General features: G+C 44.2%; 1 protein-coding gene and 1 pseudogene across 5 annotated transcripts; both read left to right on the forward strand.

Moving 5' to 3' along the window:
* The first annotated feature begins 36,952 nt into the window (after positions 1–36,952).
* LOC130019921 (apoptotic chromatin condensation inducer in the nucleus-like) lies at positions 36,953–85,436 on the forward strand (annotated as a pseudogene).
* Positions 85,437–86,247: 811 nt separating this feature from the next.
* Positions 86,248–121,639, forward strand: ZNF281 (zinc finger protein 281). Of its 5 annotated transcripts, none has more exons than XR_008791955.1 (4): positions 86,248–86,361; positions 86,593–91,340; positions 102,600–102,752; positions 121,470–121,639. XR_008791955.1 is itself a non-coding variant. In XM_056110849.1 (2 exons), the coding sequence occupies exon 2, from the start codon at positions 86,611–86,613 to the stop codon at positions 89,458–89,460; it is 2,850 nt and encodes a 949-aa protein (XP_055966824.1). In that variant the 5' UTR covers positions 86,248–86,361; positions 86,593–86,610; the 3' UTR covers positions 89,461–92,536. The 5 variants fall into 5 exon arrangements, 2 of the variants coding, with proteins under 2 accessions (XP_055966824.1, XP_055966823.1); XR_008791956.1 differs by lacking the exon at positions 102,600–102,752 and adding an exon at positions 94,856–94,926 and having other exon boundaries at positions 121,470–121,638; XR_008791957.1 differs by lacking the exon at positions 102,600–102,752 and having other exon boundaries at positions 121,470–121,638.
* Positions 121,640–127,838: the final 6,199 nt, after the last annotated feature.

Raw genomic sequence — 127,838 nt, forward strand, 5'->3', positions numbered from 1 at the left:
AAGAACCACAGAAATATATTTTTCAAGGCAGAAAGTTTAATTTTTAGGACACATTTTTTTCTACATGCAAAGAAAATGTGGCACTTTATTTTCAACACAAATTCCTGAAAGCAACCCGACTCAGAGCTTTTATCCTAACTGTCTATTTATTTATTTTGCCATTATCTGGTCTGTTGGCAGTGTCTCCAATGCCTTGTGTCACACAAAAGCAAACACAGTCACGTTACATTAATGGCTACCCTGAGATCATATAACTGCCTGGCTATAATTCCATGCCCCCTTGCTATAAAAAACATGACCCTAAGTACCAACCAGTTTTGGAATAAAAGATCCTGCAATTACAATGTAGTAACAAAGTTCATGTTGTATACAATTCGATGGTTCTGATGCTCAGTATTCATCCGTTTTCATGTTACCTGCTATTTATATGTGGCAGTAAGGGAAAAAAATGTGAAAAATCTCCTCTTAGGTATTTTTAAGCACAATACTCATTTATCAAACATGTTTGACAGAATAACACAAAGTATGTTGGAAACTTCTTTTGTAATCTTGGTATTTGAAGCTAGAACTTAGCCCTATTTGCAGGGTGATTACAGACCTTTTCCATATGTACCTGTGTACTCCCAAGAGAGGCCTTGTATAAAATCTACTGGCCCCAACATCGCCTGATTTTGAGCCAGAATCACCTACCTGGCAGAAGGTCCTCCACAAGTACTATGATGGGGTAGGAAGAAGTCTTCTGTTTAGGCTGTTACTTATTCAATTGGCTCAGTAAAGATTTCAAGCAAAGTGGGTGCACATGTCTAATATATTACTAAGCAAGAGTGAAAGCAGATTGATTTTGTCTTTCTCACTGCCAGCTCCTAGAACAAACATTCTCTGTACACTTTCATCCTTCCCAGGAGTCAGGCAGGGCTGGTTTGGGAAAGGACTTCCACTGCCGTGTGATTGCCTTCAGTGTGAGCAGCTTTATTCTTCTCAACAAGTGTTTAGAGAAAAGTGTTGATGCTTATTAATCTGTTTCTTGTCTTACAAATGTGCTGATGCATGATTGGTGGCAAAAGTGGGTATCTGACAACTCTCAATGTGATCTGCATGGCAGGACAAGAGGGTTACACTGAGCAGATCTCTTTGGAGTTGTTATTCTTTGTAATTACCTTCATTAAGGGAAAGCATGTGTCAATCAACTTTGAACATAAAACATACCAGTAATTTGCAAGGGAAAAAAAAAGAAAGACTTTTGATTCCCTATCAGTACATGTGTGTTTAAAGATGAGTACATATGTAATTTTTCTGTGATTTTTTGACTGTCATTTCCCTGGGTGTGCATTGAGTACTTATTTTTTGGGTGTTAGGACTCACACATGTAAAGAATTCACACTATATTAAGTTATGTCCCTGACCACACTTGATCATTTAAATTTAATTTTTAAAAATTTTTATTTTGGGGGCTGAAGCAATAGTACAGTGGGTAGGGCATTTGTCTTGCATGTGGCCGACCTGGGTTTGATTCCCAGCATCCTAGATGGTCCCCCAAGCACCGCCAGGAGTAACCCCTGTGCATTGCCGGGTGTGATCCAAAAAGAAAAAAAAATTATTTTGTTTTTGGGCCTGTGTCCCAGCTCTGAGCTTAGGGACCATTCCCAGGAGTCGTTGGGGGACTAGAGGCAGCACTAAGGATCCAAGAGGTGCTGCACTCAAGAGACTCTCCTACACTCCTGTACTATCTCTCTGACTCTCCTATGATAATTTTTTATTTGGGGGCCACACCCAGCAGTGCTCAGGGCTTATTCCCGGCTCTGTGCTCAGGGATCACTCCTGGTAGGCTCGGGGACCATATGGGATGTCAGGGATTGAACTGAATCTATTGAATCAAGGCTAGTGCCCTACCTGCTGTTCTATTGCTCCAGTCCCCATACAGAAACTTTAAACAAAAAGTGCACAAGCATCCAGAAAAATGATAATCCACATTTAATGAATTGCTAATTTACGTACTAGAGTGAACATCTAGTTCTGAAAAAAAGCATATGCCACACCCCCAAATTTCTGCAATAAAAGGATACATCCACACGCATGTACACTGATGCTCTCCTAAGTCACCATGGACCACGGGGTTAGAACTTTCTGGATTTGCTCTCTAGCATGAGGAGTCTGTGGCCCAAACAGAAGAGGTTTCCCTCAAGTCCCCTGGCCCAGGTACCAGGTCTGTTCTCATCACTGACTGTGAGCAGGACCCCTACTCTATTCCCCAAACCTATACCCCCAGGCTTATATCCATGCATTCACCCAACATGCTTTCATAACATCTCTGTGGCATGCACAGCACCTTGTGGGCAGTTTGCAAGTAAGAAACTCGGGAGGACACATGGGCACCGCAAGTGGAAGAGCTACTAACGGCATCACTTCCAGGGCATTCTTATTGCAGGGCCTGCACTTCCCTCAACCTTCCTGGGCTTCCACCAGGTAACAATAAAAAAGAGTCCCTCTGGAGTAGGTCTGGGAGACTGCTTGGCTTCAGTTTATGCCCCATGCAGGAACCAGAGGGATCCCTTTAGATGGTCACTCCTCTCTTAAAAACCTCTGGTGGCACCCAGCTCCTCAAGGGAAAGCAGAGGGTATTCCCAGTTACCCTGTACCCCTCAACCTGCCCATCTCAGCTCCCATCCCCCCCACTCCCACCCCAGCCTTTGCTCTGCTCTCCTCACCTCCTGATTCTCTCTTCTCCATGTTCCTAAGTCACCTCATCCAAGTCTACACTATGCCACCTTCTCCTTGAGACCCCCATGCTCTTCCAAACAGTGCCCCCACCCAAACAGTCCTACCTCCCTGCTTTGAAGTGGAACATTACTCATGAAAAGGAGGCCAGTACTAATTGTGCTCCAACTTCGATGAGTTTTAAAGATGTTCATCACATTCACACATTGTACAATTCCATTGCTATGAAATTTACAAAGTAGAGAAATCGATATACAGACTAGTGATTGCCATGAGCTAAGAGGAGGGAGGCATGGGGAAGGACAACTAGTGGGGACAAATGTTTTTTGAAAATAATAATATTGGGTCAGAGAGATAGCTCAAATTATTGACTGCAGGGTTTGTGGCAGAGCCTGGCAAGCTACCTGTGGCATATTCGATATGCCAAAAACAGTACAATAGCGGGCCTCATTCCCCTGACCCTGAAAGAACCTCCAATATGGCAGCATTGGGAAGGATGAGTAAGGAAAGGCTGGTAAAATCTCAGGATTGGGACGAGTGGAGACGTTTATGGTGCCTTCTTGAGCAAATCGATGAACAACAGGACGACAGTGATACCGTGATACAGTGATGCTTTGTGTGAGGGAGGTCAGAGTTCATTCCCCGGAACCAAATGATCCTCCGAACATCTTCTGGAGTGGCCCTCCAGCTCTAAGAGAGTAGCACTGAACTCTGCCAGGTGTGGCTCCCCTCCAAAAATGAGGAGATAAAAAACACTCTAAAATTAGTTGTGTTGATGGCAATCCAACTCTGCAAACACACTGAAATCATTAAATCATAGAGTTTATATGGCTTAATAGTAGGTGTGTTAATCCAGTCTCAACAAAGCTGTTAAACAATAAATGTGTACTTCAGCAGACCACAAATTCCGAAGCGTTCTTTCTTTCTTTTTTTTCACATTATGTGGGCTTTAAGAAAATATGTTGATATGTTTTAGAAATAAAACAGTCAACATGCAAGGCAGAGAGAAGGGACTCATCACCTCCAGCAATACTTTCCTTAACCGTAGAAAGCCCCAGGCCCTTTGAAGACACTGTTTGCCATTTGTAAGCTCTTTCCCATTTACTCCTTCTCCCATTGATTCAATGTTTCTTTTGGGGCAGGAATGAATCATCTTCTCACATTTTCATGGGCTCCACTTCTGAGTCTGCGCTCTTGGAATGCGGTGGTCCCTCTTCCCTAGGAGACCCTATGAAGTAAGCACAGGGTTCTGGGACTTTTGTTTGTTGGTCTTTTGGTTTGGGGGCCACACCCAGTGGTGATCAGGACTTATTCATAGCTGTGCATTCAGGGATCACTTCTGGCTAGGTTCAGGGACCATATGTGGTACCAGAGATTGATCCTCACCAGCTGCTTGCAAAGCTAGTGCCACACCCTCTGTATTATCTCTCCAGCTAGTGCCACACTCTCTGTATTATCTCTCCAGCCCAACTCTGTGCTCTAAAGACCCTGCTCCTAGGTACAGGATAACTTCAGTCCCAATTGACATCATCCACCCAGTATCTGCTCAGCCCCAGGCAGGCCATTCCCTCTTAGTGTACAAGTTTGCAGCATTTCCCCTTCTCAATGTCTCCACTTCATTCCTTATCCTTCTGGTCACTTCTCTGGGGCAAGTTTCTTCAGATGCTTCCAGAAACTGCATGATCTACCTCAGTCACACATTTCCAAGTAGTCCTGGAACTGAGAGATCTTTGATCACCCTCGCTTTCTTCACAGATTTCTTTTTCACTAGATCGACCCTCACCCACACCAACCCACTTGAGATTTTTTTTTGAGGCCCGCTCTCCCAAGCCCCTCCATGAAACTTCACCTTGGCCAATGAGCTAATTTCTATTGGCATCAGTTCTGTTTGGTGAGTCTCCCCCTTACCAGTGGGGAGTAAGGACTCAACTGGAGCCACCTGACTCCAGGGCCCTCATTCTCAGCCTGCCCCTCTAGTTGCCACAGGCCAGTTGGCTGAGTCCACTTCCGGCCTGGACTGTTCTTCTGCCTTCCTTATATCCACAATGCTCACCTCATGTATTTCGGTCAGAAATCTCCCAGATGGACACTCTGCCAAAGCCCTCCCTCTTGTTCTTGATTGTGGGATCTTTTATTTAAAAAAATAGGTAGGTGGTTATTCTACCTTTTTTTTTTCACCCACTTCATCAGTTGATAGAAAATAGATGATTTCCACCTTTGAGCTATTTTGAATATTGCTAGTGTACAAGTGTCCATATGGATATATATTTTTATTTTTCTTAGTCATAGATCTAGGAGTAGCAACATGGCATTTTATTTTATTTTATTTGCACAAAGAACTGCCCATATGTCTTCTAAAGCACTGAAATGCATTTTTAGAAAATAAGGCATTATCCAAATGCTTTTCAGCTAGTCCACTTCTCATCCAGATCTTCTATAAGCCTCAGGGTACAAAGGACAGGTGTCTTGGGGGTTAGATGGAAGGAGTAGGGTGGGGCCAACCAAGTGAAGGAGCAGATAAAGAGCAGAGAGAAAGAGGACTAGGGCAGCCACGATGAAGTGGAGCTGTCTTTAGAGACTCCGCTTAACGATAATTCGTACTTTTGTACTATAAAATTTGGGGGAGAGTTTGTTTTTAGGTCACGCCCAGAGATGCTCAGGGGCTATTCCTGGCTCTGCACTCAGGAATCACTCCTAGTGAACTCAGGGGACCATATGGGATGCCGGGTATTGAACCTGTGTCAACTGCATTCTTGGCAAAAGCCCACCCACTGTGCTATCACTCCAGGCCCTACAACTTTTTCTGAGTAATTCCCTCAAGTGCTCAAAAGGTATATACGTGTATGAGTCTGTTTAATTATGTGTGAGTGCATGTTGTGTGTCTGTGGTGTGTGCGAATGTGTTCAAGTAGGTGTCAATGTGTTGAAGTGTGTAGCATGTACGTGTATAGAATGTGCAAATATAGTGTCTATGTATGTGATTGCTGAAGTGCATGTGTGTGAGTGGAAGTGTGTGTAGTGCATGAGTGTATGTGAGTGTACATATGTAGTGCATGTGTTTTGTGTGTGTGTGTGTGTGTGTGTGTGTGTGTGAGTATGGGGTGTGTGTGTTTAGACTTCATGGAGAAAGCTGGAGCCGTTCCTGGGATTACTCACGGCTGTGCAGGACAGAAAGGAAAGTGACTCACTCTCTTTTCCACACTGACACAGGTACAAGAATCCCCGTGAGCTTTGGAAATCTGCTCATGAGGCCCCACCCAACGATTCTAAGGGAGGTGGTGTGGGGTGAGCCTGGGTGAGGGTAGGTTAGAGGGACTCTCCAAGTAGTTTCTAATGCCAGCAGGGTTGAGAACCGTTGGGAGCACATACCATTTTTACATATGTCAATATTCTTTTCTTTAAAAAAATTCTGTTTTGGGGCGGGGGGGGGGGGGCTGGAGTGATAGCACAGCGGGTAGGGCGTTTGCCCAGGTTCGATTCCCAGCATCTTATATGGTCCCCCGAACACCGCCAGGCCCCGAGCACCGCCAGGAGTAATTCCTGAGTGTAAAGCCAGGAGTAACCCCTGTGCATCGGCAGGTGTGACCCACAAAGCCAAAAAAAAATTCTTTTTTAATTGATTAAACTGGTGTACAACAGTATTAACTTTCAGGGGCTGAGCAGCACTATGAATCCCCATGTTATTGTCCCCACTCCCTCTTCCAAAGTTCCAGGGCATCTCACCACCAAAACTCCTCTTCATTCCACCCACCTCCCACCCCTTTCCCTCTGGGAACTGCCCTACTTCTCATGGAGACTTGAAGTTTTTCATGTTTCTTGCCAGTTCATTTGCTTTAATAATTCATATCCTATGTATAAGTGAGACCATGCAATGATTATATTTCACTTCCTTATTTCACTTAACATAATTTCCTCAAGATCCATCCATTGTGTCCCAAAGGGCCCAATTTCATCTTTTTTTAATGGCAGAGTAGTATTCCACTGGGCATGTGTCCATCACAGCCTCTTTGCTCAGTCGGCTGTCAAAGGGCGCCAGGATTATATTCCAGGTTTGGGCTCTTATCAAGGAAGTCGCTGTGAGCAAAGTTTTGCACTTTCAAATGCTGCTGCCTGATGCCTAGATGTGCCACCATGGAACCAGATGAAATCCCCCCCCCCCCCCGTTTTTAAATGTTTTTAAGCATGTTTATCCCAGTTTTCATAGGAAGTATCAATTTATATTCCCACATATGGTGTATCAGGGTTTCTTTGGGGAATTATTTTCTGGACGACATCCCAGCTCAGTACTTGAGGATCGTTCCTGGCAATGCTCAGGGAAGCATGAGGTGCTTAGCATTGAACTCTGACCTCCTGCATGCAAAGGCTTGAGGCAGCATCTCATAGGGTTTTGATTTGCATTTCTTTTGATTTTTTAGGTTTTGGGTTGAACCCACCAGTGTTCAGGGGCTCTTCCTGGCTCTGTGCTCAGGAGGTCCTAAGTGGTATTGGAGTCAGACCCAGATTGGCTTTGTTAAGGCAAGTGTCTTAACCCCTGTACTATTTATTTGACCCCTGCATTTCCTTTATTTTTAAAAAAATTTTTCTTCTTATGTTTATTGAATCACTGTGGGAAAAGTTACAAAGCTTTCAGGTTTAAGTCTCGGTCATACAATGATCAAACACCTTTCCCTTCACCAGTACTCTTTTTTCACCACCAAGAACCCCAATATACCCCCCTCCCACCCCTCCCACTCCTCCCACCCCTCCCAATGCCTGTGAGACAGATGATTTCTACTTAACTCTACTCTACATTGATTACATTATTTCGACAAAAGATGCACCATTATTGTTTAGAATTCCCCCCCCCCCCCAACAATCAGAATTGCTGAAAAGGCATTGTGAAATACTTTGTTTTCTATAGCTAGTATGAGAATCATATAATGTCATATAATGATTCTGGATTTCTGCTAAGAGCCAGATAATTATGGGGTTGGTTTCTGTGCATCTGATGTTATGGGTGTGCCAGAGAGCCACTCGTGGGGGGCAACTCGTGACCTCGGTAGGGCGTGAAGGATGAGACAGTACCACCCCCCTTCCCATGAGACTGCAGTTACCCCATCACTGCTGGCTCATACCTGACTTTCCTATAAGCTCTGAGGTTGCAGCCATCTGGCTGCTGGGGTGGGGGGGGGAGGCAGAAGGGAACAACACCCTTTCACTCCTGGGGAGGCACAGTGCCGTAGTTTATCGCATGGACCATTCACTTTTCTGCCGCAAGTTGCCGGGCTCTAGATTAAGTTCTTTTGCCTCTGGAGCCATGGCCGTGCCGGAGTGCTGCTCGTGGGGGGAAACCCATGATGTCAGTAGGGCATGAAGGATGAACTGGTACCGCCCCCCTTCCCATGAGACTGCAGTTGCCCCATCACCGCTGGCTCATACCTGTCTTTCCAATAATCTCCAAGGAGTTGGTCACCTTGCTGCTGGAGGGGAGGGGGCGGGGGGAGGGAATTGTGGAAGGGAGCAACACCCTTTCCCTCCTGGGGAAGCATGGTGCCGTGGTTTAATGCATGGTCCATTCACTTTTCTGCCACAAGCTGCTTGGCTCTGGATTAAGTCCTTTTGCCTCTGGAGCCATGGCCATGCCAGAGAGTCACTCGTTGGGGGCAACTCGTGACCTCAGTAGGGTGTGAAGGATGATCCAGTACCGTCCCCCTTCCCATGAGACTGCAGTTACCCCATCACTGCTGGCTCATACCTGGCTTTTCTATAAGCTCTGAGGCAGCCACCTTGTACGTGGTCCAGAAGCATTTCTGCCAAAAGCCGCGGGGTTTAGAGATTTGTTTCTGAGTCTCTAGGATTGTGGCCATTAATCTGCTTGATCAGGAGCCAGAGAGGCCATTTGTAGGCGGTGACTTGGGTTCTCGTTGGAATGGGGAGGAAAGGGCCGGTTCCACCCCCATCTGGTGAGGCTCGATGTGTCTCATCACTGCAGACCCAAACCTGACTGACCTGTGGTCACCGGGCTGCCAGGGGGAACAGGCCAAGGCATGAAACCTATTCCCACCTGGAGTGGCCCAGCGCCAGTAACCTACTGAAGGAATAGGACACATTTCTGCCAAAAGCCTTTGGGTTCCGAGATTCGTTTCTGAGTTTCTGGGATCATGGCCGTTAAGCAATTTGATCAGGTACCAGAGAGGACATGCCTCCAATTCTATAGCTGAGCCGGAGGTGGTTTGTAGGTGTGTCTCCCACATACCTAACTTTTGGCCGTTTACTTTCTTGGTAAACTTTGCCCCAAGTTTTTGGGGTCTGGCCAGAGGCACAGCAGCAATTTTGGGGTATCTGAAAGTCTGACGATGCCATCAGGCTGCTGATGCACTCGCCTCACAGGTACAGATTGACCTGCTGGCAGCACCATACCCCCCTTGCATTTCCTTTAAAGTAAAAAAAAAACCTGGGCTTTTTCCTGTTTTTTTTTTTTTTTTTTTTTTTGCTTTTTGGGTGACACCTGGCGATGCACAGGTGTTATTCCAGTTTCTGCACTCAGGAATTACTCCTGGTGGTGCTTGGGGGACCATCTGGGATGCTGAGAATTGAACCCGAATTGGCCGCATGCAAGCCAAACGCCCTATCCACTGTACTATTGCTCCAGCCTCTCATTTTTCATGTGTCTATGGACTGGGATCTAGATACCTTCTTTGGAGAGGTCAATGTTGGACTTTCACTCATCTTTAAAATTTGGTTGCTCACGACACCCAAAAGGAGAGAGAGAACAAAAGGGAATGCCCTGCCACAGAGGCAGGGTGGGATGGGGGGATGGAGGGTGAGAGGGATACTGGGATCCGTGGTGGTGGGAAATGGACACTGGTGGAGGGATGGGTATTTGATCATTGTATAATTGAAACCCAAGCACAAAAATTTATAAGTCTACAACTGTACCTCATGGTGTCTCTCTAATCACGAATCACGAATCGCGACCATCCTGTTATTCGTCGATTGCCTCGAGCAGGCCCCAGTAACATCTCCTTCATCCTAGCCCTGAGATTTTTAGGAAAGTGCTATATTCAAGGCTCTTTAGGAGAATGAGACCCATCATTGTTACTGGTATTTGGCATATTAGTACGCCACGGGGAGTTTGCCAGACTCTGCCGTGTGGGCAGGTTACATTCGGCAGGCTACCGAATTCCAATTCAAATTTTTTTTTTCATCCAGAGAACTGAAAGTTTTTATCACGGAAAATTGGATCATGTTGCTTACATTCATACTTCATCATTAAATAAAACCCTAAGGGAAAAGAAATATGTGAAGCCAAGGAGGAACTCAAAAATAAAAGATAAAATAAAGGTGAACACCAAAACTGTGTGCATAACCCAACCTCTTAAATGGAAGGCAATGACATCATCATTCTAGACACTCACTAGAAGGCAATGAGATCATCATTCTAGACACTCACTAGTCTAGACATTCTAGACTCGCCCAGCCTTCTGTGGTCTCTTGCAGTTTTCATTTTTTTCTTGCAGTCTCTCTAATAAAAAATTAAAAAATAAAATAAAATAAAATAAAATTTGGTTGCTACAAGAATGAGATTCTACTGCCTCGCTCCTTTTCTCAGAGCTCTTAATGGCTTCCTGAAGGACTCAAAACGAAAGTCAAGGCCCTCGAGCCTCGCCAAACTCATGTCTCCATTCTCCTGTGTCCTGTGCTCCCAGCCTTCCTGCTCTCTGCATTCTGAGTCTCAGCAGCACAAGGTCCTGTGTTCGGTTTACAAAATTCTTTTCCCCCAAACCATCTCCGGGGACTTGAGTCTGTCACATCTCCAGTGAAGCTTTTCACTCTGCAGCCAAGTGCCCTGTGCTGGTCATCCATGAGGCCCCTCACGGTCTCCAGTGATGGAGAGGCACTCCCCAGCCTCTCAGTGAAGATGGACAGGGATGTGCGGGTGTGACCACTGGACACGTCCCCAGCCACAGGGCTCTGGAATAGGTGGCTCCAAAGAGCCTCATCAGCATATTTGCGGGTGCTGGCTGCTCAGCTGCAAAGATTTTACGCTTGTGCAAGCACATCCTCTAAAAGAAGTAATTTTCTCTGCAGGAGAGCCGCACTCCTCAGGCTCAGCAGTTAATCCCTGTATTTCAAAGGAAGCTGGAAAGTGGAAATCCTATGAAAAGCAGCAGTGAAAATCCTATGGAGCACTAGCAGTGCCAGGCTCTGTGGGAGAATAGGGGCCTAATTGGAGCATTACTTTTCGCTCCCTGATTCTGGCCCTCTCAAGGCCATGTGGGTTAAGGCAACAGAGCTTAAAGCAAGTGTTGCACGCACTGACCCTGATTCAGTTCCTGGCATCCACATTTGATTCCCTGAGCCCGGCTAGGAATGATCCCTGAGCACCACTGGTCATGACTGCAGGACCCAAAATAAAAGTTTGAAAACCTCCAGGTGCATTCTCTGCTGTTCACTAAGCCTGTGATATGCTCTCTCTCTCTCTCTCTCTCTCTCTCTCTCCCTCCCTCCCTCACTCCTTCTCTTTCTCACTCTTTCTCTCTTTCGCTCTCCCTCTTTCCATCATCATCATCATCATCATCATCATCATCATCATCATCATCATCATGGAGGCCAGAAAGATAGTCTGATGGGTAAGACACTTGTCCTTGGACTCAGCTGACGTGGGTCTGATCTCTGGCACCACATATGGTCCCCCAAGCACCTCTAGACATGATCCCTGAGCACAGGGCTAGGAGTAAACCCTGAACACAGGGTGTGCCCTCCCCCTACCCAACAACAATTAATAAGAAGAAGAATCCATGCAAAAATGCTTTGTGACCTTTCTATATAACATGAAATGCACAGTAGGGGTGTAGATGCAAACATGTTGACATAACTCAATCTACATTTTCTATGAATCTTCTTGCCATTTCTGTCAAAGTAGGTTTTGCCTCTGCTCAGTGAAGCTGACAAGAGTGTGGGGCTGGGAGGTCCCAGGGTGACAAGCTTTGGCTGCAGGTAGACTGTCACATACCATTGCTTCTAGCCCTTCTGTTGGGCCGGAATTTTGAAAGTGTCTCCCCACTACAGCAGAGGTTCTGCTTACAGCTTGGTTTAGCCCCTCATTGGGGCAAGAGCTCCATGACAGGGTTCCCCCCCACCCCGGCTGGCCGGGGTCTGAATGGAAAAGCTAGCCAGGTCATCTAGAAAGACATCAAATAGAAAAACAGTTACCAAGTGATCCAGCACCCAGAGAAAAAACTGAAAAGTATTTTTTTTACATTCCTATGTGCAAATGCATAAAAAAATGTAAACTTTTTTCCCATAGTTATAAAAGCAGTAGATCTTGTGGTACATTTTAGATAACAGAAAACCATCAAGAGTCAGAGAGAGAAATCGTCATAGTTTGAGAATGAGTATCTCACCATGCCAAATGCAAGAAATGGAAACATCAGGGTGATGGGTTGGAAAACCCTGATTTGAAAGACAATACAAAGGAAAAACATTCCCCACCACCTGAAAGGAATGGGCAACATTTGCTGTTTAACACTGTGGACTGCACTTTCTTGTTTCTAGAAACTTTAGGGAAACTTGGGACCCAGGGGAACAATGGCAGTGAGTGGTGTTAAAATGGAAAAGGGGCCAGGCTGAGATTATGTATGCAGGTGTGTGTGTGTGTGTGTGTTTGTGTGTCTGTGTGAGCATATGTGTGTGCCTGCTTGCTCATATGTGCATGTGTGTGCATTCCTGTGTGTTTGCACATAGTATGTATGTCTGCAGGTATGTGCCTGTAAGTGCTTATGTGTGTCACTCAAGAATATGCCTGCGTGTGTGTGTTCATGTGCATGTGTGCCTGCGAACTTGTGCATGCATGTGTATGCCTGCATGTGCATGTATGTGCCTTTGGGCATGTGTGTCTCTACATGCATGCCTGCACATGTGGTGCGATGGGGAAGGAAAGTGGGTATGTCTGTTTGCATATTCAGGATGAGGAATGAATGAGAAGAGAGGAAAAACATCAGTGTGGGCTAGCAGAGTTGCTTTGTGGCTTGGGAACTGAGCTCTATAGTCACTTGGGGACTTTCAGGGGCAGGGGGACCTTTTCTCTGGCAGCAGAGCCATCTGGGCTGTATATCATTGTTTTTTATTTATTTATTTATTTATTTTGCTTTTTGAGTCACACCTGGAGATGCACAGTGGTTACTCCTGGCTCTGCACTCAGGAATTACCCCTGGCAGTGCTCAGGGGATCATATGGGATGCTGGGAATCGAACCTAGGTCGGCCGCATGCAAGGCAAGGCAAATGCCCTACTTGATGTGCTATTGCTCCAGACCCTATCATGGTTTCTTTAAAGCAACCAGAGCGTGATGGTCTCACCTGGACTGAAATAAAGGGAGAGCTGGGCTCCTGGGGGCGGGAGAGGCTCCTTTAGCTTCCCTGAACGAGAAGAAGCTGCTGACCTCTCAGTTTTCAGAGAACATGGCCTTGGAAAAGCGCACTCTTCCAGGAGTATATCAGAAAGCAGGGGTTTTGTTGTTTTGTTTATGGCCAGGTCAGGGAGCTACCAATGGGTACTCAGGAGGCCGGGGGCCATCCTGGCAATACTCTGCCATCTCGACTGGTGGTGGCTCCAAGGGCCCAAGGATGCAACGCTCACCCAGAGCCGCCAGGGTCAAACCTAGAGATGTTCTGGAGGCCATTTAGTGCCAGCATCCAGCACTGGTTAGGCACATTTAGGTATGTGTCTTAACTGCTGTGCTACCTCTGACCACAGACATCAGGGTTCCAACCTATGGTTGTCTGCTCTGGTTTGTGTGTCTGTGTGAGCATAGGTGTGTGCCTGCCATTTCTCTGATTTTCTTCATGACATCACAGCCATCTGGGGTAATTACTATGATGACAGCATGAGGTGGTGAACACAAAAATGAAGCACTACTCTTTATGGTCTCCTTCCACAGCCGGTTCCCATGCCCCTCCAGATCCTCAGTCCCGGAGACCTCCCTGGACCCCTCCTCTGGGCCTGATACTCCCTGCCCCCCATGAACATCCATAACAATGGATCACAGGCAGATTGTGCTGAGTTTGTTTCTCTGGCTAAACTAGCAGGGTGACTGTTTCTATCGCAACACTTAGTGTATTTTCAGCACAGTGGGGTAGGGCCCAGTTGAGTGAGTGTTGCAACCGAATCCTTAACCCATAGGGACTGATCTCCTTCTGAAACATCAGAACCAGAGACCAAGAGACAAAGAGCAGAAGAAAATTCAGGGAAGTCTCGCTGAGAAGAATGCTTGTTCTCTAGATTTATCAGCTTCCACAATGGCTACTCACCACTGCATATGCTGTTTCTGCCTATGGAAGAGTATTTACATCAACTCCACAGGGCGAGAGAGATAGTACTGTGGATAAGGTGTTCACCTCTTCTGGGGCCGACCTAGGTTGATCCCTGGCATCCCATTTTTCCTGAGCACTGCCAGGAGAAATTCTTGAGCACAGAGCCAGGAGTAAACTCTGAGTATGACCCCAAAACCAAAATAAATAAATGAAGTCAAAAATAAAGAAAACCCCATAGCTTCTACTTTGCCCCACCCAATCCCTGGGGCCAGAGGTCACAGAATAGTTTGGAGGAAACAGGGAAGCAACAAGGCCTGGGTGGGTGATCCTGGAACTTTAAAGCATCACTGAGGTGGAGAGATGGCTCCGCTTTAGAACACCTGCCTTGCATGTATGAAACCTGACACTCCCCTCCCCCTCTCAAATGAATAAATAAAAAGGAAAAAGAAACTGGAGAAAGCGTTCCTTACTACTAATGACAAATAGAATCAACAAAGTGGGGGGGCAGGGAAATGGTGGGAGAGGTTGGTGGGAAAAACCGTTTATCCAATCCAAGTAAATCCTTAGTAATTTGCTCAGGACCTGGAGCTTTTTCATTGCAGTAAATTTTCAGCATGATGGACTGACAACAGCTCCATCCCTATCATCTCACAATTCTGAGATGTCTCAAGGACATTCCCTATTAAAATTTAAAAATGATCTCCAAGCACCTTGTATTGTTATAGAGCTCTTGGTCTTATTCCATTTTAAATATCCTAATGAAGTACCCAAAATGCCTAACTATTAAACTGGTAGGGATTTTAATAGGACCCCAGTGCGGTTTAAAAGCACATAATATCAAAGGTTCCTAACTTTACATTACAGCCTAAATGACTCTCTGTTCTCAAATAAGTAACGTGCCTCACGGAGTACGTGTTCTAAGGAATACTTATAGGAAAGAAAGAAAATATTTAAGATTTGGATGGATGAAAAAAGTCATTTGTATTTTCTTTAATAAACATGGAAAGAGATTTTTGCTTCTATGTAGTTACTGCAGGATGAACCTGCTGATGATTCTTTCCCTGGTCGAATTCCATGCCCCCACCTTACTTTATCACTAAGAATTTGCTCAGTCATTAAAAACTAGTCTCCTCAATTCAGTGGATTATGTTTCAGATTAAGGGATTCTCTAATAATCGAAAGGCTGGCTGCCTTGCTCTACTATACAACCCTTTAAAGGCCAAAACTGATTTTGAGATCAAAGAAACCCATCATCCACAGAAACTCATATATTGCCCTACAAACTTTTTTTTAATGGATGTTTTTTATCAAAAAAGGAAGATGCTGTAGACTAATAATCCCATCAGAGCATAAAGGAAGAAAACCATCCCAGTTCCTTAGAACACTGTTTAAGATTGATATAGAAATAAGCTTTGCCCTTTGTTTGCGGGAACAATAGCAGGCCCTCTTGTGTGAGGATGATTTATCTCTTACTAAACCACCCTAACTGTTTATGACAGCAAAAAGACAGGTATCATTAACCTTAGGTGTTGACAATTTAGAATTCATGGGAATGAGTTAGAAAAACCACAGATGGATCCCACCCCTGAGTTTGTGTGGAACAAATGAATTCTGTGAACCATTGCCAACAATTCCTGAGGTTACCGGGAAACAGGTCCCCTGGAATTTTCCTGGGGGAACTGAGGGGGGCTGGGGTTTTATGTTCCTACTCTTGGAAGTTGAATTTTTTTTTTTTTTAGGAAAAATGGATCTAGACTCCAATTTTCCAAGGGCCTAGAATCAGGTTTATTTGGAAATCCATAATTTACTGAGCTGTTGTACTTTCCTTTTAAGTAATTCATGTATAAATTAATGATGGATACCTGATTTTTTTTCCTGCTCTTCTTGGATTTTAAAAGCCTGCATTCCTCAAGATCACCCTCTTCATAAATACCTTCAATAAATTTCAAGCACAGCCCGACAGCGCAAGCTTGTCTCTCTCTTACAGGATGATATAATCAGGCATTCTAAAGCAAATAAGAATGCGGTGACCCCAAAAATGTAGCAGATTAAAACCTAGCGATAAAAAATGAAGTGTTACGAGAGCAGATATCTGCGGCTGTTCTCTGCTTTAGACGCATGGAACAGCAAGAGGCATTTGAGGCAGATCAGTGTACATCTGTGCTTTCACATTTGACGATCTTTTACATACGTTTATCTTCTTCTGAGATTTTGCTGGATTACATTAGATCTACTTAAAATCTATTGGGGGTATTGACTTTTTTTTTCCCCTTCAGAAAAATCTGCCCAGCAAGATGGTCTCTCTGCTCACAGAAAGCCCATTAGAGAAAGGAGAAATTGTATTGACGTCAAGGAGAATGCTTGCTAATGTACATGACATACTTCAAGTGCAAAAGACCCCACTCCCTTTCATCTAATGAACAGGCTGTGCCCAGTTCCACGCTCTTGACCTGTTTCTGCAGTGATCACACCCCTACCAACGTTAACGCTGCTACTTAGCAACCCGAAGTGACTCCAAAAGGACTCTTGAAAGCATACCCCTCCTGATAGCTCTGCAAATGTGGCACTATCCCATCCAATAATTACATGAACACGCCTGCATTTCGTTTGGGCAGTTGCTAGGAAAGGTAATTTTCCACGAATAGGAGATTGGAACAACAGCGTGCACGATTTAACTGAAATGTTTCAGTCAAATTCAACGGATACATCACAGACCCTGAAATCCCTTCATAACGTATGATTTTTCTTCACACCTTCTTGTTTTCAAGAAATGACTGGAATTTTGACAAAATGAATGTGGATGGGCATAATTGAAGGCAGCAGGACATGGATGGGGGAGAGGCAAACACGCTATATTTAGAAACAGCCGCTGGCATCCCACCCACCTACATATTCAGGTTAAATGTGTGTGCATCCTGGGAGCTGGAACATCTGTTTCTAGCTTGTTGTTCCTCTTGGCTGCTTTTCAATTGGATTTCCTCGAGCAGGTCCCCGGCTTGTCACTGAAGCCAGGGTCTGTTAACCATCACCACTGGCCCTACATTAAGTAGGAGGTTCAGGGCTAAGCTAATAACTCGCCTGCCTTTCTGACTGATCACAGGGATGCTCTCCGTGGCCGAGTATCATCAGGCTCTGTCTTTGTCTGCACCTCTGGGAGTAGCAGGGGAACTACTTCGCTTCCCCTCCTTCCTGGAGCTCCATGTGGAATGACAGAGCTCACCGTGGCTTGTAGGGAGAGGCCACTTTGTATAAGCCAAAGGCATCCAGGATCCAAGACCAACTTTCTGCAGAGCCCTAAGTATTCCCTATGGTCATGCTCTTCTCTTTTCCATCCTCCATGGCACAAAACAGGGAAGGGACTATCAATGGATAGGGTTTAAAGGTGACTTTCAGAATCACCCAGAGCTCAATCTTTCTGAATCAGTGATCTGATTCGGCATAAAAGCACAAGTAAAGCATAGTTGATGTTTATAGAATAGCAAATGTGTGGTCCACAACCCTGGAGGAATGACAGGCATAGGGCTGGAAGCAGATGGGCAATCATAAAGATGCTTATAAAGACCTTCACACAGTTGGTGGCTTCCTTGATAAAAAGGGGCTGTCTGTCCAAACTCAAGGGAGAAGCAAAGTATTCAGGAAGTTTGCAAACCGGTCAGGGCAGCATGTTGAACTTACTTCCCTTTTCTTCTGAAGCTCAGCTGCAGACAGCCCAGCCCTTGTATCCTGGGATAGAAGAGGACTATTGTCACCTGCATAGCTCATAAGCTTTGGGATCTTCTCACCTGACAAGTATTTCTGTCCCTTGGGCAAGCATCTTGTAGGGAATTCCCTCTCTTGCCAAAACTTGGCCCTTATCTTAGATATAAATCTATTCCCAGGTGAATATTTAGGTAGTAGATGAGTAAGCCCCGAAAGTAATAACCCCAGAGTGCTCTGGGCTGGTTATCACAGCATGGGAAATAAGATAAGAAAGCAGAGCAGTTGATACAGGTGGGGTTTCCCCTTTGCAGGACAAAGGTGGAGAAGCTATTATCCAAAAATATCTGACTTCCAAGAGCTTCAGTAAGCCGAGTATGTTTTTTTTAACCAAGTATGATATAATAGATCTCTTGTTCTGATTCTAACTACTTTATCTCATCACACGGATATGACATTTGACACACTATATGACAATTTCCCCCACCCCCTAAAGTATGATGCAACCGTTATGCAAAAACTTAAAAAATTCTGTGATTATTGAAAAAAAGGAAAAAGAAAAAAAAACAAAAGTCCCAAAGATTACATGGTGGCAATGATTATGCAGTGAGATAGAGTCTCTGGTTGTCTCATGAGTTTTATCAGCACATCTGAACAAGAAACCAGGAAGGAGAGTTATTAAAAGTTACTCATTAGGTGAGTTTTTAAAGAACAGAAACCTACAGCTACAGTGACTGGATGCTTTACTAAAGTGACCGGAACTTGAAGACATGAGGAATCGAGGAATGGTAGAAAGTTGATTGCATTTGCGAGGTGAGTCTGTGATTTGCTTTCAGTCCTTTTCGGGAGGAAAATCAATGCAGCTGCGGATGCTCAGAATGAGGTGCCAGTTAACGGCGGAGCCTGGGCACAGACTGGGTGGCGAGTACTGAGCCCAGAGCTTCCCAGGGCCGCTCCACTGTGCCCTCCCCAAATCCAACGAGGGCTCTGTCACCTTTACTTACAGAAGCCAGAAATGCAGCTGCATTCTCAAAGCTCAGCAGCAGAACCAGCCTGTGCTTCTCCAGTGGAAAACAAAGCAGAGACCCTCCTAGGCATCTCCCTCTTGCCTCCACACACGCACTATTCCTGAGAGGCGGAGGGCAACTTTTAGAGCAAGAATAGGGTTGAACCTGGGAACAAAACCTTGAAGAAAGATGACAAAAGCTGAAATCACCTAAGATGGCAGTTTCAGTACTGACCTTTGCAGAAGAAACAAAACATAATCTGGAGGCAGGAAAGGGCAACCACAGCTAGAGGGGCTCAAGCAAAGGAAGAACTCCAGAAGGGAGAGTCGTGGTCCTGCAATGAACTCTCGCAAGATAACGGAGATGTCTTTATTATAAGGCCCTGTAATGTCACTCTAGGCAGTTCTGTCATGGGGCAGATGTAATCATCAACTTGAATATTCAAAGAGTTTGTAAAAAAAAATAGCATTAGGTAAACGTTTTAAGTCTAGACTAGTTCCAAATATCAAAGATTATGAGCTAGTGGCATTAATTTAAACTTTTTATTTCGTTAAAAATATTTTTGATTTTGGGCTGGAGCGATAGCACAGCAGTAGGGTGTTTGCCTTGCATGCAGCCAGCCCAGCCTAGCCAGGTTCAATTCCTCCGCCCCTCTCGGAGAGCCCGGCAAGCTACCGAGACTATCTCTCCCGCATGGCAAAGCCTGGCAAGCTACCCGGAACGTATTCAATATGCCAAACACAGTAACAGTAAGTCTCAAAAATGGAGACGTTACTGGACCCACTCGAGCAAATCGATGAACAACAGGAGGACAGTGTGTTTTTGTTGTGATTTTGGGCCAGAGAGAGGTGCTCAACTCAATAGTCTGAGAAAGTTTTGCATACAAGAAGCCTGGGTTAAATCCCCAGCATTTTGTCTGAGAACTTTTGGGAGCACCCCCAAAGCATAGCATCAGGAGTAGGGACCAAGCACCACTGGAACTCAGCACCCCACCCCCCAAAAAAACTGAGCAATTTTTTCATTGATGTAACAGACCCAGAATCACTGAGTTAAGGAGTGCATAGTTGTTGATAAATGGGGGTTTTTAAATTTTCAATAACAAAGCAAATTCTTTTAAAAGCTTAGAAGAGAAACCAAAACTTTTACAACTGTGAATATTGCTGACTTGACCCACGTCTTAGGAAAATCAAGTATATCCTGACTTAGAAGCACTAAGGTAATAACCAACAGATGGTAATAACCAACAACAGACAAGCACCATTTCTCATACCTGTTGTTCAAGTTGAACAACATTTCCAGGACCAAAAAAAAAGTTCTGATTTATCTTCCTATATGCATAAATTTGGCTTGTGAATATATCATAGGGGAGGAAGATGGAATTAAGAGGATGCAAAGACAGAAGGTGTATTAATAGGTCTGTAATGATATAAAATTTATTCGGGGGTGAGATAAAACGTAATGGTTCATAAATAGCAAATTCATTATATTTTTAATACTCGGGTTATACGAACCCATATAACATCTTTATGGCACCATTAGTACCACTTAAATCCTTGAAAAACAAACATTTCTGAATCTTGGCCAGGAAATGATTAGCTAAATAAAATGTTTTAATATGATTGGATTAGCACATAGTTGGTGGGGTCATAAACTGTCTTATAAATGTTTTATGTCATCGGTTACACTGCATTTTTAAATGTTAACAAATTAATTTATTTTAAAGGCCCTATCAAGGTGAAAACACCTTGTTTTCCCTGGGGCATTGAGTAGCGGATTTATTCATCATGCAGCCACTTCTCAGTCACATAGATAGCAGAAGAGTTGTTAACACATAAACAGTGGTATGGTTTGTTAAATATTCATCTATAATTTGCATTCACAATTACACTGTATGTGGGGCTAATCTTTAATCTCAAGAAACATGGTGCCATAAAACTCTGGGAGCACAGTAAATATTTTGTAATTTACTGCTCCTATAAGTGTTGATGAGAATGCACACAAATGTTTGTCAGTAATGATAATTATTCCAGGGAGATTTAATCTGTATGGGTATAGAGTTCAATAATTCATTCCAGCCTTCAGGTCACTAAGAGAAATATCAACTGGGGACACCAGCTCTTCATGGCTAATGGCCACTCGGTGACTCACCCATCGTGCTCAAGTCATCACTTGCTACCTCAAATCATTTCAATGCAGAGTGGGGGGTTTCAATGCCTGTGGGGGGTTTCATTTTTAGTGGTCTCAATCACTTCACTTTGGGAGTTTGCAAGCTGAATTTCTTTGAGATTCAACCCTTTGAACAGATGCTCCCAGAGAACAGTGAGTTGCAGGCTCACAATTTCCCATGCTCCAATAGTCAAGTATTTGATTAAGCTCCATAGCTGTGATGTGCAATTTGCATTTGAGAAACTGAAAAAGTACAGCTATCATGAGCAAGCTGGATGTGGCAGGGTGGTGATTTGTATTATAGTAGCCTGGTAGCTGCCCAATGAACCATGTAAAAACAGTTCATTAAAATGTTTATGTGCTTGACTGGTTAATGCAAAGAAAGCTTTATTGCAGCCTTATAAAACCTTGGTAACTTCAGGTTGGAGTCAGATCAATGCATTGTAATAACTCAGGCATATGCTTCCTTGCTCCTGGAGTGGAAAAAAGAATCAAGAACCTTTTTTTCCCTCCTTGTTTTCTGGAGCATGTGTTTACAAGTTTTGAAAATGAGCCTGGACTTCATTCTTTTTAGCTCTTGAAGCCAGATAGAGCAGTCCAAGTTTACTTGTAGGCAATTGTGACTGTAGTTGTCATTCGTACAAATCCTTATCTGGGATGTGTGTCTATTGCATTCTGTTTGGAAGCTAAAGTCTGATGGAGTCTTAATTATATTGAATATCAAAACCAAACAAACAAAAATAACCCCAGCCAAATTGAAAGTAAGCATGTTAAATTTTTAAATTTTTTTATTGAATCACTGTGAGCCATGTTGGCTGTGTGCAAGGCAAATGCCCTACCACTGTGCTATTGCTCCAGCCCCTAAATAAAACCAAATAAAATCTTAAATAGAATTGATTCTATAACAAAATATTGGGGGTGGGGTGCACTGTTACATCTCCTGGACCCATCAGTGATTATTTTTTAAAATTCTTTAAAATAACTAAACACAGTTTAATAGAAAAATGTGCATTATGTCTACAGTATATATGAAATTAGACAATTAGACTTTTCTTTTTGTGTGTGTGTTGGGGGGCGGGGGGCACCCAGCCATGCTCAGGGATTAATCCTGGTTCTGTGTTCAGGAATCATTACTGCTGGGGTTCAGGAGATCATATGGCATGCTAAGGATCAAACCCAAGTTGGCCCTGTGCAAGGAGAGTACCCTATCTACTGTACAATTGCAACAGCCCCTACAATTAGACTTTTTAATGGAAATTACTAGTACCAATTCAGCTATACAAAGTCTCCCAATAAAGTGGTTCATTCACTAACTTAGTATGCTGATAAATGCCTCAAACACATGGATAAGAAAAAAAATGTGCTTACAGGGGCAAAGCCAAAGGCACACAAATCACAAGCTAGCATAATATTAAGAAATGTATTTTTCTCCTTCCCTTGTATCTCGCCCACATGGCAGAGCCTGGCAAGCTACCCACGACGTAGTCAATATGCCAAACACAGTAACAACAAATCTCACAATGGAGACATTACTGGGCCCGCTTGAGCAAATCGATGAACAACGGGAGGACAGTGCTACAGTGTTATACACATCACTATTTATTTCAGCAAGGCAATGGGAAGAGGAAGAGGCTATTAGGGCATTATTACGGTAAAAACGCATGATTTAAAATAGACAGGGGCTGGAGATGGCACAACAGGCTGAAGTCCCTGCTTCAGATGTTCGATCCCTGGCACCACATGGACCCCAGGCACAAAGCTGAGAGTAATCCCTTTGAAAACCGTACTTGAATATATCTAGGAAGATCAAAATCTATTCCCAGGGTTGGGGCCACATAGTTCAGGAGTGTGTGTTATACCTGTCTGAGACCCCGGGGTCCATCCCTGGCACCACAAATAAACATAAACAAATGAAATCTACCATCAGCACCCCCACTTCCGAAAACTGTGACAATAGAGCAGCTGCTTCTAACTGGCATTTGGTTCTATTTTTTTCCTAACTGCAAGAACTGCTCAATCTATAGGGAGGTTCTTTTGGCATATGACACTTTATCACAGGAAGAGAAAGTTGACTTTAACACACCATATGTGGGAAACAATTAGTAATAACCGAAGTTCATAGCTAGCATAATATTTTGCACATGGTCGATACTCAAGAGACATTTGCTGAATAAATGTTGAGGGGATTCTCTTTTAAGATCTGCTTTGAAATCCCATAGCTGGGTCCTCTTTGAATCTAAGCAGGAGAGAGGAAAGGGAAGAATCTAGGATGTAAATCAAAGAGGTCTGCTTCAGAGCCCTAGCTGAGGCTTAACATTACACCGATTATCATTTAAAATATCTATGAGAGGGGCTAAAGAAATAGTATGGTGATTAAGACTGACCCAGGTTCTATCACAGAGCACTGCTCGGACTGATCCCTGAGCATAGAGCCAGGAGTTAAGCCCTGAACACCACCAGGTGTGGTCCCAAAATCAAAACTACCCAGCCAACAAAATGAATCCCAGTATGCTCCCAGTCCTAAGTGAGTTTTTCCTTCTGTAGATGGATTTATTTTTAAATTTTACTATCAATTTTTATTGAATCACTGTGAGATACACAGTGAAAGTTGTTCATGACTTGGTGTCAGTCATACAATGTTCAAACACCTAACCCTTCACCAGTGTATGTTTCTTACCACCAATGTGTCGATGGATATTGAAAATAGACTGAGGGGAGGTGGATTTGAAGCCACAGCATGTCAAGACAATGTTGTTGAGAATCTCTTCTTCTCCTTTTGGATTGTTCATCCCACCTTTTTTTCTCTAAGATGAAGAGGACAGAATCAGGGATGTGCCTTATCCCCTGGTGGTGATGATGGATGAGCCACTTTGGTGTCCTGCCCCAGCTCCTGTGTTGGACTTCTGTGCTCACACTGCAACTTGGATGACTGTCTTGGCTTCATGATAAGCATCCAAGCAAGTCAAGAATTGACTCTTAATCAAGTCTGACTAATATGCATATCCAGAAGTTTGACAGACAGACAGACCCCAGGGTTCCCTGAGGATGGTAGGGACAGTTTATGGGGAAGAAAGGAAGGTCCAAGATCTTCACGTCATGATACCTACAATTGTGTCTTTTCAAGTCCAAGGGGAAAAAAGATCTCACTTCAGTTTAATTCAGCTTTCTCATCTAATGCAGCTTCCAACAGCGGATTGGGGGCGGGGGTGAGGGGAGAAGGATTATTCGCCATGTGGGTCCCCTCAAGCCCTCTCAGATTTAATTGCAAGCACAAATGACCCCCAGTCCTGCAGCATATCAACTTGATGGGCATAATGGATAGGCAAACATTTTTTTACAGGCTGTTAAATGGGAAGGCCACAATGAAATGTATATAATGTTGATTAAAGTGATCTCTTTGTACAAAAGGGTCAGAGACATTAGCAAGTTAAAAGAAAGTGTGAGCTCTGTTCTTATTCCTCTAACCTTTGTTCGAGCCCCCCACCCCATAATTGGCACCACATGTTTACTATGCCTTCACCATCACCACCACCCTTCCCACCCTTCCCCTTGTAAGACTGTAAGCGTTCCATGTATTTAAAAGTGCTCTTGAGATTAAGGCATTCACGGAATGCTCAGAAAGGTAGAGTTCCGATATGACTGTCGCATATGGGAAAGGGAAAAGATTTCAATAAAGCCCTCCGGGGTGCCTTGCATTAAGCTGTCTGGCTCATAATGGCAACCAAAGACCCCGTAAGGCTGAGAAGGATTCAGATGGACATCTAAATGATAATTACTGGGTAATTTTGTTTTGGTTATAATTTGTGGTGTTATTTTTATAACTGACATGAGACATAATATATTTTTCAGGGTTCTACAATAGCTGAGCAACAAATGGAAACTGTCAGAAAGGATTTGGAGGAACAGTTATTGAGGAAAACTGGAGGGGGCTGAAGGGCGACGCAGGGCCCAGGCTCTGAGCCCGTTCACCAGGGGTAGACTGAAGCTAAAAAGGGAACGACTGCACAGCAGTGGTGGAATGGAGGGGCCCTCTACCTGCCTTTTAAAATCCACTTATTTTTCTGAACACAGAACTCAGGCGTCTTTCCAAGGTCTTTCCTGCAGCTCTAGTTCAGGTGCGGTGGAAAACTGTACTAACCACCTCTTCTCTTCTCTGTGGGTGCTCACTGTTCCCTCCTCCTCACTCCCGTCTCCTCTGGGCTTGGTATCTCGGTACTGGCTGCCCGCCCTTCCCCGTCCCTGCTCCCCCCCCCCCCCCCCCCGCCCCAGGATAACCGGGCTTTAGCTCTTGGTTCTCAAGTGTTGGCCCTTCTCTCTGCTGAATGCCTGACCTCAGCCCAAGACCTGGGAACCGACCACCCAAAGTCTCGAGTCTACCAGATGGCACTCCTCTCCACACTTCCCATACGATGCAATTTTGTGGACTTGACCTCGCCGCTCATATGGCTCTGATTATTTGCTGGCTTGTCATTTTGGTTATTTGCTGGCAAGTCTTCTTGGCCAGACCATAATAAGCAAGCATGTGGATGGCAGGGTCTGCCCTGGATGCTGAGTGCCTCCCCTGCCTCCCCAGGGCCAGTCCCCATACTCCACACCAGGTGGAAGCACAGAGTAACTCTGCATGGGTGACATTTCAGCGAGACAAGCAAACTAGCCTGGCAAGAACCCAGTCACAAAGGTTTGGCACTTAGCCACCTATGTCCCTGGCTGGCTGAGTCTGAGACAAGTCAAAGTTAAGTCCCCCCTGTTTCTTATTTCCAGAGATCTGAAATCAAACAGGGGAGTTGTTTCAAAATTTCCACAATATCTTATTTCCAGAGATTAGGAATCAAGATGTGCTACCTTCCTTTCCCTGAGTAGAAAATGGCTCTCGCATCCTGCTGTGGCAGTACAAGGCTGAACGAGGCAGAAGGATCCTTGAACCCAAATCTACTGCTAATGCACTCATGGTATTAACTGGTAGAACAGTGAGTTAGAGCTCTGGGTGAAAAGTGGTGTCTCCTGTGACATGGAAACTGGACTTTTTAGCAGCAGAATTTTATCTGAGGAGTGATTTTACTAGGGGAAGTTTTTACCGACCATTTTCCCCTGAGGAGTGATTTACTAGGGGAAGTTTTTACAAACCATTTTCCCCCTGAAGTTATAAGGAAAGGACAAACCATCATCTCAAGCACTCAGATATATTTTTACATTCCATTAGTAGACTGACTTCGAGTACTTTTTTCCCCTTTTAATAATAATTTGGTGAAACACACTGAAAGGTAAATAGCTATGCATTTAAAAATTTTTTTCTAATTTACCCATTTTTTCTGAACTTTCCCCTACTCCCACTTTTGATTTAAAACAATAAAATCAGCTATTGAAAGAATTAAACATAAGGTGGCAGTGAGAGGATCAGTGCTTTTCCACTTACACGGTTTTCTCAGGAAAAAAAAAAACATTTTTTCTTTCCAAAGTATATTTTCCTCAATCTTGTTCAGTTCTTTCTATTAAATTTTAATTGAGATAAAATATTTTCTATCATGTAAGCTCAACACAATTCAGACATGCCATTTCTAATCTAAGTTATAAAAGTGGAAATGCAAAAACACTGAAGTTAGAACGAGTTTGTGTCTTTTTTTTTCCATGACTACCCCATGTCTATTCTCTATGAAATTGATGTCAAAAAAGTATTATATATTTTCAGTAGGAAATAGAAGACTGCCCTCCACTATCCTTGTCAGGACGTCGTATCCCTTTAATCATACTTTTCATTTCAGTACACTGAAATTTCCGTTACCAAGGACAACATCATAAATAAAAGTGTTTGTGAAATTTTACCTGCAGCTTCCTAACTTTGTGCATTAAGCATGAGACTAGCAGAGAGGTGGTCAAATGTGAAAATTTATAATCATTTATTACGTACGGCTGGAGCAAGAAGGGAATAAAAGCGTGAAGGCATACATCTATAAACGAAAGCCGAAAAGCTTAAATGAAAAGTAAAGTGAATTTCTGTGTCTTGTCATAAAGTAATGAGAAGCTAGAGCTTTTATTCATAGCAACCCAAGATGCATTCACTCTCGATCTAGCTTCAGCAGTAAACGCTTCCCTGATGGATTGCTCCCGACTTACAAAGAAATATTTGTGCTCTACATAATAGTATAGTTAGGAGAATTACTGCACGGTTGAGAAGATTCTATAAAGGTTTATAGCTGGTGGTGTTACTGTAATTTAATCACAATGTAGCTAATGTAGTACTTTAATATCACAGGTTACTTTTTTATTTACCATTTATTAGTGACTGACAGAGTCAATCATCTCTACATCATAAACAAATCATGGAAGGATTCTATAGGAACCCTAAAATCCCGGAATAGATGTGCTGTGGCTGTGTTATACTACCACATTCCCTGTAATGAGCTAACCATCAAATTATTATTTAGATCTGGGAAATGTAAGTCAGGCTCCTTGTTCTCAGCCCATTGGCCAAAGAAAACCTAGGAACATTTTATGCCATGAATACAATTAGCCCTTCATGTCACTTATGCACAGAAATAAGTCACCACGGCAATTCCAACAAGGACTACAAGTGATTTCTGAAAAATCTTATGGTATCTTTCTGGAGATTTTGCTCTAGCTGCTCTCTGATAGATTCATGATCATTACCATAATATTTTATTAAGCTTGAATTCATGCCTTCTCAAAAGAATTTGTTTATAAGTTCTTGATTTTACCCTTCAAAACTAATTTTAGCTATTTTTATTTTCTGTTTATACGTATATATCCCTCACTTGATATATAAAAAGATAGGTTGCTAGAAATTAAAATGGCTATACATTTACTAATTATTAAAATAGTAATTAGCTGTTACCTAAATCAAACTACAGTAATAAGTGGCATATGGATCAAAACTAGTCCAACAAGGTTCTAATGTCTGGAAGCTTTGAGAAGTCTTAGAAAGTAGACTGAGGGCAGAATAAGTCGAAGCCTAGGATGAGTTTTCTGACCTTGAACTAGACTTCTGACAGGTGAATCTCTGTAGTTTCATCTGTAAAATGGGAATAATGGTATCTTGGTACACTAATCTACCTGGAGCAAGTAAGGGGTTATATGAAAAAGAATTCTGCAAACTGAAGAGACATAAAACTACCAGGGCTTGGGTTATGAAATGCATGAAATGAATGTAGAATTTAATGTTCAAAGCAAGTACTTTGTATATGGTATTTAACAGCTTTTACTACAAAGAGGGCACAAAACTCATGGGGAATTTAAGACCTGTCATTCAGGAACATTTATCAACCTTCTATTGTGTGCAATGGCTAAAACAACCTACTGTATTAAGAGTTGGCAAACATTTCTGTAAACATTTTGAGCTTTGAGCTCGGTTAAAAGTTAGTCCATAGTGAAGTTCCCATGATCTTCTCTAAAACCTCCAGGTTTGTGACTCTAGGCCAATCTGCCTTTCCATGTGACTGATAGTCTTTTCTAAATTATTTAATTCCCAGTAATGAACACATGTTGATGCCTCACAGAGTTTCCCTTTGCTCAGGGCTGGGCCTCTGTGAAGTCGTTAAGCCGTAATTCAATGTCAGTGACTGACTTCTAGTTTGAGAGGTGATGCTTCTGGAAATAAAAATAGTTCAGCCTCTAAGTGTTGGATAACATTGTTTCTCCATTCCCCAACCTCTGTCCATCTATCCATCTCCGTGGGCCTGCCAGGGGAACGGTTCTTGGTCACCAAATGCTCGCATCCTGTTGCTCCCACACTTCTTTGATGCCACACTCACAGCTGGCATCCCTGGGTGGGCCCTGGGCCTCAACCACCAGCTGGTGGGCATCTAAAGGTAAGGACTGCATCAGTGGACCCCCACTTACAGAATAAGTGGGAGAACAAATTTTTGGGTTACTGGGGACTTAAAAGTCCTAGCCGTATCCTCTACTCAGAGAAGATGAGATAGTAGGATTTTTAGGATGCTGGGAGTTAGAATCCTAGTCGTACCCTCCTTACTAAGATGGGACAGAATCAGGGCCGCTTCAAGCTCTTCCTGTGTATCTCAAGTCAGACTGAATCATTTATGGATTTGATTTAGTATCTCTCCCGCAGAAAGGGAGGCTGCATTTCCAGAGACCAACTTTGGGCCTACTTTAAAGTAGTTTATAAGATCTTTCGGCACACAGCAGCACAGAAAACTGGCTGGCGGGCTCCACAACTCTGGGAGAATTCTCCGGGCCCCATACTGAGCTGGTATTACTGGGAGGTCCCAGATGGGATAGGTGCTGTCTCCCCGCCTTCTCCAGATGGAATCCTGGTGACCATGAGCTTCTACATGTGGGCACCAGGACTATTCTTCTGAACCGCATGGCTGCATAAGCGGCTGCATGACATTTCCTGATATGCAAAGTGAGCAATGGAAATAAATGATCTAGCATCTCTCCCTGGAAGGCATGCTTGAATTGTGGTGGGAAAATCTGAGCAAAATATAATGGCCAACCGAAATGCATCTGGACTGTGCATTTAACTATGGTGCTATGCCGCCCTGGGAGAAGGGTGTTTTTCCCTCCGCCTGTCCCCCCTTGAGATGGTGGCATGGTGGCCTCCATCTTTTGGAGCCTAATGGACATCCAGGTATGGGACTGCATTGACGAGGCATGTGGGCCTTGTGGGATAGGGGGTGGAATTGGCCCTGCTCCCTGCTCTGGTTGCCACCCACAAATCCCTCCTCTGGCTCCTGAATGACCATGATCCCAGAGGCACACAAACCAATCTCAGAACCCAGGGATTTTTGGCAGTAATCCCTCTAGGCTTATTACTAAAATATCAGAAATCCAAAATCACGTGGCTGCTATTGCGGCCATATGACATCATATGTTCTTCATAATCAGCAGTAGAAAACAAATTATCTAATGATGTCTTTTTGGCAGGTCTGAATGTTGGGGAAAATTGCAAATAATAATGTTGGGTCTTTTGTCGTAATATTGAATGTGATCTATGGAGAGAGAGAGAGAGAGAGAGAGAGAGAGACAGAAAGAGAGAGAGAAAAGTGGAAATCTGCCACACAGGCAGGAGGGGGGGTGTTGGGAGCAGGGTATACTGGGGTTCTTGGTGGTGGAAAATGTGCACTGGTGAAGGGATGGGTGTTTGATCATTGTATGACTGACCGAGACTTAAATTGAAAGGCTACTTGTGACTGTTCTCATGGTGATTTAATAAATAAAACTTTAAAAAAAGTAGTTTATAAAATAAACCCATGGTTCCCAGATGAAGGGACTGTAGAGGCCAAAATTTGAAAAAAAAAGTTAAGGAAAATGTCTACATGGCATCTAAGAAGAGGGCTAAGATCCCCATGGAATTCTGGGTTACATGGGAGATTATTAATTCTATTCTCCAGTTTTGGGGAAAGTAACAGTTGAGAAGGAGGAGAATATTAGGGACAAGACGCCCTCAGCTCCTCCCATATCCAAGCCTTGAAAGAAGCTCAATGTGTTTTCAGTAGAAATGCACTCTCAAAGCAAAAATATTTCTAATGCTGGGACTTAATGTTCCTTACTGATGTCAAACAGGAGAGAACCTTATCTCTTCCGTGTGACTCCACTTCCAGTGCATCGGATAAAAGGAATGTGGATGATAGGCCCACTAACACTTCCTCAGAAGTGGCTCAGTAGAGTCTAAGAGTGGCTCAGTAGAGAAGGCTTCTCACAGAGGCGGTCACTTCTCAGCTAAAAGGCCTCCTGGTTGCTCAGGACGTGCTCCCAATCACCAAGTCCACCTGGAGGAGAAGCAGCCTCCATCTTATGAGGGGCTGAGAATGGATTCACTCAGTCATTTCAAAAAGGCCTGTGCCTCATATGGACCTTCAACTCTGTACTGTAAGGAATATATCTTATAGGATGGAGTAAAAGTGCCTATATGGTACCCCAAGATTTTCACGTGGTCGCTAAGACATGTGTAAGCCCTTCTCAGTACATGCATTGGAGGATTTGGTTCAGTGATGAGGCCAAGGTAAAACTACATGACTTAGGTAATTCTGTGTGAAAATTTTCAAGGATCAAATTGACTTATGAGATGTTAATAGATGAAGGGAAATGGCATGACCCAAAATGGCAAGTCACCTTGCCTTGTGCTGTTTTTGTTCATGTCCGTGAGGCAGCCCTGTGGACTTGGGAGAGGATTGATGCAGATGTTGAATTTAAGGGAAGCTATACAAAAATTGCTCAGGGGGCCTCGAAACCATATGCAGACTTTATAGGGAGGTTGATGGATGCAATTGAGAGACAGGTTAAGGTAAAGTGACTCAGCAAAACCTGTCAAAACAATTGACTTTTGAAAATGCTAACGAGCATTTCCAGGCTATTCTGCGTCCTATTAAGGAAAAGGAGGACATAATGGGGTACATAAAGGCGTGTGGTAATGTTGGTTCTGTTAAACATCAGGTGCAGATGAATGCTGTTGAGGCCTGTGCAATAGAGAATAAGTGTTTCAATTGCAGGAAATAAGGCCACTTTCAAAAGGATTGCAGGGAACCCCATGGCCCGGCTTCTTCGAAAACACCACCCAGGCTGTGTGCGGTGTAAGAGAAAACACCCTCCCGGAACCTGTCTCCCCTGTAAGAGTGGAAACCACTGGGCCAGGGACTGCTGTGCCAAATTTGATGCTAGGGGTAACCCGATCTCCAGGAACCAGCAAGGAGGCCTGCCTGCCCCCCCCCCCCCCCCCCCCCCCCGTCCGTCCGTTAAACCAGGGGACATTCAGGGCTGCAGTCTCTCTCCAATATGGAGTTCCAAAACTCTAATCAGTAGATTTCCTGCAGCCAGAGACGGCAGGGAGTGTCATCTTGACTATTCCCTGCCCTGATACAGTCACTATAACTTCCGCCCAGTGTCCCTACAAATTAAATTCTGGTGTAAAGGGACTAATCCCATGGGATTACTCTTAGGGAGAAGCAGTTTGACTATTAAAGGAATTACTGTTCATATTGGGGTCATTGCTTCTGATTATACTGGGGAAATAGTAATTGTTATTACGGTGCCAACTCTTTGGACATTTGATAAGGGAGAGAGAGCATTGCTCAGTTTCTCTTACTTCCTTTTGTTATGTCTAGTCAATCCACCTGCCCTAGGATGGGAGGTTTTGGCAGCACTAATCCTTTGATTGCCAATGTTAACCCTCTTACAGAGGGCAACCACCCACTTGTAACTCTTGAGATCCATGGAAAAAAATTTAAGGGAACAATTGACTAGGGGGATAATGTCTCTCTCATCTCTACCCAATATTGGCCTTGTAACTGGGCCGTGCAGGCAACACCCTACGGTTTGCATGGAGTAGTTATGATATCTTCTTCCTTTGTCCAGCAGAGTGTCAGATGGATAAAATGTATTGACCCTGAGGGCATTACCGCCACTTTCCAGCCCTACATAGCGCCCATACCTCTGAACTTATGGGGATGAGATTTACTTGAACAATGGCAAACCGAGTTTAGAATTCTCATTCCGCCTCCCCCTATAGCCTCTGATTCTGAGGCCACGCCTTTTTAATAGGGGACACTGCGGCTTTATGCCCACCACTCTCCACATTCAGTGTACATGTAGAATGTTAAAAACAAAAACAGAAATATTCCCCCCACTTGAATTGATGAAATCAGCACACCCAATTCCATTGGGAAAACTTCTCATAGGAGGAAAAGTCTATGCTTATATTTTAACAGGAGACAGACCCACCAAGAAACTCTGGGTCCCGCTATACCTCATCTGGAGCTTTCAGATTCATCTGTCAGGTTCAGCCCCCAGATGATCAGAGACTCCACATCCATTCAAACTTTATCTGCTTGATTTGGTCCTCAGACAGCCAGAGACCCTTCAACTCTCCAAACCCCAGACAGTCAAACCAATTTCAGCTGGAAGTCACAAGGAAATAAGAGGAGGAGTCAGCATCAGAGAACCTGTGGAAAAAGGCTCCTTTACACAGTTGCCCCGCCATTCCTGATAATTTGTTAGACTCCTGATTGCAGCTTTCCTGAGACTCATTGCTGTGACCACTGCTACTGCTGTCGCAGTAACAGCTCTTCAAACCTCGATCCAGAAGCCTGATTTCATCAAAATGTGGCGAAATGACTCTCACCACCTCTGGACAGTGCAGGCTACTGTCAACCATGATGTTTGGACACTTTATAACAAACACTGCTTTGCGTTCAGGGTGGGATGAAATTTCAATTTCTCGTCTTTTGCAAACAGAAAAGGGGGAGATGTTGTGTAACATTTGTTTGTCCTTGCTCTTCCCACAGGGAGCTTAGGTTTATTGAACTATTCCCACAAACAGTGACCCCGAGATACATCCAATTCCATGAGGCACTAATAATCCTTTATTGCTTTTCTCTTTCCTCTATGTCCTTTGCATGGCTTAGCAATGGCATTTTTGTATAGACACAGGAAGACAGTTGATGTTATGCATTTGTAACATGGGAGTTCATTGGGAGTTGATTGACTCCAAATAATATTTACTCCTGGGCATCTGTCATATTACCTGACTTAAGCCTCAGTTGCCTTTACTTCCTACCACCTCCAAAAGGATGGTCCCAGTGAGGAACAAGGATGGACCCAGGGCAAGCTGTAAGTTATCCTGGCAACAAAAGGGACAAGCTAAACCCTATAAGTATAATAAGAGCACAGTCATGGAACAAACTCTGTCATGATCCAAAAAGAGTAACTGAATAAAGACCCTGCTGGGTTTAGGGAAGACTAACTTGGCCTGAGGACTGTAGTCTGGGATACATAGCGAGATGTCTCCAGGAAGAGCCAACCTTTAAGCTTAACATATCTCTTACTGTGTTCATACAAAATGACTAGAAATATTAATAAGAGGTATTATTTAAATGAATTACTAGCTGAGGAAAGGAGAAAGCAATATATCCTAGATGGAATCCTGCCCTTGAGTGGATCTCCTGGTAATCTAGAGTGCTCAACCCTCAGATAAAATGTTGTCCTTAAGTTAATCTCCTAGAACGTCATCTGAACAAGTGGCTTTACATTTGTTTGTTGTTATGACAAACCTCATCTCTCTATACTCCCACCCTTCATGATTTCTGTATAACTTCTGCTGTAAAGGGAGAGATCAAACTACATTGGGGAGGAGAGAGAAATAAACTGTTTACCAACCACCCTGGGGCCCCGTTTCCACGTTCTCTGTTACTTCATTCATCTGTCGCCATAGACTGGCCTGGGGAGGCAGCTCTCAGCCACCGAATGCACGCATCTTGAGTGCCCATGCTTCTTTGAAACTCACACCAAAGGACAACCATAGATTAATAACTGAAAAGAGAGAGAAACAGTCTTCAGGTAAGGTAAGTGCCCTTTCAGTGAGTGCAGACTTGTCAACCCAGGCCATTATTTTTTCTATTGGGTTATTTCATTCCAAGGTCCTCAAATAGCCTCTCCGTCTATTATTCTTGTTTGTTTTTTTTTGTTTGTTTGGTTTTTTTGTTTTGCTTTTTGGGTCACACCCAGCAATGCACAGGGGTTACTCCTGGTTCATGCACTCAGGAATTACTTCTGGCTGTGCTCAGGGGACCATATGGGATGCTGGGAATCGAACCTGGGTCGGGCCATGTGCAAGGCAAATGCCCTACCCACTGTGCTATCACTCCAACCCCTTGTCTGTTATTCTTGCTCCTTCTCCTAGGCTCAGTTGGAAAACTACCTCTTCTGGGAAATCATCCCGTCCATCTCTCTTTATCTATCACTTCCATATCACATTAGTTCTTGCTTTCAATTCAGAGATTCTGCTTACCACTCAGTTCTTCCATGTCACTATTATACATTATGTTTTTAAAGGCAAGGGCAAATCATCTTTGAATATCAAGAAGCTTTCTTGGTTTCTAGAATTATTCATGTGTTGTGCAGGACACTCAAATGGCTATTCCATTCCATTTAACCACTTTCCTTTTTAAAATTTTAGCCTTTTGGACCAGTGAGATAGTACAGCAGGTAGAATGCTTGCCTTGCACATGGCCAAATTGGGTTTGAACCCTGACACTTCACATGGTCCCCCAAGACCACCAGGAGTGATCCCTGAGCACAGAACCAGAAGTAATCCCTGAGCATTGCTAGATGTGGTCCCAAAACAAACAAGCAAACATGAAACAAAATTTTATTTTCTACTTAGTAACTTGTATTTTATGTATAATACTATTACAAAATTCAAAGAAAAAAAATTGACTTTAAATTTAAGTTCCTGGGTCAGAGAAACAGTAAAGTGGTAAGGGTTAAGGTACTTGCCTTATGTGCATGTGGTAAACCCTTATTTGATTTCTGAGTCCTGCCAGGAGTGATTCCCTGAACACAGAACCAGGAGTAAGCCTTCAGGAAACACCACACCACTGCTGAGTGTGACCCAAAAAACAAAACAAATCTAAATCAAAGGCTCTCAAAATTGTTTGGCATCCATTCCCTTTTCAGGAGAGAGAAAAAGAGAGAGAGAGAGAGAGAGAGAGAGAGAGAGAGAGAGAGAGAGAGAGAGAGAGAAATTTCTCAAGACTCCCTCTGGTGGGGGCTGGAGTGATAGTACAGTGGGTAGGACGTTTGCCTTGCTTGCATGCGGCCAACCCGGGTTCGATTCCTGGCATCCCATATGGTCCCCCAAGCACTGCCAGGAGTGATTTCTGAATGCACAGTCAGGAGTAACCCCTGAGCATTGCTGGGTGTGAACCAAAAAAAAAAAGACTCCCTCTGGAAATCTACTTTCTTCAAGTTAACAGCATAAAGCACCTCTCCAAACAAACCCCCCTTCCAAGTCTGGACTCCCCATCAGGACTGGCACAGCGTTTTCCGCCCCCCCCCCCAGGGGGCAGTATCTCCCACTTTTGGGAAACATGGATAAACAACACTATAATAGACTTAAAGGATTTTCCTCCTTCCTTAAGTTATAGGAAATGTCAATTTCAGTTTTTCATAAAAGGTATGGCACTTGAAAAAAAGGGAGTTTTCCTATTGTTGACAATGACATAGTCCTTCTCAATTACCTAAGAGGATCAAGAGCAGAGAGGGAAGAAATGACACAATATTTTCCAATGAAAAAGTTTTCCTAGTGGCTTTTTATTTGTTTTTGTTTTGGGGCCACACATGGTAGTGCTCAGAGGTTATTCCTGGCTCCACACTCAGGAATTACTCCTGGCAGTACTCAGGGGACCATATGATATGCCAAGGATTGTTCAATCCTGGGTCAGCTGTATATAAGACAAGCACCCTGCTTGCTGTACTATCATTCCAGCCCCCTATATGGTATTTTTGTAAATTAAAATAACTACTATATCCAGGCTCAGCAAGTTACTGCTGGAAGCTAAGAACTGTAAGGCAGTTATGTCATTAATCTGGCAACTTACTCTCATGACTCAGACTCTTGGAAGACAAATTCAAGGTGGAAAAAAAATTCTAAAAAGTATTTTGTTTGTTTGGGGCCACACCTGGCAGTGTTCAGGACTTGCTCCTGGTCCAGCACTCAGGGGCACTCCTGGTGAGCCTCAGGGGACCATATGTGGGCTAGGGTTTGAACTCTGGGCTGGCTATGTACAAGGCAAGCACTCTACCCTACCTACTCTGCATTTGCTCAGCTAAAAACCCTCATGATTTTAACTTACAATGTACCACCAATTTTCCAATCATTTTCCGATCTGTCTATCTATCTTCAGGTATTTTTCAATATTAGTAGCTACAAAACTGGGCTGAAGCCACTTCAGGAACAATTTAAAAAGTGGTGCCTGTGTTCTTATTTTCTCTCATAGAATTAATTTTTTAAAATCTCTAAATTTGGCACACATGGGATCCTGGAAAGAGCTAAACAGCACTTCCAGGGGCACTGTAGCACTGTCCTCCCGTTGTTCATCGATTTGCTCGAGTGGGCACCAGTAACAACTTCATTGTGAGACTTGTTGTTACTGTTTTTGGCATATCAAATACACCATGGGGAGCTTGCCAGGCTCTGCCGTGCAAGATACTCTCGGTAGCTTTCTGGGCTCTCCAAGAGGGACGGAGGAATTGAACCCAGCTCGGTCGCATGCAAGGCAAACGTCCTACCTGCTGTGTGTGTGTGTGGGGGGGGGGAAATCATATTATCAGAATGCAAAGAAGGTGAGGAGAAGGAAGAAGTGACCATGGACACAAGTGGAAACAGATCTGAAAGTGAGGTTCCAGAGCAACCCCCCTTGAAACTCCCCCCCACCGCCTGACTATTGCAGACCAAGTCAGCAATGATGACCACCCAGAGGGCAGTACTGAAGATGAGGAAAAGAGAGTGCTCCACCCAAACCATTCAAGAGGGAGAGTTCTGTTGTCTCAGCTACCAAGGAGGTGACAGCTGGACACAGTGACACAGGAGTGTGGCCAACCTGGTGGGAAGCGGCATCGGGAAGCCAGCACAGCGACTACACAAGAGAAACCATTCATCAGCATCACCCCGAGTCACTCAGGAGCCTCTTCCCGACATAAACCTCCTGGCAGGGGCATGTTGAAGACTCCAGAATCTCTGAGGATGAGACAAAGCAGAATGGCCTTGATGGGATTCACATAAAGGGCTGAAAATATGGCGAACTGTCACTCAGGTACTACCTGCTGAGGGCCAGGAGGAGTAGAGGAAAGAGGAAGAAGAGAAGGAGCCAGAAGCAGAGTCCCCTGTAACCCCAGGTTTCATCAGAGGGGGGCCTTGCCCTGTCCTGTGGAGTTCAAAGTAAAGAAAGTGACGTTGGGAGAGACCTTCACCAGAAGATCCATTAGCCGAAAGTCTGCAGTCTCCATTACCATGGACGACCCAGTGAAAACTGCTTGGGTGCCCTCCCCAGCTGGGGAAAAATCAGTCACACTGTCCACACCAACAATTTGAGATCAGTCACACATGCACATCTCCAATTTGAGATCAGTCACATGTCTACATCTCCAGTTTGGTTTGCCCCTTCCTTAAGGAACAACACCTGAGGAACTGTTGGGACAAACAGGAACTTGGGTAGAAGTGGCCTTCTAGATCGATAAGAGCAAATCTCCCTCCTTTTTTATTATTATTTTTTAATTTGGGGGTCACACCAGGCGATGCACAGGGGTTACTTCTGGCTCATGCACTCAGGAATTACTCCTGGTGGTGCTCGGGGGACCATATGGAGTGCTGGGAATCAAACCCATGCGCAAGGGTCCTACCCGCTGTGCTATTGCTCCAGCCCCCAAATCTCCCTGCTTTGGAAGATCAACAATCGTAGGGAAAGCTGTTGCCACCCACACAGCTGTACCTGGCCCCAGTACAATCTGAAATTCCTCTGCGTGGACTATGCGGAACAAGATGAGCAGTATTATCACCAGGGCCTCTCGATGGACCATCTGCAGCTAAGACAGAGAAGCAAAGTGTGCCACGGCCCCTGCACAACACCCCGTACCCCCAGGCCCTGTCCAGCCACCACAGCACCCCCAGGCAGAAGAGCGGGCACAGGGGCAGGCAGTGAGGGTACAGTGAGCAAGGCGGAACCAGGAAAGGGAGCAAACTGGATCAACGCGTGAATGGTATTGGGACCAAGTTGGAGAAGGACCCCCCCTTCTCCATCACGGTCCTGGGACCGAGGAACGTGCAAAGTCTCAGGAAAAGAAGAGAGGGGGCTGGAGTGATAGCACAGCGGGGAGGGCATTTGCCTCGCACATGCCTGACCCGGGTTCGATTCCCAGCATCCCATATGGTCCCCTGAGCACCGCCAGGAGTAATTCCTGAGTCCATGAGCTAGGAGTAACCCCTGTGCATTGCTGGGTGTGACCCGAAAAGAAAAAAAAAAGAGAGAAGAGGGAGAAGAAAGAGACAGCCCAGGACATCTTTTCCCATAAACCCGAGGCCACGCCCTGCAGCTGCTGGCAGATATTTTGGGAGGAAACTGAGCGGAGAAGCAGAGGAAGGAGCAAAAAGAAGAGGAGCAAGGGGAGTGGGAGAAGGGAGAAGGAAGCGAGGCGAGAGGGGAGCCCACAGTTGGAGCATAGCTGGGAGAGGGGCAGGAAACGTGACCGGGAGACTCTGGACAGGGAGAGGGACTGGGAATGAGGCCGGGACCCAGAAACACCAAGTGCCAGGGCAGGAGCTGCGGTCGGAGCACACCTGTGAGGGACCGGGTGGGCGCCGCTAGCTGGGGGACACCGGGTACAGCTGCAGGTGGCAGCCCCCCTGCCCCTGGGGCTTAGGGCCACAGAGATGGATAGGCACACTCCACCCCTCTGGAACCAAGAGTCTCTACACCATGTGCTCAGTGCTGACGCAAGACTGCTGCCCGTCCCCCACACGTACCAAATTGACCAGTGGCCGTTTTCTTCCTCCTCCTGCTTCCCATAGCCCGTCTGGAGACTTGGTCCATTCCTCTCTTAATTCCCATTGTTGAGTCTGAGAGGGAAGGGTGGGCAGGTCAGGGAGGAAGATGGTTGGCCAAGAGGTGGGGAACAGCCAGGAGCCCCAAATAGCTTTCATATTTCCTCCGTCCTGCTCATCACCTCCCTTGGTTACTCACAGCCTCTTTCTTGGGAACAGCCAGGGCCAGGACTGGGTCACCTCTGAGCTGAATCGGCATGGCCTCCTGTGTCCTGGGGCTGGCAGTTCCCATTCCTGCCCTGCAGGCCTGGCCTCTTGTTCACCTGTTCCACTTTATAGCCACCTTTTCCTTTTGTTCAATTTTTTATTTTGATTTTTTAATTACTAAATGATGTGGTCTATGGAAAATATTAAAAAATATGACCTAGTTTTTTTTAAAAAAAAATCACTAAATTTTATACTTTGGGGGGGCATTGGAGTTTTTGGGTCACACGCAGCACTGCTCAGGGACTGCTCCTAACTCTGTGCTCAGGGTCCACTCCTGGCAGTGCTCTGGGACCATATGCGGTGCTGGTGATCAAGCTTGGATCAGTCACATTCCAGACAAGTGCCTTGACCTTTGTACTATCTCTCTGGGCCCTGAATTTTATGCTTTAAACACAGCCAAACCTTATTTTGTTTTTCTCCTTTGGGGTTAATCTTAACACTGCAATTCTGTACATCTTACCACACTAGCAACAATAATTTCTGGCCTGGGCGGTTATCCTATTTTCAGAACTGTGCTGGGCATAAAGGGGTTCCAGGGAAGTGAAAGGAAGATAAACTTCCTCGAGGGAACTCACTATCGTACATTTAAGAGCAGACCTGGAGGCGTGGCATGGGTTAGAGGGATAGTGCAGTGGGTAGTGCACTTGCCTTGCAAACGACGAACCCAGGTTTGATTTTTGGCATCCCATATAGTCCCCCAAGCTCTGCCAGGAGTGATTCCTGAGTGCAGAGCAAGGAGTAACCCCTGAGTATCACCGAGTGTGACCCCAAAATCAAAATCAAACCGATCCAAAACCAAAAATAAGAATAGACCCAGGGGGCTGGAGCGATAGTATAGAGAGTAGGGCGTTTGCCTTGCACGCAGCCAACCCGGGTTCGATTCCCAGCATCCCATATGGTCCCCTGACCACCGCCAGGAGTAATTCCTGAGTGCAAAACCAGGAGTAACCCCTGTGCATTGCTGGGTGTGACCCAACCCCTCCAAAAAAATAAAATAAAAAAGGAATAGACCCAGGGAATCAACCCCCTGGTCGGAATGATGACTGGGTGTTGATGAATTATCAAAGTGGGGAACTCAGCCACAAGGACCCCCTTCTCCCTTTTCTGGCCTCTCTGTGGCTGAGGCATAGTGACCCCCCTTCTACAATATCGAGTATTTTATCTCTGGGACAGGGAGTGCTGAAGTACTGCGGGGTAGGAGTGATCAAACATCCCCAAAGTCTTCCTATTTGAGGTAATTTTTAACCACTTTCTAAATACATTTATCTTTCTGCGACTATAGGAGACAGAAATAAACTCAGCTTGTAGTTAGTGATAACACAGAATCATGCTCAGGTGACGGAAAATATCACCCTCGGGTGACTTCCAGGCCCTTGACAGATTTGTTTTTACCTTTCTATGAAGAAAAAATATAGTTCTCCACTTTGTTTCATACAGAACATCTGATTATACCTTTTAAGACTGGGGACAAAGGTTACTCAGCTTTATGAAATTTAAAGACACCATCTCTGTATCATATTCGGCTAGATTGTGTGCTTACGTGTGTATGCCTACGTGTGAGAATATTCTGGAAGATGTGGGGGAGGAAAAGATGAACAAGGCATGAGGTCAGCTCTGCCCTTGGTGTGGAGTCCTGAACCCTGACCTTCATTCAACTCAGGGATGGCCTCTGAGGGTCAAACGAGCACAGCACTTAGGAAAAAGTTCATCAGTATTGAGTATGATCACTCTTAGAATGTTCCAGACTCTTTTCCCAACTGCCTTTCATTTTAGTTGCTTTTGTTTTATTTGGGTTTGGTTGGCAATGCTCAGGGCTTACTCCTGGCTCTGTGCTCAGGGATCATTCCTGTCTGGGCTTAGGGGAGGGGAGCGTCTGTGGTGCGAGGGATAGAAGTGGGTTGGTTAAATGCAATGCAAGTTCTTTAACTCTTTTACTCTCTCTCTCTAGCCTTCATTTTAATTGTTTTAAAGGACTATTCACCATGACTAGAATCTATTATCTTTTATGACCTTTCCCAATTTCTTCCCCCAAATCTTAAGTAACATTTTCTTCTAGCAAAATTGTAGTTTTTAAAGATTACTATAAACAGTGGTGCATTGGTTTGAAAAGTACCATTGGTTTTTTAAAAAAAAATTCTGAGTAAGGGCTGGAGAGATAGTACAACGGTTAGGGAGCTTGCCTTGCATGTAGCCGACCTGAGTTCATTTCCCAGCACCCCAAATATTTCCCTGATCCCTATCAGGAGTGATTCCCTTTGAGTACAAAGCAGACATAAGCTCTTATTAAGCACCTAACCACCAAGTTTTTGAAGTCAATTGTGGCCCCCCAAAACAAAACAAAAAGAAAATCTGATTAATATTTAACCCTTTAATTCAAGTGTTTTTGTTTTGTTTTGTTGGGTATCGGGACAATACCTGGTCATACTCAGGGCTATTACTAGCTCTGGGCTTAGAAGTGATCTCTGGTGGTACCCCCCTCCCCCAAAAGAAAGTCTTTCAAATCTTTCTCATGGTTAATTATATTCATTCATCCAACCTTCTTATTTAATTTTTTGGTGGTGGGCCACACCTGCTGATGCTCAGGGGGTACTCCTGGCTCTATGCTCAGGAATTTCTCTTGGCAGTGTTTGAGGGACCATACAGGATGCCAGGAATTGAACCCAAGTCAGTCACATGCAAGACAAACACAAGCTCGCTGTACTATCACTCTAGTCCCTCAACCAACCTTCTTAACAGGGTGGGGGTTTTGAGGGAGTTAGTATGCAACTACAAAATGAGACTTAAACAGCATCATGGGAATTGTTTCAAAAGAGCTGCTCCGAAGGCCTACTAGTAGTGTTAGTGGCTAGGGACCGTGGATGGAAATTTGGTTAAAGGAGTCACTGGGACATGAGGTCCCCACGGAGACACCATCCTCTCTTCATCTATCCAGTGTGACTTTCCCCAAAGGTGCAGAATAGAACAGAGAAGGAGGGATGGAGATAGAGATAGAGGGATAGAGAAAGAGTTAGAGATAGAGGTAGAGATAGAGATAGAGAAGGAGTAGAGATAGAAGGGAAAGGGAAGGCAAAGGCAGGTTCACAGAGCTTGTTCCTGGACGATGGATACTCCGATTGACAGTGTCTGGGATGTGTGGGGAGGACTAGGGTGATGAGAGGACAATTTACTCCATGTGAAAACATAAGGAAAAGTCAGCCTTGGGTTTCCCAGAGTCTCAGAAGCACTCGGGGCTAATTTAAAGGTTGTGGTCGGCTTCAAATTAAGACATGTGGTCTCTGCCACCAGGAACATGAGACAAAGATGAGATTCAAGGTGGGGGAAGAGAGTGAGACAGCATCTAGAGAGTGAAGGAAAGTCCAGAAAGGAACTGAAAGGACTAATGAGGAAATAGACAGCTGGACATTTCAAGCTGTTGTGTGGGACCATCGAGGACCTGTCAAATTCATGTGCTGTGTCTTTCTGGGCTTGATGCTTAAAACTTACAAAATAATGGTCTATGGGGTATGGTGCTGCCAGCAGGTCAATCTGTACCTGTGAGGTGAATGCATCACCAGCCTGATGATGCCTTCAAACTTCTAGATACCTTAAAATTGCTGCTGTGCCTTTGGCCAGACCCCAACGACTTGGGACCAAGTTTACCAAGAAAGTAATCGGCCAAAATTTAGCTATGTGGGAGACAAACCACCTCTGGCTCAGCTATATAATTGGAGGCAAGGTCTCTCTGGATCCTGATCAAACTGCTTAATGGCCATGATCCCCGAGACTCAGAAACAAATCTTGAAACCCAGTGGCTTTTGGCAGAAATGTGTTCGGTTCCGGCAGTAGGTTACCAGCGCTGGGCCACCCCAGGGGGGAAGGGTGCTGCCCCCGAGCTGCCATCCTCCAGAGGCCATTGGACAGTCAGATTTGGGCCCACAATGATGAGACATGTGGGGCCTCACAGGATGGGGGTGGAGCAGGCCCTTTCCTCCTCCTCCCCCCCACAACAAGACCTTGGGTCGCCGCTCACAAATGGCCTCTCTGGCTCCTGATCAAGCTACTTAATGGCCATCATCCCAGAGACTCAGTAACAAATCTCAGAACCCAACAGGTTTGGGCAGAAATCCCTCCAGATTTAATTGTTAAAATTTTGGAATTCCAAAATCGCGTGGCCACTATTGCGGCCGTGCTACATTGTAAAATCCCAAATAGTAATGGTGGGTCTGGTGTCGAAATATTGAATACAATCAAGTAGAGAAAGAGTAATGTGGAAAATTATCTGCCCCACAGGTAGGGGAAGGGTGTGGAATGGGCAATATACTGGGGGTTTTGGTGGTGGAAAATGGGCACTGGTGAAGGGACGGGTGTTTCATCATTGTATGACCGAGACTTAAACTCAAAAGTTTTGTAACTGCTCTCACAGTGATTCAATAAATAAATTTATAAAGAAGGAAAAAAAAAGTAAGGTGGAATTCATGCCCAATTCAATCAGCCTAATCAATGACTGAAAAAATAGCAAAACTCCCACATTAAAAAAAAATAATAATGGTCTAGGTAGGTGCTAGGTACACAAGGGCAAACAAAACCAGTTGTGGGTAGAAGATATAGCGCAGAGGTTAAGGTGCTTTCCTTGCTCCAGCGAACCCCACTTCAATCCCCAGTATAGTCAGGAGAGATCTCTGAGCACAAAGTCAGGTGTAAGCCCTGAGCATGCTCAGGGGCCCCTGTGCGGTGCTGGGGATCAAACCAAGACTGGCTGCATGCAAGGTAAGCACCTTACTCGCTGTGCTATCTCTACAATTTCATGCCCTACAAGTTCTTAAATCTATAGTAAAAAAAATGACAAAATCCAAATCCTTTGTCTTTTGATTGATATAATAAAGGTTAAGCATATTAAAAACACTGAGACTTGTACATTTTACATTTTAATTCAGGAGACCTCAAGAATAGGTGTCTGAGCCGCACACGCTAGGGGAAAAGGCAGCTCAGATAGAGAAGGGAGCACCAAATAAAGGGTGTTGGGAGGTTTCTCTCAGGATGGGAAATGCGTGATGAGAGTAGGCTATAGTCCGAACAAGATTGCCACTCAATGTCTCTTTTGCAAACCACAGCACTCAAAAGGAGAGAGATAACAAAAGGGAATGCCCTGCCACAGAGGTAGGGTGGGATAGGGGAAAGGGGGGTGGGAGGGATACTGGGACTGGTGGTGGTGGAGAATGGGCACTGGTGGAGGGATGGGTATTTGATCATTGTATAACTGAAACCCAAGCACAAAAATTTGTAAGTCTACAACTGTACCTCATGGTGTTTCACTAATAAAAATTTAAGGGAAAAAAATAAAAATTAAAAAAAAAGAATAAAAATATCACATGACCAGAAAGAAAAAAAAGAATAGGTGTCTGGTCTGAATGTGGAATTTTACTTAGTTATCTATTTGCCTGATGATGTCTATTTGCCTCAAGAGAGATCCCTAGAAAAGTCCCAGATAGGTAACTTTTTACTTTAAAAACTCACCTTAAAAAATATTTTGTATTTCTGAATCACACCCAGTGGTGGTCAGGGACTATTTCTGTACTTGTGCTCAGGGGTGAGTCCTGTGGTCTTTGAGGGACCATATATGGGGCTGGGTATTGAACCTGGGTCAGCCAAGTGCAAGGCAAGCTTTAACCCCTGTACTAGATCTCCGACCTCAAAGTACAAAATTAAAACAGTATTACACTACAAAAAAAAAAACCTCACCTTATTTCATGAGATTTAAAGTATGTAATAGATTAGAAAGAATTACACATTCAAACATGTGTAATGTAAAAGAACTAGAAGTACAACTTATCAGCAGCCACAGAGATAATGTATCAAGAGAGAGCACTGTACTGTGGATTTTGATTTAAAAAGTAAATGATGATTAAAGAATATCTGCAGGGGGTCAGAATGATAGTACAGTGGGTAAGGCACTGCAAGCAGCAACTTGGGTTTGATCTTTGCCATCCTATATGGCTCCTTGAAGTCTAACCAGGAATGATTCTTGAACACAGAGCCAGAACTAAGTCCTGAGCATCATCTGGTGTGGTCCCCCAAAAACAAATAAATAAGTAAACAAAAAACATCTGAAAAAAGCATTAAATATTTAAAGATCAGTCGCGCAAACACTCAATTTTCTATTAAATCAGATTGCTGGAGGTGGAAAGGGTTTCCTTTCCTATTTTGAACTAAAATTCATCCACTGGTAACCTGACACTGCTAAATACTTCACCTGAGTCAGTCATTTGTATTAGCACAGAATTTGCCAGTCATTCCTGAATGACATAGAAAACTATATAAATATATACCTCTCGCATAGCCTGGCAAGCTACCAGAGTATCCAGCCCACATGGGCAGAGCCTGGCAAGCTCCCCATGGCATATTCGATATGCCAAATACAGTAACGACAACAGGTCTCATTCCTCTGACCCTAAAAGAGCCTCCAATCGTTGGGAAAAGACAAGTAAGAAGAGGCTGCTAAAATCTCAGGGCTGGGAGGAATAGAGGCGTTACTGGTGCCCACTCAAGTAATTTAACAATCAACGGGATGACAGTGACAGTGACGTATTCAAATAATCATCTTTATTTCTAGTGATACCAAATTTATTATCTTACATCTAATCTGAGAAGTACCTGGTCTCTTCTGAATTAATTTTGTTCGCATGCTCCAAGACGGACCTTGGCTTAACAGCGACCGATAATTGTTGACTGAATAGAGCTCCCAGCAAAACTTTCAGGGGGTCACAGACCTATTTCCCTCCCCCATTCAAGAGTAAATGTGGTACAGGGTCTCCTGGGCCTCATCCTTGAATTGCACTTCTGCGAGTTGTCATTATTATTATTATTATTATTATTATTATTATTGAGTTTGGGTTTTACCAGTGACATATCTTCTTTTTATTTTATTCTCCCTAAATTTTGGTTCTTTCTTTCACCTCTTCTTTCCCCTCCTCTTCCATGGGTTGATCCTTTTGGCTTTTCATGTGTATTTTTGGTGTGAGTCTTTCCTACCAGTCCTTTCAAGATGATTTTGATGCTCGTTCCTTCTTACTCTACTGTCTGACTATACTGAGGGGAGGCTGCGTCTTCTGAATAAACCCAGAACACTGATGACGAAATGATTAATAAAGTACAGGCAGCACAGAGCTGGCCCCATGTCACATTGGAACTGCGGGTGTCCTTCCCAATTGGTCAGCTGCAGGGAGTTCCATGCGGGTGTCAATGTCTGTGTGTTCCACACCCATCGCTGCAGTAATAGAGATTAAAGCCCACCATTTCCCCCCCTCTCCTCTTGTGGTCTGTTGACTCTTCCTTGTCACGAATTAATAATAATGCACTTGGCATTAGCAGATACTCACACTCATTATGTCCGTGGTTATCCATGGATCCTGGGCTTCACTTGGATGTTTAATCATCCGCAAAAGCACTTCATTATGCGTTTGGCTCCACTGCCATTGACATTATTTCTTAAATATATTTTGATTTAGCTCAACGGGGATTCATTCGCTTCTGAAAAAGAAAGTGACAATTATGGTGTTTTGATAGGGTGCGTCGGACAGTCATTCGTCTTTGTGCATTCAGGCACTAGATTTGTTTCAGGCGGGCTTTAAGAACGCACCATGAAGCTAAATTTGAGTTTATTTGTTTGGCCTCTCAATAAATCATCCCCGTGATACTGTCCTCTTGGATGGAGAGCTAACACTGTGGGTTTGCTTACTATTTTTCCTAATCCCCAATCAATTCATCCCAAATGATAGTCTTCACCTTCTTCAGTTGAAGAAACTGAGGCTTAGCAGATTTGATAACCATTCGGCTCAGTTACTAAAAAGGAGTTCCAGTGCACAATTTCCAAAGAGGGCCCTATCTTATAGATGGGTGAAGAATGGTGGAAATGAAGAGAAATGCAAATGGATCCAAGAGGGAAAACATTTTCCCTGACACAGACATCCTCAGGAGGCAGCCAAGTCCTGGGTTCCCATCAGCAATTTCTAACACTGCTGCTAGAGGGAGGTAAGAGGCTGAGAGAACAGCAGGCCTGGGAAGGTCACCATAAACCGCAGGGAGAAAATAAGACACACAGGGACTGGAATAGGGTCGAGGCCACTTGCTACCTTCATCAGTTCACCAAGCATGCTTATTCATTTATGAATGGGTGCATTTAATTATTGGAAGGTCACCCCTTGCAGTGCTCAGAAGCTATTCCTGGCTCTGATCACTCCCAGTAGTGCTTGGAGGATTGTATGTGGTGCGGGGATTGAACCCAGGTCTGCGTGTGCAAGGTGAGCGCTTAACCCTGGTACTATCTCTCCAGCTCACAACATGTTTGTTTAAAATGCAGGTTCTGGGGGGTGGGGAGAGAGGATGTTGGAGAAATAATATAGGAGTTAAGATTCTTGTCTTGCGTGCAGCCGACCCTGATTGATTAATTCCCAGCACTATGTATGGAGTGCCCCAATCATCGGCAGTGATCCTTAGAGCACAGAGACAGGAGGAAGCCCTGAGCACAGCTGTAGTGGACCTCAAACCATAAATATATAACTAAAATGTAGGCTCCTGCATAAGAGTCAAACTCACAATTTACCTTAAAGAACAATATACCTTAAAGAACAGCTATTATTAAAAACTCAAGAACAGGGGCTGGAGTGATAGCACAGCAGGTAGGGTAAGTTTGCCTTGCATGCAGCCCGACCCTGGTTCGATCCCCAGCATCCCATATGGTCCCCTGAGCACGGCCAGGAGTAGTTCCTGAGTGCATGAACCAGGAGTAACCCCTAAGCATTGCCGGGTGTGACCCAAAAAGCAAAAAAATAAATAAATAAATAAAAAATAAAACAAAAAACAAACAAGCAAACAAAAACCCACACAAGAACAACAAATGTTGGTGAGGATGTGGAGAAGTGGGGACCCTGAACTGTTGGCAGGAGTGTAAATTGGGGCAGCCACTAAGGAAAATATTATGGAGGTTCCTCCCAAAATTAAGACTGGGCACCTGATCCAGCTATGCCACTTTTGGGTATTTACCCAAAGAGATGTGAAGAGATTATCAAGCATTATTTACAATAGTCCTAATATGGAAATCCAAGCACCCATTGGCAGATAGCTGGATAAAGATATGTTAAAAAAAAAAAACAAAAACAAAAACAAACAATGTAATCTTACTCTATTGTACAAAAAAAAAAAAAGAAAAAAAATGAAATCCTGCCATTGGCAGCCATGTGGGTGTAACTTGACGATAGATGTTCTGTGAAATAAGTCAGCTGGAAAAGACAACCACAATATGTGAAAAATAAAGAAACAAAATGATAGGCTGGAGAGACAGTTTGGGGTGAAGATCTTCCACAGAGCTGACCCCAGTTCACTGTTAGGCTCTGCATACAACCCCCCAAGCAACAGGAGGATCCCTGAGTGCAGAGGCAGGAGTAAGCTTTGAGCAACACCAGATGTAACCCAAATCCCATCCCACCCCCACGTACAAAAGTAACAAAACAAACACCAAAGTTCCTAGACTATTCAAATAAAATAGTGGTTAACAAAAGGAAAGGGTAAAAATGGTCTATTGGGTAAGAGGAATCAGCTGTGGGCCAGAGCAAGTCACCTGATTTCGATGAGACTGACCCAAGTACAGTCCCCAGTACCACATATGGTTCCCTGAATGCAACCAGGAGGGATTCCTCGGTGTGCAGAGCCAGGAGTGAGTCTTGAGCACCACCAGGTATAGCCCCTACACCAAAAATAATAACAAAAAAGAGATCAATTCTATGGTGAAGGATGGAAAGTTGACTTTTGATAGTAAACTTGACATAGTATAATAGAATACTAATCTATGATGCTTACCATTGATACCTATACAATACTGCAAATAAGTGATACTTCAGTAAAACAAACAAAAAAATCTAGGGGCTGGAGTGATAGCACAGTGGGTAGGGTGTTTGCCTTGCACACGATCAACCCGGATTTGATACCCAGCATCCCATATGGTCCCCTGAGCACTGCCAGGAGTAATTACTGAATGCAAATCCAGGAGTAACCCCTGTGCATCGCCCGATATGACCCACCCCCCCAAAAAAATCTCGTACCTACTTTGGACCTACTTCTGTTCACTTAGGGCTAGGGGGTGGTGGCAGGCCAGGTGTCCTGTGGACATGCAGTGGGGAGCTGCTAATTTAAGAGATGGGAACATGGGGGTGGAAATGAGTGTGTGACAGGAAATCATGATGGAAAAACTGAATGTTTCCATCTTGGTCCTCACACTTTACTGAAAGTGTGAGCTTTGATAGAACATAAACTGATAAGAATGAGCAAAGGAAAACAGAAGAAATCATTTATTTAGGGATCAATGGGGTTATTTTGGGGAGAAAGTGAGGAAATTTAGAAAAATATATAAAAGAAAAAATTTTAAATCACAGAAAAATCCAACTCTAGAGAAAAATATTAAGCAATGAGAAAAAAAAACAAACAAAAAGCTCTGAAAGGAAATTACCATTATTATCCTGGCTACTTCCTTTCAATTTTTTAAATTTGGACCTGGGTTTGATTCCTCCACCCCTCTCGGAGAGCCCGGCAAGCTACCGAAAGTATCCCGCCCACATGGCAAAGCCTGGCAAGCTACCCGTGACGTATTTGATATGCCAAAAAACAGTAACAACAAGTCTCACAATGGAGATGTTACTGGTGCCCGCTCGATCGAATCTGTGAACAACAGGAGGACAGTGCTACAGTGCTACCGTGCTATTTTGTTTTCAGCATTTACCAGCCAATATAGTTATATGATTGATGTTTGGGCTGGGGAAACTTTTCATTTTAGTTTTGTTTTGGTTTGGGAACCACATGTGGCAGTGCTCAGGGCTTACTCTTGATTCTATGCTCAGGGATCATTCCTGGTGGTGCATGGGGGACCATATGCAGTGCTGGGGTGAATCATATGCAAGGCCTTAATCCCTGTACTATCTCTACAGCCACTAAACTTTTTTTCTTACACTGTATCTATCATCATTTTTATCAAAATTTTTTAATTGAATTTCAAATTTGCTAAAAATTCTATGTGAAAATAAAATCCCCATAATAGTTTTCCTTTTTAATGATATTTTTGTCACTGAACATTTAGTTGCTTCTACTTTTGCCCCAAGATATTCAGTAAATTAAACATGGCTTTTATTATTAAAATTCCACTTTGGAGCCTGAGTGATAGTACAGCAGGTAGGACATTTGCCTTGCACCTGGCCTACCTAGGTTCAACCCAGGTTCGATCTGTGGCATCCCATGTGGTCCCAGGAGCACTGCCAGGAGTAATTCCTGAGTACAGAGCTAGGAATAACCCCTGAGTATGGCCAGGTGTGACCGAAAAAGCTCCCCCTCAAAAAATAAATAAAATAATAAAATTCCCTTTACTATGTGAACCAATTTTGTCCTTGCGTCTCTTAGAAAGTTCTCATTTGCTCTTCAAGCCAGTGCTCACCCTTGAACTCTGTTGTCACTTGCTTGTCTCTAAGTATTTTTGCTTGAATTTTTCCACTGTGAAAAAGTCCCCATTCTCTTTTGAACATGTATTTTGTCTCTCTCCTCTCATGTCTTTCTAAATAAGTTTCATTCAATGAAAGCTATCTTGCAGAGAGAGAGAGAGAGAGAGAGAGAGAGAGAGTAAGAGAGAGAGAGAGAGAGAGAGAGAGTTCAGGCACATTTCACTGCAGCAGTTCTGAAAGATCAGAAAGTATTTGGGGCATCTATTTTTAGTATTTTGTATTGTGAGATGCATATCGACCTCATTGGGGTCCCCTGAGTAGAAATTTCTCTGGATTGTCCACTGGGAGAGTGGTCTCATATTTGACTTAGATCAGTCTATTATCAGAAAGAATGAATGAAAGTTATCTTAATAAAATCGAAACCAGGGGATTTTGCTGAAGCTGCTTTCAAACCATGAATGACCTATGCTGACATAAGGAAAGAATAAAGCTTACAAGGGTTGGTTTCTATATGATTGTTTTGGGGGTTTTCCAGTTTAAAAAGTGTTATTTACTAGTACTGTAAAATGTATGCCAAAAATATGTCTTCAAATGCAGAAGAGATAATTAGGTTTCACTGTCCTGGGTCAAAAAGGAATTACTTTCTGGCTGATCTCTAAAATGCTGGCCATCTGCCTGGTATTTCTCCTCAATTTCACACTTTGGAAAGGCCTCCAGGCAGACACCCTTCAAGATTGGTACCAATCCTGATGGGTTATACCAACATAACCCTTTACCCACTTCCCAAAGCAAACTGCTCATTTTGAATCTATAAATAGAAGGATTTCCAAAATTAACCTCAGCTTCTAAAAATTATTGGTTTTGTGTCATGTTTCCTGTAGTGTAGTTATCTGATTATAAGCCAGCAAAATGCATGGAATTTATAATAAAGATATCTCACCTGAATCTTCAAGCTGATAGAATTTTAACTAGATTGTGCTCATTTCCTCACAAAAACTAGCTCTAGGCAAATTTGTGGAAAGGACAAAAAAGTATGTTTAGATATTCTTGCATTGATGTTTTGGGGTATCCTTACATGTTCCCTCTTTACCTGAAAAACATTCACACCAGGTTAAAAGCACAAGCAGCCATGTAAAATGTTATTCCTCCCAGATATTATCACCTTACCGGGAACATTTCTCAGACCTTAAGGTGTGAAAGTCTTTATTTCAATGCAGCTCCTAGCTCATCTTGCTGGATAAGGCCCAGGAATCTACTTTAGGGACTCTTATGTAGGTGGTGGAGAAGCACCCCAGTAAAAGGAAGAAGCTAGGATGTCATCCACCAGGGGCCAGGAATATGGTTCAGCGATAGACCACTTGACTTATAAATGTGAGGTAGGTCCTAGATTCAATCCCTGGCACTACACACACACACACACACACACACACACACACACACACACACACACCTGAATTAATTAAGTTTGGTTCTTTGCCTGTGGCTCCTCAAATGGAACCAGTAAGTATTCTCAATATGCCCCCACCCAGGACAAATTTATTCAACTTTCCATCCATCTGGCTGTTTATTCCATTTCCCCACTCATTCACTTCATAGATACACAGTAAATAACAAACTCTCTTAGGGAACTGAAGTGAGTGCATGAGGGGTGAAGTTTCTTAGATGCAAAAAATTCTATCTGCCCAGAAATTCTAATATGGAATTTGGTCAAGCTAACAAGAACCACAGGATGAAACAAATTTTAAATGAGATCAAAATGTTTTGGAAGTTTCTGTTTACTTATTTCTATTTTTGTTTCAAAAAGCAATTTGTGATGGGTCTATGGAATATATATAATAGAGCAGAATGAAAATAACATTGACCAAGAAGCTAGAGAAGTAGATGAAACTAGGGTCAATATGACACGCAAAATGTCTGAACATCCATTCTATATGATTAGAATGATATGGTATGTGGTCTCTAATTTTCTTTCATCAACTAACAGTGTTTTCTGGGTCCATTCATTTTGCAGCGTGGGTCAGACTTCATTTCTTTTTCACAGATAAATAATATTTCATTGCATGAATATTCCTCATGAATAGAATGATGGAATTTGTAATTCCAGTATTAGATATTAATAATGCAGCTATGAACGCTCATGCATAAATTTTTGTGTGGACATGTGTTTTTATTTTTTTTGGGGGGGGGTTATATGCTCAAGAGGAGAACTGCTCAGCCAATTATTCGGGTTTTTTTTTTTTTTGCTTTTTGGGTCACACCCGGCGATGCACAGGGGTTACTCCTGGCTCTGCACTCAGGAATCACTCCTGGCAGTGCCCAGGGGACCATATGGGATGCTGGGAATCGAACCCGGCAAGGCAGACGCCCTACCTGCTGTGCTATTGCTCCAGCCTCTCAGCCAATTATTCTTATATTTAACATTTTGAGGATTTTCTGGACTGTTTTCCACAGTAGTTGTATGTTCTCATATGTCTGGGCCAGAAAGATAATACAGGAGCTAAGTCACTTGTCCGCACATGTCTAACTCTGTTCTGATCCCTGGTACCACATATGGTCCCCTAAACATCACCAGGACTGATTCTGAGCACAGAGCCAAGAACAACCCCTCAGCACAACCAGGTGTGGCGTGCACACACAGAATCGCATGCGTGCGCGCACACACACACACACACACACAAAGTTTGAGAAGTTCTGATTTTTCTCTAACATTTGTTGCTATCTGATTGCGATTATAACCATCCTGTTCAAAGTGAAATAGTATCTCCTTGTGGTTAGATTTGCATTTCCCTTATGACTAATGATGTAAAACATCTTTTCAAGTGCTTATCGTTTATTTTCTTTGGAGAATGTCTGTTAGAATCCTTTGCCCATCATTTAAATTGTGTCATTGGTCTTTTTAATTATTGAATTACAAACATTCTTTACATATTTTATAAAGAAGCTCATTATGTTTGATTTCTTTCAGTTGTATCCTTTGAAGCACAAAACATTTAATGTTCATAAAATCCTGTTTGCTGTTTATGCTTTGGGCATCTTATGTAAGAAACCATTGTCAAGTAAAAGGTCACAAAGATTTACACTTACATTTTGTTCTAGAAAGTTTTTGTTTGGTTTCCGATCCTCCTGTCCCTGGTCTCTACTATCCTCATATCCTGGATTGTTCTTATGTAACATTTAGATATTATAATGAATAGCCCTAAGATACACAATTTTGTATTTTTTTCTGAATGGATGTGGTTGATAACAGTGTCTACTATCATAAATTATTATCTATGGTAACCCATAAAAAAGATTTTTCTGAGGCTTTGGATCCAGGAAACTATTTATTGGGGGCAGGGAGGAGGGTGTGGATATGTCCTAATCAAACTCAGGTTTCATACATGTAAAGCATTTACTCTACACTAAGCTAGATCAGAAGACAGAAAGCAGATCAGTAGTTATCTAGATTTGGGGAAAGAGATAAAGTACTACTAAAGGAAAAGTATTTTGTATATTTTATTTGTTATGTGATTTTAAAATCTCAGATTGATATTGGTGATAGCTATATAACTCTGAGTACTGTAAAAACTTTTGAATTGTATATTTTAATGAGTGAAGCATTTTCAGCTCAACACAGATGTTACCCCTCCCTCCAAAAAACCACAGCAGAGGTTGAAGCATTGTGATAAGGACATGGGTCACTGATGCCGGCTTGGTGCCCACAAAATCAGGACTATCTAGGGATAGTCCAGTTCTATCTTTCTGGAAATCCACCATTAATATATCATTTCTCCTGTCTGAGCTCTGATAAGGGCAAGGTAGCAGAGAGTTCAAGATTACAGTTTCTGGCAGGACCCTAACATGCAATTTTAAAAAATATTTTTATGATTAAGGATGAATTTACTTACTTTGGCAATCCAAACAGGATTTTTTTTTCACATGTTCTGATGCTTTCAGTATATTTTGTTGAATGTACTTGGAGGTCTTTTGTTTAAAGCACTGTTTGGTAATGAAGCTATTGATTAACCGGCCACAGTGATTTTAGTCAATAGTCAGAATCACTGTTCACGACGTAAAATGGACTTTAACCACAAAACTAACCGTGACTCATATGCAATGAATTGAAAGACACTGCAAAATTAAATTAAATTTTTAAGAAAGCCACAGAAACTGAGACCTGAGAGGTAGTGCAGAGGTTAAGGCACTTGCCTTGCTTATGGTCAATTGAGGTTTGATCACTAGCACCACATAAACCCCCCCCACCCCAAGCACAGAGCCATGACTAGTTCCTCAGCACCACTAGGTATGACCCCATTTTCACACCCCAAAATGCCACAGAAACTATAAAAAAGATTTTTTTCTCTCTGTTTGTTTTGGGGAAGACCAAACAGAGAGAAAAAAAATCTTTTTTATAGTTTCTGTCTTGGTGCTCAGAAGTCATTCCTGGTATTGCTCAGGGTACCATGTAATGTCAGGGGTTGCAATAGAGGGGCGGGGGGGGGGGAGGTTCTCACACGAAAAACACATGTTCCAGCTTTGAGATGTTTATGGGTCCCTGAAAAACAGATTTTTTTAAAGCACAGTGCTCAATGAACAGTCTCATATAAGTTCTTGGTGAGCAGTCGTTCAAAAGCATCTTGAGCTATTTTGCTGTCTGAAGCTATTTTGCTGTCCCAAGCCCTCCACCCAAACACTGGCTGGGACGTGTGGCTCTGTGTAGAGCACACACCTCCCCCAGTCACCCGCACTGCAGCCACAAAACAGCAAACCATAACATAAAAGGCCTGAGGGGACTCATCTTGTTGCTGCTTCCATCATCTTCCAGAACTCTCTTCTCCCTGATGGTCTTTCTAGCAAGGAGCAAGTACGAAAGGAATCCAGGAGGGGGGCTGGATGGATAGTACAGCGGGCAGTGTATTTTCCTTGCACCCAGCCAAGCCCGGTTCGATTCCCAGCATTCCATATGGTCCCCTGAGCACTGCCAAGAGTAATTCCTGAGTACAGAGCCAGGAGTAACCCCTGAGCATCGCCAGGTGTGACCCAAAAAGCAAAAAAAAAAAAAAAAAAAAAAAAAAGGGAATCCAGGAGACTCTTAGGAGATGAGATGAGATGAGATCAGCCAGAGAGCCCGGCTGTGGATGCTGAGAAATAGCCCTGTGGCTTAGAACATACACATATGCCACATATGGCAAGTTTATGGCCCGGGTTTGAGTCCCTGGTTTCTAGATCCCTGATTTTGGCAGCTCTATCTGCAGTCCTCAGCATGACAAGTAATTTCTGGCAACCCCAGGATGAGAAGGGGTAGGTACCATGTCCAGGATGTGTGGCCCCTGGTGAGCACCTGTGCAGGCACTGCCATGGTGTGCACCCCCCACTCCCAACCCTAGGTTCCACCACAAAACCCCCATGAAGGGAAGGAGCAGGGAGGGAAAGAAAACAAAGAGCAAGACTTGCAACCGTGACATCACCTTGTGAGAGAATCGGCTGACCACCCCATTTTCAGAAAAGAAAAGAAATCACCAGGTTCCTGCTGGACGTTCACCTTCCTGAAGCCAATAGAAAGTTGCTCCTGAGGCTACTACCCGCTCCTGTACCCCTGGGGAGGGAGCATCACTCCCTTTTGGAGAACACTGCTCTATAAAATTAAATGGAAACACTATTTGATGGTTATTCAGGGATGGGACAGAAAGGACTTTGGAGCTTTACATTTCTAACTATCTAAACTGATTTTTTGGGGGGGTCGTTGTTTGATTGGTTTTAGACTTCACGTGGCTCTGTGCTCAGGGTCGTGGCCATAGCCACGTGCTAGGCCAGTGTCTTAACCTTTGTACCATTTCTCTGGCCCTTAGCTGATTCTCCTAAGTACAGGGAGAATCAGAACGGTGTTGCTGACCTTTTATTTTGTCCCACAGGGACAACGACTGTCGTACTGGAAAGAGAGGTGCAGAGAGATCTGATGCCTGCTGCTGACGGCAGAGCAAACGTTCCGTTCTGGCCCCGACTCTCAGTCCCTGAGAATCCAGAGGCCTGGCAGGAGCCGCATTTTGGATGCCTGCGGACGCTCTTCCCCAGGGTAACCAAGCAACAAGGGCAACTGCCAACTCTCTTGGCCCTCTAGCCCCTGCAAAAACTCTCGAGCATCACACGCTAATGACCTGGGTTTGATTCTCAGCAACCCATATGGTCCCCTGAGCCCTGCCAGGAGTGATCACGACTGAAGAGCCAGGAGAAGCCCTGAGCTCACACCAGGTGTGTAACAAAACCCCCAAAATAAGATAACATTAGCTAAGGGGTTTTTTTGCACTCCCACCCCTGCCATTCATCCTCATTTCTACCAAAGGAATTTGTACTTGATCCTACATTGAACCCTTTAGTGATTCTGGGGAAGGGGGCCGGGGAGGGAAGGAGGGCCACAGCCAGTGTTGCTCGGGGGCCACTCCTGGCTCTGTGCTCTCAGATCGCTCCTACTCGGGAACCATATCATATTCAGTGCTGGGGATCCAACCTGGACCAGCTGTGTGAGAGGCAAGCGCCGTCAGCTCTGCACTATCTGCCCGGAGACTCGGGGTTTTCCCAAGCAAGTTAGCTGGTGGGAAACGCAGCGCTGCAAGGCAGTAAGTACAGCAGGTGGGCCCCTCCAAGAAGCCCCTGCACACCCTTGGTCATCTGTCGGGGTCCTCTGGAGGTTAGGTACCTCGGGAAGGAGGAAGGACGTTTCGGCATCCCGGTTCCCAGAACGCAGGCAGAACAGAGAGCTGCATGCAGCAGCCTGGGGGTCGAGGGGTGCGGGGGGAGGGGATTCCTACTTCCTGACACTGGGACTGGTTCCCAGGAAACCTGCATGCGCCTTCCTCCACTCTGCTTCACAGCCCAAACCCGGCCCTTCCTCGCGCTGCAGTGAGTCTCTTGTGATGCTAATGCAGGGCGGGCGGAACTGGTTACCAGGGAAACCCCAGGGCGCCTGGGCTGGGGCGCTCCACACCAACCCAAACCCGGGAGGGAAGGGTGGAGTCCACACTCCAAACTGGGCAGTGCCACCAAGAGGCTGGGGGGAGGGGGGGAGGGCTGGATGCAACTGGGGGGGGGGGGGGTTCTGCTGGGTGATAACATTTTTCCCCCCAGAAAAAAGGCATCTCTAGGCCGCAGGTTGAACCCTACTGCGGATGGCAAGTGAGTTCACCCCTCCTTCCGGCATGATGAAGAAGGGGGCTTGGGGGGCTCCCAGCCGGTGGACTTGGGAAGGTCTGGGGGACAATGGTGGGCTGATGAGGGCGTGGGAGCACCACGTGCTTCACACCTCACCTTGCACCCCTCTAGGTCTGGTTGTCCCTCCCCCCCCCTTTCTACTAAAAGTATGATTTAGCATCGGCTGCCTAACTGGGTCCCTTGGGTGCTGTTCTCATCAACTGGGCAAGGCTGGAGAGGGCTGTGGGGCTGTTTTGAGCCCCGCTGGGCGCCGGCAAGTGTGTGTGTGTGTGTGTGTGTGTGTGCGTGTGTGTGTGTGTGTGTGTGTTGGGGGTGGGGGGCTGAGATTGCTGGAAGATGAAGGTCTCACCTGTGCAGTGGGTCCCTGGCCAAGCGGAGATGGAGGGTCTCACTGGCCTTGGTCAGCCTGCAGGTGTCTGAGCAGCACCTGTTGGAGCAGGGAAGCTGACCCACCCCACACATTGGAAAGGTAACAGTGGGACCTCCCCCCAACTCAGGCCCTCTCTCTTTTCAGTTAGTATCCTTCCAAGACTAACAGACACCCTTAGTGTCAGACTGACCAGAGAGAGCCTGCAGGAAACCTCAGTAATAGCGCCACTGACTACTGACTGCTAGAGGCTGACTGGCTGCAGAGCACTGCAGGGAGTTCCCACAGGGCTGCCCTCCTGAAGGCCAGTGTAAGACCCAGAGAGGGGAGAGAGAACAGAGACTAAGATGCCTGCGTGGGGCTGGAGAGCTAGTACAGGAGGGTGGGCACTGGCCTAGCGGTCAACCAGGACGGCTATGTGCCTTGCTGGAATCCCAGCACCCCACAGGGACCCTGAGCACATGGGACTCCGGAATACAGAGCTAGGATAATAGCACTGTAGCACTGTCCTCCCATTGTTCATTGATTTGCTCGAGCGGGCACCAGTAATGTCTCACAACAAGTTTGTTGTTACTGTTTTGGGCATATTGAATACGTCACAGGGAGCTTGCCAGGCTTTGCCGTGTGGGTGTGATACTCTTGGTAGCTTGCTAAGCTCTCCAAGAGGGGCAGAGGAATCAAACCCGGGTCGGCCATGTCGGCAGAGTGCAAGGCAAACGCCTTACCCGCTGTGCTATAGCTTTTGTTATACATAAAAAGTATATAAGAAAAAATTTAAATAATTAAAATTAGGGGCCAGAGCAATAGCACAGAGACAGGGCATTTGCCTTGCATGCGGCCAACCAAGGTTCCATCCCTGGCACCCCATATGGTCCCCTGAGCCTTGCCAGGTGTGATCCCTGAGCACAGAGCCAGAAGTAAGCCCTAAGCACTTCGGGGTGGGCCAAAAAAAACAAAACAAAATAAAAATAAAAGTGCAAAGGTACTGTTCTCACTATGCTAATTACTCAAGATTGCGGATAGCTACTCTGACTATCCCCAATCCTGAGCCCATTTCAGGGCTAGCGGGGGCGGGGGGGGAGCTCCTGAAGGGGAGCAGAATGGGGGACAGTCAGCCAGGACTAGGATCATGTCACTGGGTCTTGTTCTCTCCTCTCCAAGTGTAATTGTCCTGAGTGTCAAGTCTATGCTCAGCTCTTTGAAAAAGGCACCCCAGTGTTGGAGCCAGAGTACAGCAGGGAAGGTGCTTGCCTTGCACATGACTGACCCGGGTTCCATTCCCAGCATCCCAGAGGGTCCCCAAGCCCCACAAGAAGTGACCCCTAAGGACAGAGTCAGGAGTGCGCCTTGGGCACCCCGGTGGTCCCTGGATGCACAGGTGCCCTCCACTTCTCCCTCTAATTCTATGAGAAGACTGTAGGCTCAGAGGGAGAAAAAAGTACTTGCAGCCCAGGGCAAACCTCCGGTTCTGTAACCTCCAGCCAGAGACCTGAGTAGCTTAGTTTCCTCAGAAAGAGTGAGATATGGGGACCAGATGAAGTCAGGGTGGGGAAATTACATGAAGGAAGCCTGGGTTCCATCCCCAGCACCACATACACAATAAAGAGATGCAAACAAGACATTGGGGAAATGCAGGTGATGCAGTGTCTGGCACACCTAGATTCCACGCTCTGCTCCCTGAGGTCCTGTCGGGAAGAAACACATTAAGAAACAAACCGAACTGAACGAAAACAAGATCAAAACGCAATTTTTCCAAGGAGAGACAATGAATTTTAAATTCCGACGGACTAACCCTGAACTAACTCCAGGAACTATCTCCCCTCAGGAATGACCTGGGATCCCTTGGGATAAGGACCCAGAATTCCTTGGGGCTCCTGGTTTCCACACCGTGTTTCTTTGTGGGGATAGTGGTTCAATGTTGTAGAGCCTTGGGCTCTGCTTAACTTTGTAACACCGATTCCATTTTGATCACATCTGTTCAGAACACAATTCAAACTTTGTCCGAATCATATTCTGCTTCCAACTCAAAGGGTGAAAAGGAATAATTACCACCTTTGGTAGAAGCCCAGGATGAGATCTGTCTAATAAGGGTTCCCTTCTTTCCCATTCTTTCTCAATATATTGTTTTCCCTTCAATGTTTCCAAGTTGGGGGTGAGAGAAACTAAATCATTATGTACAACATAGACAAAACTCTGAAAGGAAAACAGTTCAACTTAAATTTCATGACAGTGCAAATGTGTCTGTAACTTAAGGGTTTATTTTGGCGGGCAGGGGTGGGTAAGGTATGCCCAGGATAGAACTCAAGGTTTTGTACCAGTAAGACATAAGCTGTGCTTCTAGTGCCTCATCCCTTGGCCACAAATGGCATTTAAAAAATAATTTTCAAGGGACCGGAGAGATCACACAGTGGCTTGCCTTGTAGGCAGCCAATCCCTGTTCTATTCTCAGCATCCCCAAAGACTCCCCCTCAGTCCCATCAAGAGTGATTCCTGACACATCAGGAGTAAGCCCTGAGAACAGCTGAGTGTGGTCCAAAAACAAACAAACAAACAAACAAAAAGGTGTGCTATTTTTTTAAATATGATTTTTTTAAATTTAAGTTAGGCCAGACAGTTGTTAAGTCTAGTTATATGTAAAGAGCCCCCAACAAATCATTAAGTCCTCAAGAGTCTTGATAGAAGTATTTCCCCCAAAAAAGAAACTGCATACCCAGCCCAGGTTTAAAAAGACCTTGAAGACTGGGAGGGAGTACAGTGGTTAGGGCACATGCCCAAAATGTCCCTGACACAGGTTTGATTCAGGTACAGTATGGTCCCCATGCATAGCCGGGTTTGGCCCTGGAGTCTCCCCCCCCCCCAACACACACACATACACCCTTGTGGTACCTTACGTATTTATGGCTCCACAGGGCCGAAGCAGCATTATAACCTTTGGGCCTTGTGCTGAATTGATGGTCTGGTTGGATGAGAACTGCATGGGGGAAGAGCGTGGGAGGATCCAACCTCCTGAGGATGGCTTGGACAGTCCAAAGGTAAAGACCCTGGGTCCAGGCAGATGGCTCAGAGGAGTGGGCTGATGACTGGCACATTCAAGGTCCTGAATTTGATCCCTGCATAGCACTTGGTATAGCCATGATGGTCCCGAGCACTGCTGGGCCCTTGGCATAGAAAGATCATTCATGCCCATCAAGCACTGCAGGAAATGGCCCTCAGGCCTCAGGTACTGATGAGTGTGGCCCCTATTATAAAGTAAGTAAAGTAAAGTAAAGGCCCTCCCGTTGATCATCGATTTGCTCGAGCGGGCCCAGTAACGTCTCCATTGGAGACTTTGTTGTTACTGTGTTTGGCAGTTTGGCATATCGAATACGTCACGGGGAGCTTGCCAGGCTCTGCCGTGTGGGCGAGATACTCTCGGTAGCCTGCCAGGCTCTCCAAGAGGGGCGGAGGAATCGAACTCGGGTCGGCCATGTTGGCTTCGTGCAAGGCAAACGCCCCACCGCTGTGCTAAAACAGACCTCATTTTTATTTGATTATTTGGTTTGGGTTTGGGGTGACACTCTGAGGCTTTACCCAGCTCCTTGGGAGTCACTCCCAGCAGTGCTGGGTGATCACGTGGTAGCCTGAATCAAACTCAGGATTTTTATATGCAAAGTATAAAGCACTCATCCAGTCTGGTGGCCTATCTTTCTGGCCTCTAGACCTTCTTTTAATTTTTGTTGTGTTGTTTGTTTTTTGAGTAATACTCAGCAGTGCTGAGGGCTTTCTCTTGACTCTGTGCTCAGGGATGACTCCTTGTGGGACTCCAGAAACCTTTTATGGTACTGGGGATCGAAAACAGGGTCGGGTCTATGCAAGGCAACACCTTTGCTGCACCTTATCTCTCTGGTCCCTAGATCTCATTTTCAATCAAAGAAACTGAAATCAGGGACTGGAGCGATAGTACGGGGGGGGGGGGGGGGGGTAGGGCGTTTGCCTTGCACGCGGCAGACCCGGGTTTGATTCCCAGCATCCCATATGGTCCCCTGAGCACCGCCAGGAGTAATTCCTGAGTGCAGAGCCAGGAGTACCCCTGTGCATTGCCAGGTGTGACCCAAAAAGCAAATAATAATAATAAATAAATAATTTTTAAAAAAGAAACTGAAATCAAAGACCACAACGTTTAGGGTCAGAGAGATAGTACAAAGGATACATAGTAAGGCATATGCTTATGGATCCTCCGAACACTGCCAGCAGCGTTCCCCAAGCTAGGTAGTCCTGAGTCCCATTTGGTGGGTGTGACCCTCCACCCCCCAAAAAAAGGTCACAACTTTTTATGGGTTGTTTCTCACTGGTATGGGTGAATAAAAAAGTAGTGGGTGCCTTTTACTGAGTACCCGTGATAGCTCCTGAACTAAGTCTTTGAAAGCTTCTGTAACTAGGAAATGATGATGAAGCTAAACAGGGCTGACTCAAACCCCCAGGCTCAAAACCATCTGTTTGTTGGGTCAGAGTGTATGAACATTAATTAGGTCTCCTGAAAAATATTGTCAAATTACTTCCCAGGAGTACACATCAAAACAAACCCTCCTACCAATCAGCTCTACCCTCACCCAAGAAATTCATCACAATTTGAACAAAGATAAGTGCAAAAATGAAGTGTTCATTAAGAGAAATAGTGGGATGAACTATGCTAAGTCCTATTTTGTTCTTCCTGAAAATGGCTCTTTTGAAGAATTTTAAGCAAAATGCTCCTAGTATTTTAAGCCAATAAAACATCGCAGCCAAATGACCACTCGGAGTATCCCCCAATCACAAGAAGTGAACTTCAACATCACCTGGCTGGGGAGTAGAGATTGAGATATGGATCACAACTGGTAGTGCTCAGGACTTACTCTTGACTTTGTGATCAGGGGCCACTCCTGGCTGGTGCTCGGGGAACAACTGGGCTTCAAACCAGGGTCAGTGGCATGCAAGGCAAGAGCCTTAAGCCCCGTACTATCTGTCTAGCCCCATTGCACCATTTTTTATGTGTCTCACTCTTAAGCATTTATGATAGAAAACTTAAAAACAAAGATACCCTCATGGTTCGAGAGATGACTTAAGTGGCTGGAGGTCACGCCCAAGTTTGATACTCACATGGTAACCAGAGAATCACAGGGTGCAGCCCCATGGGACAGCCTTTGACCACTGCAGTGTGTCCCCTAAACAAACAACTCCAAAACTAAAAGAAGTAAAACAAAAGACACCTCAAAATTCTATTATTTATATCAGCATCTATGAGATGAGAAGAGGATACTGTTAAAAGAAAATTCACGGGGGTATGGTGCCGCCAGCAGGTCAATCTGTACCTGTGAGGCGAGTGCATCAGCAGCCTCATGGCGCCTTCAGACTTCCAGATACCCCAAAATTGCTGCTGTGCCTTTGGCCAGACCCCAAAATCTTGGGGCAAAGTTTACCAAGAAAGTAAACAGTCAAAAGTTAGGTATTTGGGAAACACACCCACAAACCACCTCCGGCTCAGCTATATAATTGGAGGCATGACCTCTCTGGCCCTGATTGAACTGCTTAATGGACATGATCCCAGAGACTCAGAAATGAATCTCAGAACCCAGTGGCTTTAGGTAGAAATGCGTCTGGTCTCTGCAGTAGGCTACCGGTGCTGGGCCAACCCAGGTGGGAATAGGTTTCATGCCTTGGCCTGTTCCCCCTGGTGGCCCAGTGGCCGCCATCTGTCTGAGGCCACTGGATAGTCACATTTGGGGCCCCCAGTGACGAGAAACACAGGGCCTCACGGGATGGGGGTGGAGCCGGGCTTGTCCGCCCCACCCCAACGAGACCCCAAGTCATCACCCACGAATGGCCTCTCTGGCTCCTGATCAAGCTGCTTAACGGCCATGATCCCAGAGACTCAGAAACAAATCTCAAAACCCAGTGGCTTTTGGCAGAAATGCATCCGGACTCCACAGTACGTTACTGTCGCCAGGCCACCCAGGGAGGAAAGGGTGTTGTCCCTCCGCCTGCTCCCTCTTGGCAACTTGGTGGCTGTCATCCTCCAGAGGCCATTGGACAGTCAGGCTTGGGCCCACAGTGATGAAACTTGTTGGGCCTCACGGGATGGGGGTGGGGGGAGCCGGGCCTGTCCTCTCCACCCCAACGAGACCCCAAGTCATCGCCCACAAACGGCCTCTCTGGCTCCTCATCAAGCTGCTCAACAGCCTTGATTCAGAGACTCAGAAACAAATCTCAAAACCCAGCGGCTTTTGACAGAAATGTGTCCGGACCCCCCCGCAGTAGGTTACTGTCGCTGGGCCACCCCAGGGGGGAATGGGTGCTGTCCCTCCGCCTGCTCCCTCTTGGCGACTTGGTGGCTGTCATCCTCCAGAGGCCATTGGACAGTCAGGCTTGGGCCCACAGTGATGAAACTTGTTGGGCCTCACGGGATGGGGGTGGGGGGGAGCCGGGCCTGTCCTCCCCACCCCAACGAGACCCCAAGCCATCGCCCACGAACGGCCTCTCTGGCTCCTCATCAAGCTGCTCAACAGCCATGATTCCAGAGACTCAGGAGCAGATCTCTAAACCCAGTGGCTTTTGGCAGAAATCCCTCCAGATTTAAGTGTTAAAATTTCGGAATTTCAAAACCACATGGCCCTACTGCAGCCACACGACATCTTATGTTATTCATAACCAGCAGTAGAACACAAATTGTCTATTGTTGCCTTTTCAGCAGATCTGAGTGTTGGGGTAAAATCTCAAATAATGGTGGGTCTGGTGTTGAAAGAGTGAATGTGATCAAAGTTGAGAGAGAGTAATGTGGAAATCATCTGCCCCACAGGCAGGGGGAGGGTGTGGGATGGGGGTATACTGGGGTTGTTGGGGGTGGAGAATGGGCACTGGTGAAGGTACGGGTGTTTCATTGTATGGCTAAGACTTAGACCCAAAAGCTTTGTAACTGCTCTCATGGTGATTCAATAAATAAAATTATTAAAAAATGGAAAAAAAAAGTAAGGTGGAGTTCATGCACAATTCGATCAGCTAATCAGTGGCTGAATAAATAGCAGCACTCCTACAAAAAAAAAAAAAGAAAAAAAAGAAAAAGAAAATTCAGAGAATTGATTTTTTTTGAAAATAATAATATGGTGGGGGGCTGGAGAGATAGTATAGCAGGTAGGAAGCTTGCTTGGCATGTGACTGACTGAGGTTCAATCCTTGGCATCCCATATGGTATCCCAAAGCACTTCCAGGAGTAAACCCTAAGTATAGGGCCAGGAATAAGCCCTGAGTACAGCTGAGTGTGACTCCCAAAGCAAAACAAATATGACAACACATTAAAAGACTCAACATAAGAAAATTATTTTTAAAATATCCCCGGGGCCAGAGAGATAGTACAGTGGGCAGGACACTATCCCTGCACACAGCCAACCTGGGTTTGATCTCCGGCACCCCACATGGTCTCTAGAGCCCTGTCAGGAGGGATCCCTGAGCACAGAGGCAGGAGTAAGTCCCTGAAGACTGCTGGGGGTGGCCCCCAAACCAAAAATAAATAAACAAAAAAATACGTCAGAAAGCAGAACAGAAAAACAGTGTCAGAAGAAGAAGTAAATTAGATTCTATTCCGGTAATCCAATATTCAAATAATGAGGTCCCCCCCAAATGGGAAGGGGTCAGAGAAATTAGGGAAAAGGGAAGAAACAAAGAAACAATTTAAGAAAATTTTCAAGACACAAAAAGATAGCAATGTTCAGATTAAAAGGGGCCTTCATGCCTCACTCAGTGAAATTCCATCCCCATCATCATCGTCCTCCAACCCTGGGAGAGAGAAACGAGCTTCCAGACAGCACGGAAGTCTCTCCATAAAGGTCGACTGTAAGGCTGCCATCCAGCTCCAATAGTAGGCCTAAAGCTGGATGAATGCTGCAAAATGTCTTCAAAATGCTAGAGGAAAAATAATTTCCAAGGTAGAATTGTAAACAGTTATATATGGAGGGGGAGAAATTTCAGGTAGGTGGGAGTCAGAAGTTTACGTCCCTTCATCCTTTCTCAGGAAGCTACCGCAGGACACACTCTCACAGAAGGAAGGCATAAACCAGGAGAAGGAAAGCAAGGGGTCTAGAAGGTAGAGGGAGGGTTGTTAAAGAGAGACAAGGTCACTTTTTGTTGCACAGGGGAAAGTATACAGAGAGAATGAAAACAGGCAGAAGTAGAAATGCAAGTGTATGATTTTAACATAATGAGTTAAATCTAAAAACTATCAGCCAAAAAATAAAATAAAATAAAATAAAATAAAAGAGTAACAGTGGGAAACTGAAGGTGACAAAGTGTTGTAAATACACGATTATTTGATTCTATCTAGCATGCACGTGAGTAACACTGATAAGAATAGAAAGGAAAACTTCAAATCGGTAATGTGATCACTCAATGTTGGCATGACTGTAAGTAAGATGTGCTAAGTGATCCAAACATAGTGCTTCTGATGAGCTAACTTTATACAGAAATAGCATACTAAGAATGTAGAAGCTGACATACATCCTAGATACCATCTTGCACCAATATCAGGTGCCTCCAAGAAGCCTTGGCAAGTGTAGGGTTGTCATCAGTGGATGCTTGACACCATGTCAAGTGTCCGAAGAGCAGATATTTGGGGTTGTCAATGGAACAGTTCCAGTGAGCTTCAAAGCTAGACATATGCAAACTCTTCTTTTGTACCACACTCAGAACTGCTGCAAGTTCTCATAAGTGTGGGTCTCGCTTGTATCTGGAGGTGAGAAGATCCCAGATGAGCTTGCATCCGACTATTATGAGAGAGTTCAAGAAGCCCAGAGTCTTGGTGAAGGAACACAGAAGTTGTCGGCTCGGCCTGAAGAACTCTGACGTCGGGAATGCTGCCAGATAAAGCTCTACAAAAGGCACTGTAAAGGCACTCTGGGCATTTGAGAATCCTCCGGCTGAAGTATTTTACAAGCATTTGAATGTTGGAGAAGTTGTATGGAATACAACACTCTTTGCCGGGATATGTCTGATGCTAAGTGGCTGCTTCCTACTCCGAGCCAATAGGGTCAGCTGCTTCTGAAGTCAGCACTTAGGGGAGAGAGGACATCAGGGCCTTAAGATCATAACATGAGAGGGTAGGTCTTAGTTCAAAGAGTAGCTGTTATCTAATATGACTATAAATTAAAATAGCAAGGTGCTTACAACAAATCCTTATTTTAGGACTGAGAGTTCTGCCCTTGATTTAAGTAGTGAGTATTATATAAGTTTTGAAAAACGAATGACTAAGAGTCCAGGATTTAGAGACATTTTAATTACAGTTTATGGAGACATGATCTGAAATTCTGCTTATGTCACAAAGATCCATAAATTACCCAAAGTGAGAGCCGAGAGGGTGTAAACTAGAGCCAATTCATTGCTATTAAAAGCTAGGAAATCAGGGCTGGAGAGATAGAACAGCGGGTAGGGCGTTTGCCTTGCACGCGGTCAACCCGGGTCCAATTCCCAGCATCCCATATGGTCCCCTGAGCACCGCCAGGAGTAACTCCTGAGTGCAGAGCCAGGAGTAACCCTGTGCATTGCCAGGGTGTGACCCAAAAAGCAAAATAAATAAATAAATAAATAAATGAAAGCTAGGAAATCTACTCCTAAGATTTTAGGCAGCGTTTGAGAATTTGTTAGGTACTTTGTTAACCTTTTAAAGATAGGTTAGGTAACATTTCAAATCCATCGAAGAAATTTGCTTTTATATACTTACTATCTTGTAACACTGGTGAAGAACTTCATCAATAAATATTTGGTCTACCATATATAGTAAGCAAAGACAATAACTATAACAAAGAGGCACACATGAATAAGATGTTTTATGGTACACAAATGCTGGACTAGGTATCATGAAATTTAGATTCTAGCTTTGCTATGCAGCTTAATTTTGCCCCATTGGACAGATCACTTAGTTTTTACATTTTAAAAATGGGATTAAGGGGCCAGAGAAATAGTATAAGGGGAAGGACACTTTTCTTGCATGTGGGCAACCCAGGTTCGATCCTCAGCATCACATATGATCCCCCAAGCATAGAGCCAGGAGTAAGTCCTGAGTACTGCTAGGTGTGGCCCCCAAACAAACAAACAAAAAGTGGGGTGCTGCAAGGTCAAATGAGATTGAGTTCTATAAAAATAATTTACAAAGTATAAAGTACCAAGTAAATGCTTATAAATGAGCAAATTAAACACCAGGCAAATTAAACACAAGGGAACTTGCATGGGTTAGCCTTAGGTATTCTGGCCTTCCAAATATGACTAGCATTAGACTTTTGGGGATTTTCTAAAAATCTTTAACTTACACCATCTCTGCTGATTTTCAGAGTTTCATACTTGTGTTTCAAAAACCAATGTTTGACGCACTCTATTGTATCACACATACCACCACAGTGTACATCACTTGGTTTCTGTACACTGTAGATCCTAGGTTCCATCAAGCTAAGTCAGAAGACTGCAATTCTCAAAGTCAAATATCTAGGCAATTGAACCACTCTGCAGTATGTACTCACAGCCAGCACTTACCACAATGCATTTATAAATGCAGCTCCCGACGAAGCTCACTCTGCAGAGCAGGGCAGACAACCCTGCACCTTGACATGAGAGTAGCACTGCACTTCATTCTGAAGTCCAAATGGCACGGGTTCCAAGAAGTCCAGTTGGCTTTGGCGTGAGCAAAACCAGCTCAATGTGTTGAGATTTTCATGCATTCTTTATTTTTTGCATTTCCCCCTACAGAACACAGCAAATTCTCGGTGCATCTGTCTGCTTAGCACAATTGTCCTGGGTTTCACAGAAGAGGCTACTGCATCCTCTTTTTGGTTTGCATCAACAGCTGGTTTCCTCTGAACCAGAGGTGCACAATACATCTCTTCTTAGAATTCTGGACCTCGTTTGCAGAGTTTACTGGATGGAGTTATCTTCCAGACTCAGCTACAAGTGTAGAAGCTGGCAATAGCTCTGATCTTAAGCTCTAGGAAATGCAACAGGTTGTTATTCTATTGGACTTAGAAAACTTCGCTAAACTCTCCTGGAAAAAGTACAGTGGCATTTTTGGAAATGAAAGTGAAAGTCCTAATATGTAGCAGATTAAGAGTTCAGAAATAACACACAGATCTGGATATTTCAGATTCACATTTTCTGTTTATTGTGCCTTCTAATTTTATTTGAAGGGGGCAATCCTGAGTCTGGAAGGACTGAGTGGGGAGATGGCTCGAAGGGCTGGAGAGGAAGCTTGGCATTCGGAGGCCTGGACTTGACCCCACCACTGCACAGTCCCGCAGCATTGCTGGAAGTGACCTTGATGGGAACAGCCCCTCTGCACTGCTGTGGCCCAAAGACACAAAGGAAGGAAGGAAGGAAGGAAGGAAGGAAGGAAGGAAGGAAGGAAGGAAGGAAGGAAGGAAGAAAGAAGGTAGGAAGGAAGGAAGGAAGGAAGGAAGGGAAGGAAAAAAGGAAGGAAAAAGGAAGGAAGGAAGGAAGGAAGGAAGGAAGGAAGGAGGAAGGAAGGAAGGAAGGAAGGAAGGAAGGAAGGAAGGAAGGGAAGAAAAAAGAAGGAAAAAGGAAGGAAGGAAGGAAGGAAGGGAAGAAAAAAGAAGGAAAAAGGAAGGAAGGAAGGAAGGAAGGGAAGGAAGGAAGGGAAGGAAGGAAGGGAAGGAAAAAAGGAAGGAAACTGGAAGGAAAAAGGAAGGAAGGAAGGAAGGAAGAAGGAAGGTAGGAAGGAAGGAAGGAAGGAAGGGAAGGAAAAAAGGAAGGAAAAAGGAAGGAAGGAAGGAAGGAAGGCAGGAAGGAAGGAAGGAGAGAGTGAAGGAAGGAAAGGAAAAAAGGAAGGAAAAAGGAAGGAAGGAAGGAGTGAAGGAAGGAAAAAGGAAGGAAGGAAGGAAGGAGTGAAGGAAGGAAAAAGGAAGGAAGGAAGGAAGGAGTGAAGGAAGGAAAAAGGAAGGAAGGAAGGAGTGAAGGAAGGAAAAAGGAAGGAAGGAAGGAAGGAGTGAAGGAAGGAAAAAGGAAGGAAGGAAGGAAAAAGGAAGGAAGGAAGGAAGGAAGGAAGGAAGGAAGGAAGGAAGGGAGGGAGGGAGGGAAGAAGGGAAGGAGGGAGGGAGGAGGGAAGGAAGGGAGAGAAGGAGAGAGGGAGAGAGTGAGGGAGGGAGGATATAGGGGGAGGGGAGGGAGGGAGACAGGGAGGCAGGGAGGCAGGGTGGGAAGAAGGAAGCCACTAGGGAAATAAGAGAAAGAATAAAAATGCATGATAGACGCATTTCCTTAGGGTCAGAGATGACCAAAAAGAGATAGACCCCTGAGTTCAATCCCTGACAACTGCATGATCCCCTAAGTAACTACCAGATGTGGTCCCTGAGCACTACTCCAGGAGTATCCAGGAGGACTCTCTAATCACTGTTGGGTGTACCCTCTACTCCACTCACAACCAGAAAAGAAGACTTTAATTTCTTTTTTGGTTTTGGGGTCACACTCAGCAATGCTCAGGACTTACTCCTAGTTCTGTGCTCAGGGATCACTCCTGACAGGGGTGGAAATTGAACCAGGGTTGGCTGTATGCAAGGCAAGCTCCTTACCCACTCTGGCCTCAAGAAGAGAACACATCATACTGCATCTAAGCACTATGAAACATCGAGTTGTTTTCCCCTTTTCTTTTGTATAGTTATTACATTGAAATACAAATACACACATAGTTGTCATTTAATAGCTTAAACTGTTGATTGCTCCAAGCTACCAAAAGCTTCCAAAATATAATTTTAGAAAATATATTCTGAGAATAGAAGGAATAGAACATTTATAAAGCAGACGGAGGAAAATAAAAATTATTCATAGGGGAAAAGTAAAATGATCTATAATACTACTATTCAAAAGGCAAATCAATGCCTGGATATGCCTTCTTGCCTCTGGAAATGGCCTTTCTTCTTGGCTTGCTCTTTCAAGCCTGTGTTCTCCCTAGCCTGTGCTCTCACTGAAACACATTCTCTTTCTTCTCCTTCTTCTCTTCCTAGTAAATTTCTCTCTCAAAAAAAAAAATCTTGCTTCACTAAAAATAAATAACCTTACTTCATTATTTTCATTTTGAGTTTTGTGGCCACACCCCGCAGTGCTCAGGGCTGCTCCCAGCTGTGCTGTGAGAACCAGGAGGCTTGTAGAGAAACACAGAAATGAGGACAGAATACAAAGGTGCTACCAGAGGCCATAAACTGGATTCTGGGCAGCCAGCAGCCTAAACAAATGAATTCTAAGATTCACAGGGTTCTCACAATGAAAACCAAGCTGCACCCAGAAGGGCAGCTTTCCTGGGAGTGGGACCAAAGAGAAACTTTATGAAAGGGAGCAGGATGAGGCTCGACCACTGTACTAGGGAATGGAGATACTGGTCATTTGGGAGGAAAGGCCACACTCAGTGGAGCTAAGACGCTCCCCCCACGGTTCTCAGAGGATGCTCCCAGCAGTGCTCAGGGACCATGCAGTGGGGATCCAAGACTGAACCCCAAGTTCCACAAAGCATGAGTTCTAGCCCTTTGCACTATGGGTTTCTGGCCCCTCGTGGTAATTGTTAAATACCCAAGAAGTGCCACTAAGGTTACACAAACAAGAAATGTGACCTCAAGGAGCACAGATCTGGAGTGTGAGTAGCTTATTTAAATACAGGCAGAAAAATTATAATAGAGATGAGAATAGGGATGGGATTAAGCAAATCCCATCTGCTACCCTAATAATTTTAGGCTAATCCAGACACCAAACACCATCTTTTATAAAACTGTTATATTGGTCAAAATCAATATCCTAAGTTAAGAAATACTGAATCATATCGGGACAAAACTGACTACAGACTCTGTGAGTCATCCTGGGCATGGTAGTCCATTATACAGAAAACAGAAGGCACCCACAGTGGAAGTATCTGCCGTATTCTCATCCACTTTTGTAAGCTTTGTGTGAACGATTTTGCAAAATCCATTCAACCAAACACTTCTATTTTTCAACTGAATGCTTTGTAGGGAAACCAACTTTCTCTTGTTTTCCCTCCATCCACTCCTGCGCCAGCTCCCTTTCCACTATCCTTCCAATCACTGTTACAAATCTCTCATGGTTGACTCACCTCCAAGTTCAACATATTCATGTTTCCTTGGCGCTGACTTTCCCATGGTTTCTTATATCTTGTCCAACTCTACCATGTCTTTTCTGACGAGCTCATTTCTGAGTTTCATTCACTTTGTTCTCTCAAACAATTCCCTATCTCCATGACGGGGCACTGACATTTGTATCTTCTACTTTCTTCTTCATGTGGTTCTCTGCTTCTTATGTCTCACTTCTAATCATTCCCCAGTATCATTCATTACCATAAAGCGATTTGTCAGAATTCCTCCAGTAACTGTCATCTTCCAGAGAAAAGTGACTGATTTTGTCCTAATAGGAAACAAAGACCTCATTTGCCAGCTAAGCTGGTTGGATTTGATACACTCCTACACAATCTTTGTGTCTTAGGAATGTAACCTCTCAGAGTTCACTAGTATTTTTTCTCCTATCTTAGTTCTCAGAATCCTACCTTTCGGGGTGGGGCATTTTGGCTACACCTGGCAGTGCTCAGGCATCACTCCAGGAGATTCTTGGGGTGCCTCAACCCCTGTACTATCTCTCCAGGTCTATCACTGTGTTCTCTTAATATACACTTGGATATTCACCCAGATCATTTTTCTCTGGTAGGAAATGTAGTGGCTAGCTAAGTGGTCTGCACTGGAATGATCATTTTGTTTCATGAGCTTGCTTTTCTTGTCTCAGGATAGGCTGAGAAGCCGGCATATAAACCAGGCTGGATCATAATCACCCTCTCCCTAGAGCACAGTGATTGGGTCACTGAGCACCATGTGACCTCAATGAACCAGAATCCTATTTCAAAAATTGAGGGGGAAAACCCACTTCCCCTCTTATATATGGAGGGTGTGTGAGAATGAAAGCCTAGACCTGTTGGGCACTACATTTCCCACCAGAGAAAAATGATCTGGGGAGTAGCCAAGAAGCAGACAAAGAATTCTTTGTTCTTTTCTCCTCTTGTCATTCTGAGATTTAATCACCCAACTATTCAGTCCTGATGGTTACTCCATGTATCATTTCCATAAAGCTCCTCTTCTGTGTTTCATCTGCTTTGAGTTGGGTTTCTGTCATTTGCGACCACGAGGGCTATGATTCATATATTATTTGAGCTGCATTTTGAAATCTTTGTAGCTTAGGTCTAGAAAATGGTAACCCCTCTAGGTGGATTGTCTTAGACTATATTTGGAAAATCATGTTAACTTAAAACAATAAATAAAATCCTACAGATCACATTTGTTCCCCAAATTCTTTTGTTCTCTAAACTTAGTTCTGAAATTCTTCCTGGTTTACTCCCTCCAATCTTTTGGTTATAAAACTCTGAAAACAGATTCAAGCTTTAGAATTTATTTTGTCTTCAAAGAAAGCAAACTGCAAACTCTCTAAAGTTATAGACTCTTATATATTGATTATCCTTGAATAGCATATACATTTTGAATGCTCATTTTGAGTCAGGTGTGGTAAAAATTTCTCTCTTTCCAGCACCTTCCAAATGTGTAAAGTAGCAATTATTATTTCCATCTACCAAGATAAAACTGAAGTGGAGAGAAGGATTAATTTGCCTTAGGTCAAGAGTTAGCAGGAGAACTGGAACTAATTCCTGAATTTTAGTTTGCACCAGAACAATTGTGATGCATGTTTTAAAGGGCAGATTTTTGCAACCATCCAATTCAGGACCAGACCAAGAAAAGGTTCTGATGACTTAAGAAGTTGGGTTTTTTTTTTTCACATTAACCAAAAATTTCTGATCTTTCATCTGTAGCCTCAGTGATTTTAACTTGGGTTGCAAATATATTTCATCTTTGATTTTTGTAATAGAATGAGATTCTACCACATGTGGATCTGATATTTGAATTATTCTGACCTTGCTTCCGTAAATAATACCAAATATATACCCTTCAGGCATACTAGAGATCTTAATCTTGAGCTGATTAAGATCCCCACTCTCTGCAAAGGGGCGATGGAAACATTTGAGAAAGACGTGACCAGGGAACATGCTGACTCCTCAGTCCTTCAGCGTTTCTTGCTCTATCACTCAAACATAATACGACATCCAGACCCACATGTTTGGACTTAGTTCGATTCAATCCTCCTCTGATGAACTAGCTTCCGCACAATGGCCAGGAGACTCAGTCTTCAGCCTCTGCTCCCCCGCCCCAACCCCACCCCCACCAGCCCCTTCACTTCTAGAGCCACAGTTACTGAGATTGCCCACAGCTGTCCAGAGACAGCTTCAGCAGTGCCATTAGCTCGAATTCTGCTTGTCTTGCCTCTGGCTCAATCACTCTGGGTGCTTGCTGCTTTGTTCTGTTAAAGGAGTACCGCTGCCACCAGCATCCTCGGGGAATGGTGAGGAATGAGCCCAGAATGCCTGTCTGGTGATCAGAACTCAGTACACAGTACACATCTGATGAATGCCATCCACCAGAAAGGAAGTTCCACCGAAGGCAAGGGCAATGTCTTGTTCATGACTTGACCTCAGGGCTTGACACAGAGCAGATCCTCAAATGGGACTGGAACCAAGAGCCTCCGAATCCAGGGGCTGTGCTGGGCACCCTCTTGGTTGACTTTACTGTGACAGTACCTCATCATGCACACCACGGCAACCTCACACCAGAGCTTCTCTAAACGGCTCATAAATATAACGAGGGAACTACCAAAATAATCCTAGGAGACAGGCACAGCACCTGTGAGCAGGTTCCAAAGAATGAACGGTGAGGCAGGGGGGGTGGTCAGTCATTTGCTCAAACTCACAAAAAGAGCAAGTAGTGGGGCTCGGATGGGAACCTGGGGAGTCTGTTTAGGGTCACCCTTTGGCCATCATGAGCCGCTGATCATTTTCCTTCTCCTTAAAGTGCTTCTATTGGCCCCTGAAAATATTCTGTCTTATTCTGATTCTCTCATTGGTTCTTTTCTGCTCATTTCTGAAGCAGAGATGACAGTTCTTAGAACTGCATCCATGTTCATTGTCTTGTGATGCGCCCTCTGCGGTTGATGACCTTGATTTCTCATGCACCCTGATGATCCCAAATCTATATCTATATCGATAAATATACTACCACCGGCAATGCTCTGGAGCCAATCTTTACTGTATTCAACATATATTTCCTCCCCTCTATATCAATCACAGAAAATGATACTGCCACCTACCTCATCACTGAACTCAGAAACCTAAAAACCAGCTAGAACCTAACTCTCTCCTTCAACTTGGGTGTTCAAATGCTGCTTCTGTCACCTCTTTTGGGTGTCCCTATTCAGAGACAGGGAGTTCTTAATTCTCAAACCATTTCCTTAATCCTTGTACTTTCATCTTACTGGTAGAATTTTGTTTTTCTTTTCTCCTCTTTTGGTTTTCAGGCAACACCCAGTAGTGCTCGGGGATTATCAGGGGCTACTCCTGGCTCAGGGTTCTGGGGCCCAATCCGGGTGGTGCTTGGGGGACAGTGTGGATTCAGGAGTCTAACCCAGGACCTCACACATCCAAGGCAAGGACCCCCTCACGCACTCTCATCCCCGGGCCCCCAGGGTCTAGCTCTTTTTAGGTGGGGATTTAGAGGGCCAAACAGCCTCCCAAGCAGTGTTCAAGGGCTCCTCCTGGTGATTCTCACCTAACATGTCCACAGGAGCAATGTCCAGGCTGAAGGACATGATGCTATTGAGGCCCTGTGGTGCCGGGGACCCAGGATGTACCTAGCAGTGCCAGAGATGAAAGCAGGGGTCAGTCACATGCAAGCCATAAACTTTCACCTCTGCCCTCTCTTCTCAGGCCCCTGAATCTAGTTTTTTAAGTTGCTTTGCCTCTGATCGTTGCTGCTTCAATGCACCTTCCTTATAGCTACTAGGATGACTCAAAAGAAATTTACAGTGGGGTGGGTGCTTGCCTTGCATACAACTGGCCTGGTTCAATCGCCAGCATCATAGATGGTCCCCTGAGCTCCACCAGGATTGATCCTTGATCACAGAGCCACAAGTAAGCCCTGAGCACCATGAGCCCCAAAACCTTAAAATAAATGAAAAAAAAAGAGAGAGAGAAAGAAAGAAAGAAGAAAGAAGAAAGAAAGAAAGAAAGAAAGAAAGAAAGAAAGAAAGAAAGAAAGAAAGAAAGAAAACGCCTGACATCCCTTTCTTGGCCTGGCAGGCAAAGTATTTCATACTCTGGCCCTGACCCATCTCTGGTTTCATCTGCTTTCCCCTCACACTTGAAAACCACTTGTGGTGGCAATTCCAAGTGGCCTGAGGTCACCTCGGGTGCTGGGCACATAAAACCCTGTCGCTTCCTCCTCCCCTGGGAAACCCCTTTCCAGCTCTCTCCCTCATCACTCCTGCTTCTGTGAGGCTCAGACCTTCAGGCCCTGGCTGCAGCTCTGTGGCACAGCACAGCTGAGCTGGAGTATGATCCTGCACCTTCCCACATCTGCAAGTGTCATTACTCGCATTGTCACACAAGTGGGACCTCTGGCGCCCCCCAGCCAGCAAGTACCACAAACTGAGGTGCAACCCCCAGGCCCCAGATAGCAACAGTCACAGACAGAAGGGGAGAACAATTCTGTGTTGATATGGAGAGCAGATTTGGACTCTCGGTTTATATAAACACTTGTTTTTGTTATTGTCATTGTTGGGACACCTACAACAGTGCTCAGGGCTTACTCCTGGCTCTGTACTCAGAAAATCACTCCCCACAGTGCTCAGGAGACCAGATGGGGTGTCAGGAATCTGGGCTGGCTTCGGACAAGGCAAGTGCTTCAGCCCCAATAAATTTTTTTTTTAAGAATCGGGATTTGGGGAGCAGATCTGAGGCCATGGGTTTGATCCTAGGCACCACCACAGACTGAGCCAAATCTCAGCAATGCTGTAGTGGGGTTCCTTGGTGCCATCCAAAGGTGCACAATCTTCAGGGCACCATAACCAAGAGTGAGTGGGCACAAACCAGGGTGTGCCCCCAGTGTGCACAGGGCTGTTCAACCTCCGGCTTAACCCAATTGTGCACAAACACAACTCAACCATGAGATCCCCCCAAGAGCACATGTACAAGAGTCATGAACAACCATACAACCATCCCCCATCCCCCCCACCCTCCCGCCGTCACAATAGTGGCAGCAATAAAAGGGGAACAAAGCAGAGGAAATTAATCATGTTTTTTTAAAAAAAAGAATTGTATCTGGGGCCGGAGAGATGGCACAACAGTTATAGCACTGACCTGACATGCAGCGACCTTGGTCCAATCCCCAATACCCCATAAGGTCCTCAGAGCACTACCAGGAGTCAGCCCTGAGTGCAGAGCCAGGAGTTAGCCCTGAGCATTACTAGGTGTGGCCCCCAAACAAAACAAATGAAAAAAACAAAAAATGAGTGGGGCTGGAGCGATAGCACAGTGGGTAGGGCATTTGCCTTACATGTGGCTGACCCGGGTTTGATTCCCAGCATCCCATATGGTCCCCTGCGCACTGCCAGGATTAATTCCTGAGTGCATGAGCCAGGAGTAGCCCCTGTGCACCACTGGGTGTGACACACAAAAAAGCAAAAAACAAAAAAAAAAAAACAAAATGAGATTTTCTGCTAGGGCTGAGGCTCGGTGTTAGAGGGTTTGCCTCATGTGTGGTGTGACCCTGGGTTTGATTACTTGCAAGGCATGCTCTCCTGAGCATTGTCAGGATCAGCCTCTGAGCACTAAGCTGTGAGTACCACCTAGTGCCACTGGGTTTAAACCAAAATCTACCACCTTCAAAAAAAAAAAGATCAGATCTTCATAAAAGTATCAAGTATAAGCAGAACACAAAAGAGGCAACTATTTAACCCATTTTAGCTGCCTTTCCATCCCCTTTCCTTTGCAAAACTGCTTTCTGTTCTATTGCATAAAACTACTTATGTTTTCAGGTTGGAAAGTACAGTGGGTAAGGTTGCCTTGCATGTGCTGACCTAGGTCTGATCCCCATATTTTCCCACAAACTTGCCAGCAGTGATTCCTGAGTGAAGATCCTAGAGTAAGATCTGAGCACAACTGAATGTGACCCCCTCATAAACCCAAGACTGGGGCTGGAGCGATAGCACAGCGGTTAGGGTGCTTGCTTTGCATGCGGCCGACCCGGGTTCAATTCCCTGCATCCCATGTGGTCCCCTGAGCACCGCCAGGATTAATTCCTGAGTGCATGAGCCAGGAGCAGCCCCTGTGCATCATTGGGTGTGACCCAAAAACAAACAAAAAAAAAAAACCCCAAAAACTACTTCTGTTTCTTTTAATCTACAAAAAATCTGCATATACTTTCTTTAAAAATACACCTTTTCCATTTATTTGCTTATTTCTTTATTCCTTGCTCTGCCAGGAATGGCACCCAGGGCCTCCCTAATGCTCCACCCCCGGCAATAACATAAACTGACTTTTTGTGTAAATTCACTTACACCCTTACTTCCTTTTCGTTCAAATCTATTAGAGTTTTTATATTAAAATAAACAGGCCCCCAAAATATCCACAATCTTTATCCAAAAATCAAATGCATATTTTATGTGTCCATCTTCCATTCAGAGCCTTATCCGAGAACAGATTCTGTCTTTTGCATTCACAGGAATGAGTCCCGTAGAATTTCATTCCACCTCATCATTGCTAATACCCTGCAGTGCTTCTGTTCGTGGCTTTTCACTTCCTCTCCTGCTCATCCTGTCCACGGGGCACCCCATGATAACACTTTGGCGGCGGGGCTCTTTCTCCTGTTCCATCAATTCCATTTGGGGAGGGGTTGCCATGTGTCTTATTAAAAGGAGGATCCATAACCCATGCTGTCTTTTCCTCTTGCTTTTCTCATTTAACAATGCATGGAAATCTTTCCAGGATAATAAATAGAGCACCAACTCATTCTTTTAGCTGCCTGATCTCCTAAGGGATGATGACAGCACAATGGATTCAGCCGTTCCTATGTGGATGGACCTTTAGCTGGTTTACGGGCCTGTGCCACTCTACAAATAACCTCACATACCTCTCCTGGTACCAAATGCTTGCCTTTGTTTCTGTGGGATTTAGTTCCTAAATGAGAATTGTTTATAGTAGGTAGGGTGGAGCTTGACTTACAGATAGAAGCAAGCAGCGCAGTGCCTTACATTCAGACATCCAGTAAATGACCGTAATGGCTCAGATATCTAATTCTGTGGTTACCTAGCAGCCTTTTGATGGGGAAAAATGTTTCCTGGCAACTAGCGAGAAGACATCATTGAATGAGAATTTGTAAAGTACAAAAGACAGAACAGAGCACATAGCAAGTGCGAGTCATTGTTGCAAAGCCTATTTCCTGTTCTAAGGACGGGCTGTTTTAGACGGGTAAAAGATCAGGGTTATTTGGAGCTCTCGCATTGGATGTGAGTCCCTGACCTCCTGAGCTAATCAAGCTGCAATATGCTTTCAACAAACATCAGTTCTGCAAGCTTTTGCCCAATGGTGTTACCTTGAAGCTGGTTAACTTAAGACTTAAGGAGGTATCTATTTAAGGCAGTGTGTGTAAAAGGAACCAGAAAACTGACCCTTGGCTCTTGCCCACTTGCTGGCGCGGTGGACTGTGAGCAAGCCTCCCTATCTCACCCTATAAAACAGAGCTAAGAATACTCAAGCTACCCACTCCGTGGCATTGTCGGGAGGAACAAATGGAATTACGTAAATGCAAGTGCTTTGAGAGTGCTGCACATCTATTAACACGGTTAACATTATTCTGATGTTTGAATCAGCAATGTGCCCTGTATGGTGGCACCTTTCCTGTTCTTTGTGTCACCAGGAAAGAACATATTACCACTTAAAAGAAGATTGAACTGGTCTGCAATCACGAAGTGCACCGTGAAAGTGCAGTGCAATCAATATAAAAATAACAGACTAGATGTCAGCCACTGGTGTGAGCTGCTGTTACTGCTCAAAGGATTTCTATACCAGGGAAGGTATTTGCAAGGCTGCCTCGGCTTTCAGTGTTTCATAGATAACTGAGGATAAAATAATAGAGTCTAATTTCACACCCCCCCCTTCCCTTACGTTTCTATTTTTAACTCCTGTACAGTATCAGATGTAATATCCTGGTGTTCCGTTCCTTGTCCTGGCTCCTTCCCATAAAACACACACATGCTACAAGAATCCAGCTATACTTGGGATGCTTCCTGTGCAATAATTGTTCTTCTGCAACCGAAACACTACGAAAAACTAGAGACAACCTATGTGGTAGGTTTGTGGCTGGGAGAGCAGAAATGGCCTCACAGAGATGAGAGACCATTCATTTCAGAAATGCCTCAGGCTTGCAGTGTTCAGTCTCTGGCAGGACAGAATGTTGGCAGAAGGAGCTCCAGAAACCTCAGTGCCAGTTGAAGTTTGGCAGTTGGTTCCTTCCAGCTGTTCTTAAAGGTATTTTCTCTGCAAGGATTTAAAAGTGGCTCATAGATAGGACTCAAGTGTTTCATGGTTTAGCTCTTTCAGTTTTTGAGGCTTCCCTTTAGAAATCAGAGAAAATGGGACCTTTCTCCAACAGGAAAGGATTTATAACATTCTGTAGACCTGGATATAGATTTGCACAACTATCAATAGCTGGCACATACAGTGGGGAAAAAATAAGTCATTCGGTATGGAGCATAAATAATAAATAATAATAATAATAAATAATTATTAGAGGTGATGTTTTACCTTTCAGTGGTTTTTGGTAGTCTCAGGGAGACGATCCAAGAGGAAGACAGGCAGAACCTTAGGGTGCTTTCAAGCAGCAGACTGCTCAGGATCTTTGAAAGCATCATTTAGGTGTTTATCATGCTCTTATTTACACATCTGTTGCATAAAAAGAGAATGGGGCCAGAGATACAGTACAGCATATGGTCAATCCAGGTTCGACCCTCGGCATCCCCCTTTGATCTTCCTGAGCCAACTAGGAATGATCCCTGAGTATAGAGCCTGGAGTCAGCCTTGAGCACCACCAGCCCAACCAATAGCCCCTCCCCCACCCCAGTCTCCCACAACCACCACTTAAAAAAAAAAAAAGAGGTTGAAGTTGCCTTTCTTTAAAATTCTTTTCCGGTCTCAACCCTTTTGGGGAATTAAGGAAAATAGGGAGATTTCCGCACTGATCATTTTATATTACTTAAAAAAGTTAAACGTACTGGGGTGGAGTGATAGTACAGCAGGTAGGGTGACCCGGGTTCAATCCTTGGCATTCCATATGGTCCTCCGAGACACCAGGAGCCAAGAGCCACCAGGTGGGTGTGGGTCCCCCGCCTTATAAAAAATAAAATGAGTTAAATGTATTAAGATTTTTTTTTTCGGGGCGAGGGGGGAGTGGGAGGTGTCAAATGTCAATGCTCAGGACTTATTTCTGGCTCTGCACTGAGGAACTACTGCTGACGGGGCTCAGGGGACCACGTAGGACGCTGGGGATTGAATTTAGGTTAGCCGCCTGCAAGGCAAATGCCCTACCTACTGCACTATAGCTCAGTCCCAAATGTATTAAGTTTTAAAACGTATAGTAAATAATGGAAGCACAGCAAATAAACATTTTTGGACATATTTCACATTTGCCTCACTTTATTAAGATATATGGAAACTGTGACAAATATGTGTGTATACAAACACATTTTTCTGAAGACACAATTTATAAAATAGATAAATTATAGGAATTGTTATACACATTAGGAAGGTTTAGTTTTCAAAGCATGTAGATTTCATGTAAGCAGTCAAATTTCTTAAAGAAATCACACTGTGTACAGTTTCACTATTTAGAAAACTGTATTTAGTAATTCATTTATTACACAAAGCAAAACATTCTTTTTTTTTTTTTTTGCAAAACATTCTTATCACTTAATATACAATTAGAATTTGAGTGACCTCTTAATTTTGTAGGTACATTATAGAAAATGAAATAATTAGCAATTATTAAGCAATTATGTTGCTTAGTTAATTATGATAGTCTTTCTATAAGTCAGAAAAGACAATTTTTTTCTTGAACTTGCCAGCATAGGAGTATATAAAGAGTTTATGAAAAAATACCACCCCGGGCTGGAGGGATAATACAGTGGGTAGGGTGCTTGTCTTGCACACAGTCGACTTAGGGTTCAATCCTAGCATTCCATATGATCTCCTGAGCCCTCCAGAAGTGATTTCTGAATGCTAAGCCAGGAGTAATCCTTAAGCACCACCAAGTGAGGCTTCAAAACAGAACAGAAAAGTTCCATCAAGCAGCTAAAATTCACTGTACACTTCGCAGACATTTGAAAGATGGAACTGAGCATTAGTAAGTTTTGGAGTATCAGATACGTACAAAAAATATACTCCCCCTACAATTTAATTTTTAAAAGTTTATACCAAAAAGGATGGTTTTTATATTCTAAAATTTATTTTAAAATATAATGTAATTATCCAGTTGGTCTTCATATTTGGATATATTAATGTTAAAATATTTTTAAAGTAACCTCAATTCTTCTTCAGATATGTCTTGCAGCTATTGTTAAATGAAGTCTACCTTTTTTGTTTCCCCAAAATGGGACTTTCTGAAGAATCAAAACTGTTCCTCTTTTCCTCCTAATATAAATTCACATGCTTCAAGAGTTTTAGTTTCTGAAATTAGAGCAGCATTAAAACTGATAAGATTAATGGCAACAAAAATAATGTCCTGGTGCAAAATGCTGTAGGGCATATGCAAATTTTCCATACGATCTTCTCAATTTTTCTATAAATCTAAATGTGTTCTTAAAAATAAAGTCCTAGTTTAAACTAGCAAGAACAGAGCTTGTTTCTGTTTTATCCAATCTTCTGGAACTATTTCTACTATCTATGAGATTTAAGTATTCATAGGTAAAACAAATATTAAAACATTCCTATATTATTTTTATTTTAAATTGTCATATTATTTAATTCTGGGTAGCCACTTATAGACTGTGGTATAAACCTCTTATTAATATCGGTTTTATAAGTACTATCAATAATAGCATAGTGAAGATTTTTATTATTAAAATGCATAGACAAAAACATATAGTTTATCTCCCTATTTTCCCCCTCGTTTTTTTCTCCCTATTTTCCTTAATAAGGTATAATCATGTTTTATTTGCTTTACAGAATGCAGGGTTTTTAGATTTGAGTTAGACTTGTCTTTTATCAGTAACATTTATTTTAATGTGTATTTTATAGTTACTAAAGCATTTTCTAAACGTCAGGGTTAAAATCATGGATTTTTGGAACTTTTATTCACTATAGGATCCAACAAAAATGAAAGCAGTTTTACGATAGTTGATACTGTGTAATTTTATCTTTAAGTCAAACTGGTATTTTAAGAATTACTTTAAAACAAATTTGCCCTTTGATGAGAATTTATGAAATAATATAAAAACTATATTAAAATTTAAAAAATCTTCCCTGGTACTTGTTTGTCCTTTTGGCTAATTTATACGTTAATATTTAAAAAGAATGTATTATCCTACTGAAGGTTGTAACCATATGGTTGCATGTCTCAAACAGTGGTCAGAAATACTGAGGTTTAGGGTTAATTCTGTTACTTAGGTGACATTTTGTGAGTTTAATTTTTCATTGCCCAGCTGTCTTTCAGGAACTGGCATATTGATTTTTCTAATTAATAGGCTTATGTACTGGGGATGCTGTTTTTCTACTCTATTTCTAAAGAGCTGCCTGGCACAGCCACTCTAAGTGATATGCTGGGATGGTATCTTATAAATGCTCAAGGTACAGCTTCTAATGTTGAAAAATAGAAAAATAAATGGACCTTGATGAAGTGTGTCTTCTTTTGTCTCTTCCCAGGAAAGTTGATTTCAGGTATTTCTACTGCTGAAATGATTAGCGTTAACAGCTTTTTCCCTCCATTTTCTTTTACAGGACCTCTTCATCTTCCTGATCTATGGGGTGTACAACATAGAGGTAAGTCCTCCGCTCGGAGTATCTCAAGGTTGACAGAGTGAATGAGAGAGATGACAGGTTTCTTATCTTGATAACTGAAGAACAAAGTTGGCTTTTCAGATGAGTGTCCCCTTGCCCTTCATGCTTGAACTAGCTTATATGCATCCCAGCCACCCATTAAACACTGATACCTAAGTGAAGGGACAGCCTCATTTCTCAAAGGCAGGGACTAATATTTTACTACTGCCTTAAGTTTTGGAATGTTTGGTCTTTTCACTTGTAAATGACAATTTAAGCATCTTACAGTCTAAGCAACAGGATGCTTTTCTCCAGTTGCTTGGAGTGAGAAAAACACTACTACTTGTTATCTCAAAATGCTCATTAAATATTGTCTTTTGAAGTTTTTGAGCAGGCTCAGAGGAGTCCCTTACAGTTAGTTAATAATCTTTATGGTTTTGGGGCTGTAGCGATAGCATAGGGGGTAGGACGTTCGCCTTGCACACGGCCAACCCAGGTTCGATTCCCAGCATCCCATATGGTTCCCTGAACACCACCAGGAGTAATTCCTGAGTGAAGAGCCAGGAATAACCCCTATGCATTGCCAGGTGTGACCCAAGAAGCAAAATTAATTAATTAAATAAAATTTCTAAATAATAATAATAATCTTTATGGTTTCAACTATGGAATTTCTCGGAGAAGTTATTAATTATTTAATAGGAGGGTTATTTAGCTAGAAATCTTCAGAAAATTGGCAATTTTAACATTAGGTAAATAAATCATAGTTCTTTTAGGGAAAACACCTATCATTTGTAATATAGTTAGGGAAGTTGCTGGTTGAGACTTTTGCAGGCTTAGTATGATAACCAGGGGACGATTAGACACTGAATAACTATTTCTTCGTTCATCTAACTTTGACTTCAAGAACTGATGTCTTTTTCCCCCTCTGAAGATCAAAATGCACTTGAACTTTCATTTCTCTGCGCTCGACATAAAGGCAGGGACAGAGAATCCCAGCAACAGCTCCTACAAGGGCCTAGGGCTGAGTTTTTTCATAATATAAGGGGCCGGGCCGCACTATAACGCGGCAAAGCAACTCACTAGCCAGACCGAGCAGGTATGTGGGCATTTAAATACCATCTGACGATGAGGAAGCATGTGTGGGGGCGTGTTTTATAGGGCGCCTGCCCCCGGATTACACGCGGCTTCCTTTTCCAGTAGCCTTCAGGTAGGTTGGCACCAAGACAGGTTTTTTTTTTTTTCTGGCCACGGTACCTCTGATTGCGGTTTCAAGGTAGCCTCCTCCTACAAATGCAAAGGACACGCGCCCAGGATTCGGGTTACCAACTTCAGCAGGGTTAACAGTGGCATTCTAGTTTTCTTAGCGCCCCCCCCCACCCCGCCCTTTATAACGTCATGCTCTTGGGCCGCAGCAAAAGGGCGCTCAAGGATGCAGTGCAAGAGTTGGGGTTCTGACCCAATACCTGGCCTGGAAAGCGAAGAGCCCCCAGGTTCGATCCTCAGTTGCCCCCACCTCCTCCCGTAGCCCTCCCTGCAGCAGCTCCCACGCCACGCCGCAACCGGGTCCAGCTAACTTCCCGCCCCTGGGGTCCTCCCTCCTAAGCGCTTTCCCCCCACTCCAGAAGCCCTCACCCACGCCCACCCCCTTTCGGGCCACCCACCAATCACGCGGCGGCGCCTCGGAAGCCTTTTTTTTTTTTTTTTCTGGGCCGCTCCAAACGCCCTCCCCTGCAGCCCCGGGCCGCTCCTGCGCCCAACCGCCCCAGTGATTGACAGCCCGGCCGGGCGGAAGCTGCGGCGCAGGCGCCGTGGCGCGGCCGGGCTCCCCTCCGGCCGGGCCGGGGAGTTCCCAGCAGACACCGCGGCGCGGCTGCGCAGTGCCGGGGAGGCTTTTAATTCCATTGTGGAGAGGACGGCGTTATTTTTATTAACTGGAGGCGACGGCGGCTGCGGCGGCGGCGGTACCCGTAAGTGCGGCGGGCGGGTCGGGGAGGCGGCGGGCGCGGCCCGGCGGCGGCGGCGGGCCCGGGAGGAGCGTGCGTGCCGCCGCGGGAGGCGGCCGGGCTGGGAATTAGGGGCGCGTTGCGGTCTGGGCGGCGGCGCGGCGGGGTCCGGGGCGCCGCGGTGGTCCCGCGGCCCGGGGGGCCGGTTCCAGCTTCTTTTCCTCCCTCTTCCCTCTTGCTCCGCCTCTCCCCCAGCCAGGCCTGCTCCGGGGTATGAAAATCGGCAGCGGGTTCCTGAGCGGCGGCGGCGGGACCGGCAGTAGCGGTGGTAGCGGCTCCGGCGGCGGCTCCGGCGGCGGCTCCGGCGGCGGCGGCGGCGGCGGCAGGCGGGGAGAGATGGAGCCCACCTTCCCCCAGGGTATGGTCATGTTCAACCACCGGCTGCCCCCGGTCGCCAGCTTCACCCGGCCGGCGGGCTCGGCCGCCCCTCCCCCGCAGTGCGTGTTACCCTCCTCTACCTCCGCAGCAGCCCCGGCCGCCGAGCCCCCCCCGCCGCCGGCCCCGGACATGACTTTCAAGAAGGAGCCGGCGGCGTCCGCCGCGGCCTTCCCCGCGCAGAGGACCTCCTGGGGGTTCCTGCAGTCCTTGGTGAGCATCAAGCAGGAGAAGCCCGCCGAGCCCGACGAGCAGCCGCAGCCGCAGCCGCAGGGCCCCCCCCCGCACCACCACCACCACCACCACCACCACCACCACCACCACCACTTCGGGGGCTTGTTCGCGGGCGCCGAGGAGCGGTCTCCGGGCCTGGGCGGCGGGGACGGGGCCGGCCACGGCGTCATCCAGGACCTCAGTATTCTGCACCAGCATGGCCAGCAGCAGCAGCAGCCGCCGCCGCCGCCACCGCAGCCGCCGCAGCAGCCGCAGCAGCAGCAGCAGCAGCAGGCAGCCCAGCACCACCGCGACGTGCTGCTCAGCGGCAGGACTGACGACCCCCATGGCAACGAGGAGCCAAAGCAGGACGCCAATGTCAAAAAGGCAAAGAGGCCAAAGCCAGAATCTCAGGGAATCAAAGCCAAGAGGAAGCCAAGTGCATCTTCCAAACCGTCGCTGGTGGGAGAGGGGGAAGGCGCCGTGCTGTCCCCCAGCCAGAAACCTCATATCTGCGATCACTGTAGTGCTGCTTTCCGGAGCTCCTATCACCTGCGGAGGCACGTCCTCATCCACACCGGCGAGCGGCCCTTCCAGTGCAGCCAGTGCAGCATGGGTTTCATTCAGAAGTACCTGCTGCAGCGGCACGAGAAGATCCACAGCCGGGAGAAGCCGTTCGGGTGCGACCAGTGCAGCATGAAGTTCATCCAGAAGTACCACATGGAGAGACACAAGCGGACGCATAGTGGAGAAAAGCCATATAAATGTGACACTTGCCAACAGTATTTTTCACGGACCGATCGACTGTTGAAGCACAGGCGCACGTGCGGGGAAGCCATAGCCAAGGGAGCCGCCAGCAGCGCAGACCCGGGGGCAGCCGCGGCGGTAGCAGCGGCAGCGGCGGCGGCAGCGGCGGGAGCGGCCTCCGTGCCCAACCACAACAGTATGGGCAGCATGGCTGTGTTGTCTCAGGGAAATACAAGTTCCTCGCGAAGAAAAGCGAAGTCGAAAAGCCTCGCTGTGGAGAACAAGGAGCAGAAGCCCGCGAAGGCTGGCGAGTCGCCGATTTCCAACAGCATGAACTTGCAGAGTTACTCGGTGGAGATGCCTTCCGCCTCTTCCAGCGGCGGCATCCTGGGCACCGGCATCGAGGAACTGCAGAAGAGGGTGCCAAAATTGATCTTCAAGAAAGGAAGCAGGAAGAATACCGATAAAAACTACCTTAATTTTGTGTCGCCCTTGCCAGACATCGTGGGGCAGAAGCCCCTGTCTGGGAAACCGAGTGGCCCCCTGGGCTTGGCGGCCAATAATAGTGTGGAGACCATTAGTCTTCTCCAAAGTGCAAGTGGCAAACAAGGTCAGATAAGTAGCAATTACGACGATGCCATGCAGTTTTCCAAGAAAAGAAGATACTTACCAACTGCCAGCAGCAACAGTGCCTTTTCTATAAACGTGGGACACATGGTCTCCCAGCAGTCCGTCATCCAGTCTGCAGGTGTCAGTGTTCTGGACAATGAGGCCCCCTTGTCACTTATTGACTCCTCAGCGCTCAATGCTGAAATTAAGTCTTGTCACGACAAGTCTGGAATTCCTGATGAGGTTTTACAAAGTATTTTGGATCAATACTCCAACAAATCAGAAAGCCAGAAAGAGGATCCTTTCAGTATCGCAGAGCCACGTGTGGATTTACACACCTCAGGAGAACACTCAGAATTGGTCCAAGAAGGAAGTTTGAGCCCAGGCACCCAAACGCCTGTGAATGATAAGGCGGCCGTGTTACAAGAATACTCCAAATACCTCCAGCAGGCTTTTGAAAAATCCTCTAATGCAGGTTTCACTCTTGGACATGGTTTCCAGTTTGTCAGTTTGTCTTCGCCTCTCCACAACCACACATTATTTCCAGAAAAACAGATATACACTACGTCTCCTTTGGAGTGTGGTTTCGGCCAATCTGTTACCTCAGTGTTGCCATCTTCATTGCCAAAGCCTCCTTTTGGAATGTTGTTTGGATCTCAGCCAGGTCTTTATTTATCTGCTTTGGATGCTACACATCAGCAGTTGACACCTTCCCAGGAGCTGGATGATCTGATCGATTCTCAGAAGACTTTAGAGACTTCCTCGGCCTTCCAGTCGTCATCTCAGAAATTGACTAGCCAGAAGGAACAACAGAAAAACTTGGAGTCCTCGACAACTTTTCAGATTCCATCTCAGGAGTTAGCTAGCCAGATAGATCCTCAGAAAGACCTAGAGCCTAGAACAACATACCAGATTGAGAACTTTGCACAAGCGTTCGGTTCTCAGTTTAAGTCGGGCAGCAGGGTGCCAATGACCTTTATCACTAACTCTAATGGAGAAGTGGACCATAGAGTAAGGACTTCAGTGTCAGATTTCTCAGGGTATACAAATATGATGTCTGATGTAAGTGAGCCATGTAGTACAAGAGTAAAGACACCCACCAGCCAAAGTTACAGGTAAGGTCCCAAAAGTGACCGGGCTGGAGGTTCTTATAATGTAATTTTGTTTTATTTTGAGAACACTGCCATTGGAATGTTTCTACACGATCCTATTAAGAATAATGTAATGCCCTTTCAATGCAACTTTTCATATTTAGTTTATTTTGTTAGCGTGATTTTAGCTCTGTTTGTATTATGATTTTTAATCAAAATCAATAGATTAAAAATAGTTTGACCTTCAAAGTGACAATGTTTAGCAATCAAATTTACATGTGTAGATCGTCAGGGAATAGCCCAAAAGTTTTAAATGCAAAAATTTAAAAAACCTTCTACAAAAAAAACACAAAAAAACAAAACGCAAAAAAAATAAAACAACTTTGTTGCTAGGATTAAGGTTATTCTAATTGCTTTACTCTCAGGAAAGTGTAATAACGCATGGAAATTCTGTACGTTATCACTGTAATGGAATATCCAATTTACAGATAGTATGATATAACATTTTGTCATTTAAGTAAGGGATCGAAAAAAACATTTCAAATTGCTCTTTCTTGGGGCTGATGTGATAGACATTTCATCATTTATGTAAGGGATCGAAAACATTTCAAATTGCTGTCTCCATCTGGGCTGATCCAAAATTCTGAGATATTGGCTACCTATATTTTGTTGCAGCTTTTAAATGTACTCTGAACTTCCAAAGCACATTCATTCCAGCCTGGTAGAACAAATCTTCTTGGATCTTTGATCAAAGCCTGGAATGATAGCTTTAATAAAAGGAAAAAAAAAAGCACCCTCTCCTTTTCCAACCATAGTAAGGCTGTAATTCCATTAAGGGTCTACTGACAAGTGGCCTGGGGTTGATGCCCAAGAGGTTGGTTGATTCCAGTATTAAAACCGAGTTGGAATTAAGAAATTATTTGAGATTGGGGTATGCATTATTATACATGGCTTAAAAAATTGTTCTCTTGTCTATGCTGGTACATATCACCCACACTTTTGTTTTTTATGTTCTTGTCAATCTCTCCTGTTTCTTAAGAGTTCTGGGCTTTCCATTTTCTCTGTTCTCCCTACTTTGACAGTTTTAATTTTAGAATGATTTACATTCCAGTTGGTAATGTATTACTCATTTTATATGCCTTATGGCATCCAAATAAATAATAGAATAAATACCCCCCCACCATTTTTTAAAAACAGTACCCCATGTAGATTTCCATGTATAATGAAACCCCATGTACTCAGAGCTATAGATACTAATAAAGTGGTAATTCCAACTGGTGACAGAACTAGTGTGAGAGATGAGTGTCTGCATTTAGTAATGACATCAGAACCTCTCTGTGAAATTGCAGCCTTTAATGTACATTTTGAAAGGGTGCATTAGTCAGTATTGTACAGGGGTCCTGTAAAGTCATCAAAACTTGCTATGAATGCTAATTGCCATTTGAAGCTGCTGATAAGACAGTAGCTCTGCTCTAAACCACTTTTTAGCAATTGTATTTTTTTCCTGATTATATTTTTTAATGTACTTTGATGTTTATGCTGATGAGTTTTTTTATGTACTTTCAGTGATGTTTCAGTCTTATGTACTCTTCTGGCGTCAGAAAAGTACCACTGGTTGTTTGCAGTCTTATTGTGTAATCAGCCTACCACAGGCTTCCATGTATAATAAAGTAATTAATATTGTGCAAGTGTAAAACACTTCTGTTATGAAAGCAGTGTTTGGAAAATAAGAAATTATTAAAAAATGGTTACAAAACGCTAGTTAATTTCCTTTCCCACTTTTCCTCCCATAAGTCTGCTTTACCAGGCTAAAGGATCACCTTTTTGTCATTGCAGGATTCTTAGAAAATGTGTTTGATTTTCTGAAATACACTCAATACTAAAAAAAGTCTGTATTATTTTGGTGAGGTAAGTTCTGTTGGGTACAGAGTACAAGCTGTAATCTTTTCAAAGGATGGAGAGGACCTTTACCACTGTATCTTAAGCTGTATGATTTTTCTCCAGTGTTTTGTTTTCTACAGGTTTTGAATTTCTTTAACTTTTATTGTGTGTACTGAATACTGCATATGTATTATTCTGATTGTTTGCTCTAGTTTACTACCAATAAAAGACCTGTTAATCACAAAATTGAAGAAAGGAGATATCACTTAATATCCAGTTAACATTTTTTCAGATTTTTTTCCTGTTAATTATATTGTATAAAATGTCCACATCATGGTTATCATCACCTGCAGCTTAGGGACTTGTATTTTGTACTTTTAAAAGTTCAGTATTTTCTTGTTCCTAGATCTGTGCTGTTTGAAAATTTGTTGAATATTTGTGTTGGAGACATAGTATGTGGAACAGTAGAAATTAAATATTGTACAAGTTAGAGTATTTTCTTCTTGAGATTGGGTTTGTCATCCTACATAATCCAGAGAGCTTGTTAAATGCAGCTTTATTTTAAATCAAATTCCAGTGTCTTTTAGTTCTACCTGGGTACGTCATTTTTACCTCAAAAATGTAATAAAATGATCGTGTGGCATAAATAAAAACGGCCTCAAGCATTAAAAAATGCTTAAAATTAGAAAATGAATTGTTATGTCACAGTTAACAAAAAAAGGATGAAAATAGGGAAGCTCTAAGACAAATATTGAAGATGGCAGGGAAAGTGTTTGAGAGTAAATATATTAACTTTTAAGGGTGGAGAAAAGGTGTAGATAACTGTAAAGTGCGGAAATTGTGCTTTGAAAATTAGTAATTATAGATGTTAAATTTGTAAGAATTAGAAACTAAAAAATATTCAAAGAGTATGTCTTTGAGGCTTTGTATTTATTTTCTATACTATGATCGGGAAATGATATATTATTAAGCACAGATGGATTTGGGTTGTTTTGGTTTTGTTTTTTGTTTTTCAGTAGAGAAATAACTACTTTGTGGTCCCTTGTGATCGGGAGAAGTAAATTAATGTTTCCTTTGCCCAGGATTGATTATTCCTTAGTTTGGGTCATTTTCTTGAGCAAGAGTGCCTAGCAGATTCTCCCTGCTTCTGTTCAGAACTCCGGCCTACTGTCTCTGTTCGAGATTCACCAGAACATAGTCTTGTTTTACATATTGCTTCCCCTTTTAAAAAGAAAATCATCTAGAATGTCTGTATCTGAATATGGTCATTTTAACATTAAACCTTTTGCATTTCAGGTGTTAAGAGTACTGAGAGTTGGAAAATTATGTTTTGCCTTTCTCATGTGCTGCTTGAAAGTCAGGGTTTGGGCAAACAGTAGATTAGCAGCTATGGTCGGTACCTTGAGAGGTAATTTAATAATGGGAACAGTGTGTGAAAGATGTATTATGTTCATGTTTTATTTTTTTCTAATTGCAAATAGTGATAAAAATATTTCTGTCTCAAATTTAGTTCTTTGTATAATAATCAGATGGGAGATGCAGAATTTTTTTTAATTGCTTGTATTTGACATTTTGTAGTTCCTTGCATGTAAGCTTGAACTCAGTGACACTTTCATCAATGTGAGGATGTTCAATCCTTAGCTTCCCAGTGCCTAAATTCTTGTTAGACTGAAGAACTTCCCTTCCCCACCTTCCAAAAACAGATAGCTTGTAGACTTAAAAATTACCATTTTATGAGGTACAGTTGTCGTTTCACTAATAAAAAAGAAAAAAAAAAAAGATCCGGTCCAAAATTTCAAAAAAAAAAAAATTACCATTTTAGAGTTAACTGCATCTGAAGAATGAGCTTATCCTTTTCTGAGTTTAGGGGCCTCTTGGTTTCTGTGATCTGTAATGGCAGCATTTCATCTCGACTGTGGTACAACTGAACAAATGCAGTGCCTTTGTTAGTCCCGTGACATTGTCAGGGTGCAGGAGGCTAGGCTGGAAATGGTCCACAAGTATTTTTGTTTGCCCTCTTAGTGTGTAAGAGGAGAGGGCTGTGGTAGTTCACCAATCTCCTTGTACCCTCTTAGCAGATAAAGAGTTCCAGGTAGAATCTGAGAGGAAAATGTGTAAATCATATCTATATCTATATCTCCTTAAAGTTTCTTTACTGAAAATAAGCATTAGCATAAGGACAGTATTAAAGAATACTCTTAATCTTGATGGGAAAAATACTCTGATGGGAAAGAAAAGTTCCCTGTGAGATTATAGTTGGTTTTACAAAATGATTACCACAAGGACAGCAGACGCTTTTAAAATGATTTGTTTGCTTTGTACCTGTTTGGCTCTTTAGAAAAGTGCTGACTGTTTTTGAGTGTGATTAACTTAAGCATATTCTATTTACATTCTAGGGGAGAATTGCATATTGCATAACAGTTTTTAGGGCTGCAGGCTCTTTGGGGCAACTGTTGATAGGATGATGACCCCCCCCCATCCCAACCCATGTATAACTAGAAATAAGTCAGCACACTGGGGTTACCAGCCAGCCTACATGTTTATAAGACACTCCCCTGCCCTCAACTTCTTAAACCGCCTCCCCCTGAAAAAAAAATTAGACTCAGGTTAAGCATTCTTGCTTTAAAAGATTGCAGTGGCCAAAGGGAGACCAATTGGCTGAGGGCATGTTTTGCCTACATGCAAAGTTAGGGTTCAGTTCTATTATGGTTTGGTCAGAAAACAAAATCAGTAACATCCCTGCCAAAATATTAAAATCTTAGTGTGCAAATAAACTGGAGAGTCAATATCTAAACCAAAAATGTGTCAAATATTAGAGTACTTTAGATTTCTTTTTACAATTTAATTGGCTTTTAAGGAGTATGTATTGACTGTATAATAGCACATACAGAATCGAGTTTTCTGATAAACTGGGAAAATAATAAGGAGAATAGGATTTATGAAATCTTTACAATTTCTCACTTGATAATAAGTACCATAGAGATGCTAGCCCGGACAATTGTTCAGTGTTTTCTGTCAACAAAGGAAAGTTAACACTATATAATGACTGTAGTCAGCCACTTGTGGCCCCACAGAAGTAGCTTCCCTCAGATGGAAATAGGCAGAAATGAACTCAACCAACCCCCTACCTTTTCACCTAGAAGTGATCATGTATGTTCTTAATACTAAGACTATTTCATCCAGCCTAAATTGTGACTAGCTTGAAAGGTACTGTGCAAACCAGCCTCGTCGGGCATGTTACATGTTACAAAAGAGGTATCTCTTTTTAAAAAATGGACTGAAAAAGAAAAATTCGATGATTTGGATCTTCTCTGCCAGTAGGAAATCGTACCCTATGTAGGGGATAAAAGAATAACTGGGCAGAGGTTGTGTGTTAGTGAGGTAAGAAAGAGTGAAGAAAAGGACTGGGTGTTGGCCTTGATCTTTTCCCCTCCATTCTAAGGTAGTTTGCTCTTTCAGTATGGACGGGTTCTGGAGCGTTTAAGTAACTAGAAGAGTAAAGAGGAACTTTGGTTAAAGAGTTGTTCTACTTTGTCTTTCAGTTCAGACTTCTTTTGGTACTTTGGTATGAACTTTCGTACTGTTGTGGAACAATTAATAAATAACAGAATGGGTGAGTTTCTGTTTACATTCCCAATTTAGGAAAAAAGATGGCTAATCTTTGTGTTTATGTATTAAATCTTCAGTAACTCTCAAATTGCACAGCCCCCGGTGATGGGTGAGAATTTTAAAATAACACCTCTTACTCAGTTACAGTCAAAATTATTATTACATGGGATCAAGTGAATATGTGCAGAATTTAGGGATTAAGACGAAAACTGAATCTACATTCCCCAACAGAGTAAAAAAAATTTTACAAGTACAGTGTATAAAGACATTGTGTATGACAAAGGGAAAAAGTGTGAGTGATTGTAAAACATTGGAAACTCCCCAATAATTATTTTAAGTTTTGCTTAGAAATGTGTTTAATTTTAACTTGTGACTGGCTCATTTGTTCCTTCTGCTTAAAATAAGAATGTTGTATTACAAGTGTTATTTATTGGAAGGCAAAAAGTTTTAATTGGGAGCTAAAATTGTACTTGATTTTGGGATAAGTACAGCTTTTAAAATCTGGAAGTGATGTTTCGAATTAATTTTGTTAGAGTGGATTGCAAAATTGAATGGCGAGATCAGCAGTATAACTGGTTGCACATAAACTAGGCTCTTCGTACAAGGAAGCCAAGTGCAAACATTGGAGAGTTCCTTCTCAGGGAAGAGAATGAGAACTGTAAATGGGTTTCATTGTGGGTCTCCATGATCAGTTTCAGTATAGAAATGGAAAAAAAATCCTCAGAGACTGCAGTTTTTTTAGAAAGATGAGATGAGACCTGGAGTTTTCATCCTGCAAATGCATAAGGCAAAGAGGAATGAAAGTCATGAAAACGCTGAACATTTAATAGGGCAGAACGTAAATTTTACTTTCATGAGCTGAGCCTTCAAAAACTGAGCAAGCTTCATGACACTGTGTAAGTGCAGATGAGCCCCCTAAAAATGTATCTGGTACTGCTTTCCGCTTTGGCTAGGATAGCATTTCAATGAACATCTTAAAATTGTGTTAATGGTCTAAGGGTTTCTGTGGAATTTGTTTTCTTTGAATTTGAGAGAAAATGCTGCAGAAGCTCCAAGCATTTAATTTTGTCGTGGAATTCACTAAGAAATTATGCACGCTCTTATATGCAGTCACATTTAAAATAGTTTGTTTTCGTTCCATGACAGGGATTGAACCTAGGCCCTCACACATGGAAGCCATGTGCTCTGCCATTGAGCGCCATCCTCATCCAAGCTGCCTTTTGGTCATGCCAATGATTTAGCTGCTCTCTTAAAGGCTTTGCAGGAGAAATCCGAAACCATTCTCTCCCCCTTAAATAAAAACTGTTGGGGGCACAAATCCAGCAATGCTGTGGTTGGTACAGACAGGGACATTTGTCCTGCAGTGCTAAGGCTGGGGGTCAAGGCCATTCCCAGTAGAGTTCCTGAGTCTGTGGCAGGGGTGAGCCTAGGGCTCCTTGTACATACGAGCCAGGTTCTCTGTCACGAGTCCCATCCCTGGCTGACTTTTTTATCAGGGAAAAATTAGGGCCAGAGTTGGCATAGATTGTTTAAAAGTTATAAAACAGTGAAGAGCGGCCACAGAGTAAAAGTAAAATGTGTGACTTTTAGGAGTTGTTGGAACATTTGTCTTTGCAGATTTGTCTTTGTAGGGGAGGATAGGCTATTGTATAAGGACAGAGGAAAAAAGGGATCTAAGGAGACTGGCTGCGTTTAGCACAGTCTTACACTTGAGACCTTGAGGATCTGAATTAGATGCGTTTGGAAGACCAGTAATAATGGTGAACTGATACGGGTGCCTCTAGGTACCTGCTGGACTCAAAATCACAATTTCCATTATAAGGATTTTAAGTAGTATTTCTTATAAAACAGTTGCACTCAGTTGCTTTGTGTGGCACATTGTGATACTCCATGTGGTCAGGTAAATATGATCACTAACGCAACCCTCGGAGAAATATATTAGGGAGACAAAATGGATTGGGAAAGATTTCTTGTTTAGAATGAACAGCAAGTTAGATCTTTCTTGTCATTTTATTTTGTTAAGCATCTCAAGAACTGATGCCAGGTAGAAAAGATATTAAGATATTATTTTGTTTGGGTAATAATGCCAAGAATGTGTCTGGTAAAATGGGGGATAGATAGTGTACAGGAGAAATGAAAGGCAGGAGAGGCAGGGCACTTGCCTTGCACACAGCTGAACTAGGTCTGATCCCTGTCATCCCAATGGTCCCTTGCACCCAATATAGGATGGTCCCTGAGTGCCAAGCTGATCGTAAGGAGTAAGTCCTGAGCACTGCTGATTGTGGCATCCCTAAAAAATAAGGGGAGAATAAGGAGTGCCTTAGGGCCAGGGATATAAACTAGTGGAGCACATGTCTGATGTGTGGGAACCCTGAGTTTGAACCCTGGCACTGCGTGGTACCCGGGGCTGCACCAAGGCGTGGCCCTGGGGACTCCTGAGCACTGCTGGAGATCCCTAAAAATGTTGCTTTTTTTTTTTTTTTTTTTTTTTTGCTTTTTGGGTCACACTTGGCGATGCACAGGGGTTACTCCTGGTTCTGCACTCAGGAATCACCCCTGGCGGTGCTCAGGGGACCATATGGGATGCTGGGAATTGAACCCGGGTCGGCTGCATGCAAGGCAAACGCCCTATCCACTGTGCTATTGCTCCAGCCCCCAAAAATGTTGCTTTTTAAAGGAGTGTCTTACATACTGTACAATGGTATATTTCTAGTATTTAATTTTTTCCCCTTCCTATAAACGTTGAGTTGGTAGGGTGAATGAAAATGTTAATTTTGAAAAGTGACAATTTATAATTATAGCAAACTACAAATATTCTTGGCTAAATATTGGACAGTTAAAAAAATCATAGGGCGAAGAGAGATCTCAGTGGGCTGAGCTCTGCACGCAGGAGACCCAGGCCCGCAGCACTGCATGGTCTTCTGTGTGCAGTTGGGAGGGACCACTGAGCACAAAGCTGGGAGTAACCCCTGAGCACTGCTGCCTGTGGCCCACCCTCCAACATAAGAAGGAAATGTTTTTTGCCATTAGATACTGTCAGTTCATCAATGTATGAAACTGAAATCTTGTATAACATGCAAGAACAATGTTTTAGTAATGGATGTATATAATTATTAACTAATCTCAACTTCCCCTGACTTTTTAATGATAGGAAATATTTTCTCTATCTAATAACCCTCAAATAAATAATACGCATTTAGAACATAAGAAATTTTCACTCTGTATTATATTCAGTCATTACCCAGCTGAACCAATATGCCATCTGGAACTAAAACACAAAAACACTTTGAACGATCTGAAGAGTACTGTCTGTTACGAATGTTTAGTACCAAAGGGCCAGTTGGAATTTTGGCAGTTGAATGTGAGAGCAGAAATTAAAAATATTTGCAGAATTGCCTTTCATAATACAATTAACAATTTGGTTTTTAAGCCTTGTATGATTGTTTAGATGATTAAATTTATTCTCACTGTTTCCTCCCTGTTTTTTCAATTAAAAATTATAATACAAATTACTGGATATATGTACATATATATATGTATGTATATCTTTAATTATCAAGTTTTCAGGCCTGGGATGTGGCTCGGTAATGGAGTACTTGCTTTGCATGTGTGAGGCTTTGGACCTATCATCAGCACTGCCAAAAAAACCCCATAATAATTACATTTTTTAATAGAATACTAGCAGGAGCAGATGGAGGGGACATTGCAGAACAGTGAGTAAGATGGATGTGTTTGGAGCTATTATGTTGTAAGGAGAAAAAGGAGACATGCTTAGCCTACCAATAGGAAGCGAAGGAAGACCACTGCCTGAAGCCCGACTCAACTTGAGTTTTGAACAAGTTCATATCTGATAAACATGCCTAGACATTTGGGCTTACCAGGACAAATGATATTTTTAAAATTTAAAAAAAAATTTTTAAGATAATTTTTAAATTTCCTAGATCACGTACAACTAGTTTAAGGTACATCCAGTTTGTCCTTGTGTCTCAAGAATAGCTACTTCAGGGGCTGGAACAATAGCACAGCGGGTTGGGTGTTTGCCTTGCACATGGCCAACCCGGGTCCGATTCCCAGCATCCCATATGGTCCCCTGAGCATTGCCAGGATTAATTCCTGAGTGCATGAGTCAGGAGTGACCCCTGGTCATCACCCCTATGCATCGCCAGGTGTGACCCAAAAAGCAAAAAAAAAAAAAAAGGAATAGCCACTTCAGTTCTTCTTTTTTTTTTTTTTTGGAGGGGGAAAATGGGGGAAGAGTACTTGAGCCACGTTGACTGTCCTCGGTGCTTACTCATGGCTCTGTGCCGAGGGGATCACTCCCGGCGGTGCTCAGGGACCTATACAGTGCTGGAGATTGGGGTCAGGGGTAGTACAAAGGTGAAGGCAACTTGGCATGGTGCCAACTGAGTACAGGCTTAGCTTGCAGGAGTCCCAGATGATTCCCGGCACCACACAGTCCCCTGAACACTGAGCTGGGAGCATCAAATAAATAGAGCATTGTACTATCGCTAAAGACTTTCATCAATAAACATTTCTAAGTTGGAAGTGATGTACAATATACCTCTTGATTTTGGTTCCAGTTAGATGATTAATCCAGATGTCAAAGAAAGGGAGAAGTGCCTAGCCTTGAATTTGGAATTTATTCCCTCTGCTGTCTAGCTGCCTGTAATCTCATAATTTTTAACTGCTCATACTCAACCGACTTCTAAATTTAGCAGTTGTGTATGTGTTGCATTGATATTTAGTAATTTTTGTTTGTTTGGAAACCACACCCAGCATGGTGTTCAGGGCTTACTTTTGGCTCTGCACTCAGGTTGAACCTGGTCGGCAAGTGTCCTACCAGCTTTACTGTTTCTCTGGCCCTAGTATTTAATAATGTTAAAGTAGAATGTGAAGAATAGCTTTTGCTAATCTGTTAAAATCAGATGCACCGTATTTTGTATTCCTTACATGGTAATCAGAAATTAAGTTATGTATGTATGCATATGGTGTGTATATGTCTTTGTGTATGTGTGTGTGTGCATGCATACTACTGGAATTGAACCAGGTCCTCCAGAGGCAAGTATGTGCTCTCCCATTGAGCTCTGACCCCGCTAAATATAGATTTTTGGTGGGGGAAGGGCTCTTGGGCCACAACACCACAGGGTGTTCAGTGTTTACTCCTGGCTTTGTGCTCAGGGATCACTCCAGGCTGGGCTTCAGGAACTATAGGGTGCCAGGGATTAAGCCAGGTGCAACTGTGTGCAAGGCAAGTCCCTTACTTTCTGGCTCCGTTTTTAATATTAAATATTTTAGTGTATTTCTTTCCAGTATATATACAGACAATGACTTCATTATGGAAAAGGTGCCCTGTAAAGATAAGAATCTGGGTTTTCAGATTCTTCAAGAAGTATTCCAGGCATCTTCTCTGTCTTAGCATGCCAAAGGAAAACCTATGGCCTGCACTTTCATCAGCAAGTGACTCATCGGAGTCTCCCAAAGCTCCCATCCCATCTCAGTACAGTATTTGTCCTCCCAAGTCCGCTCTGGTTGTCTTAAGGGTCTGCTTTGCGAAGTGGATCAGGAACCTTAGCCTTGCCTGGCAGCATATGGGACATGTAGACTCTCAGCTTCACCCGAGGCCCGCTAGGTCAGAATTTGCTTCGCTGTACGATGCATTTGAGAAGTACTGCCCTGCTGAGAAATCCTCACACTTGTGTTCCAACAGTTTCCCCTAGATTTTCCTTTCTCATCTCTAAACCAAATTTACCAGTCCTCATGAGTCTTTAATTCACATTTCACTGGCTTAGTTTTTGCATTTTGCATTTTTTTCATGTTTCTATTGGGAGAGGGAGGGCATTTATTTGGTGGGGCCACACCTGGGGTTGCTCAAGGCTTATTTCTAGCTCTGCTCAGGGATCACTCCTGGTGGGTTCAGGGGACCATATAGGGTATCTGGGATTGAATCTGGGTCAGTTGTATGCAAGGCAAACACTCTACCTGCTCTATCTCTAGCCCATTTTTTAAAAATGTATTTTAAGTGGATAGGGTGCTTGCTATGCACACAGCTGAACTGCGATGATCTCTTGCATATGATCTCAGACCAAGTCTCACCAGAAGTGATCTCTGAGTGCAGATCTAGGAGTAAGCCCTGAGCAGTGCCTGCTGTGACACCAAAACAATTTGATTGACATCTAACATGCTAGTCTTTTTTTCTTTTTTTTTTCACACCCAGCAATGCTCTGCGCTCAGGAATTATTCCAGGTAGTGCTCGGAGGACCATATGGAATGCTGGGGATCGCACCCAGGTCGGCCACGTGCAAGGCAAATGCCCTACCTGCTGTACTCTCACTCCAGCCGTAACATGCCAGTCCTAAGTGTGAAATATCAAGATTTGACATGCAAATTCCAGTGTGGTCACTATAGTGGAGTGTCATTAGTTAATATCCACTACCACACATAGTTCCAAATACTGCTTTAGTTTTTTCACATTAATACCATGAGCAAATATCTGGGTACATGCTGAGCTTACCATGTACTATTCCGGAAAGAACATAATCATATGATGCTATATGATGCACTTGTTCCTCTAGTTAGAATGTGAGGGAATTTGATTTTGTAAGAGTTAGGAGTAAACTCTGAGCATTGCAAGGTGAGCCCTCACCCCCAAATATAATAGATTTAGGGTTATTATACGGTATTTAGAGTTTACCAACGTAATTTCTTTTTTTTGTATGTTGTGTTGGGGGCCACTCCTGACTGCTTAGGACTTGCTCCTGGCTCTGTGATTATTTGCGGTGACCAGTGTAGTGCTAAGGATCCGTGGCGTGCAAGGGGTTAAGATGCCTTAACCCCTGTACTATCTCTCCAGCCCCAGCATAATTTCCTTTTAGTGAAAATTTTCCATTTGTACTAATTTTATGCTTATAGCTTATATAAAAAGTAATTTTATTGGAAGAGGTATCTAATCCCCCTTGTAAACTTTTTGTTATGTTTAAGTTTTACAATACTGTAAAACACCGCAACTCAACACAAATGGGAAGATTAAAAAGTTTTTTAAATTGAAAACTAATCCCTCAGGGGCCGAAGTACAGTGGGTAGGACAGTTATCTTGATGTGGCCAACCAGGTTTCAATCCTTGGCACCGCTTGTTGTGCCCTGAAGACCACTAGGAGTGAGCCCTGAGCACCACCAGGTTTGGTTTGTAAAACAAGCAACAAGATAAAAGCTAATCCCTCTTTTTCGTCAAGATTCTCTCGTTTATTTAATAAAAGAAATATCGGAGGTCAGAAAGATAGGATAGTGGGTAGGGCGCTGGCTCTGCACACACTGGACTCCCTAGCATTGCGTATGGTACTTGCAGCCCCTTCAGGAGAGATCCCTGAGCACAGAGCCAGGAATAAGCTCTGTGCACTGTGGGTATGGTTCAAAAATCAAAAGGAGAAGGAAATCTCTTTCCAAAAGAGAAATGGCTCAAGGAGAGATTGGGTTTCATTCCCAGTACCAGAGAGTCCCCTGAGCACTACCAGAAGTGACTCCTGAGGACAAAACCAGGAGTTGTCGGCCCTGAACACCATCAGGTGTGGCCTTCCAATGAGCGAAACTGGCATCTTATGTGGTTTGCATGATCTGAGTAGTAAGTGCCTCCGTGTGGAGTCACTGTTGACAGAAGGACTAAGAAAAAAATCGCTGTTGTAGATGACCAGCAACTGCTACCAGGATGGATGCTGGAGAGGGGCGTTGACCAGAATGTCTGATCTTCAAAGCCACATAGACCGGAAGGACCCTCTGCTTGCTGTGTGCCCTGCATATCTGCAGAGAATGTCCCAGTGCACAGTCCTCCTCAGCCAGGTACTGCAGACTGGCCACTGGTTCTCCTTTGTTGACTCTTATTTTGTGCCCGAAATGTCATATAACTCGACTGCATTTAACTATCCTGACAAGCCTAAAAGGCAGCATCGTAATCTCATTCCGGGGGAGAGTGAGGGCTTCCTTCTGGCTCTGCTTTCAGAAATCACTGAGGCTCAGAGGACCATATGGGGTGCCTGGGATCAGATCCCAGTTTGCCACAGGCAAGGCAAGCACCATACCTGCTGTACTCATCTCTCAGAACCTAGTCATCTCATTGATATAGAACAGATTGTCTGACCACTTCCCCCAGAGAAATGCTGGCAGTAAGGATGTGAGAAGGCCAAGAAAAGCTTGTCTTCAGACTCCCCACTGCCCGCACCGCGATCCCCAGCCATCCTGGTCCTCCAACTTGGGATCCACGGAACTGAAGCCCCTGCCCCAGCTTTCTGGTTTACTTCGTAGGAACATAAAAAAAAAAAAAAGACTGGCTTGCCTAGTTCTTAGGCTGGCCGTGACTATCAAAGGCAAGAACAGGAAAACACCGAGGCCGAGAAGCCCAAGGAATCAGCCTGCCTGCCTTCGATCAAGGAGATTAACAGGCAGAACTGGGTCAACTGCATGCATGGAAGTGAAGGATTTCTATTTTTTACTCATCTTTTTTTTTCTTTCTAGAATTTCCCAAGGATTTCTATTTTTACTTTTTTTTTTTCTAGAATTTTCCCATGCTGTCTGTGTGATTGGCTAAGGAGGCAGTATGAATGCTCTCATGCTCAGCTGTTTGCAACTCTCAATATGTATAGTCTATAGAGCTCCTCTCAGGAGTTTGCATACTGGGAATGTAAAACTTATAGGAATTATTTTCTCTATGATGCTCAGATGATCTTTGTAGTTTACATGAAAAAGATGGAAATAAAGGGAATTCAGTGGGTGTTAACACCTTCCTCATTTTGTTTCACAAAAACAAAGAATTTCTAGAAACCTGTGACTTTCCCTGTCATTTATTCTAATAAATGGCAGCAAGCGTATCAAGAAATACAATTTGCTCAAAATAGAAAGTGTAATAATGTCAGGGATGTTTAGATGCCAGGCAGTTTGATTTCTTTCCCAAATAACTACTTTAGGGAGAAGATAGAAACTATTCTGTGGAGGCCAGAGTGATAGTACAGCAGGGAGGGCACTTGCCTTACATGCCGCTGACTGGGGTTCAGTTCCCCGCACCATATATGGTCCCCTGCCTGGAGTGATCCCTGAGCCAGAGCCAGTAGTAAGCCCTGAACACTGCTGAGTGTGACTCAAAAACAAAACGAAACAAAGCTATTGTGTGGGTCGAAGAATAAAGACTTTTAATGTTAACAGATGCATATGTTGTCTTCTCTTTGTTTTGGGGGGACCATATGTGGTCCCTTACCTGCTGTACTATCTCTCTGGTCCCTTATGTTGTCATTTTTTGAACTGTATTTTGTTGACAAATCATTTCTCAAGCACTTTAGCAGAGGACTTGCTTAGAGAATAAACTATTTTGAAGTTTTTCCCCAAAATTGTAATTTTCAAAAAGTAATATCCACCACCTACATAGTTGCATTTTTTCCTTGTTATTGCTTTTAATGACTATTCTCTTAACCATATTTCAAATTTGCATATTTTGCATATTTCAAATTTGTAAGATGACCTAAAACCTCATGTTTTTTTTTTTTAAAATCATATTTCTTAAGCTTTATTAAGGCATGACTGGCCAATAAAGTCATAAAGCGTACAGTGTGGTAAATTCATTTTCTCCACATCCTTGCCAACTCTTGCTCTCTCATCTTTTTTATAAGAACACACCCAAACTGTTATGAGGGTATATTACTGTGGTTCTGATTTGCATTTCATAACATTTTTCAAGTTAAGGAATAACAGACATATAACATTAAGTTCACTGTCCTCCCGTTGATCTTCGATTTGCTCAAGCGGGCCCAGTAACGTCTCCATTGGAGACTTTGTTGTTACTGTGTTTGGCATATCAAATACATCACGGATAGCTTGCCAGGCTCTGCCGTGCGGGCGAGATACTCTCGGTAGCTTGCCGGGCTCTCCGAGAGGGGCAGAAGAATCGAACTCGGGTCGGCCATGTTGGCTGCGTGCAAGGCAAACGCCCTACCACTGTGCTATCGCTCCAGCCCATATTTTGAAATAATGACCACAGTAATATCCATCACCTACATGTTACATATTTCCCTTGTATTGTTTTTAATATCTATTCTCCTAACCATACTTCAAATTTGCATATTTTGCATATTTAAAATTTGCAATGTGTGTTATTACTATTAATATTGTGTTGTTGTTTTGAGGGCCCCCCCACCCTCCAGCAGTGCTCAGAAGCCACCAGGGCCACAATGACAGGCAGCCAAGCAGCCAGGCAGTGTGGGCCTTTGCAGTCAACACATATAATCCAGTCGACTAAGTTATCTCCCCAATTCATAAAAACAGATTTTTAGCTTAGCATCACAAAAACTGTATATCATAATCCAGGGCTTAATCATTTTACAACTGGAAGTTTTGTACCATATGAATTCCATGATCCATTTTGCCAACTCCACACTTTCATCCCTGGAAACTACAGATCTGCTGTTCTCTACCTCGAAAGGCTTGTTTTTGGTCAGGAGGAATGTTACATGGTGTTTTAGGTTCTACCTATATGTAAGAATATACGGTATTCACCTTGCACTTACTTCACAAAGCGTAAGTTCCTCCAGTTCTATACAAGTTTTCACAAGATTTTATTCTTTTTTAAAGACTGAGTAGTACTCCATTGTGTATGTGTGTTTATATGTGTATACGTGAGCAGCACTGGGGGTTGCCCTCCAAACAAAATAAAACAACAATATTGAACCGGATCTTCAGCCCATCTTTAAACGGGATTGCTAGTTCTTTCTAGTATTGAGTTATAGGAGTTCTTTATATATTTCGAATATTGAACTCTTATCAGATAATGTGATTCACAAATATTTTCTCCCGCTCGGTTGTCTTTTCATTTTTTTGGATGGCTTCCTTCGTTGTGCAGAAGCATTTTTAGTGTTTGATGTTGGCTCACTTGTTTATTTTTGCTTTTGTTGCCTTTGCTTTTGAAGTCAGGTCCAAAAAAATTTCATTGCCAAGCCCCACATCAAGGAATTTACTGCCTGTGTTTTCTTCTAGGAGTTTGTGATCTCTGGTCTTTATGTGTGAGTCTTGATTCCATTTTGAGTTCGTTCTAGGTAGAAGCTGGTGTTCCCATTTCATTTCTTGTGACTGTCCAGTTTTCCCAGCACTATTTATTGAAGAGCTGGTTCCCCCCCCCCCCAATATGTATTCTGATTCCTTTGTGAAATTAGTTGACCATGTTTATTTCTGTTCCATTGGCTTCCACATTTCTCTGCCAGAAGCATCATTTTTAAATGGCTGTAGTTTTATCATATGGTTTGGAAGTGTGGGACTCAATACCTCTGTTTTCCTTTTTAAGGTTCCTTTGGTAATTTGACATCTTTTTGTGGTTTCCCACACATTTTAGGATTGTTTTATGTCTTCGAAAAAATGCCATTAGGATTTTGATAGAGGGTACATTGAATCTATAGTTGTCTCTGGTAGTATAAATACTTTTTTTAAATTTTAAATATTTTTTGGGGGGGGCATACCTGGCAGTGCTTAGGGCTTCTTCCTGGCTCTGTGCTCAGAATTCATTCCTGGAGGGACTCAGGGGACCATATGTAGTAACAGGGATCGAACATGGGTTGGCCTGGTACAAGTCAAGAACCCTGTCTGCTGTACTGTCTCTCCAGCCCATATGGATATTTTAACAGTATGAGTGCCTTCAATCCATAACCTGAGGTTATGATTTTACTCATAAAGAAATAGCTCTAATGTCAAAATAACTTTCAGTGCTTAAAATTAGGCTGTTGTGGACCAGAGAAATGATGTTCTTACTTTGCATACAGCTGACCTCAATTTTTTTTTGTTGTTGTTGTAGGGTTTTTTTTTTCCTATTTATTTATTTATTCATTCATTTAGACTTTTTGGGTTGCAACTGGTGATGCTCAGGGATTACTCCTGGTTCTGCACTCAGGAATTACTCCTGTCAGTGCATAGAGAACTATATGGGATGCCAGGGATTGAATCCAGGTCATCTTTGCATGGCAAATACCCTACCTGCTGTACTGTTGTTCCAGCCCTGCTGGCCTCAGTTTGAAATCTGCTACTGTGTATCCCCCCTGAACATTGCCAGGAGTGATCCCTGAACATGGAGCCAGAAATAAACCCAGGGCTGGGTGTGGCCCAAAAAACAAAGGAAAAAAACCTTTAATAGGCTATTGTTCCATAACAGTATTTATTGCCTGCCAGGCACTGCTAGATGCTAATAAACCTCAGAATTAGACATAGCCTTTCCTTGTGAGTTTAATTAAACTCTAGTGACAAAAGGGCCTTCATCAAGATATAATGAGGGAAAAGTGAGGCTACTCCATCTGGGTAGAGCTGGGAATTTATCTGGACTTTAAAATCAGAGAGAAGGGATGAGGCCAAGAGTCAGCATAGAGAGAATGCACATGTGCCAGTGTCTGGCTGGAACAGCATGTGGCACTAATAGCAAGGACAGGCTGCAGGACGGGGCAAAGACAGGAAATGTGGCATTGGACAGGGTGGAAAGCAGGGCACAGGGAAGGGGTGCCCCACCCCCACCCCCACCCCCAGGCGCTAACAGACAGTGGCGGTGTGAGGAGGTGAGGAGGCTGGAGGAGAACTTGCTGGCAGCATGGAATATGCCAGATTCCCTTTTAGAGCGGGGACAAGTCTGAGCCTGCCACAGGCCCCAGTGCGTCCGGGAGACACTGTTTCGTGCCGAGCAGAGGAGAGTTGGGGAGGGTGGTCCAGAACATAGGGAGGGCTGAGAGGTGGGGATCAGGCTTCTGGAGCTGGAAGCAGCTCAGCAAAAAAAACCGTGCCCACCCCAGGAGGTCTTAGCTCTGCAGTGAGCAGCTGGCAGAAGAGTCAAATGCCATGGCACTCCAGAGGCCGATTTTATAGGAAGGTAATAGAAGTGGGGAGAACACAGCCCCAGCCCCACACCTCAGTTTTTTGTTTTTGTGAGGGCGGGGTTACCTCTGGCAGTGCTCAGGGCTTACTCCTGGCTCTGCACTCAGGACTTGCTCCTGGCAGCCTGGGGGACCATATGCGGGGCTGGGGTTTGAACCCATTTGGCTCTGCAGAAGGGAAGCCCCTGACCCGCTCTACTTGTGCTGCCTCTTCATCCCCAGCCCCAGTCTCTCTTAATTCTCTGCATTTCAGTCCACTGGCAAAGAGCTACTGGTAGGTTTCCAGTGTATTTTCAATCCAAATGAATAATTTCATTTCCATGGCCACTACCGGGATCCAAGGCTCTGTTCAGATCATTTGAAGTTACTAAGTCTTCCTTTTCTTTTCTTTTCTTTTCTTTTCTTTTCTTTTCTTTTCTTTTCTTTTCGTTTCTCTTCTCTTCTCTTCCTTTCTTTTGTCTTTCTCTCTCCTCTCTTTCTCTTTCTTTCTTTCTTTCTTTCTTTCTTTCTTTCTTTCTTTCTTTCTTTCTTTCTTTCTTTCTTTCTTTCTTTCTCTCTCTCTCTCATGTTTCCTCCCTCACACAGTCCATTTCCTCTGAGATTACTCAATAGAACATCAATCCTCTGCTTGAAACCCTCCAGTGACTTCCTCCTGCCCTCAGAATAAGACCCAAACTTCTGGTGGGCTCCACACAGCCACTTGGGTTCAGCTTATCTCAGAGGGTGGGCGACAGTCCTAGCATGTGGGCATCCCCTCCGTCCTAGCATGAGGTCTCTGCCTGCACCCCGATTCACAGCCATATCTGTGAGTGTCCAGGCCTTGGCCTTGCTCCAGTCTTGTGGAATGAATGAAAGAAGTCTCCCCAGAGCACTTTGGAGGGAGAGGTTTCAGTGAGTGTCATGAGTTAACCGTGGACCGCGAGTTCCCACGGATGCAACGGAAGTCTTCAAATGGAGGAAGGGAGTCTGGCTAGGAAGGGTGAAGCAAAGGGAATTGGGGGCTTCGAGGGTCCTGAAGGCTGCATCATTATGTTATGAAGCAATAAACCAGGATGTAATGCGGTTGAGCCACCTGTCCTATGAACTAGGTGTGGTTGCGGTGATGTTAGGACATCTGAACTAGGGAATCCTCCTGCCTCAGGTCATTCTCAGACTTTCCAGGAATGCTTTCATTAGGGATTTCATTGCAGGGGAGAGAGAATGTTGCTTTCAGTGTTTCTCCATTAAATTAGAATTGAAACTTTCCAACTTTTCCCTATGACCCCATAGTAAACAACATTTTTGCCTTGCCTATGAAACAAACCATAGTATAGGCAGAATGCTTTTACACAAAATTTAATCTCTACGATCTTTTTGAAAAATATCCTATTTCGGAGGGGATGCCCACATAGTAGGACTGTCACGCCAGAACTATATAGCACAGCGGGAAGGGCTCTTGCATTCTGGGTTCAATCTCCGGCATCCCATATGGTCCCCCAAGCACTGCCAGGTGAGACTCCTAAGTGCAGAACCAGGAGTAACCGCTGAGCATTATCGGGTGTGGGGCCCCCCCCCCAAATAATTTTTTGTTGTTATTTTCTTTTCGTTTGGCAAGGGGCGTATCTAGCAGTGCTCAGGAGCTACTCCTGACTTTTTGCATAGGAGTTATCCCTGGTGGTGCTCAGGGGACCACATGCAATGCTGGGGATTAAAGCAGAGAGCCCCTACATGCACGGCAAGCTCCTCACCACCTGGACAATCTCCCTGACCCTCTTGCTCATGCGTTTGAAAGTGCAGGCTAGAACCCAGTCTATAGTGAGGAAAGCCCCGCAGTGGGCAAGGAGACATATTGCTTTCCCTGAAGAGAGAGGTCCAGTGTTTCTCAACCTTCTTCCAAATGTGTCCCCCTTCCAATCTTGCTTCCATCCTATGGACTGGGTGGACACCCCCACCATCCATTGATGCAGTTTTCACCTGTGTCCCCCTTAGAATATCTCAGAGGCCTGGCAGAGAGATGTTCGAGTGACTTACACATCTGTCTTGATTTTATTCTTAGAGGGAATGTGGAAGAGAGACAGGCAGAGGGAAAGAGGGAGACTTCTGTTTGCAACGCTTGTTTTCACATCAAGATTCAGGACAGGTTCTGAATATTTTTTAAATGAATAAACAAGTGATTCAGAAGGCCTCAGCCCATTTTGTTTTTCTTGTGCTATTTCTAAATGTCCATTACGAGGGCAGTGAAATGGAGGAGAAATGACTAATTCTTTTCCTTTCATCCACCTTCTGTTCACTCTTAATTGCTTTTATTTGAGGGAAACATTTTATTGCCACACATGCCTTCGGTAGGACTTCAATTGCCAAGTTACGTGCAGTTAAAAGCTCAGATAAATTGTCCCAAAGAAAGGCAAACACTTCCATGATAACCAAAAATTATGGGCAACACTTAGAGGCAAAGCAGTTTTAAAAAAAAAGTAAATTAAAATCCTTTGGATGGACAATGTCCTTTAAAAGTATGAGCTGAAATAATAAAGATAAAATTCCAGTTAAAACTTAGGGCTGGAGCCTTGCCTTGTACAAGGAAAGTTCAGTCCCCGAGGCACTATGAGTATGAGCCCCAAATAAATATATTAATAAATAAATGAAGTTTAATATTAGCATACATTTTATATGTTCCATTTGCTTTTGTGTCTGATTATTAAAAATGTTACATTTATTGTTAAGAAGTTGGAGGATACCCCCAAATGACTTAAAGGATAAAATATCCAGCCTTCGAACAACTAAATTAACATTTTGTTGTATGTCTTCTTAATTTTCTCTGCACACTTACATTTGTGTTCTTTTCATGATTTTCCTGTGTCGTGTTTCTATCATATTGTAGTTCGTAGCACTGATTCGTAATTTCCCCTAGTGTGTAGATGTAATGAAATAGATAACACTCTGAATGCCTTTCTATGTAATTATTTATCTCATTCTCATTATTTTAGTATGTTAAAGACTATAGGTAAAAAATACTAACTTAAAGGGTTTGATCAGTCTTAAGGCTTTGATATTGCTAAATTGAGCTTTTAAAACAGTACATGGGGGGAGTGGTGGAGAAATAGTTCAGCAGGGAAGTCAACTGCCTAGCACATACTGATCTGGGTTTGATCCCAGCACCACACATGGTCCCTGGAGTCCAGCCAGGGGTGATCCCTGAGCACAGAGGCGAGAAAGCTTTGAGCACTCCTAGGTATGACCCTCCCCCCACAAAGAACAAACACCCCTCAAATTCCAAAACTAGAGGGAAATGTCATTGCTGAAGTTAAGATGTGCTCAGTGGTGGAGCGGTGGTCTTGCACATGTGAGGCTCTGGGTATGATTCCTGGCTCTACCTAAAATCTGCATGTTTATGTATTTATGTTCACCTACAATGTGCAAAGTGCCCATTGTGTGTCTATTCTTAGAAATGTGGCTTTAAGTGAGTAGAGGTAGCTAAAAGGTATAAACTTCCAGTTAAGTAATGTGCAAGTTATTGCATAAAAAATAAAAGAGGGACTGAAGTGATAGCACAGCAGTTAGGGGGCTTGTCTTGCATGCGGCCGACCTGGTTCAATCCCCAGCATCCCATATGGTCCCCTCATGACTCCAGAAGTGATTCCTATTGTATAACTGAAACCAAGCACAAAAATTTGTAAGTCTACAACTGTACCTCTTGGTGTTTCTCTAATAAAAATTAAAAAAAATAATAATAGATAAAAAAAAAACTACAGAAGTGATTACTGAGTGCAGAGCCAGGGATCAAGTCCTGAACATCACTGGGTGTGGCCCCCCAAATCTAAATAAATGAATAAGTAAATATATATTTTTTAAAAGTTGCTATAGTATAGAGGGAAGGTAATAATTTAAATTTGTGATCCTGTAATTATTTTGGGCCAGAGCCATAGGATAGTGGGTAAGGTGTTTGCCTTGCACGCAGCCGACCTGGATTCGATTCCTCCGCCCCTCTCGAAGAGCCCAGCAAGCTACCGAGAGTATTCCACCCGCACAGCAAAGCCTGGCAAGCTCCCTGTGGCGTATTCGATATTGCCAAAAACAGTAACAAGTCTCACAATGGAGACGTTACTGGTTCCCGCTTGAGCAAATTGATGAACAACGAGAGGATAGTGCTACAGTGATTATTTTGAGTTATTTTCTTGTCTTGTTTAGCTTTTGCCACAACTGATGATGCTCAAGGGTTACTCCTGGCTCTGCACTCAGGAGTCACTCCTGGCAGTGCTCAGGGGACCATATGGGATACCAGGGATGCAACCTCAATTGGCCACAGACAAAACAAATACCCTACCCGCTGTGCTATCACTTTAGTCTCTGAGAATTATTTTCTTACAGTGACCATTTTTCTTTGCTATTTGGTATTATCTACATTGCAGTTTTTTTTTCTCTTTTGGTTTTTGGGCTACACCTGGAGATACTCAGGGGTTACTCCTGATTCTGCATTCATGAGTCACTCCTGGCAGTGCTCAGGGTATCAGATGGGATGCTGGTGGCTGAACCTGGGCTGGCCACATGCAAAGCGTCTTACCTGCTGTACTATCTCTCCAGTCCCCACCATTGTGATTTAGGACATAATTTAAACACTCTTAGTGTTCATCCCTTTTCCTTCTTTTTTTGGGGGGGGAGGGGGTTGGGGAGTTGGGCCACAGCCAGCAGTACTCAGTGGCTACTTTCAGCTCTGTGCTCAGGGATCACTACTAGTAGGCTCATAAAACCTTATAGTAACAGGGATTGAGCCTGGACCTGCCACATGCAAAAAGTGTGCTTAGCCCATTGAGGCCACTTTTTTGGCTCCTGTAACGTCCCTTTACTATTTGATTTATTTGGAAGACCACCTGACTGCTCTCAGGGATCACTCCTGGTGGGACTTGGGGGGACCATCTGCAGTGTTGGAGGTCAAACCAGGCTCAATGGCATGAAAGGCAAGCATCTTGCCTGCAGTGCTCTCAATCTGGCCCCATAGTTTTATGTACTACAGGGGGCCGTGTAAATCAGTACAACTTGGCTGGAGGTCAGTTTATTTCAAAAACCTTAAAATATGCACAGAATTGCAGGGACCTGGTTTAGTGGCGGAGCACTTGCCCTGTCTGTGTGAGGCTCTGAGCTTGATTCCTAGCACCACCGGGCTGCCCCGAGCACCGCCTGGAGGAATCTTGGAGCACTGAACAGCTGTGCTTAGGAGTAGCCCCCTAAGCACAGCTGTGTGTACACATCCTACAATATTCCCACAGAACACACCCCTAAGAGTTGTAATTAGTGGCTCAGTGTTCTACAGGTGTGGGTATAGAACATATGCACCCCCGATGGTTCTCTGAGCATGGCCAGGAGTAATCCCTGAGCACAGAGCCAAAGTAAGTCTTGAGTACCACCAGGTATGGCCTCAAATAAAAAAACAAACAACAAAAAAAGAAAACTCTTTGTCTTATTTTTCTGTTTTAGTTTTGGTTGTGGGTTCCCAACAGCAATGCTTGGGGAATCACTCCTGGTGTTTGCTGGGGGGCTGCCTGGGGTCAGGAATTGAACCTGAGCCTCAAGTGTGCAGAGCATGTATGCCAGCCTAGCTGAGCTGTTTCTTCAGCCCATGTTTTGAAAGGTGGTTTATGCTGACTTCCATCGCTTCAAGTCATAGAAACCATAAACAAATTCTAAGGCAGTTGAGTTAAGCATTTTGGTTTTTGAGCAGCCTTGTCTTTGTTGAATTTCCTTTTAAAATAACAACAAAAACTCCTGGGCTTTGAGTTACACCCTCTGCTACTTAGGGGCTATCCCTGGCTCTGCACTCAGGGATCACTCCTTGTGGTACTCGGGGGACCATATGCGGTGCCCAGGATTGAACATAGGTCAGCTGCACGCAAGGCAAGTGCCTTGCCTCTGTATTATCTCTCCAGCCCCAAGGTTTCCCTTTTTCTCTCTCTTGTTAGTTACCTTCCTAGTGGAACCTGGAAAAGTCCCACTGGTCACATGAGTTGTGGGTGTAAGATTTGCTGTTGGGTCACTGTTGTTTCTGCCAGGCATGGTGGGTTGGTCTTTTCATTCTGTGAATCTGATTTTTTTTTCCCTCGAAATCTATGGTTCTCAGCATGGTTATTTCTCACTTTATTTCTTCCTGTTACATTTATTTAATAGGAATTTAATATTGGACCTTGGGCGGGGCGATAGCACAGCGGGTAGGGTGTTTGCCTTACACATGACCAACTCAGGTTTGATTCCTCCACCCCTCTCAGAGAAACCGGCAAGCTACCGAGAGTATCCCACCCGCACAGCAAAGTCCTGCAAGCTCCCTGTGGCATATTCAATATGCCAAAAACAATAACAACAAGTTTCACAATGGAGATGTTACTGGTGCCTGCTCAAGCAAATCAATGAACAACGGCAGGACAGTGCTACAGTGTATATTGGACCTTGTGTTGGTGTTTTAGGGAACTCCAATTTTAAGACCTACAGCCAGGAGAGGGGGTATATATAAGGGTGTTAGATTGTATGTGATGAACTTTGTAAAGATCAGTGTGGCTGAAATGGGCAGACCATTTCAGGAGTTAGAATTCAAACTTAATATTTCCCAAAATGAAGAAGTAGGGGTGGGGAGGTGCTGTAATCAAAGTTCTTCCATTTATCGTATGTGAAATGGGTTGTAACCAAGAGATCTGTCAAATAGCATGTAGACCAGTATCATCTCCTGAGTTGAGCAAAGAATTCTACCCAGCTCACACATAGGCGATGGAGTCAGACTTCCTTCAGGCTTAGCATCTATTCATCAAATGGTACCTAAGCCTTGATTGGCACTGCTGGAGGTCCCTGTGCTACGATGGGGCGAGGCCCTGCAGTCAGGGTGGAAAGCCGCATCTTTCACACTGGCTACTGGGCAAAATGTGTATTTTAATGATTTTGCGAAGAATGACTTTGAAATGATACTAAAGATGATCAAAAATATTTGGGGGACCTAGCTCTTAAACTGTCTCAGGAACACAACTTCCCAGGCCTCCTGCACTGGCTGAACCAGTCATTGGATATGACTTCTTTCCTGTTTCTCTATGCTTTTCTTGACGCAAACGAAAACCCTAGCATTTGAACGCTCATTATGTGTTTCCTGGCACACCCAGATTACTCATGCTTCTGAGAACAGACTTTTAAATCTGGTTGAAATGTAATCGAGAGATGACAGTCTTCTTATTCTTTGACCTGATAATCCCACTCCGAGAATTTGCTTTAGAATCCAGTAAGATATATCTCCAGCAGCCGTATTTGACAGTCTACCCCAGACAAGAGTGAAACGCCTGATTTTTTTCCCCCAGAACGTATTTTTTAATTTATGGAAGTTTATCACATAGCCTAAATAACTACTGAAAATTATTAATATGGAGTGGAAGTATATAAAGCAAAAAGGATAAATCCCCCAAGCAACAAGCATACAATGCCTTCAATTAAAAGATATATTCAGGGGTTGGAGCAATAGCACTGCAGGTCAGGCATTTGCCTTACTCGCGGCCAACCCAGTTTCGATTCCCAGCATCCCATATGGTCCCCTGAGCACTGGCAGGAGTAATTCCTGAGTGCAGAGCCAGAAATAACCCCTGTGCATTGCCGGGTGTGACCCAAAAAGCAAAAAAAAAAAAAAAAGATATATTCATGTATGTAAAGAAATTTTATTGGCAAATGATGATAATCAATTTCTACTGATGTCATGGTAATATTTGTATAGAAATATAAACAGAGCCAGTTAAGTTAATATTTCATGCTTTACCTGATTTTGGAATAATTATTAATATGGACAAAAATCAAGCAAGTACATCAAGAGATAGCAGCAAGTGAATGCTGGACTTTTGTGTTATTTTGCAGGTGGGTAGCCCACACTCAGCGAAATTCAGAGCTTTCTCCTGGCTCTGCACTCAGGAGTCACTCTTAGCAGAGCTTTGGGGACCATATGGGGTGCCAGAATCGAACCTAGGTTGGCATATGTAAGGCAAGCTCCCAGCCCGCTGTACTATCAGTCAGTTTTCCTTCTATTCTTTCTTATTTTTTGTGGGGACCACACTTGGTGATGCTCAGGACTTACTCCTGGCTTGATGCTCAGGGATCATTCCTGGTGGGGCTCAGGGAACCACATGGAATGCTGGAGGCCAAACCCAGTCAACCGTGTTTGCAAAGCAGGAGCCTTACCAGCTATTCTATCTCGCTGGCCCTTTAATGTTTTTTTTTCTCAATTTTTCATGAGATTTTAAAATACCATGATGGAAATATAAAATTTTGATTCTTTTAAGAGGACAATCTATTGTGTGTTCATCCTGGTTGCTGGGGATAAACATAGTGAGTTGATTGGATTAATACCAGCACAGTTGTTTTTGGTTGGTTTGGTTTTTTTTTTTTTTTTTTCATTTCTTTGTTTTAGGGCCACATCCAGCAATGCTGCTCGGGCTCACTCCTAACTCTGCTCCCAGGAAATACTACTAATGATGCTCAGGAGACCATATGGGATGCTAGGGATCAAACCCAGGTTGGCTGCGTGCAAGGCAAGCTCCTTACCTGCTGTTCTGTTTCTCCAACTCCCCAACATAGTTTTTTAATCCTCAACATTACTCAAAGTAGACTTGTCCTATGGACAGAATTCACCCAGGAAACCCATGGAAAAAACAAGTTGCAAATCAAGAAATGCAAAGTAAATGCACTATAATGAGTCAAGTTGAAATTGAACCACAGTAAACTCAGAGAGACCCCCAAATCAATTTTATACTTACTGCTGATGAGAAAATTTCTTGCTGAGTAGAAACTTTCACTGGAAATCCAGAGACAATAAAAATCTAGAGGCTTCTAACGTTTCTGGCTTAAGGCAAAATAAATACATTAAAATGTTCCTTTTCCCAGCTTTATTGAGAAATAATTGACACATATCACTGTATTTGTTTAAGCTATATAGTATGATCATTATATAGATACATGCACTGTAGCATATGTAGCACGGTCCTCCCGTTGTTCATCGATTTTCCTGAGCGGGCACCAGTAACGTCTCCATTGTGAGATTTGTTACTGTTTTTGGCATATCGAATATGCCATGGGGAGCTTGCCAGGCTCTGTGGGCGAGAAACTCTCAGTAGCTTGCTAGGCTCTCCAAGAGGGATGGAAGAATCGAACCACGGTCGGCCGCATGCAAGGCAAACGCCCTACCCGCTGTGCTATCGCTCCACCTCAGATACATATACAACATATACAGTGAAAGGATTTCCACAATAGATTCCACTAAGATCATATTATATGGATACAATAAAAAGAAAAGAAAAAAGAGACGTGGAGGAAATGTCTTCCTGTGAGAGAACTCTAGATTTACTCTTTAAAATTCCCTATATATCATAGAGCAATGTTAGCTACAGTTTTTTACACTGCATCCCTAGTGCTTATTTATTTTATAACTGAATGTTAAATGTGTTTGTTTCTATAAATTCATATTTATACAAGGCCAATGACAAAAAAGAAGCATGATGGAAAATGTATAGTTACTTGATAAAAATGAATGTACTTGCAGATCATGCTAGAATCCTACAGTTTTTTTGTTTTTTCTTTTGGGGAGGGGATGGGGGGCAGTCTTGGGCCACTCTGAGCAGTGCTTAGGGGCTATTCCTGGCTCTGTGGATAGGAGCAACCCCTGGCAGTGCTTAGAGAACCATTTGCAATGTTGGGGACCAAACCCAGGTTGGTTACATTTCAGGAAGTGCCTTAACCCCCTGTACTATTTCTCTGAAACCATTCTTACTATTATAAATGATCTTTAAAAAATGTTTTTGGGGCCAGAGAGATAGTGCAATGGTTAGGTGCTTGCAATGGCTAGGGTGTTTGCAGTGGTTAGGGTGCTTGCCTTGCATGTGACAAGTCCCAGTTTGATGCTGGGCAAGCACATATGGTCTTTCTGAGCATCACCAGGAGCGAGTAACCCCTTATTCTAGAGCCAGGAATAAACTCTGATTACTGTTACATGTGACCCAAACTCTCCCACCCCAAATTGATTTTAGAGGGCCAGGATGTGACTCCTTGGTAAAGTGCATACCTTGCATGCATGAAACATGTGTTTAACCCCTGGCATACCCCCAAATAAGTGCGTATTGCTTTTAGGAATGTAGGGTTCTCCTTACATTTGAGAACAGTTTTGACTTTTAAGTCTTCTTAGATCTTTCTCAGAATTTATCTAGAACTGAAAGACTTGGATCATTCCTTCATGGATAATATATCTATTACTTAGAAAGCCTTTGATCAAATCTTACTCAAGATCAAACTCCTATATTGTCATATAGTCACATAAGCAGTCTGAGAACACTACCTTTTTTATTTGAATTTTTTTTAATTACCGTGAGTTACACAGTTACAAAGTTGTTCATTATTGGGTTTCAGTCACACAATATTCCAACACCCATCTCTTCACCATGTACATTTCCCACCAATGTCCCCAGTTTTTCTGTCCTCTTCCAACCTCTATGGCAGACACTTCTCTCTCTCTTTCTCTCTCTTTCTCTCTCTCCTGCTCTCTCTCCCTCCCTCTCCTTCTCTCTTCCTCTCTCTGTCTCTCTCCCTCTCTCTCCCTCTCTCTCTCCTACTCTCTCTCTCTCCCTCCCTCCAACCCTCTCTCTTTCCTTTTGGACATGATGGTTTGCAATACAAATACTGAAAGTTTGTAATATTTATCCCTTTACTTCTTTTCAGCACTCAGTTCTTGTTCAGAGCAATCATTTCCAGCTATTATTGTCATAGTGGTCCCTTGTCTAGCCTAACTGCCCTCTGCCCCCCCCCACACACACATTTGTGGCAAACTCCTAACTATAGACTAGTTCTTCTGCGCCTATTTTTCCTGTCCTTGGATATTAGTCCATGCTATGTTTTTTATATCCCACGAATGAGTGCAGTTATTCTATGTCTGTCCCTTTCCTTCGGACTCATTTCATTCAGCATGATACTCCCCATGTCCATCCATTTATAAGTAAACTTCATGACTTCATTTTTCCTAACAGCTGCATAGTGCTCCATTGTATATATGTGCCATAGTGAGAACATTTATTCTGAGACGTCCCTGTCGCCAGCGATGAGCTCTTTAGTGTACCCTGCACCTAATATGCATTAAATCACCCTTCATTTGTCCTTAAGAATTTGACTATCTCTTAGGCGCCTGGCACAAGAGCTGGGTCAGGTGCTAGAATAAGCTGATAAACAAGGACAGTCAAGGTTCTTTTCTGTTTGCTTGCTTACTTGTTTGTATGGGGCCACATCCAGGGGTGCCCAGGGGCTATTCTTGGCTCTGTGCTCAAGAGTGACCCCTGGAAGTGCTCAGGGGATCATATGCTGTGCCAGAGATTCAAATCAGGTTTGCAGCTATAGGGACACATGCTGTACCTCCTGGAAGTTACATTTGTATGGGGCAGCGGGAGGATCCTGACAGCAGAGAGGGAGCAAGACAGCGGGGCTGTGTAAGCCCAACCTGGGAAGGACCCAGGATGGAATGAAGGGGCCGGGGAGCTGGTTCGAAGGGCTGGAGCACTAGCATCTCTGTGTGCTGGAGATGAAGCTCAACCCCCTGCACTCTGGGAAGCCCCAAGCCAGGGGCAGGCCTCGAGCACCAAAAGGGTGGCCCCCAAGCAACAGCAAAGGTCAGAATATAGAATGGAAGTACTTGAGGTTCAAACAACAGCAGCAAAGGTCGGGATGTAGAATGGGGGGTACTTGAGGCTTGTCTTCAGAAGAGCCAGCAACCCCACGGACCACGTCTTGTGTCCTCGACCTCTTAGAAGCAGCCATGCCGCCCATAAACGTGATGCAAAGAGTGATTTCGATGCTCAGGGTGTCTCAGTGGTAGCTCCTGCCTTGCAGATGTAAATCCACGAGTTTGATCCCCTGCACTGCCCCATGTGTTGAGTGTGATCCCAGCGACACTTGACATTTGGGATCTCCAGTATCCCCACAAACTGTGTGACCCCGGAAAAGCACCACAACCAAATACGTATGATCCTGGGTCATTGCAACTACAACATAAGGGAAGAGCGGCGGGAAATCAGCACAAAGAAAAGGAAACAGTGTGTTGGAAGGGGGCGGAAATTAGTGGGAGGGGCAAGGGATGAGAAGGGGTGCTCCAGACCTTTAAGTTAGTCTGACCTTCTGGTAGGATGGCCCTGACTTAGCCCTATTAACATGTTAGCCATGTTTTTTTTTTTAATTTTTATTAGTGAAACACCATGAGGTACAGTTGTAGACTTACAAATTTTTGTGCTTGGGTTTCAGTTATACAATGATCGAGTACCCATCCCTCCACCAGTGCCCATTCTCCACCACCACTAATCCCAGTATCCCTCCCACCCCCCATCCCCCCATCCCACCCTATCTCTGTGACGGGGCTTTCCCTTTTGTTCTCTCTCTCCTTTTGGGTGCTGTGGTTTGCATTGAGTATTAGCCATGTTTTAAATCCTGGATTAAACCCCCAAATTTTAAACAAAATTTAATCCTGGATTAAACCCCCAAATACTCATTTTAAACTTAAGTGTGAAGCTGCGATGTAGCGTAGCTTTAGAGCATTTCCCTTACATGTGTGAGTTCCTGGGTTCGATGCCCTGCACCACCCTCCCCCAGTAGATAAAGGAATAATGAACAAAAGTTAAATTGAGCTTATAGCAAACACTCCCACTTTGGGGTAGATCATCTTTTCTGACTTTCTAAGGCAAAGACACGTGACTCATTAATTTCATCATATAAATCCTATTTTTATTTTAATGAGCTCTGTTTATTTACTTGTGTCTTGCTTCATTGAAACCAATACACAAGTAAATAAAATATATATTGAGGGTTCATAGAGGTAGTAAAGTGGGTAGGGCACTTGCCTTACGCTTGACTGACCCAGATTCAGTCCCTGGCATTCCGTATGGTCCCAAAGCACCACAAGAAGTGATGCCGGCATGCAGAGCCTGAGCACCATCAGGTATGGCCCCTAAAGACAAACTGTCTATTTACTGGGGAAAGGGAAGTGCACAAAATAAGCCCTGGGGCTGGAGCAGTAGCACAGCGGGTAGGGCGTTTGCCTTGCACGCGGCTGACCCGGGTTCGATTTGATTCCCAGCATCCTATATGGTCCCCAAGCACCACCAGGAGTAATTTCTGAGTGCATGAGCCAGGAGTAAGCCCTGTGCATCACTGGGTATGACCAAAAAGGGGAAAAAAAAGCCATAATCCCTGTTCTCCTGTGATTATATAGTCATGTCTCTTGATTCCTTTCCTCCTTCCCTTCCCTCGCCTTCTCCCTTCCTTTCTTCCTGTTTTTAGGCCATACTGGCAGTGTTCAGGGATAGAGGCTCAGAATGAGCAGTGCTCAGGGGACCGTGTGGTGTCACGGGGGAACCCCAGCTTCCCCATGCAAAGTCTGCCATCAACACTCTGCCCAGAGCTGCTCCATCCCTCCATTTCCTTTTCTTTTTGACTTTCTGCTAACATACTGCTCTTATCATCCACTTAACATAACTCCAGTTTGGGAAGAGCATCTCTTTGTGAGGTAAAGAGGGCTGCTTTGAGGTCTGCTGCACTTACACATTATCATTGTCAGTGATCTTTATTCTTCGGGCTGTGGGTCATTTAGCTTCTATTAAGGGTGATTGTGTTAGTTAGAAACTCAGGCACTTTTCACCACTGCATGTTTTCCTTTGTTTAGGAGCCTCTATCTGCGTGTCCCTGACTGAGCACACAGGCATAGCCTAGCTGGAGTGAAGATCCAACTTTAACCACTGTGAGATGGATCGTTTCCACATTCTGGCCTAAGTGGCCGTTTTAGAGCAGTGCAGCGCATTTTCTGTCGAAAGCCAACGCGAGTTCTCCTTGACCCAAGGTCTCAACAATTTTTTGAGCAACATAGGTCTGATGTTTTGGAAAGAGCCTGATAAATAAAAGCAAGTCCTGTAGAATTAAACATTTTTCCTTGAAGAATTATTGACAAAAGCATTCATTCGAGATATAGCCCAGATATATATATATATATATATATATATATATGTATTATATATATATATATAATGAAAATGGGGCCTATCTCACAATAACTGTATTCTCTAGACAGATTTACTGAGTTCTTAAGAATTTGGGTGGGGGGACAGGGGGCGGGGCACACCCAGCAGTACTCAGCAATGCAGGGACATCCAACTGGCAACATGCAAGGCCAGTACCCTACCCACTGTACTACCTCTCCAGTCCCATGAAAAAGAATGTTTCTTATCTCAAGATAGTGAATTCATGGGCCAGAGTGATAGTACAGCAGGTCAGTCACTTGCCTTGCATGCAGCTGACCTGGGTTTGAATCCCCGTGTTGCCCCTTGGGCCCATCAGATGTGATACCTGAGTGCAGAGGCAGGAGACAGCTCTCATCTTACTGGGTGAGGCTCAAAACAAAAAAGACTGAATTGAATCTGCCGAATTTAGTTCGATTCCCCCTTCCCTTCTTGATCCCTTTGATAAGTGTCTGCATGAACCTCGACACTTGGGAGTCAGGGTTAAAACTTTTACCGGGGAGCCTGAGGGATCACAGAAGGGTACGGCGCTTGTGCTGTGTGCAGCTGGCCTGGGTTTGATACCCAGGTGGACTCTCTCTGATGCTCAGGGAAGGTTCCTGGAGATATTTGGTGTCAGGGGTGGAACCGAGCCTCCTGCATGCAAAGCTCCTGCTTCAGTCCTTTGAGCTGCAAAAAGGGCTCCTCTCCTACCTGGGGAGCCCGAAGGGTCTGGGGAGAGCGGCTCTCCTTTTCTGGGACTGAAACCTTCATTTTTGAGATACAAGCATGAAAACGGGCCTCCCAGCTCTGTACTTGCTGCCTTTGGGTGGAAGATCTAAGGTGAGTTGAGAAAAGTCTGACTTGCCTTCCAAAGCTCATGGGGCGTTTGCAGAGGATGGACTCAAGGTTTCTTTTTCTTTCTTTCTCTCTTTCCTTTATTTATGTATTTTGCTTTTTGGGTCACACCCGGCAATTCTCAGGGGTTACTCCTGGCTCTTTACTCAGGAATTACTCCTGGCGGTGCTCAGGGGACCAGATGGGATGCTGGGAATCAAACCCTGGTCAGCCACATGCAAGGTAAATGCTCTACCCACTGTACTATAGCTCCAGCCAAGTTCCTTCCTTCCTTCCTTCTTTCCTTCCTTCCTTCCTTCCTTCCTGTCTTTCTTCCTGCCCTTTCTTCCTTCCTTCCTTCCTTCCTTCCTTCCTTCCTTCCTTCCTTCCTTCCTTCCTTCCTCCCTCCCTCCCTCCCTCCCTCCTTCTTTCCTTCCTTCCTTCCTTCCTTCCTTCCTTCCTTCCTTCCTTCCTTCCTCCCTCCCTCCCTCCCTCCCTCCCTCCCTCCCTTCCTTCCTCCCTCCCTCCCTCCCTCCCTCCCTCCCTCCCTTCTTCCTTCCCTTCCTTCCTTCCTTCCTTCCTTCCTCCCTCCCTCCCTCCCTCCCTCCCTCCCTTCCTTCCTTCCTCCCTCCCTCCCTCCCTCCCTTCTTCCTTCCTTCCCTTCCTTCCTTCCTTCCTCCCTCCCTCCCTCCCTCCCTTCTTCCTTCCTTCCCTTCCTTCCTTCCTTCCTCCCTCCCTCCCTCCCTCCCTCCCTCCCTCCCTCCCTTCCTCCCTCCCTCCCTCCCTCCCTCCCTCCCTCCCTCCCTCCCTTCTTCCTTCCTTCCCTTCCTTCCTTCCTTCCTTCCTTCCTTCCTTCCTCCCTCCCTCCCTCCCTCCCTCCCTTCCTTCCTTCCTCCCTCCCTCCCTCCCTCCCTTCTTCCTTCCTTCCCTTCCTTCCTTCCTTCCTTCCTTCCTTCCTTCCTTCCTTCCTTCCTTCCTCCCTCCCTCCCTCCCTTCTTCCTTCCTTCCCTTCCTTCCTTCCTTCCTTCCTTCCTTCCTCCCTCCCTCCCTCCCTCCCTCCCTCCCTCCCTCCCTCCTTCCTTCCTTCCTTCCTTCCTTCCTTCCTTCCTTCCTTCCTTCCTATCTTTCTTCCTGCCCTTCCTTCCTTCCTTCCTTCCTTCCTTCCTTCCTTCCTTCCTTCCTCCCTCCCTCCCTTCTTCCTTCCTTCCTTTCCTTCCTTCCTCCCTCCCTCCCTCCCTCCCTCTCTCCCTCCCTCCCTCCCTCCCTCCCTCCCTCCTTCCTTCCTTCCTTCCTTCCTTCCTTCCTCCCTCCGTCCCTCCCTCCCTCCCTTCCTTCCTTCCTTCCTTCCTTCTTTCCCACACCCAGTGTTTACTCCTGGCTCTGTGCTCAGGGATCACTCCTGGTGGTGCTCAGGGACCCATATGGGGTGCCAAGTCCCCACTGTACTCTCTCTGGCCCCGGTTTTCTCTTCTTTGGGGGAGGGGCAGCGGGGAAACTTTTATTGTTGTTTTGGAGTCACGCTCATCGGTGCTTAGGGCTTTTTGTTCTGTGCTCAAGGGCCACTCCTGAAGGGGTTCAGGGGAAGGTGAGTCATAGGCAGTGTCAGGTTTTGACCAGGATTTCCCACATTCAAGGCCATCACATTGCGACATTCACCTTACCCTTGTCCTGTTCTGACTTACTTCTATAGAAACGGGTATGGAGCATTGTATGCGAATGATATTTCTTTTTTCTGGGGGTGAGTGGGTGTGCTGGCCGCAGCAGGCAGTGCTCAGGATTTACTCCTGGCTTTGCACTCAGGAATCACTCTTGGTGGGTTTAGGGGACCACATGGGATGCCAGGGATTGAACCCAGGTCAGCTGCATATGAGGCAAAATACTTTTCTTTTGAAAATTATCAAAATAGGGCCAGGGATATAGCCCAAAAGGCCTAACACAGGCTTTGCATGTAGGATGTCCAGGTTTAATCTCTAGCACCACATGGTCCTCTGAGCACTGCTGGGTGTGACTGGGAAACCAAAATAGAAATACAGGAAGAAAGGAAGGGAGGGAGGGAGGGAGGGAAGGAGGAAGGAAGGAAGAAGGAAGGAAGGAAGGAAGGAAGGAAGGAAGGAAGGAAGGAAGGGGAGGAAGGAAATCCTCAAAATAGCTCAGCATTTCAAAAGTAAAGGAAAAAAGAAGGGGGTTCTTATCCAAAATCTTGTCTTGTGTTTTTCCTATATGGCCACATTTGAACCCAGTTATAACTATAGCACAGTGGTAGGGCGTTTGCCTTGCACGCAGCCAGCCCAGCTGAGCGGGGTTCGATTCCTCACCCCTCTCGGAGAGCCCAGCAAGCTACCGAGAGTATCTCGCCCGCACGGCAAAGCCTGGCAAGCTACCTATAACATATTCAATATGCCAAACACAGTAACAAGTCTCACGATGGAGACGTTACTGGGCCCGCTCGAGCAAATCGATGAACAACGGGAGGACAGTGTTTTATGTTTAAAACTATGATACGCCACGGCCCCAGAAGCACAAGGACTTAATGCAGAACCCAGCAGCTTGGAGCAGAAAAGTGAACGGACTATGCATTAATCCAGGCCATCATGTCTGCCCGGAGGGGAAAGGGTGTTGCCCCATTCGCCCTCTCCTCTCTGGAAAGAAAGATGGCAGCCGCATGGGAGCCTTGTGGACAGCAGGTATGAGCCGGGGGTGTGGGGGCGACTAAAACCTCATGGGAAGGGGGGTGTCTCGGTCCACCCTTCACGCCCTACCGAGGTCACCAGTTGTCCCCCACAAGCTGCTCTCTGGCACGGCCACGACTCCAGAGCACAGAAACCAATTTCTTAGTTATCTGACTTTCAGTAGAAATACTTCCAGGGTTAATAAGTAAAATAGCAGAAATCCAAAACCAACATTAATTCTTGAACCCAGCTGTAGAAAGCAAATCACTTCACAATGCTTCTTCAGCATGTCTGATTTGAGGGGGGGGGGGGCGGTAAACTCTAAATAATAGTGGTGAATCTTTTATTGAAACAATGAATCTAATCAAATCAGATAGAGTGTTAACTAGAATTCATCTGCCTCACAGGGACTGGGAGGGGTGGGGGGTGGGGTTTTATTGGGGTTCTTCATGGTAAAAAATAAGTATTGGTAAAGGGAAATGTGTTTGATATTTGCATGACTGAGACCTAAACCTGAAAGCTTTGTAACTTTTCCCACAGTGATTCAATAAATAAATTAATTAAAAAAAAACTATGATACACATATAATTGTATATCACTGACTCGGTGCTCAGGGGTCACTCCTGGCAGTGTTCAAGGAACCTAGAAATGCTGGTGACTAGAGCTGAGTCCTTGGTATGCTACGCCTTGCCCTATACATTGAGCTACCCCGCTACTTTTATTTTAACATTGTCCGCAGCGCTTTTTATACTGTGAGTCTTCACTTTCACTAATCACATTATTTGTTTATATTTTATCAATTTTTTTTGACCCACACCTGGCAACACTCAGGACTTACTCTTGGCTCTGTGTTCAAGGATGATTTCTGGGGCTGCCCAGAGGATCTTATGCAGTGTCAGGGATCGAACCAGGTCTGTTGAATGCAAGGCAAGCACCTCATCCACTGTACTATCTTTCTTGTCCTACTTACATTTGTATTCTTTAAAAAGTTTCATTTAAAAATTTTTGCTGTCTGACTCTGCTTTTTTCAGGTTCAGTAATCTTCATTTAATTTTTTTTATTTTTAAAAACTGAATCATAGGGGCTGGAGCGATAGCACAGCGGGTAGGGCGTTTGCCTTGCACGCAGCCAACATGGCCAACACAGGTTCGATTCCCAGCATCCCATATGGTCCCCCGAGCACCGCCAGGAGTAATTCCTGAGTGCATGAGCCAGGAGTAACCCCTGAGCATCACCGGGTGTGACCCAAAAAGCAAAAAAAAAAAAAAAACAAAACAAAAACTGAATCATAGTGAGATACACAGTTACAAAGTTGTTCATGATTTATTGCGTTTCAGTCCTATAATGTTCCAACACTTGTCCTTTCACCAGTGTCCATTTCCTCACCATCAATGTGCCCAGTTTCCCTCCTGTGGCCCTGCCACTGTCTCTATGAAAGGCACTTCTCTCTCTCTCTCTCTCTCTCTCTGTGTGCGTGTGTGTGTGCGCGCGCGCGCGTGTGTGTGTGTGTGTTTGTGTGTGTGTGCCTTACAAACTTTCACCAAGATTTTCTGTTTCTCACTAAGGAAAGCTCGGATGACCCCATCTGAGACAGGATGAGCTACAGCACCCTCTGAGACCCTCCCAAGAGATATTTCCTTGTTTTCTGTGGTTTTGGGGTTGGCCACGCCTGGGAATGCTTAGAATTTACTCCTTGCTTTATGCTCAGGGGTCATTCTTGGTGTTCTGGGGACCCAGTGCAGTGATGGGGATAAAACCAAAGTCGGCTGTGTACAAGACAAGTGCAAGGCAAGTGCTATACTATCTCTAAGCCCCCAGGATCATTTCCTTTTCTTGTTTGTTTGGTTTTTGGTTTTTCTCCCCACACCTGGTGGGGATCAGAGGACACAATGGGTTCCAGGGATTGAACCCAGGTCAGCTGTGTACAAGGCAAGCATCAGGCCCACTGGACTATCTCTCCAGCCCTCCATAGGTCAGGTTTTTTTTTTTTTTTGCTTTTTTGGGTCACACCTGGTGATGCACAAGGGTTACTCCTGGCTTTGTACTCAGGAATTACTCCTGAGGGTGCCTGGCGAACCATATGGGATTATGGGATGCTGGGAACCCAGATGGGTCGCGTGTAAGGCAAATTCCCTACCTGCTGTACTATCACTCCAGCCTCTGGGGCAGTTCTTAAGATCAAATTTTCCTAAGATTACAGTATCAAAGGGTCCAGAGATGTAGATGATTTGTACACATTGTTAAATTGCTTTCCCCTAGTTTTGACTTTTTCCAACTTTCAGACTTAAAGATGAGTCATCAGCCATTAGCCACTGCTTACATTTTCAGACAGTTCATGGTGATTCTCATTTTAGGCAAGAGAGGCCTCACACAGCACGGAACTTCCCACATTTGCTTTATTACAGAGCTGACTCATGTAGAAAAAGGTCCTGACCATGGAGTCTTCCAGACAACAGAGCTGTCATCTTGGAAAAGTTTGGACTGATCCCAATTTTGTAATCAGTTCCCAGAGACATTCCTGTTTCTCTTGGCAGA

This window comes from Sorex fumeus, unplaced genomic scaffold (genome assembly GCF_029834395.1).
Source record: "Sorex fumeus unplaced genomic scaffold, SorFum_2.1 ptg000010l, whole genome shotgun sequence".
In the NCBI taxonomy this organism is placed as follows: Eukaryota; Metazoa; Chordata; class Mammalia; order Eulipotyphla; family Soricidae; genus Sorex; species Sorex fumeus.

What these genes read in the sequence shown, in the direction of transcription:
- ZNF281 (XM_056110849.1), top strand. Translation starts at nt 86,611, where the DNA reads ATGAAAATCGGCAGCGGGTTCCTGAGCGGCGGCGGCGGGACCGGCAGT.